The 143,490-nt window shown below is 41.0% G+C and overlaps 5 protein-coding genes and 1 long non-coding RNA gene across 20 annotated transcripts; 4 read left to right on the top strand and 2 right to left on the bottom strand.

The window, feature by feature from the left end:
* Positions 1-12,477: 12,477 nt before the first annotated feature.
* Positions 12,478-17,966, top strand: adrb2a (adrenoceptor beta 2, surface a). The gene is made up of 2 exons (XM_084941972.1): positions 12,478-12,634; positions 12,956-17,966. The coding sequence occupies exon 2, from the start codon at positions 12,956-12,958 to the stop codon at positions 14,201-14,203; it is 1,248 nt and encodes a 415-aa protein (XP_084798098.1). The 5' UTR covers positions 12,478-12,634; the 3' UTR covers positions 14,204-17,966.
* An 18,749-nt stretch (positions 17,967-36,715) lies between these two features.
* On the bottom strand, positions 36,716-54,160 carry sh3tc2 (SH3 domain and tetratricopeptide repeats 2). Of its 3 annotated transcripts, XM_084941943.1 has the most exons (23): positions 53,912-54,160; positions 50,148-50,256; positions 48,941-49,039; positions 47,940-48,074; positions 47,034-47,161; positions 46,733-46,838; positions 46,439-46,582; positions 43,665-43,863; positions 43,507-43,580; positions 43,164-43,359; positions 42,784-42,920; positions 42,519-42,569; positions 42,119-42,423; positions 41,771-41,965; positions 40,586-41,446; positions 40,258-40,478; positions 39,973-40,139; positions 39,537-39,714; positions 39,282-39,432; positions 38,922-39,044; positions 38,682-38,832; positions 38,365-38,561; positions 36,716-37,809 (listed from the first exon to the last, which is right to left on the bottom strand). In XM_084941943.1, exons 2-23 carry the CDS (start codon positions 50,170-50,172, stop codon positions 36,988-36,990), a joined length of 4,665 nt encoding a protein of 1,554 aa, XP_084798069.1. In that variant the 5' UTR covers positions 50,173-50,256; positions 53,912-54,160; the 3' UTR covers positions 36,716-36,987. The 3 variants fall into 3 exon arrangements, with proteins under 3 accessions (XP_084798069.1, XP_084798061.1, XP_084798078.1); XM_084941935.1 differs by lacking the exon at positions 50,148-50,256 and having other exon boundaries at positions 50,257-54,160; XM_084941952.1 differs by lacking the exon at positions 50,148-50,256.
* Positions 54,161-54,226: 66 nt separating this feature from the next.
* LOC146392118 (uncharacterized) lies at positions 54,227-54,793 on the top strand. The gene is made up of 3 exons (XR_014801524.1): positions 54,227-54,331; positions 54,468-54,544; positions 54,630-54,793. It is a non-coding gene; the product is annotated as an uncharacterized LOC146392118 (long non-coding RNA).
* Positions 54,794-60,225: 5,432 nt separating this feature from the next.
* ablim3 (actin binding LIM protein family, member 3) lies at positions 60,226-105,377 on the top strand. Of its 9 annotated transcripts, none has more exons than XM_084941922.1 (22): positions 69,646-69,808; positions 83,411-83,594; positions 87,235-87,350; positions 90,474-90,600; positions 90,747-90,840; positions 93,176-93,263; positions 93,379-93,437; positions 93,596-93,667; positions 95,804-95,965; positions 96,893-96,922; positions 97,047-97,173; positions 97,751-97,846; positions 98,171-98,221; positions 101,327-101,443; positions 101,618-101,688; positions 101,937-102,105; positions 103,210-103,239; positions 103,523-103,578; positions 103,780-103,846; positions 103,959-103,969; positions 104,073-104,153; positions 104,248-105,377. In XM_084941922.1, exons 1-22 carry the CDS (start codon positions 69,661-69,663, stop codon positions 104,359-104,361), a joined length of 2,070 nt encoding a protein of 689 aa, XP_084798048.1. In that variant the 5' UTR covers positions 69,646-69,660; the 3' UTR covers positions 104,362-105,377. The 9 variants fall into 9 exon arrangements, with proteins under 9 accessions (XP_084797998.1, XP_084797989.1, XP_084798014.1 ...); XM_084941913.1 differs by having other exon boundaries at positions 101,309-101,443; XM_084941872.1 differs by lacking the exons at positions 103,959-103,969; positions 104,073-104,153; positions 104,248-105,377 and adding an exon at positions 60,226-60,731 and having other exon boundaries at positions 69,674-69,808; positions 103,780-103,922.
* A 1,873-nt stretch (positions 105,378-107,250) lies between these two features.
* afap1l1a (actin filament associated protein 1-like 1a) lies at positions 107,251-134,566 on the top strand. Of its 4 annotated transcripts, none has more exons than XM_084941825.1 (19): positions 107,251-107,368; positions 123,716-123,841; positions 123,953-124,036; positions 124,135-124,214; positions 124,630-124,756; positions 124,915-125,010; positions 125,116-125,330; positions 125,430-125,609; positions 125,723-125,806; positions 126,389-126,464; positions 126,700-126,816; positions 126,898-127,109; positions 127,882-128,027; positions 128,160-128,232; positions 128,717-128,831; positions 130,303-130,470; positions 131,730-131,905; positions 131,991-132,116; positions 133,370-134,566. In XM_084941825.1, the coding sequence occupies exons 1-19, from the start codon at positions 107,347-107,349 to the stop codon at positions 133,394-133,396; spliced, it is 2,250 nt and encodes a 749-aa protein (XP_084797951.1). In that variant the 5' UTR covers positions 107,251-107,346; the 3' UTR covers positions 133,397-134,566. The 4 variants fall into 4 exon arrangements, 3 of the variants coding, with proteins under 3 accessions (XP_084797951.1, XP_084797943.1, XP_084797934.1); XM_084941817.1 differs by having other exon boundaries at positions 107,251-107,374; XM_084941808.1 differs by lacking the exon at positions 107,251-107,368 and adding an exon at positions 120,032-120,255.
* Positions 134,554-140,819, bottom strand: gabrp (gamma-aminobutyric acid type A receptor subunit pi). 2 transcript variants are annotated; one of them, XM_084941841.1, is made up of 10 exons: positions 140,496-140,819; positions 139,360-139,446; positions 139,157-139,269; positions 138,954-139,021; positions 138,659-138,876; positions 137,876-137,958; positions 137,557-137,694; positions 137,259-137,411; positions 135,381-135,574; positions 134,554-135,290 (listed from the first exon to the last, which is right to left on the bottom strand). In XM_084941841.1, exons 2-10 carry the CDS (start codon positions 139,404-139,406, stop codon positions 134,958-134,960), a joined length of 1,347 nt encoding a protein of 448 aa, XP_084797967.1. In that variant the 5' UTR covers positions 139,407-139,446; positions 140,496-140,819; the 3' UTR covers positions 134,554-134,957. The 2 variants fall into 2 exon arrangements, with proteins under 2 accessions (XP_084797967.1, XP_084797975.1); XM_084941849.1 differs by having other exon boundaries at positions 140,500-140,819.
* Positions 140,820-143,490: the final 2,671 nt, after the last annotated feature.

The following is a 143,490-nucleotide window of genomic DNA, read 5'->3' as shown; positions in this document are numbered from 1 at the left end:
CTAGCTAAATCCCCCCTCCCGGCCTTAACCTAACTACATGATGAGATACATGGATTCCAGTACAGGCAGCTGTAGCCGGCAGCTGTCTGGAAAGCTTCACCTCTGCACATCTGAGTCACCGAACTGGACCTTTTGTGCCTTTTGGAAAGGTTAATTGATTGATGTAGTGAATTGCACTAACAACATGTCCAAGAAGCCGGTGTTTAGTGAGTGATGTTCTGTTCTGCAGTTTTGTTTGCATATTATGTAGTACTATTTAGCAGGTATCTGTAACTAAGCAGTGCACCTATACAGTCTATGGAGCTGATAACATCGCACTCCATCATCACTTCCAAATTTGGTTACTTCTGGCTGCAATCCAAGATGGGGATGGCTACCAAGCTAAAATTCAGGTTTTAAAATAGGACTTCACAAACCATCTTTTAACATCTTCTATATGCAGTCTGTACAACATCCTCAAAGGCTGTAAGAGGATTTTGGCCTACAATGTTGAGGATATTGTGCATGCACATGCATATCAGCTGCTCAGTAACGTCTGATTCTTTCTCATGGCTACACTGAGCGAGAAAGTAGCCTGTTTACCTTTATCAGAGCATCGAACATCTAACTTGCCATCGGTAAAGCACAGCTAGTTCTGCAAAAACAATACCAAGATGGCATTCTCACTCAAATTTACTGAATAAACAATGTAAGAAGCAAAAGCAGATGTGTTGTGACAACAGCACTTTTTTTTCTTGCATCATATTACTTGAATGCATACAGCCTTTACCCGCATGGATTATTCTGACCACACACAGAAAACCGGAAAACCTTTCACCTAGAAAAAATTAAGTACTTCCTGGTGTAATGACTGTGTTCAATTGATAGTTTTGAGTAAAATTATGTCTCTTCATGCAACCCCCCCCCCAATTAATTCCAGAGAATTTGTTTTTAAGAAGAATTTTTGTATTTGATTGCCATGTAATTTTATGTTTTCAGTCACTAGTCTAAGGGATTCACCTGTGCATTATTGACAAAGGACTGTTATGTAATTCAATATTTTGGTTAGGGCCGATGGTCAGAAAAAAGAAAGGTCACAGAATGTGTGCTTGTGTTTTTTAAGATTCCATAAATAACCTGTGATGTTTTTTTTCCCTTTTTGTTTATGATGGTGTCAAAAACTTTTGCCGCTTTGTATTGTAAAGTGTGCAGTGACAGCAAAGTACTGTATCTGCAGCATATTTAGTAGTCAGGAAATCCCCTTAAAGGCGGCAGGAAACAGTAGAACTGATCTTAATCTGTACCAGTGGAGTGAGCTTTAAATTATTGAATGAAGAAAAAAAACAAAAAACAAATCTAGTCCTGTTTTTTTCATTAATTTTATTTAATCGCCAGACAGGAGTGGAAACAGTCCCGTATAGGCAAAACTTAGTGACAGTTGATCAATCAGACTCCCTCAGATGCCTTATAGTAATATTCTTCTTGCTGGAAATTAAGTTTTTCAATTAACATTACTGAAAATGTCTGCAATATCAAACAAGGAAAGAAAAGCACTGCAGTGAGCACGCTGCAGTGTCTTTGTGCAGACCCTGTGGGTACATCTGTTTATCAGTTTGTGCATGTGCGTGCGTTTCAGCTCTCAAGAGGAAGGTGTAGCTTTCCTATCAACAATGTAACATGTGTGCATGACATCTCTGCATGTTTTCTATTATGTCTTCCTATGCAAAATATATTTCAACAGTGTCACCATCCAACAGTAAATACAAGGAAGTAAATACTTTCCCATCATGTGTCTAGCCTCTGTTACTATAGTCAAGCTCTAAACAAATTGTAATTTTTCTGCCCATTTAGATTTGTGGAGACTAAACTAAGAGCACATGTCATAAAACAGCATAAATCCAATAAATAAAGCAAAGCAGCAGAGAAGAGACAATGCCGTGTAAAAACCAAACTCATAACAAGATTGTTCTCCTTATTGGAATCATTGTTATTCTGACCTCCATAGTCATTTTTATTGACTGCTGTTGGCATGCCGTCTTTTGATATGCATATTTCAGCTTTCGGAGATTGGAACGTGAAGATTAAGTTATCTATGAACTGTTTTAGTGCGATATCTTAAATCTGATTAGCAAATTGAATTTAGATTTGATGGATGTTCTTAAAATGAGCAGTTTCAGTACACATAGTACTGTGGCTAATCCACAACAGTTGTGTTTGCATGTCCAAATCTCCCACTACTGCAGCTGGCTTTATCTATTAACACAAGAAGGCTTCAGCCAGGCTGCTGGAGGAGTTTGTGTGGCGTCTGTACAGTATGTTCTCCAGTTTTTTCAAGGCACTGAGCATTCCTCCCAGTAGTGAAAAAAAATGCAGGTTTAGGGTTAACTGGTTTGACCATGTAATGCTTGGAGGTGTGAATGTGAGCTTGAGTGGTTGTCTTTGTGACGTGGGATGTGCTTCAGCACCTCATGGCAGAGATAAGAGGGTATGGATGGAATGATGTTGAACAGGTTAAACAGATGTTTGTTTTTTCCCTTAACAGACAAGATTTTATTACACCTTAAATACTCTTTCATTCTTCACATGAATAGTAATCTTTTATGGGCAATCTTTTCTTATCCTTTTCAGTGATTTCATTATTAGTAATGACAGACACGTTACTCTAAAGATGTTTTAATTCTATTACAGAGTTTCCCATTCTATTAATGTCATGTTTGTTATGAATATCGGGCTTCTTTTCACACATTTCTCTTTGAATGAAATAAGTGAGTTGCCTGGAGTGAGTGGCTATTGTGCAAAGTTATACAGGATACTGTCAAAGCTGGCTGTGTGGCTGGCAGAGTAGGATGCAATGCAGGACTTGGAACAGGAGTAAACTAAAAAGCTGTTTTGTTAAACAAAAACTAATTTAAAAATAAAGCAGGTCAAAAAACAAGTAGAAACCAAATCTGCATATCAACACGGATACTATACTGCCAGGGAGGATTAACCCAGAGGGAGAATGCAATGAAAACCAGAGGGAAACTTAAGACTAAGAGAGAGAGGAAATAGTTGGGCAAAACAAGACACAGGTGAACAGAATCAAACTAACATGGCAAGGGGAGGGGAGGCAAAACTGAAGACAACACATGAGATGCTGGAATATCAAGATAAAACAGGAAGTTTTACCAGCACTAAGAAATATGAACTTGACAGAATTAAAGGAGAAAAGAGTTAATACTACAGGTGACACTGAGGAAAAGACGCAGAGACAAGAATAGGACATGAAAGACAAATAACATAATCAAACAAAAAACGATGAACTACTAATATAGAGAAAACTCAGAGGGGTTAGAAAAGCAGAATCTAAACAGAAGTCTATAGAGCTCAAAAAACACATCTTATCTTTAAACAGAATGAAACTTAAAGTCTATAGAACAAAGCAAACCATCCCAAAACAGTTTCAATGACCCAGGGGCCGCTTAAATCACTAGGAAAAAAAGACTTCAAAGGTTCCTCAAAAATACATAATGACCTTTATTTATTTTTGTCAATTTATCATTAAGTCAGGTATAACCTTCAATAGATATTTAATAGATAAAACAATACAAATATTGTTTTATCTATTAAATAAATACAAAACTTAACAAGTATATTGTATTCATTCTGAAAAAGAGCAGATTCCTTTTTTCATTTATCAAGTCTGATCCAGGCTCCATCTGGGCTGCAATTGATTCCAGAAAAGTAGAACGCTGAAATAACTTACAGTGGCTTGCAAAAGTATTCGGCCTCCTTGAACTTTTCCACATTTTGTCACATTACAGCCACAAACCTGAATCAATTTCATTTGAATTCCATGTGAAAGACCAACACAAAGTGGTGTACACGTAAGAAGTGGAACGAAAATCATACATGATTCCAAACATTTTTTATAAATAAATAACTGAAAAGTGGGGTGTGCGTAATTATTCAGCCCCTTGAGTCAATACTTTGTAGAACCACCTTTTGCTGCAATTACAGCTGCCAGTCATTTAGGGTATGTCTCTACCAGCTTTGCACATCTAGAGACTGAAATCCTTGCCCATTCTTCTTTGCAAAACAGCTCCAGCTCAGTCAGATTAGATGGACAGCGTTTGTGAACAGCAGTTTTCAGATCTTGCCACAGATTCTCGATTGGATTTAGATCTGGACTTTGACTGGGCCGTTCTAACACATGGATATGTTTTGTTTTAAACCATCCCATTGTTGCCCTGGCTTTATGTTTAGGGTCGTTGTCCTGCTGGAAGGTGAACCTCCGCCCCAGTCTCAAGTCTTTTGCAGACTCCAAGAGGTTTTCTTCCAAGATTGCCCTGTATTTGGCTCCATCCATCTTCCCATCAACTCTGACCAGCTTCCCTGTCCCTGCTGAAGAGAAGCACCCCCAGAGCATGATGCTGCCACCACCATATTTGACAGTGGGGATGGTGTGTTCAGAGTGATGTGCAGTGTTAGTTTTCCTCCACACATAGCGTTTTGCATTTTGGCCAAAAAGTTCCATTTTGGTCTCATCTGACCAGAGCAGCTTCTTCCACATGTTTACTATGTCCCCCACATGGCTTGTGGCAAACTGCAAACGGGACTTCTTATGGTTTTCTGTTAACAATGGCTTTCTTCTTGCCACTCTTCCATGAAGGCCAACTTTGTGCAGTGCATGACTAATAGTTGTCCTATGGACAGATTCCCCCACCTGAGCTGTAGATCTCTGCAGCTCGTCCAGAGTCACCATGGGCCTCTTGGCTGCATTTCTGATCAGCGCTCTCCTTGTTCGGCCTGTGAGTTTAGGTGGACGGCCTTGTCTTGGTAGGTTTACAGTTGTGCCATACTCCTTCCATTTCTGAATGATGGCTTGAACAGTGCTCCGTGGGATGTTCAAGGCTTGGGAAATCTTTTTGTAGCCTAAGCCTGCTTTAAATTTCTCAGTAACTTTATCCCTGACCTGTCTGGTGTTTTCTTTGGACTTCATGGTGTTGCTGCTCCCAATATTCTCTTAGACAACCTCTGAGGCCATCACAGAGCAGCTGTATTTGTACTGACATTAGATTACACACAGGTGCTCTCTATTTAGTCATTAGCACTCATCAGGCAATGTCTATGGGCAACTGACTGCACTCAGACCAAATGGGGCTGAATAATTACGCACACCCCATTTTGCAGTTATTTATTTGTAAAAAATGTTTGGAATAATGTATGATTTTCATTCCACTTCTCACGTGTGCACCACTTTGTATTGGTCTTTCACGTGGAATTCCAATAAAATTGATTCATGCTTGTGGCTGTAATGTGGCAAAATGTGGGAAAGTTCAAGGGGGCCGAATACTTTTGCAAGCCACTGTAGTATACTGTGAATACATTCAAAGGTTTTAGTATCTTGGTGGCATTGTCCCACATGCAGCTTCAAGATTAACTCTGCATGGCTGATCCTGATAGCGAGCCCTGGTGACACGCAGGCCTCAGATTCAGTATATCTTGCTGACAAAGAAGCAGCCCCCATCAATACAATTTGTGACAAAGAGCTAACCTGATGTGTAAGAAAATGTTTCTGCAGATCTCCTCTAGGCTCACAGAGGTTTTCATATTACCAGCCAAAAGCACAAATGCAGTCTAATGTTCCTACTGCATGACACAGAAAGACAGGCACACACGCAGACAGAAGTGGCATCAGAAGATGATGGCGGGTCATGTGCAGAGGTGTTATGAAATTGCTCGGCTTCAATTTAAATGTGGCTTTCTCAGTTGTCACTTTGCCTGGCATTGTTGTGGCCTGCTGGCATCCAGTTTTAATAATCTGAGGCTGTAAACAGTAGAGTGTCAGGGGGAGGGGCTGCTTGATGGTGGCATCTTAACTCATACCATACCTCATACACTACCAAAAATATCAATACAGGCCTTTGCATGTCTGTGTGTTTGTATGTGTGTGCGCCAGAGTCAGACAGATGGGTGGTACATTCTAACAGAGTGATAAATGAGTGATACATTATTGAGTTTGTGTTATGTGATTCCATTCAATAGTTTATCGTTTACAGACTGCAAAGGAATGGAAAGCCTTTCTGTTTATTAGTTTTTTCCCCAGGATATAAAGATAATATCACTGTTGGTATGCTTTGTCCCCATCCGTCTCTCTCTTTCTTAGTAGACACATCTTGTCAATATTCTCACAAATCGTGGCATACCAGGCTACAGCTATTTATATAAGTGGGAGATCTGCCAGATTTACAGTGAGAAACAAAACCAGGGGTATTTCAGTAGCCCACATCTCTTTCTCACTTGGTATGGAAAGAGTTAAAGGTTGACTGTTTTCTACAATTAATCACTGTGAGAGACGTTTGAAGGTGGTACAGAAAAGTTGCTTCCTTAAGTGGCAAAGAGAAAGAAATCTGCCTCCAGCCTGTTTATTCACACATTAATCATTGTGGACATTGGAAGAACAAAAGGACTGCGATTCCATGGGTCAGCCCTATTCCCACTAGTCTCAGTTAGCAAATTTGTACACTGTTGGAAATATAAAAGTTCTTAAAATAGTAAAGCAAATGAACACAAAGTGTTCTGAAACATTCCAAAAGGACAAGAAATGATTAGTCCATTATTTCATACAACAAGATATTAGAAGAGCAAAGAATACAGTGCATACAAGAGAAAATACATGAAAGAAAACAACAAGCTAGGGATTAAAAACTTAGGTGTGAATACTTGGCATTAAAAAAAAATCACACAGGTAGATAATATTGCGGTGGAACTGCATTTAGGAAAACTAGTAAATAGAGTAGAAAAACTCTGCAAAACAACACAAAACACAGCTGAAGTTTAATACGACACAATCAAAGTAGAAAAGAAATCTCAGAAAACACAACAGAAGTGTTTCTGGGGACACAGTAACGTGACGGAAATGCTGCAGAAGTGACAGAAACCAAAACATGCAAAGGCCTGCACTGAGACATGCTTAAAATAAAGATTCGTTGGTGTTTGGGGGCAGAAAAAGATGCAAGGTTATGTGTGTTTTAATCACATGATCCATATACTGTAGATACATGTTTGCTATTAGCCATTTACTGTTCCGCAGCTGGTCACGTTATGGTCTCCCAAAAAACACTTGTGTTTTTTTATTATTTTGTTTTTTTACATATATTTTCTTTAGATGTTCAACTTCCTTGTGTTTTGTGTGCTTTGTTCTGCGAGATTTTTCTGTTTGCAGGTTTTTTTCTTAAAGTGGAGTGCATTTGACCTCTCTGGGCCACCATAATAATAATGTTACTGGAAACCTCATGATTGGGCCTCAGATGCCTCCAAACCATATCTGTCAAAATAATTGGGAAAAAATGACACTGTTCAATTATTTATGTTTCTATTAGGTTTCATGACTCAAATATATATATATACACACACATATTTATTAAACTAGCTGAAAAACGATTATCTTTATAAATAAATAAATATTGATTTTAAAAAATATATATATATTAATATTACGTATTTACTAGTTAAAGGTAGAATCACTTGTGCTTTCTAAGGAAAGGATTAAAGTTCCCAATCCTATTCTTCCCAAAGTTTTACGTAAAGGTAATAATTTGGCTTAACCTTAACTACCTAATTTATACTATTAATCCTGTTGTAAGTCTTGCTGCAGACTGCCTTTTTTCTAACAGCATGTTTCAGTAAACCGATAGGTCACTAGGTCATCACAGTATTTAGCTTTTAACCTCCTCAAACAAGAGTCTAATTCGCCCTTCTCTTTGTATGTTTGCAATTAATAAGGCAGAGAAAAAAGTGACTCCCATGAGACTGGCAATTTCTCTGCCAGGTGAAGAAAGACTTCCCGTCTCTAGTTTACCTTACCCTTAGATATTAGTATTAGAATTCAAGTGGGACGCCGGAAAGTGTCAAATTGTGACGGTAAAATGCAGGTGCAGGTGAAACAAACTGAATTCTCAGACATTTTGAGGGTTTTAAAATTCTGTACACGCAGTAAAACGTGACACTATAACAGGTGTTGCATTGATTAGACCCACCAGAACATTTTTGTCTTTTGTGCATGGTGAACTCCATCTATCTTTATTACACCAAAACTAAGTAAGCAATTATTAAACAATTGTGCACCAAGACTGTTTCTCTGAACCACATGCAAAACAGCTTGGTTGTTCTCCATTACCAAGAAGAACTGGCACTATATTTGCATGGTGGTGCACACTGCATGGAGGCTTTGGTCTTTGATGCTCATACACACATTTGTTGTTGGGTGGAACTCACCCGCAGATCCCTAGGGTCCTTTAGGAGAGAAACAATTAGTGTTCCATGCTTAAAATTAATCCCAAGTGGAAATTCTTTGTTTCTGTGATTAAGGATACAATTGACTGGCCAATGATTCCTTGAATGAGAGAAAGATTGAATAGATTAGACACGACTGATGAGTGAAGGGTGTATTTACTCAAGTACAATACTAATTGTACTTGAGTAAATACAAATTTGGATGCCTTTACTTACTAGATGTGGGTTTTTTGTAACACCTATTTTTTGTTACAGTGTGTGTAATTATTACTTACTAACACTGTAAAAACACATTATTTTCACATTTTCACTTCATTTTCAGTTAAAATAAATTAAAAGCAATTGTGGTCTGTTTAGTATTTAGTCTGTTTTAACGTTGCCATGTATGGAACGTATGATGTACAATGTATAATGAGAATATAGGTCCTCTCATTTCCTTGTTTGTTCCAGAAACCTTTCCCTAAATGAATTATAGCTCCATGTATGGTTGCTGGAATATTGCAGGAAAAATATAGTGAGGGTTGGGGGGGGGGGGGTAACTTGTTGGGCCATCAGGTCAGGATCACAACTTCTATAAAGACAAGTAAGAATTGTAGAGGAGATGGACAGATAAGACACTTTTAATGTGACAGTGTTTGACTAAATAGAGCAGTGCACAACATCTAAGTGCAGACAGGACCCAAGATAGTTGAAGGGTTATCCAAATGTGAACCGGTTCTGCCTGGGAGTGACAGGATACAGGAAAACAGATGTCACAGACTGAGGAAACCAGTTGTGATTATTCCAACACTGGAACAAGCTTTCCAAAACAGAACACAGAACAGAAATATCATTTACAATTAGTGTAGGTTATTGTACTGCATACTTAAACTAAATCAATGTGAAGTTCAATATGTACTGTGTTTCACTTAGTTGTCCACATAGGCCAAGAAACAATTACAAACAAGCTCGAGGTCTAAATCCAGCATTCACAGACAACGCTAAAGCTGATCATCCAATAAAAAGCTTTCTTGATATTATTTAAAATCTGTTTTCTGCATTAAAAGCAAAATAGAAAAGCTCTTCAAAGTAATACATGTAGGAGAAAAAAGCATTTGATGTCTATGCTGTACATTATAACTTACAATCTAACTGTTGGAAGGTGCTGATAATGTACTGACTTATCTTTGGAGGCTAAGCATGGTGGGTTTGTCATGCATGTTGTGCAAGAGATAAGACTATGGGGGTTACTAAAATCAAATAAGTAAAATGAGCTGGGGGGGTTTTCATGGCACTATTTTTACCTGCTGATGCAGTATGAAAACCCAAGGAGTGGACTTTTGATTTCAGAGCAATGCATGTTTACATTTTTCCTCTTTTTGCGGCACATGTGGAAGTTTCATCCTCACATTAGTAAAAGGAAATAGATTAAAAGGTCATTAAAACATCTAAATGGATTTTGGGAATATGATTACTGGTTTTCATGGAAATCTGCCAAGAGAAGTTGTCATATAAACAACATATGTAACAAGACGCAAGGTCACCAAATCAATTGAAGTCTTCCTATGAGTGCCTATGGAACATTTTAGGGTAATTCACCCAGTAGCTAGTTACTGACATTTTGCCTGGAACTGGAGCAACAAAGTTCAAATTAGTTAGAAGGCACCATGGTTACAAGCAGTATGCAGCATGTCTCTGAACCGTTTTTGTTTAAAAAGTGGGACGTAGAAAATCATATTTGTATAAATAAGTACTGAGATGTCTGTGTAAATGCTGAAAATTGGATTTGCGCATATGGATTGAGCGGTTGGATTTGCTCGTGCGTCATCAGTCATATAGGTATTTGTCAAAGCTCCCTTGGAAGTGCACAGAGGAAGTACAGTGCCTTTGGCGTCTGCATTCTTTGAAGATCAGAGCTCTGGAAACTATCATCACTTCCCTTTGTAAGCTTAGCGTGGACCTGTACACACTTGAAAGCACCCACAGAGAACTGAGACACACTTACCTCGACCTGGGATTTGAAATGTCAGACCAGTAGCTCAGAAATGACAAAAGCACAAGCTATCGCTCATTTCCACTGCTGTGATGCTGATAATGGAGCAGCCTAATTTTCATCAAAATGTACAGTCATCTGAGCCTGGTTAATAGTGTGTTCCACACATAACTCCATTCCACAGTACTGTCACCAAAATCACTTCACTCATCACTGATCTCCCGGTGGTTAAACTTGAGAATGCCATTGGCAAAGCTCATATGTGATGTGGTATTTAAGCCGTTTTACCTTGTCTACCATTACTACTTCCTCTCGGTCTCATGAGTACGAGCGGGCTGTCAGTTGTCACACTTCATTTACTCTAATGCTTTCTGTGTCGATCACCATCATCAGGATTCGCAGCATCAACAAGCTGAAGCAGAAGCAACAGAAGCCATTTGGAAAGCACTCAGACTGGACGTTGACCAAAATTCAGCCACTATCTAAAACATTAGTGCTATCATGTGCCATTGCACACTCGAGTCACTATTGGTGAACTGATTCTACCGTTAAATCATCTTTAATAAATCTTTGTTAGCTATTTTAATTATCTGCCACAAAATGTAAACAAGAAGTCCACTGTTGAGCCTGGGTCATTGCGTGGGGCTCTCAGAGAAGGTTCTTAAGCTGCACGTGTTCCTAAGCAGTTTTTGCAGTGTGGCGTGGATGCTGTCATGCTAGTGGTCACTGATTTGGACAAGTGGTGTTGTAATGTAGTGGTAACCTTTGGTAGCACGCATCAAATTAACATAAATGCCAGGCCCTAGCACAACATTGCATTTTAATGATGAGTGTCATTCACTTCGACTGTCAGCTGCCTCAGTGTGGAGACTAACCAGTGTAGGTTGAAGACACAATTCCATTCGTATGGCTCAACCACTTGAAAACTGCCACTTTCTTTTTTGTTATGCTTTGTTTTTTTGTTCATTTTTACATCTGTTGCACCTGCTAGCACACTCAGAGTCTTCCTATGTTAGCTGAAACAAGCAAGTGAAGTCTGTGTTTACAGTCTAATCCCTGTTATCATGTTTGCTGCTTTTACTACTTTCCCTGCCTCAGGCTTTCCATGTATATACATGAAAGGGCAGGAAGGTGTGTTTCCCTCTATGTTAGGTTTTTCTAGAAGTATCCATGTAGAACGAAGGGGACGTCCAACAAAAGAACCAAATGCAAATTGTTGTAGATGAAAAGCAGACTAACCTATATTAGTATATTCGAGTGTCTTTTACACAGACACTGCTATCTAGCTCAGAAGATTTCACTGTTTGCCTTTTAACTTGTGTAATATAATGTAAATGTACAAAAACATGCAAACAGATTCTTGTGGCCGCTAATTAACTCAAATGTGGGATCAACTTGATCAGAACATGGGAATGTTTTGGAAATTATTAAAATAAGAAGTAAAGTTGCTGTTCATAGAAAACAAACACCTAAACAAATATAAAACCAAACAAACCTGCCAGTTTTTTATGATTTGCACAGAGCTACTTTCAAGTAGTAGTAGAATGCAAATTTGTCCTGAATCCTGAAAACATTTTTGTATCTTGATAAGACATAGCGTGACAGCTTGTCCCTGTCAAACGGGCCACACTAGTGGTGCAGTCCTAGACTAACATTATGAGGGACTCTTCCCTAGTTTGACTTTTAGACATCTGTACTTGTAGCATTATGTAAATCTAAGTGTGTTTATTCTGTGGTTACAAAAACTAAACAGGCTGTAATATACACTTAAGTATGCGGGCAGTATTTAAGTAAAATATGTCAGAAAAAAATATACAGTTTTAAAACATTATTTTGACATTAAAACAAAAAAAGGTAAAGCAGAAAGCTGAGCCTGTTTTCAATATGAAATATGAGCAATGAGTAAGATCTGTAAAGCAGCTATTACCTATTACCCCCTTCCCCCACTTCCAAATAGTTTTGCACTGCCTAACTTTAAGTATAGTCTAATTTTAAACACAATGTAAACCTTCTAAAACTAATTATACACCATAAAAAAAAATCAATCTTAGGAGTCCTTTACTTTGTTTGCAGTTTTTGTCTCATGCAGCCCTGCAAACACCGCTGTAGGGACAGCGTGTTCAAACTCTTGAGAGCTCTCAGCACCCTCCGCAGGCTGGCTGTCTGATTGGCTCAGTACTGACCATGATGTCATCACTGCATGCTATAAGCGCTCTGACAAATAGCCTGGGAGACACATTAGAAGAAACACTGCTCAGCTGAGGGACTGAGTGAGTGAGACACACGCAGATCAAGTAAAGCAGAAAGTAGCTGGGACATGTGATACTCACTGCTTTGTGGGAACTATCTGAACAGTGACATTTTACTTTGTATGGGAGCCAGGAAACACGACTGCAACCTGTGGAGGTTTGTACTTCTGCTTTTGTCTGGCTTGTTTAGCATGTTTTAAAGCTTGCCTGAAGCCAACTTGATATACTGTTTATGTATGTGGTTTTTGTGCAGTAAGCTTTGGTCTCCTTTTTCTTTTTTGTTAGTGCTAGATTTATGTGCATGCATTTTTTTTTTTCATTTTCTTTTGTTGTAATTAGGCAGAATTAAAAAAACAAAACAACGTAATTTGTAAAATTCACTCCTTTTGTTTGTTTGTGTGTGTGTGTGTGTGTGTGTGTGTGTGTGTGTGTGTGTGTGTGTGTGTGTGTGTGTTTTGTTCATGTGTGTTCTCTTCAGATGGGAAATACAACCACCTCAGAGTACACCAATATGACTGCGATGAACTCGTCATCAAATTCAACTGGGACTGATGAAGGTTTCAGTGCCCCTGTAATGATCCTGCTGGGCATGGTCATGTCCTTATTAGTTTTGATTATTGTCTTTGGCAACATCCTGGTCATAACGGCAATTGCCCGCTTTCAGCGTCTCCAGAATGTCACCAACTGTTTCATCACATCGCTTGCCTGTGCTGACCTGGTCATGGGTCTGATTGTGATTCCTTTCGGTGCCTGTAAAATTATCTCTGGTACGTGGTACTTTGGTAATTTCTGGTGTGACTTCTGGACTGCCACTGATGTGCTCTGCGTGACTGCAAGCATTGAGACCCTGTGTGTCATCGCCATAGACCGTTATTTGGCCATTACTTCTCCCTTCCGCTACCAGTCGATGTTGACCAAATGCAAAGCTCGCATTGTGGTGGTGCTGGTCTGGTTGATTGCTGCTCTGATATCTTACCTGCCCATCCACATGAAGTGGTGGACTGCTGATACTTTTGAAGCTGAAAACTGTACGAACCGAACCGACTGCTGCGAATTCCACACCAACCAGGCTTATGCCATCACTTCCTCTATCATCTCCTTCTACATCCCTTTGGTCATCATGATTTTTGTCTACAGTCGAGTTTTCCAGGAGGCAAGGCGCCAACTAAAAAAGATAGACAAAAGCGTTGGACGTTTTCATAATAGCGACAGTAATTCTCTGGAGGCCAATAATGGGCGTGGCCTTAAAAAGGCAAAGTTTTGCCTTCGGGAACACAAAGCTCTGAAGACTCTGGGCATCATCATGGGGACCTTTACTCTGTGCTGGCTGCCCTTTTTTGTGCTAAACGTGGTGGAGGCTATATGGGCTGTGAACAGCCCGATCACCTTTATGGTACTTAACTGGATAGGTTATGCAAACTCTGCCTTCAACCCACTTATTTACTGTCGGAGCCCTGAATTCTGGTATGCATTCAAGGAAATCCTGTGTATGAATAGGAACCGCCTCACCAACCCTGGACCTGTGAATGGATACATCTATAGCAGGCACAGCTGGCAGAGTGAGCAGCAGGGGAGAAGCAAAGGTAACTCAGAAGAGAGTGACCCCACTGAAGGGTTTCTGGGGAAAGGAGCAGGGGTCTGCAGTGTTGTGGACAGAGCAGTGGACCCCAACGGGAATTGCAGCAAAGACATAATGACTGTAACGAGTATAACGACTGTCCTATAAACTTGAAGCACTGAGACTTCTGTCAACAAGGAAATCCAGATATGTTTACACTGCTATTGTAAACTGTTTTTTCAAATGACTGATGAAGGTAAGGCCAGTCAAAAATGACTGACAGAGTCTCTGGAGACTTTAAAGAAACAATAACTCAGCTGTTCAGCTGAGTAAAGTGTCACTTTTCCTCTTCAAACACAGTGACACAAAACTGTAGGTCTCTCACATTTCCCTTTTGTGTGCGTTCATTGCATTTTTTTATTTTTTTTTAAATTTTCACATCTACCTCATCATACCTTTTCAATATTTGCATCTTAGCTGACCATCTGTCACATTAAGTCACTGTCCGCAGGAGTTAAAGTAGGGCAGCATCTCAGCAGTTTATTTACTCTACTAAATGGCCTGTGGATTGTATGACTGCTAATTGTCTGGCTTCAACTGAATTTGTAGCCATGTTGTTTATCTTTGATCTGGAGAGAGATCCCACAGTTTTTATTAGCATAAAATGTTTCAGAATTTCAAAGGAGAAGCAATCGGAGGTTGTAAATTTCATCCAAGCGTGCCAATTTGGCACAAAGAGCAAAGTAATCAGAGAACGATTGAGGGTGAAGGGTTAAACGTAATACCTCTTCGATGCTTTGCTTCAAGAAACACATTCCAAATTGACCGAGATTATAATCTGGCATCCTTTACTTTGCTCTTTTTTTCTTTAACGATTGTCCAAATCTGAAAAATGATCAAAAGCAGGTGTGGCGAAACCTGTCTCAGTCATTCTGTCTCACTCCTCAGCAATGTTACGAGGCCCTGTTCCCTCCTATAGTGTTTTACAGTCTCTTGCATTTGAGTTTCCATTGCAGGCAGATAGCACTAGAGATATGAGGGTTAATCTACAGTAATGTACGAGTTACTGATTAAACCTAGGTCAAAGTGAGGCTGGTCAAAACTTGCATGCCTGTATATGTTGTCTAAGCCAGGTTCCGCTGTCAGGTCGAAGATATATGTACGTAATCTTTCAGTGCAAAGTGGATGCCATTACAGATAATGCGGTTAATCCTGAGTGTTGACCTTTGAAGCTTGCAGCTGTTATTAACATAAATTCAAAAGTGCACGTTTTGAAGTTTGCTATTGCACAGTCAGAACCCATCACTTCTTGCATTCTGTTAAGTGACCGACTTATGTGCTACATGTCACTCGGTACATTATGGCCATTATGTAAGTGTAAGAAAAACTATTCATCTTTCCTTTTCCTTCTTTGCAACAGTTACAGTAGCCCCCTTTGTTGCACAAGCCCTATTTATTTATTAAAATCTGTGGTTGCTCTGTTTCAGCATGTACACTGTTTACTGAAACCAGAGAAGCCATTTCCTTAGTCATGGCACAAGGGTACAAACCACACGTAATAATAAACAGTGAAAATAGCCAAGCGATAACAAAGTTCCACACCCAAGATGTGGCGGTGGTGAATATTCAGGCTAATAAAGATAGATGAGAGGAAGAAAAAGAAAACAGCCCTTAGTGCACTGTTGTCACTGCTCTCTCACAGGTGCCTCCGCCGTTGTAAAATCAGTTGAAAATCAGAAAACCTTTGGAGAAGACACTAAGGAGTCCATAGAACAGTGCCTTAGCTGTTCCAGTTTCCAACATTAATTCTCTAATAAACAATGCAGGTTAGAATAAAATCTGAAGGGGCAATTTAACATGAGATCAGATAGTCATGGGAACAATTTTTTTTTTGTGACTTACAGTAAACGGTGTGCAAGATCATTAGTCTTAAGAGAAGTAATGAAGGTGCGCCTACAGACAGAACCCCTTTCCCCAGTCAGTTTGGCAGTCTCTAGTATGTCTTGATCAGCATGCTAAATGTGGCAGAAGGGGGACCAGGGATTCTCTGCAAGTCTAAATCGGTGTTAGTGACCTGTGTTAAAGTGCATGTAGCATTGCCGGTGCAGGTCTGCTGATGCCGTAAAAACTGTGAACTTTGTTCTCTCAGAGGAATCTCCATGTACTGTATTGCTATGTCCGATCAGCGCTGCTGCTGCTGCAGACCTTAGGAATAGACGTAAATATGGTATCCTCATACGTCACTGTTTGCCATGTGAAAAAACAAGCTTTCCAGGATGTCGAGCTCATTATCTGTTTTTCTTTTTAACAGATTTACAGCAAAGTAAATGCAGGGGTTGGGTGTCATAAGACATGTTGGTCTGCATTTTCCCAACATTTTCACTGTACAGTCTACGCAAAGCACAAAATGGTCAAAGACTCTAGACCATTTTCTGTGTTGCTTTTATTAAGATGCAAATAGCTGAGTTTAAAAGGTCTGCAGCTTAAATAAGTGTAATTTTAGGAGTAATGCACAAATGATCTCTTGCATGCCAGCTTCACATTTGTAGTGAGGTGTTTGTGGACTTCTGTGCCATTTCCTTTAAAAGTGATCAGTTTGAGCCCAAGTGCTGTAGATTGTGAACTATATATCCACACTGCTCTCTCCTGGCAGTGGCCTCTCCTTGCACCTCAGCTGGCTCAGAGTTACTCATGGTTACTGTTTCATCAATAAGGCTGTATAATAAGGGATGCATGGCTTCACCTCCCGTTGTTGCTGGAGGACACCACACTGTTATGTGCAATGAGTCCTGAATGAATAGCTGACAGTATAACATTCCAAGCAAAGCACAGCTGATGGTTTCTAACCACATACCTTGCCTACGGATTCTTGCAGTCCACATTTAGTTCTCCCACCAGTGTCTTGCAGCAGATAAGCGATTTTAGTGTGGGTACACACAGAAAGAAATATATTTTTAAAACAGATTCAGGGTTACAGAGAAGTCTTAGAGGTTATGTTACAAAGTGACACATATAATTTTGTACGGCAATCAATATCTTGGAGTTAAATATGATACAAGTCTTGGTGGGGTAAAACCAGTGCTTTTCTAACAGAACCACAGTTGTTCAGATTGAATAAAAGTCAGTTTTGCTCATGAGAACAACTTAGTCATGATTTTAATTAAACTATTCACCATCCTAAAAGCAGCACTGTATAGGACTTTCATTTACTTTCAGGAAGTATTTTTAGAGATTTTGAATAACCAAATAGACATTGGAGTTCATGAACTTTAAACAGTTATGCCTATTCAATTGTACCATAATATTTTCATGGAAGTTCTTCTTCCTGTTCGCAGCTCAAAATAAAGACTGTAGCATCTCAGCACAGATGCTGTTCAGTGTGAAGCATTCAGAGAAACTGACATGTGTAAATGTGAATTTTTACAAATGTTAAATGTTGCTTAAGCCGTCATATAAAAAAGTATGTGAAATACTTTTTTTCTTTTTTTTCCTCTCGTGGCCGGGGTGAATAAGCTGTCACTCAGCTAACTAAATGTTTACTAAATGTTTGCAAGCTAACTTCGCACAAGTTCTTGTCACTGTTTGTTAAGGTATCGGAGGCTGTTACAATATGTGGTGTCTTGTGATATTTATTACAAAAAAATGTATATATGTGATGTAACATTTTTATGGAAATAAATGATTTACATGTTGCACATAATGTCCTCATGTGCATTTCCTTTATACACATTAAAATGCACACGTAAAGGATACGTCAGTCTCGAAGGCCCAACTGCAGTTAAGTCTATTTTAGTATGGGAAAACTATCAAAACGTGATCTGGAATGATGGACAGGAAGGACATCGGGATACAATTAAAATCTTTCCACTTTCCTTTTTAAACAGCGTGTCTGCCTAGTGCTCCAAGTAATCGTACATTATACAGACCACCTAATTCTATTCCAGAAATCCAAGGGAGGAGGATAGAAGAAATATATAGAGCCATAAAAACATCTCGATATTTGGCACTAAGCTGGAGTGGAGAGCATTTTTCATGTTTCTTTCAAGAATAAAATATGTTCATTTGCAGAATGAAGATCAAAAACCTTAAGAGTAGTCATCATAGTTAGGAATGCAGTTTCACAGAAAAGGATTTTGCTCTGGAGATGTGATTACGCCTTTCATGCTGAGTAGAGAACACTGGGCACTGATTTACTATTTTAAGTGAGATATGAACAGTTTTTTACATCATACAAAACAGTAAAATGAGCCACTTTCAGTAATATCACATACTACAGTTTCTATAGGTATACTAAGAACGATGAAAAAATGGTGACTAGCTTTGAAGCTTGATAAAATTTCTGCACACTCTAAGGAATATTAATTTTCAGGGTTAGAGGTTAAACTCCCCACGCAGACAGAACATCTACACTGTGGCCTTTTCTGCTCTGTGGAGGGTCCTGGACGAATGCCATATCAGAATCCGGGCTAACCCGGCAGATGCTCCTTATTTCAGGGTTTTAGACATCTACTGAAATTGAGTCACTGGGATGCACGCATACATGAGTCTGCAAGATTAATATTGTGCCAACTTATGTGCCAAGCCACTCAAATAAGTCCTTCCATGGTAATATCCACAATCAAGCTTTGCAGACTTTGATCCTTAAGAGCTAGATAAGAACGCCATTTTCCCATAGAGGCCCACCATGTTGAGTGAGAGGGAAAAGAAAGTAGCATGGAGGGAAAACTCTGGAAAGAAAGTCTGTTTTGGGACAGGAAGACTATTTTCTCAGATATGTTAATCGTGTCAGGGATATACTGCATACAGGGTGTGACTATGTGAAAACATTGTTTTTGATAGATCGATATGTCCCCTGGCACCCTGGTGACTACAGTGACCGAGGCACCGCTATGTCTGCAGTTCCCTTTCTCCCAAGAGACCTGCTAGCATGTGTGTCTGTGTGAGTGTGTTCGTCTGTATGTATTTGAGAACGTGTGGATGTTTGTGGACTCATAGGCACATCTCAAATTAAAGTTTGCCCCCCTCTGAAAAACTAGATCCACCTGACCTAAGGTTAAAAAAGCAAACGTGACCTTGAAAGATGTGTTTCACTCTGTTTAAAGGCCAAAGTAAATATAATAAAACACATCTTTTCAAAAATATTTTCTGTTTGGTATTCTGTCATAACCAAAAATTATCTATGTTTATCCCATAAATGTTTTTAGTCATAACTGTGTCAAATTATTATTATTATTATTATTTTTTATCTCCAGTGAGCAACAAAATGATCAGTCTATCACTTCTCTTCTCTAAAAAGGATTTACATCTCTACATTACAAGATATAAATACCTCAGTTCTTGTGAAATTAACATAGCACCAGCAATGGACATAGCATTTTTAATAAGAGCTTGTGAGCTCATAAGTGAGCTCATAAGTTCAGACCAATCACTGGACTAAACTACTGGACAATAAGGTCACAGCTGATTGCATGCTTTAGGTGTGACAATTTAAAGAAGGAAAGAAGAACAAGGCCGGTCCAAGAAAAAGTTGGCAGTCTATGAGAGCTCAGTGAAATGTTATCCCTGTGGATTTCTGTCAGCGGGGTTGCTAACTCTTGACCTTCTGGTGTGTGACATGCACGTTAACCTTTATTCTCACGTTCTCACTATGTCCAGAGAAGTCTCACAACAAATAGAGAGAAGGATCACAAGCAGAAAAAAAATATCAAAATCTGGGGGTTTTTTTTCTTCTTTTTTTTTTAACATCGGGCCTTTTACCTCTTTCAGCACCAACACTTTGTCATAACCAGTGGAGAATGTAAAAAATACAGCTTATGGACTGTTTTGCAGGATGGATACAAATCTGTCTGTAAGAGGTTATTAGTTAGACTCACAAGCGTGTATAACCTAACCCTAGTTTGACAAAATGTAAACAGGAGATCAAACTGTGTGAAACATAGAGTTTCACACATTTAAGCACAGTAGCAGTGATATCACCAATTATTCACTTATTACTACTTATTATTTGTAACTATTAATATCACATAGTTGTTAGAAGTCCAACATGGTAAGTCTTGTGCTTTGAATAAAGTGAAATGTGGTGTCTTGTTAAGTTTATTGCATTAAGTGTGTTTATTTTAGACCTTATAGTCCAGCTCAATATTTTAAAAAGAAATACATTTAAAAAAAAAAAAAAAAAAACACATGAGAACACTCAAATGCAGTAATCATTCAATTCAATTCAATTCAATTTTATTTATATAGCGCCAAATCACAACAAAAGTCGCCTCAAGGCGCTTCATAGATACAGAGAAAAACCCAACAATCATATGACCCCCTATGAGCAAGCACTTTGGCGACAGTGGGAAGGAAAAACTCCCTTTTAACAGGAAGAAACCTCCGGCAGAACCAGGCTCAGGGAGGGGCGGCCATCTGCTGTGACCGGTTGGGGTGAGAGAAGGAAGACAGGATAAAAGACATGCTGTGGAAGAGAGACAGAGGTTAATAACAGATATGATTCAATGCAGAGAGGTCTATTAATACATAGTGAGTGAGAAAGGTGACTGGAAAGGAAAAACTCAATGCATCATGGGAATCCCCTGGCAGCCTACGTCTATTGCAGCATAACTAAGGGAGGATTCAGGGTCACCTGGTCCAGCCCTAACTATATGCTTTAGCAAAAAGGAAAGTTTTAAGCCTAATCTTAAAAGTAGAGATAGTGTCTGTCTCCCGAATCCAAACTGGAAGCTGGTTCCACAGAAGAGGGGCCTGAAAACTGAAGGCTCTGCCTCCCATTCTACTTTTAAATACTCTAGGAACAACAAGTAGGCCTGCAGAGCGAGAGCGAAGTGCTCTAATAGGGTGATATGGTACTACAAGGTCATTAAGATAAGATGGGGCCTGATTATTTAAGACCTTGTATGTGAGGAGCAGGATTTTGAATTCAATTCTGGATTTAACAGGAAGCCAATGAAGGGATGCCAAAACAGGAGAAATATGCTCTCTCTTTCTAGTCCCTGTCAGTACTCTTGCTGCAGCATTTTGGATTAGCTGAAGGCTTTTCAGTGAGTTTTTTGGACATCCTGATAATAATGAATTACAGTAGTCCAGCCTGGAAGTAATAAATGCATGAACTAGTTTTTCAGCGTCACTCTGAGACAGGATATTTCTAATTTTAGAGATGTTGCGCAAATGGAAGAAAGCAGTCTTACATATTTGTTTAATATGTGCGTTGAAGGACATGTCCTGGTCAAAAATGACTCCAAGGTTCCTCACAGCGTTACTGGAGGCCAAGGTAATGCCATCCAGAGTATGAATCTGGTTAGATACCATATTTCTAAGATTTTCAGGGCCGAGTACAATAACCTCAGTTTTATCTGAATTAAGAAGCAGAAAGTTAGCGGCCATCCAGGTCTTTATGTCTTTAAGACATTCCTGCAGTTTAACTAATTGGTGTGTGTTATCTGGCTTCATGGACAGATAGAGCTGGGTGTCATCGGCATAGCAGTGAAAATGTATGCTATGTCTTCTAATGATGCTGCCTAAGGGAAGCATGTATAATGTAAACAGAATTGGTCCTAGCACTGAACCCTGTGGAACTCCATAATTAACCTCAGTGTGTGAAGAGGATTCTCCATTTACATGCACAAATTGGAGTCTATTAGATAGATATGATACAAACCACTGCAGTGCAGTACCTGTAATACCTACAGCATGTTCTAATCGCTCTAATAGGATATTATGGTCAACAGTATCGAACGCTGCACTGAGGTCTAGCAGGACAAGCACAGAGATGAGTCCACTGTCAGAGGCCATAAGAAGATCATTTGTAACCTTCACTAAAGCTGTTTCTGTGCTGTGATGAGCTCTGAAACCTGACTGAAACTCTTCAAATAAACCATTCCTCTGCAGATGATCTGTTAGCTGTTTGACAACTACTCTTTCAAGGATTTTTGATATGAAAGGAAGGTTGGAGATTGGCCTATAATTAGCTAAGACTGCTGGGTCTAGAGATGGCTTTTTGAGTAAAGGTTTAACTACAGCCAGCTTGAAGGCCTGTGGTACATAGCCGATTATTAGAGATAGGTTGATCATATTTAAGATTGAAGAATTAATTAATGGCAGGACTTCTTTGAGCAGTTTTGTAGGAATGGGGTCTAAAAGACACGTTGATGGTTTGGAGGAAGTAATTATTGAAGTTAACTCAGAAAGATCAATTGGAGAAAAAGAGTCTAACTTAACATCAATGGTACTAAGAGTAGCTGTAGATAATATTACATCTGTGGGATGATTACTGGTAATTTTTTCTCTAATGATAAAAATTTTATTTGTGAAGAAGTTCATGAAGTCATTACTAGTTAACGTTAAAGGGATGGTTGGCTCAACAGAGCTCTGACTGTTTGTCAGCCTGGCTACAGTGCTGAAGAGAAACCTGGGGTTGTTCTTATTTTCTTCAATCAGTGATGAATAGTAAGATGTTCTGGCTTTGCGGAGGGCTTTCTTATAAAGCAGCAAACTATTTCTCGAGGCTAAATGATGATCCTCTAAATTTGTGACACGCCATTTCCTCTCCAGATTATGAGTCATCTGCTTTAGGGTACGTGTTTGAGAATTATACCACGGAGTCAGGTACTTCTGATTAGAGACCTTAGTTTTCACTGGAGCTACAGTATCCAGAGTCGTACGTAGTGAGGAGGTGAAATTATTAACAAGATAATCGACCTCTGTTGGGGTAGCGTTCAGATAGCTGCTCTGCTCTGTGTTGGTACAGGGCATTGAAGATGATAACAGTGGGTGGATTATATTCTTAAACTTAGTTACAGCGCTTTCAGAAAGACATCTACTTTGATAAAATCTACTCTCCACCGCTGTGTAATCAATTATTGTAAATGTAAATGTTATCAGGAAATGATCAGACAGGAGAGGGTTTTCAGGAAACACTGTTAAATGTTCAGTTTCTATGCCATATGTTAAAACAAGATCTAGAGTGTGATTAAAGTGGTGGGTGGGTTCTTTTACATTTTGAGAGAAGCCGATTGAGTCTAATAACAGACTAAATGCCATGTTGAGGCTGTCATTTTTAGCATCTACATGGATGTTAAAATCACCCACAATAATTATTTTATTTGAGCTCAGAACTAAATTAGATATAAAGTCTGAGAAATCAGACAGAAACTCTGTGTAAGGCCCAGGTGGACGATAGATGATAACAAGTAAGACTGGTTTCTGAGTTTCACAGCTGGGGTGGACAATGTTAAGCATCAGGCTTTCAAATGAATCATTGAACACTAACGTGCGATTGATTCAAACTTTTCAGAAGCAGGAGGATTTTTTTTGTCACTTAAAGTTGGTACAGTTAAGGCCACTATGGCCACAGAATCAATTAATTGATACATACATTTCTAAATAAAATTCTTCAGGTCAGCGTAGAAGCCAGGAACCTTATTGGTTACAGAGTTTTGGCTTGTATTTGTCCATCTTGGAAGCAAGATCCCAAATGTATCATTACAGGCTGCCTGAAGCATTTTCATGTTTGTTTTACTGTAAGCAAATTTGTAGTGGAGTAACATAGGCTCTAAAAATGGCTATTTCAATATAATCTGCATGCAAACAGAATTTCCAGTCTAGCATATTTACTTTACTGCACATCATGAACATCATTCCTGTTGATTGCACATTTGCATAGTTTGAGCAAACCCTAAGCAGCTGCTGCAAGTATAAGGAGAGGAAACGGCATCGTCAGCATACATCCAGTATTCTGCTTCGTGAGATCCATCATCAATGGTATTTAAATTCATCTATCTTTATTGGCATACAATTCTTAATTAAAATAAAATGCCAGAAATTATTCATACAAATGGAAGCTTTCCATATTAAGTATACACAATATTTGGAATACCTTGTATTTGTGTTTATTTAGTTACATACAAAAAGAAGTTTCAGTGTTCAGAAATTAATAATTAAGCTAATGAAATTATGTTTTAAGCAACATAGAAAGCTAAATTTGGGCTAATACATAGTAATGAATTATTTAGAATATCATAGTGCTGGTGGGACTTTAAGTTTCATTCATACAAATTTTACTGTGAGTAATTTTTAAGATATTATTAGGACAGAGCTGATATTATTGATGCAAAGGTTAGTGTGATAACATTTATGGTTTATGAGCACAAACACATAAACCATAGAAGTACAACCCGTAGGTTGGGATAAACAGTGCAAATTAATATGTGCTAATACACTCCCTCAGCGCATGCTATAAGCTTTCAGAGAGCTTGGTGCTCTTCTGTGAGTAGATATTAAGCAATCCCTCCTTCTGCCCCACTCCCCATCTTTTTTTTCCTACTTCACGTACCTTAAATGATCATTTAAGATTTGTCTTTGACTGCGTTCAATCAATAAGCAACCACTTTTTTGTGCTAACTGCTTTATTTCTGTTTTCTTATTTACTTTTATTTCATGTAAACTGCAAATGACAATAAGTAAGCTCCCGATATCATGTGTCTTAGAGTCCAACGGAGGACTAAATCAACACTGCACTCGTGAATAATATGCACGAGCAGCTCTTTTGAACAGACTTGGCTACAAACTGCGTACATCTGCTTGTGGTTTTCTTTGATGAAAAATACATTCTGTCTATGGTTTACAGAGGGTCAGGATTGTTGTTTTAACTGAGGGAATGGGTGGCCACATATAAAATATGTTAACTGCTTAAAGTAAGCAGGGAGTGTTGTGCTACTTAATTTCAAGTGTCAGGCTCTTGTTTCAAGGTTGATTAATGTTTTTCCTGTTGCTGATAGTAGCTGGCACATTAACACAGGCCAAAGGGGATGCGGTGAAAGATTACCTTTTAAAATGTGCCTGACTTCCTGTCTTTTTCTTTCTCTGTTTCTTTCTTGCTTCCCTAATGGCTCATTTATCTGTTACTTGTTTCCAAGCAATCAATTTGACTGTGCTGTATTCTGTAAGCAACTGCCTCTTTGTTGCTAACTTTAAAGTGTCTCTTTTACTGTCTATGCTGCAGTTCTCAAGGTAAGTGGCAGAGTGGTTGTGGTGTATGCTGAACTGACAGTCGTCAGCAATGTGAAAGCTTACATTTACCATGCATTTACCTTTGTGACTCTGTTGTATGACTGGCAGGCTGAACAACCTGTTTGAAAGCACATGTCTGGAGAATTCACAGCTTTGAAAACGGTACAAAAGAAACGAAAACATAGACAGGAAAGCAAATGTCATACTACGTAGTGTTCTAAAGTGTAAAGTCACAGTCAGTCTTGCCAGGCCTCGTCACGACTAGACTGTGTGATTATCCCTCTGACACAACAGTATTCCCATAAGCATTCCCCAACTCATGAAAGAAAGATGCTTGTCAGTTTGAACCCTAATATGGTGCTGCAGCCACGGATATGGTGTGATGCTGGTGAGTAGCTCTGGCTAACATGTTTCTAATGTCTGTGTGTTTACATGTTTGGCCCTATGGGCTCATGGTTAGTGTCCAGTGGTGAAGAAGTATACAGTAGTACGCCATAACTGAGGGAGCACAGGATGTGAAATGGAAGCTATGAATTGTATTTAAAACACTTCTTGGGTCAGTAGTAAATAGTGCGACATAGGCAGTACATTCCGTCAGGCGCGTGTCAGCAGCTGTTACTTTATCAAGTAAATGGACACACACCACGTTCTGTGCTGCGTACATTTCCCTGAAGTTCGTCACAGTGTAATGATATATCATTCAAGAAATATTCTAGGAATGTTAAAAAGACCTTTTTCCCCAGTGTTTGTTTAATCAAAGCAAACACAAATTAAGATTGAATGTAGATAAAATGTAAAATACAATAATTACCACATTAATGTATTAGAGAAAGTGGACTAAAAATGGGTGGAAGAACTTCATTACATACGTATGTTATAACACTTGATGTCAGAAGAAAATAATCTTCCCACCAGTTCAAATGCAATGATCTTGAAAAACCTGCTTACCCAGGCATTTTCCACTTCATATCTGGATCACGTCCAATAAGGAGAGACAGTTCCTGTCAACATGAACCTCTCCTAATAAAAATCTGTAGGGCAGGGAGTGAAACCAGAGTAAATCCTGCCGGCCAAACTTTCATCACAAGCCTCTATAGTTATTCACCTCAACCTTATTGAGGGCACTGATAGCAGGGGAAATTCATTCTGCTCCAAACTCGTCTAAGGATGAGCAGTCAACCTTAGACAGTAACTTTGCTTAATATTATAGAGAGCACACGCTGTATATAATGGGACAAACTGAAAAATGATAGCCTGGTGTGTGTGTGTGTGTGTGTGTGTGTGTGTGTGTGTGTGTGTGTGTGTGTGTGTGTGTGTGTGTGTGTGTGCATGACGTTAGAGGTGGGTGAAACAAACTCACTCATCTGTTACAACAGCGAAGGAGAAGGTAGCCAGACAAGAAGAGTTATCATCCTAAAGCAGAGGTGAGAGGTGGTCCAGAGAATGACATGGCATGGTAGAAAAGTTTGCAAGAGCGTGTGGATGTCCTAAACTGTACAGCAAAGTCACCTGCTTCAGATGTTGCCAACTGTAGTCATTTTTCTCTCTTCTCTTTCCTGTCACCACCCAGCTGCTGCAGTTGGGGGGTGACAATCGCTGAGCCTGGATCTGTGGTCTTTTCCTGTTTTTCCTCCGCACTATTACCAAGTGATTACCTATACCAGTCCCATCCCACTAATACTGCAGGATTTTTACCTTAAAATGTCAAACATTATTGGATAATATTATCTGATAGATTTTCCATACTGGTCAGGCTGTAATGTAAAGTCCTTTCAGGCAGCTATTGTGAATTGGTGCTATTTAAAACCTAAATGAGATTACTAGTAGGTTCAGCAGGCAATTATCACCTGATTTAATGATACTTGAATTCTTTATCACGTGATATATAACAAGAACAAAGTGAATTAAAGACATGGAAATGGCTAGAATTCTGCAAATGACTGCATGGGCAAGACCTTTAATAGTTTAAGAATAATGTTTCTCAAAGCAAAATGATAAAGAATTAAGATACTGTATCATCTAGCGTACACATTAAAGGGTTCAGAGAATCAGGAAACATATCTGTATGGAAGGCTTAAAATCAACATTTTCCTCCAGCAAGGAGGTCTTTGGTAGCAGTTGCGTGCACACGTGCGTGTCATCCTTCGATTGCTCAAAAGGTATTCATACAATGCATCTGACTTATTATCAGTGCTTTTTTAGAACCTAGCATCTGTGTTAATATGAGGGTGCACTGGGTTCACATGGGTTGGGTAAACAGACATCTGTCAACCTACAATCGAGGATTTAAAAAAAAAATATGCTGCCTTTGGAGAAAACTAGACAGCTTATTTTTCAGGCAGAGCCTCCCTTCTTTTCAGCAGGACAACAACAAACCACATTCTGTACATGTTCCAACAGCATGTCTATGTAGTCAAAGAGTCTGGGTCCTAAACTGGCCTACTTTCAGTCCCCATCTGTCATTCACGTAAAATATTTGTGCATTATTCAAAATACAACAAATTTATGTAAAGCACTACATGGGAGAAATATTTTCTTTATTTGACATGTTGTCTTATCAGTTATGTGTGTTGCATATTTAATATAGCGTTTAAAATATTTGCAAATTTTTTGCATGCTGTATTTATTTACAAAGCATCTCAGTGTTTTTGGGAACAGGTTGTACTTCTTTATTATAAAAACTACTCGGATAAGTTTAGAGGGAGATAATGTGCTGCATCAAAGCTCTTACAGGACCTGAACAGGACAATGAGCCTATTACCTGTAGTGGGGCAGTAACTATATTACAAGGCTACAACAACAGGTCTGTAAAATCAAATGGTAGCTTATTTGAATATGCTTTGAATGTCAGGGTCCTGGGTCCCATGACTCAGCATGTTTAGTTCTTTGTGATTTTTTTGTATTATTGTACTTGTGTGAGTTATTCTATGGTTTCTAGTTTCGATCCCTTGCCCTTCATGTTTCTCTGTGTCCCCTCTGTTCTGTGTATGTCTGGTCTGCATGTTTGAGTTTCCCTCTGTGTCTTTCGGTTCTTAGAGTCCTCTGCCTTATGGTTTATGTCTCTGTGTTTCTTAGTTGCTGTCTCCACCGTGTTAAGTTCGCGTCTCTGTGTGATACTTCCTGTTTTACTTTGAAGGTCCGCGTCTTATGTGAATGCGTCCTGCTTTTCTTGTCTCGTCAGTCCTGATTTCTCCCAGCTGTGCCCTCCTTCTGTGTCTCATTCCCAGTGTATTTAAACCCTGTGTTTCTCTGAGTCTGTGTCGCGTCGTCCCTCATGCTCTCCCTGTGTGTTTTAGTTTGTTGTTTCCCAGTTTAGTTTGTATGTTTTTTCCTGCCAGCCAATAAAGCTGTGACTTTGAGTTAACACCTTGAGTCTGAGCGCCTGCATTTTGGGTCCACAGCGTTTCATGACATTGAAGGTCATTTTCAGGAAAAGGAGTTGTTGGGAGCCAAGATTGGTTAGTGGTCTAGGATGGTTAGGTGTGTGTGTGTGTGTGCGTGTGTGTGTATCCAGCTGGATACATTCAAAACATAAGGTTTCTGATTTTTATAGACCTATTCTCCAAGTGTTTTGATCACACCTCATTTGTGCTTTGCTAGACTCACAAAGTGAATGACGCTGGCTAGCTTTTGTTTGTTTTCTTAGTAGTTTATTGAACAAGAATCACGGCATCAAGCCATGTTCGTTATATTTGTATTTATTAAAGTATGTTTTGTACACAGGACTTCTAGACACTGCTTATTTGTCTGCAGTTGGGCTTTTAATGATATTACAATATATAAGAATAATGACAAAAAAATAATGGCTAAAACTAATTATACATACTTAAACAATTATCACATGACAACGATCTTTATGGAGTGTGATGAGAGGACATATTGCAGGGCACACGGCACACAAAGGGAACAAATAGTAGCCTTTAATTTGGCAAAAACTTTTAAAAGAGCTTGAGATTGATGTGTAGACACCAAGGACTATACACAGGGACTGATTGGGGATAGGAAGCATGAGGGAAATGAGACAAAAGTAAAAACTGAAACAAGGCGTGAGAAGGGGGAACAACCAAAAGACACATTAACTCCAGTCTCATGACCACTAAAACTAACATGATGATAAAGACAGGAGGAAGCAAAAGAGTGAGATGATGGGAGTCTGACGGGAAGACTAGAATACCAATTAAGTCAATACAAGAATCAGAAAGCAATACTATAAATAAAACTAAAACTCGGGGTTAGAAGAATATTAATAAAATGAATACTGAAAGCAAAACTCAATAATATCACAAAAAGTCAAACTAATAACTGGAATAACCATGAAGTCAAAACAGGATCCAGAACCTAATGAAATTCAACAAGTATTCAAAACACAAAACAAACTACAGGTAGTTTGAAAAGGCCATTAATGCCCATTCTCAGCATACAGTATATGAAGCTGTCTGTGTGGTGGTGTTGTCCATGACAGACAGAGGCAAAGGTCCCTCTGTGTCTTTGGTCATCTTGAAAGCTTGTTTGGTTCCTTTCTCTCTGATAATAATAATAATAATGGAGATAATAACAGTAAAACAAAAAAGATAAAACTATTCTCTGGTTAAATAAATAACTAAAACGATATGCTTGCATGAACAATATTTACCTCAGTGTTTTATTATATTGTATTGTTGCTATTGTTCTTGTGCTATTGTAAGGTCACCTTGAGGGTCTAAAAGGCGCCTATAAATAAAATGTATTATTATTATTATTATTATTGTTGTATGCTTCAGTAACTTTGTGTGTGTGAGTCGTAGAGAGTTGTGTGTCACAGGTGAGCAACATAAATATGCTGCGTAGCTGAAATAACTGTTGATTTCCTTGTTTAATAATAATAATGGATTGGATTTATATAGCACTTTTCAAGGCACCCAAAGCGCTTTACAATGCCACTATTCATTCACTCTCGCATTCACACACTGGTGGAGGCAAGCTACGGTTGTAGCCACAGCTGCCCTGGGGCAGACTGACAGAAGCGAGGCTGCCATATCGCGCCATCGGCCCCTCTGGCCAACGCCAGTAGGCGGTAGGGTAAAGTGTCTTGCCCAAGGACACAACGACCAGGACAGAGAGCCCGGGGATCGAATCGGCGACTTTCCGGTTACAGATACGCTTCCCAACCCCCTGAGCCACGGTCGCCCCATATGCAATTATGCAATTGTGAGCGGTTGCAGGACACTGACAGCGGACAGCAACATGGATTTCAACGTTTTTATTTTAACTGTTATTTCTCAATCTGGGAATGTTATCTAGGGTCAGAAGGCTAGTGGGAATCACTTTAAGCAGGAAGCGTAAGTAATTCATTAAATCTGATTTATGAAAGAGGCTATTCATGAAGTCACTTGTCATTATAAACTGGTTAACATTAATTATCTGTTGCTAAAAGAAAATGCTTATAAGCCTTACATATATTGTTATATAGAGAGAGATAATTTTTTGCATACTGCTTTTATTTACAAAGCATCTCAGCGTTTTGGGGAACAGGGTTGTACTTCGTTATTATAAAAACTACACGGTTAAGTTTAGAGGGAACATGTGCTGCATCAAAGTTCGTAGATAAAACCTCTTGTGGTTTTCTTTTTTTGATCCTAATGAGCTCTTATAATTTCACATGAGTATTAGGTGGAGCGTAGAGTGTAAACTTGTTAATTATAAGTCCCTAAAGATTGCTTGAATGTAACCCTGGGAATACTTAAAAAGGAAGAACAATTCAGTGCTTGTTTTGGCACAGCTGTTCTTGTTTTGAACTTGTGCTAAACTCATGCTTGTGGGGGGAAGGAAGCCTTGCAATATTATTTACCATGCAGATCATGTATGCAAACATTTCTTCCTTTTCCTCGTTGTCCTCCAACAATCAAGTCGTTAGCCGTTTCTTTGTTTGCCCTTGTTTGAACTCTCTGATATTTTCCTATTTGCTGGTGAAATGCAGGGTAGTTAATATGTTAGTGATCTAATCAGAGAAATCCAGTGGAGCACAACAGTCTCCACAAAAGTATGGCTACAGTCAAGCAGCACTATATGTAACTATAAAAAAAATCACCCATTATTATTGTCTGTGTTAGTTCAAATCTTCCTACTCACTGTTCATTTCAGGGCTCTGGGACATAAAGGTCATTACAGGACATTCACTGTATGTGAACTGAAGCCATAAATGTGACATAGAGGACACTTTACATTATGTTCCCCCTGGTTTGCTTTCATTACCAAGCAGATTGATGGAGATATTCTTTCTCCTCTTCTCTCCTATTCTACCTGTTGTAAGGCTGCTGATGAAAAAAAAAACCAAAACTATCATGAAGCTAAGCTTTGTCTTTCACTGCCCACCTCTGGCTGAAGACGGGAACACCATGCTGATGGTTTTTACTGTACAGCCAAATAGTAAATCAGTAAGAGAGTGCCCTCTTGTGGAGCTGTTTAAGAAGTGCCAAATTTACAAAAACCCTTCATCATTAAAAAGAAAAAAAGAAAAAAAAAAGCTTTTATAAGTTATGATGTATATTTTAAAAAGAACTTTTAAAAGCAGAAATAGAAAAACAGAGATATCTGCTTGCTTAGACTCCCGCCTTACAGGAAGTTTAATGAAAAACTTCTTTTTTTAATGAAAAAGAAGAATTCATTATTGGGAAAAAATTTTTTATAGTTCTCCAAATAATGCATTTTAGCCCAGAGAGTACCGTGGTCAGTGGAGAGGAGGTCAACCATAGTCGCACTGCAAACTGAAGTCTACCTGGTCCCCTAATAATACTGCATAATTACAGCATGATTTTTTGCTTCCCTCTAAATGGGCTTAAGGTACAACAGAACTCTGTTACATAAAATATTAGTGCTTAGTTTTTGCTCAGTACTCATTGTCATATGATAAATATTTAGAGAGAGGAAAAAATGACACCAAAATCTGAAAATGATCAATCTGATTTGTCTTTGAAAATATGACCACACTTTCTTTTCATTTTTCTTTTTCACATTTGGAATGAAAAGTTGTCTAATATTAAAAATAAATAAATAAAGAGTGGAAACACTTCTTTTCACATATCATGGCTAATGTGATAACTTAGTAAAGTCTTAGCAGTCTCAAGTCGGCTAACGGTTCAGGCTTGTGTGAAAGACCGGCAGTGAAACATTTAACAAATGAAGAATATTGTTCATAACTGCTACAGATTTCTGGATTTCATCATCTCAGGAGCACAATGTGATTAAAGGATTTAGAGAATATCAAAAAATCTTTGTATACTACCAGTAATCACGGCTAACCAATTGTGAATGGCTGAAATAGAGCTTGGAGGAGGAAAACTCTTGTGATCTTATTATTGGATCACACTGTGGACCAGCACCATCCAGCTGGTCATCAGCTCATTTGAAGGGAGATTTACTGAAATACAGATTTTGAGTAGTAAACTATCTGGTAAGTAGACTCCAGTGAAGCTCCATATCAGAGTGGAGTAAAACAATGTTAGGAAGTAGGAAGGTTCTCCTTGAGTCTAGATGCTGGTGTTGGTCAGGAGGAGATGGATTGGACAAATGAGAGTGTAACAGGCAGAATGACAGAAAAGCAGTGAGATTTAAAGGATGTGCAACAGAGGTGGGCAAGAAAATGAATATGATAACAACAGAACTGAGTTGTGCAGTAGTAGCTCAAACACAGATGGCAGATGAATGAACACAACTCGTCCTTATTGATCTTAGGCATGAGTTTCATGAGTGAAAGTGTGTTCGTGCACATAGCATGGGTAACTTGCACATCTCTCAAAGCCTTTATATTGCTGAAGGACATATTCAGGTTTCTGAACAACATAGCATGCTGCCATCGATGCCCTCTTTTTAAGAGCACGCTTTCCTTATATCAGAAAGTCAATGCCAAACCACAAACTCAGTTGATGTACTAAAGTGGCCTGTCATCCACTAAAAAGACAAAATGGAAAACACTTGGCTTTCAAAACTGAACAAGTGGTGATGCAAGTGGGAAACATGCCTCTGCCTCTTTCTTGCTGCCATCAAATTAAGAATAAGCATATTAAAAATAATCAAATGAAATAAGATAAAATGTTCTCTGTTTTGACATTTGGTGATAAAAGCAGCATTTAGAAATGCACATGGTTTGAATTGACTTAATATGACAGATTTACGGTAATGACATCAGAGTTGCACAATAAGCGCCATGTGCTCCTAACATTAGAGTCAATTTGCTTGCAAAGACACACTTGGGGAAATGAAAGAAATATGAGTGCCGCTAAGAGACTGTGTGTAGTGTGCATGTTCACTCTGTGTGGCACCAACATTGTTCACTTAGATCTTCATCACCGTTTATATTAACAGACTCTGGGAAGTACCAAACTACTTGAAATGAAGTCTCTTTTGTGGGTGTATTTTAGACTTCTGTTTCCTGTGATGTCCCTTGTGAAACAACAGTTATTTGACTAGGCTTGATGTAATTAGTAAATATAGTATTTCCCAATCAGTGGATTCCAATAAGCTTGTAAAAGGACTGAAAAGACACTTTTCATTATGCTCGCCCTGGATTTGTGGTTTCCAGGCATTTGGTGGAAAGTTTATTTCCATCGTGCTCTCTTTTCTGCCTTCCCTGTATTTGTAATTCAGCTGGTACAGAACAGGTCACTTCCCAGCATTGGCAAAAATAAGCAATAATAAAAAAATATCAGTATCAGGAAGGCTTTCACTGTAAGTCGGATAGCTCATAGGATTGATGCAAAGACAACTTTATTAGTGACTTTTAATATTTACTTTGAATTATTTTTTTTATTTGTACGTCACCAAATGGAAACTTGTGCATTATATAAATAAATACTTGATTATGATCAGGTGCTTTATTTTTTAATTTGCTGACTAAAGTTTCAGCTGATTAATACAAAACCTATTCTTATATCATTTATATTATAACAAATATATGGACCTTTGCAATTTAATGCACTCTGTTTTCTGGTCTTACTGACCATTCAGAGAACTCTGATTACAAATCACATTTAAGGGAAATTATACTGTACACAGCCTTCATTCACACCACATTCATTCTAATTCAGAATGATAATCACTGGTTAGCCTAACATCCATGTGGATGGGTTTTATGCATCCATTCCTTTTATCCATCCAGAAAGACACACAGGCACAGGGAGAACATACGAACTCCACGCAGAAAGGCAAAATAGGAGCTTTCTTGTGAGGTGACAAGGCACTGTTGACGAGTATCAATGGCTTTTGCACAGCTGAACTCTCAAATGTGCATTCATCCTTGTTATGATGGCTTTATGCAGCCCAACCAGATGACATTATCCATCTGCTTCTTCTGCTTATGGATGTTCTTGCTTACAGTCTGATTCCATTCTTCACCTTCTTAGTCACCCGAGGAAGATTTTCTCTTTTCCTTTTATGTCGCATTAATGCAACATACAGTTCGTGCCTCCGGCTCAGGATGCAGAGCAGCTCACCCGCTAATCGGAAGGTTGGTGGTTCGATCCCTGGCTGCTCCAGTCTACATGCCAAAGTATCATTGGGCAAGATACTGAACCTCGGGTTGCTCTAGATGCGTTCATAGGAATGTCATTGTTAGATAGACATGTTGCATAAAGTGCTTTGAGTGCTCCAGCAGAAAACCGCTATATTAGAACCAGTTCTTTAACCATCTACTACTCCCACAGGTTTAAATTAAAACATTTTTTAAGATCACAGTTTTCAAAGACACACTACTCTGTCGAAAAGCATTTGTGGCCAAGATCCCTCCTGAAACGCTGAGGTCACGTGGATCCATTCCTCCTGCCATCATTGCCAAATCTGAATCAAACTGGCCTGCTCGAGACTTAACTGATCAAGTGAGCTGCTGTGAACATGCTCTTTGCCATCTAAGAGCACTTCATGGTTGTCAAAAATGGAAACTTAGTTGAGCACTGTGACATAAACCCAATGAAGACAACATTATGGTAAACAAATGCACCATTTTCTCTTTCATTCCTTCTTTTGCATTTCCATTATAACAATAAACACAACAGGAATAAGGTCAATTTCAACACAGGGAGCATCAGAACCTTCATATTTTCACAATTTCCTTCATATTTTTGTGCACCAAATTGTGCCTAGTCTGCATCAGTTTATGGTGCTCTTTCTATCAACCAAAACACAAATAAGAAACAAAGCCACAGGGACAAAACATACTGGAATACACTGCAGGGAAGCTGCAGAGCATTCGGGATCACTTTCAAGTACATCTTCTCACACCATTTACTCTTCTGTCCTCTTTTTGCCTGGTTTCAGGCATGAAATCTCACCTGGAACATTGTGATTTCTTTCTGACATCAGGTTGGTTTTGTACCTTCCATTAAGGAAAGTAAGCTGCTGAATAACGCACGTGTCACCTGTATGCAAATGAATTTATCTAACCTTTTATTTAAATAACTCAGACATACTTCTGCTTATGTTTGAAACGTCCTCTACATTTACAGCATATCACACTTATCTTTGTTTTGAAATGGTTTCTAGAAAACCTAAATATATATATATATATGTATGCATTAGAGATGGCACGATACCACTTTTTTATGTCCGATACCGATATCATAAATTTGGATATCTGCCGATACCGATATGAATCCGATAGTGTTTTTTAATCAACAAAACTGTTGTTTTTTTTAAATATCTTGCTGCATTTTGTATAAGTTCATACTCAAGTTTAAAACAACAACTACACTAAAGCTATTCTGTTATACCTGTATGCAAAAAAAAATATTTCATAGTTCAGCAATACTGATCAATCTAATAAACTTAAACCTACTCCATCCTCCCTATTCTGGTATTTTAAAGAGTACTTAGCGTAAATATTAAGCAACCTAACTAATAGGGTTCCAACTCCCAGCAACAACAAAAATAAAAAAATAGGGAACCACCCCTATCAAGCTTAAACGTGCTGCTGTTGTTTATCCACTGGTTTCCTCTTTCTGGTGCAAAGTGGGCCAAAAACAAACAAGAGAGACGGACTCGCGACAGAAAAGCCGATCAGCTGATCATTAAGCAGTTTCATGATTTAAGTAGCAGCAAGAAGAGGCAGTAGCTCCATATATCGTTTGTTAAGCTTAACGCAGGAATGCTTTACAAACATTCAGAGATGGACTTACACACTTGCTTTACTTCTCTCGGGGATAACTTTGTCGGAGATGAAATGCCGGGTTGCTAGCGAAGCTCCAAATGCTATCCAGACCACCGACAGGTCCCGCATGGCACAGCCGCTCTATCACGTGATGCATACTGCTCCGACGTGCTAACGTTCTGAGGCGAGTTACGGCGTGTTGCAAGTTTTGTGAGGTGCTTTCGTGATATTTAATGGATCGGATTACATTTTTTATTTTTCTCCGATATCCGATCCAGTAATTTAGGTCAGTATCGGACCGATACCGATACGTAATATCGGATCGGTCCATCTCTAGTATGCATATACTGGAAAGGGTGGCACTGCCCATGAAATGCTACCACAAAGAATCATTAATACTACCAACCATTATAGCAGTAACGGCTGGCAGTACAAATGAGCAGTAATTATTATTCGTGTTTTATATCGGTTCTTCCTTATGGAAACGTGCACATACTCTGCATATTCCTCTCTTATTTGATTGGGCAACCACATAAAAATCAACACTCAGCAAAGAAAATAACACTTTTTTTATGTTTGTGTCATATCTTCCAGAGATACAAAAACGTACAAAACATATATTGCAAGCACAGTGCCCTGTGATTGCATAAGACAGAATGCACATGCTCTAAATCAGCGAATTGTCTCATAGATTTACAGTATTGGGTTTGTGCCCTGTGGCTTTTTCCCTGCCAAGACACATGTGACCTGATGAAGCAAAAGCCGGCAAGATCCGTAAAGGGAGAAAGACTATGTGCCTCCGTGTTAACTGTGAACGCCACCAGTCTCACAACCATTTCTCTCTTTGGTCCTCTCTTAGAGCTTCATCATTGTTTATAACAACATGCTGGTCAGTACCAGCCTCTGTTTGAGCTGGAGTCTCATTAGTGAGGGTGTTTTCGTCATCCTGAGTATCAGAATCAGCGTCTTTGGTCTGTGCGTCTCCTGTGACATCACTTGTGCGATTAGCAGGTATTTGAGTGGGAATGTTATGTTCAGGTGGCTTTAGTTGAGTTTGTAGAGTGTCAGTAGAGCTGCTGGAGTCTGACATGTCCTCCTTGGCTGTATCGAAGGACTCCGTGAAAATGCTCTCACTGTACGACTGACTGGCGATGGTATCTGTCTCAGAGCCAGACACATCCACTGAGTCAGGAAGATAGTTATGGTGGGTTTTCCCATTAGCACCTAATCTAAGATTAGCGTCTGTGCATCTGTTGTCTGATTTCACGTGCATCCTATGAGTTCTTGGAGCCAAGTCATCTTCATTCGTGACACTTTCAGGTATAGAATAAAAAGAGGAGCTCGACTTAACCAAATTTTCTGTATATCCCACGTCAGCATCCAAGTTCCTTTCCATATTTTGGACAGCCTCTCTATCTGCATCATCTTTGTTTTCCTGTCCAACAGCAGCGCCTTCCAATCCAGCCAAAACTCTCTTCAGACTCTGGGCTCTGTCTCTGTAAACTTGGCAGAGCTGAGCATCGGGCATGTGGTTGCCATGGATCTCGGCCAGCTTCATGTACACCACATACAGAGCCTCAGGGTTAGCTTGGTCCTCAAGTGCTGCTGCCAGAGCCAGCTGGAAGTAGCCCACTGCATCAAAAGCATCCTGTAGAGCGAGCATGCAGAACAGAGGTCAGAGCTGGTCTTGTCAAAATCAAACACATAATTTCCACATTTGAAGGTTACATCGCCACGAGATGAACCTGAAAGCGATGTAACCGTTTCTCAGCCAATGATTAAAACATGAGCAGGTCATTTTGACATATAGAAAGATAAAGCTTACATTTGCCATCAGCTTTTGACAGTGAAATCGATCATCGCCAACAGAAGAAGTAATTTCTCGAAAGTTATTTTTAATACAGAAAAACAATACGATTTTTAATACTGCCACTAAATCATTGGTTAAAGTGTAAAAGAAATTACAGTGTGAGCATGTGTGTTTCTCTTAACAGAGTAATATTAAATATGCCTGAGTCAGAACGCACTCTTATTACTTTTTTCTTTCTGGGATGATTTTTTCCATTTCTTTCTGAGAACGCTGACTTCAGCGAGATGAGGGAGAAAATGAGGGGCGGTGCGGTCGCTTCCCCACACAGGATCATTTTAGGAATGTGCTCTCTCTATCTTTCCCAATGCAACACTGTAACTGTGCCCCTTGTACCTTGAGTTTGTGTAGAGTGAAGTTTCCCAGCCTGCAGTAGACCTTGGTGTAGTAGCGAGCCTCCATTGGGTGCTGTAGGACAGGCGGACTCAGTGACAGCGACTTCAGGTAGTAGTTTTCTGCCATCTCATACTGCTCCAGACTGTAGTAAATTGTAGCTAATCGATGGTAAGCACTCCTCTCATTCACACTCACTCCTAAAGCAAAAAAAAGTCAGTTTTTTTTATAAAGTATCTTTCCAAGTACAAATACCACACTGTACCTGGATTGAGAGGATTATTACAGACATGAGGCTCAGGCACGGCTCAACTTTGTACCTGTTTTGCTGGCGACCTGGACAGCCAGCGTTGCGTACTGCAGAGCCTCCTCGTGCTCCTTTTCATTCATCAGCAGGTCTGTGAGTTTACTTAACAATCGAAACTCTGAGTGGATGTCATCGATGCTCCTCGCAAACGGCAGACTCCCATCCTGAAAGCAAATATAAGTAATTTTACTGAGAATCCAAACTTTCTACAGTTTGTTATTGAAAAAAAAAAACAAAAAAAGTATCCTTTTACCCTGTAGAACGGCAGTGAAGCCATCCGGTTCCTGTGACCTTTAAAGTAAACATCTCCTGCCTCCTCATAGATGCTCATGGCAAAGTGAGGGTCATTCATCCTTAAGGCTGTCTTTACTGCTGCCTGAAAAACAAACAAGCAAACAAAAAAATACAAAAGGACAAGTAATCAAATGTTATCATTTGATCTTATTTTATACTTCATAAGTAAAAACATTAACTGTTTAGTAAGGGAACTGTTTGCTGCTCAGGAATGTGGAATATCGACATTCCAGGAATACCAGATTTATGAAACAACAAAAGGCACTGAAAGGAAAAAGTTCACTCTACCCATTACAGTACACACACCAACACTCCTCACCTGTAAATACATATCAGCCAACTCATCCTCATAAACGAGATAATAAATGCGTCCGACCTGTAGCCAGGTCTCAGACTCTTCCTCTTTCTTTCCCAGATCGATAGAAATTCTCAAGCTTTGCTTGGTGTAGTCGAGAGATTTACGAGATGACCTGCACAGAATGCACGATTTAAAAAAAAAAAACATAAAATCTAAGACACAAATGTTAGGTTACAGATAGAGACAGAATCATAGAAATGAGATGCAAATCTTCACCTCTCATCGTTGAGTGTGAGGTAGAGGCTACTGAGCTTTTCCAGATACTCCCCCTCCAGTCTCTTATCCTTCAGTTCTCTGGACACTGACACACAGTGCTCATAGTAGACAATGCTCTGACCATAAAGCAGCATGTCAGCATACAGTCGGCTCAGCACCTTGGCCACCACCATCTGACCTATGAAAAATTCAGATCAACATAATCAGCTGATCACACTGGTCATATTTTGATTCCTTTTTTATATTCTATTTATAGTTACGTAATACATGTGGGCTTAAAGGACAGACTACCTGCTTGAATTTTAATACAAAGTCCTCTATTTACATGCAGTTAGTAGTTAGTGTGCACGAATACATGAACCTAAATGCATGCTTGAAGGTGCCATTTTCAGTGGAGGTACATTACAGCAAGTTTCATGAATGAACTTGTACTTACTGTGCAAGTTTTTGGCATGTAGTGCAATTAGTAACCCAATTTCATAGCATGCCCTGATGTCCTGACTCCGCCCCCTGTCTTTGTAGCTACGCCCCAGCCACAGGTAGGTTTGAACGTGCTCCTCATCTGTCGGGCTTTCCCAGAGATCCCAAAAAAGGCACAGGGATCTAAAATAAAGAGAAAATAAGATTATATCAAAACTAAATAATCCTATAGACGCTAGATTTGTTTGATCTGTCAAAACTTAACTGTGGCAGATTTTTCAAAAAATGTCAAAGATCTGACCTGACCAGGAAGCGTTCTGCAATCAAAGACGCCCCCGCGTCCAGCGCCAGACACCCCAGGTTGGCCAGTGCCAGGGCCTGATTCCTTTGGTTTCCATTTTCTCTGGAGATTACCAAGGCAGAGTGGAGGTGCCATCCTGCCTCTGGGATGCGACCCTGACGCCTCAGACACAAAGCCAGCAAGTTATGGATCACACCTCGCTGAGTGGGACTGTCTGTTCCCTGCAGAAAGATGCGAAGGCACGTATTACCCATGACATTCATGTTTGTTTAGACATTATTCACTGCGAGTGCGTCATTCTTCACCAGTTCATCACTGGTCGCTGTACCTGTAGTGATGTGAGCAGTGGTTGTAGAACACTCTGGGCCTTCTCAGCCTGGCCTGTCAACACCAGCAACCACCCAAGCAACACAGATGCCTCAAATCCCTCCTCCTCATTGATGTGGCCTCCTTTCTCCACGGCTCGTTGAGCACAGTGCAGTGCTTTATCAAGAGCGCCGTACTGCTGGTAAACTGAGGCCAAGCCCAAACACAGGTCCCTTTGGATCTTCATGTCATCCCCGCGCTCGGCTATTGCCAGAGTCTGCTGCAGGTAAACTACGATCTGAGCAGGGAGCAGTGAGGTTCCTTCCTTCCAGCAGGGGTTCAAACGAACAGAGTTCCTGATAAATAACTCAATCCTCTGAAAGACATTGTGGAGAGAGTGGTCCTGTCTCGAATCCAGGCTCAGCGAGGCAAGTGCTAAGTAAGGCATGTATTTGCAGTGATAGAGCCAGCTGAGGAGCCAGTTGAGATCCAAAGGAGCTATCGGTTGCCCGTCGGCGGCAGACAGAGTCAGCGAAAGAAACTGGAGCCGCTCGACAAAAGGAAGAGCGTCATCGCTCTTCTTGAGTAGCAGGAAGAGGGTGGACATGAGGTAGCAGATACGAGCCTCCAGGTGCTTGTCCACCATCACCACCGATCTCCTCAGGAGCACCTTGAGCAGTTCGACTTCATCGGTCGATGTGAAGGAACGAGAGGGGAGGCATAGGAGCAGGGCGCTGGCCTTCTCCAGAGTCTGGGGCAGCTTGTCAGTCATGCGTTGCTTCAGGTAAATAGCAGTGAGGTTTGTGAAGAGGGCAACGAGGAGCTGAACATCAGAGAAGCTGTCGACACTGACGCTCAGAGCTTCCTCGTAGTATACACGTGCCTAGGGAGAAAAGATTGTAGACTGATGTAGATCGAAAACAAATATGTTCCACCAAGTAAAACTGCAGCAAAAATTTGGTGTTTCAAACCTATTTTCATTTAAAAGGTGCGACAAATAATTTGTGCACTTCATTTTATCTCTCGCCACACTGCAAAAAGCATCATCATTATTATTATTACAATATTATGTAAATGGTAATGTGCGGTGTGGTGTCTTGTTACAGGCTTGCCTTGAAATCTCTGTTTAGAAAACACTAAAGTATGTAATCATACAGCCTACAAAGCACACTTATGGTAAATACAAATGAAGAAAAAAAAAACATGCCTGTGAGAACTTTAGCTTCCTGGCACATAGTCTCCCCAGGAGAAAGCATGCCCGCCGATGCGCCCAGTGCATTCCCATTCTCTTGGCACACTCTCTGACACTCTCAAGGTGACCTGACAGCTCATCCTCAGTCTTGCCACTGAAGGTCACCCACAGGAAGGAATACTGCAGGTCATACAGGGGCAAGAAAGCATCCTGGGGGTAAAAAACAACAAACAAAGGATTTTAGAGTAATTTTAGGCATTAACCGAGTTAACGGGAGGGCAAATGTCCTAATGAAAGTCAGACACAGGAAGCTCAACATGGATAAGAAAGAAAGACTTGGGTAATGTAATAAATGAGGCAGACCTGGAAGTGTTCCTGGTTCAGTAGAGTCAGTGTAGGGTCACTGCTCTCTGACTCCTCCCCATCCCAGCTGTTCTCTTCCAAGAAGAGAGGAGGATCTTCCTGGAACTCGTCCAGTTCTCTGAATGTGTCATCCAGGGTGAAGGATAGGCGCTCTCCCTCTCGTGGCAGAGGGTTGAGAGAGTGACAGAGGGACAGATGAGGAGAGGAGCGAGAGAGCGATTGGCGAGGGGACGACTGGTGGGTGGGTGTGACTCCACTTCTCTCTGACATGATGCTTTGACGAGTGCTCGTAAGGCCTTTAAGATCTGTAAAGATGACAGGTATAATTATAAATCCTTTCTCAAGCTGCTCAAAGGCATCAGCATCGTAAACGTCAGGTTTCTTCTTAAAAAGTCATTACCATGTTTTGGCCGACTCCTAATGTACATGAAGTCGGATTCATCCAGCCTATCTGGAAACACACAAGGTAAATCAATTCAGCATTGATTTTCCAGCTGGAAGCACAGATGGAAACTATCTTTCCCAGAATAAATTACAAATACGGCCGCTATTTAGGAAACAAACATGACTTGTATTTCAGTTATGCCTCGATGACACGATCCCTCCCTTTTCCCCTAGCTAATTAAAAGTGCAACATTTCTCAGCGAGCCCAGTCATTCCTTTACCTAGCCTGTAAACGGAGCTGATGTCAGTCGAGAAAAGCCTTTCCAGCAGGCCGCTGTCGCTCAGCTCAGAACTGCAAGGGTTAACCTGAGCCAGGCTGGCTTTCTCCTCCTCGGTTAGAAAGACCAATTGTCCATCTCTGTGTAACAGAAACAAAGGCAGCATTATGATTATCCAGGCCTCATCACCTGATCCGCCCTGTCCAGACTGCGGGTCCTCGAAATAGGATTTCATAAAAGATTAGCAGAAGACTGTAAACAAGACATAAGGAACGTAGATGGTATCACGATAAAGTGATTTTAAGGTGAAGCGTCACATGTTACAATGAGACCAGCTAGTTTAAGCCACTGCCTGGATTTACAAAACAAAAAGACTTTCTTACAAGGGTGCAGTATTGAGAGGCTTGACGTGAGCTATTTGAACAAAGCCGCGGCATCCAGTTGAAGTGTGTCGTCCTATGAAAACACCCAGGCTTCGGAGCAGCAGACCCTGGATCTCCACAACGTCGCCTTGGCTGAGCGGGAGCTCATCTGGTCCCACTGGGCTGTAGTCAGCTACTGCCACACAGGAGCCAGTCACTGAGGCATTTAATGAGATGAAGGGCAAAAGAAACAACAGTTTTAAGCACACTGATTAGGAATTTAAGGGTATATCAGTTAGTTACGCAGTTACATTTCAACAGGCACTGTGGTTACAGTATGCTGCATGTGATAGCAAAGCTTTACCGATAGGATGCTCAAATGGTTCCCTTTCTGTTTGTGAGCATCCAGCATAGACTGGGTACTTCTTCAGGAACCACCTGACCAAACAGGAAGTATAATTTAACAAATACCGTACTCCACATAGGTAAAGTGGTCAATTTGAGGAACAGATAGCAACTTACTGATAGAACGGGTAGGGCAGGGGCTGCATGGCGGTGACTGGCACCATGCCGTGGTTTCCTGTGGTGAGCAAGGTGCCCTCCCACATGTCGTCCTGCCCCGTGTCCCTCACCACCAAGAGGTCATTCTTTTGGAACGACAGCTGCTCCTCATCCTCGTCATTGTCGGCTCTGGTGAACAGCGCCTTAGCAAAGCAGGATCCTAGAAGGAGACTGATTTTTAGTAGAGAGAATCAGCTTCGCTATTCCCCCGCCCGAAACACAAAGAAACACAAAACCCGTCTTTAGTCATTGCTTATGATGCTGGTAAAAGTTACTGCACTTAAGTTCAAAATCAGCAAAATTGCCAGAGTTGCCGCGCCCTCATTCAGTCACTGGGAAAAGATGGATGTTTTATAACCTGGCCCATTAAGTTAATGTAATTTTCACCACTATTTGCCAGCACTGCAGTCCTATTATACATTCCCATGATGCATTTTGCCTGAAGGATATGTTCAAGAGAAAGAAGGGATGTCTGTGCTACCCCGGCAGGAGGGAATCGATTCACATTCATGGAGGAGAACAGCGCAGTAAGTTGTACTTCAGGTCTAATGCATTCAAACAGCAGATCAAATTTGGGATTTTGGCTTAACAGTAACTCTATAAACCTGATATGAATAAAAGTGTGATTATAATGTTGACTTGATTAAAAGTGTATCGTAGTTTCTAAATTAGTTTCCGCACAGCACAAAAGTGCTTCCACTACATGTGAGGCAGGTCTGTTCTACAATTTTACTTAAGCTATGTGAGGCAATCTGTTCATTAAGTCTTAATTGGGGTCACAAAGAAATGGATTAAAAATAATGGGATCAAATCACAGTGAACTCAGTTAACATCCTATAATTAACTACTTAAGTTCAAGATTACTCTGACAATGACTCATTTGACTTTATCTTTCTTTCGGACAATCTTGACAAGACACAAATGAACAACTACAGGCCGATCTCAAATCTCCCATTTTTAAGTAAGATCATTGAAAAAGCAGTTTCTCAACAGCTCAATTACTTCTTAAAACAGAATAACTGCTATGATGCCTTCCAGTCAGGTTTTAGACAGAACCACAGCACTGAAACTGCTCTGACCAAAGTGTTCAATGACATATGTCTGAACACAGACAGTGGAAAAATGTCAGTCTTAGTTTTGCTGGATCTCAGTGCAGCATTTGATACAGTTGACCACAACATATTACTCAAACGACTGGAGAACTGGGCAGGTCTTTCAGGAACTGTACTAAACTGGTTCAAAACATACTTAGAAAACAGGAAATACTTTGTATCAATAGGTAACTTCACATCTGAGCAGACAAGTATCACATGTGGAGTTCCCCAAGGTTCCATCTTGGGACCCCCTCTGTTTAACATTTACATGCTCCCACTGGCACAGATTATAAAGAACAACAAAATAAACTATCATAGCTATGCAGATGACACACAAATATATATCACAATGTCACCAGGAGACCGAGGCCCTGTACAGGCTCTTGGTAAATGCATTGAGGAAATTAATGACTGGTTGTGCCACAATTTTCTCCAGCTAAACAAAAACAAAACTGAAGTAATAGTCTTTGGCGCCAAAGAAAAACGATTACAGGTCACCAGAGAACTTCAATCTATACATCTAAAAACCACAAACCAGGCGAGAAATTTGGGTGTAGTGATGGATGCAGACCTAAACTTAGAAAAACACATTAAGACAATAACAAAATCAGCTTACTATCACCTCAAGAATATATCAAGGATAAAAGATCTGATGTCTCAACAGGACCTGGAAAAACTAGTCCATGCATTCATCTTTAGCAGGCTTGATTACTGTAACAGCATCTTTACAGGTCTACCTAAAAAATCAGTCAGACAACTACAGCTCATTCAGAACTCTGCTGCTCGAGTCCTCACTAAGACCAAAAAAGTGGACCACATCAGTCCAGCTCTGAGGTCTTTACACTGGCTGCCTGTCCGTGGGAGGATAGACTTTAAAGTTCTGATGCTGGTCTATAAAGCTCTGAATGGTTTAGGACCAAAATACATCAGTGACCTCCTGACCCAGTATGAACCTTCCAGATCCCTCAGGTCATCTGGATCCGGTCTTTTATCAGTTCCCAGAGTCAGAACCAGACACGGAGAAGCTGCATTCAGCTTTTATGCTCCAAATATCTGGAACAAACTCCCAGAAAGCCTCAGATCAGCTGAAACACTCAGTTTATTTAAATCCAGGTTGAAGACTCACCTGTTCTCAGCTGCATTTGAATAAAGCACCAAATCCACACTTAAGCTTAAATTTCAAAACTAACATTTTAACTACTGATTTTATCTATTGTTCTGATTTTATCTGTTTTGATTTTATATACTGTTTTGTTTGTTTGTTTGTTAATTAGTTAGTTTGTTTGTCTGCTTGTTTTAATCAATTTTAAATCATGCTTTTTATTTGTTTTTATTTCTAATGTCTCTGTAAAGCACTTTGAATCACCTTGTTGTTGAATTGTGCTATACGAATAAACTTGCCTTGCCTTGCCTTTTTTAAATCTTATTATGAATCAATAGATTAACATTTTGAAATACAGGCAGAAGCTTTAGAGTCTAAAGTATAGACTTTGGATCACTGATTTACTGACAGGATCTCATTTCTATTTACAGATGCTTAACCTTTTCCCTCCACCTGTTATCCCTGTGCAATGCCAGGCCTGATAAAACAAACCCTTACATTTCAGTGACATGAATCACTGCGCTTACAACACTACTGACCTTCCTGGAGTAAAAGTCCAAGGTACAGTGTGGCCAGATGTTCCTCATCCACCGTCACACTGATCTGCAAGTCACTGAGCAGCTCTGGGTCCAGCCAGAATGACGGATCGCAGAGGAAGTTTTCCAAGCAACGAGCCACATACCCTGGGCAAGAGCACATGCAGCACCAGATGAAATACTACTGCTTATACTCAAGCCAACCAGAAGTATTACTGTGATGATGGCACAACAAAGACGAAAAAGAGAGAATACAGACATTGAAATGTCATCCAGAAGGATGCTTATTAGTCCTACCTAGTGCAAGGTATGTTGAAAACTTCCAGATTTCCTCTACAGTTTTGAATGTGAGTACAAAGCTATCCTTCTCAGCGTGGACAGAGACCAGACGTGCAGACAAGTCCTGCAGAAACAAAGTCTCACGTTACAGTAAAAAATCATTAAGCCATCTCTATAAAGTGCACATTACATGTACAGTATATAATACTGCGTAATATGAACTCATTATATGGTAAAAACATACTACTTTTTCATTATTATATCAGAAAGTTTAGAAGTGTAGGAAAGCTTATGTGTTGTCTTCATCATAGGGACTCACTTTGAAGAGCTGTATGACGTCCTGGCTGTTGCTCTCCACCACTCGGAGTCGTGTGCGTAGCGCCTCCTGGAGGGTCCGGTCAGAATCTGCACTGGAACGCCGTCGTCCGGTGAACAGCAGCACGATTTCTAGCAAGAGGACAAAATGCGCTCTGGGGTTATCAACACTTTTAATTTTAACAGTTTAAATTGGTTATTGCAGTGAAATAATGAGGAATATAAAGAATTAGCCTTTTCTACTTCACTTATATTGTACTCAAAGCGCTTTATATAACATGTTTCCTTCACCCATTCACGCACATTCGCATTCTGATGAATGCACTGAAACACTTAAGGTTCAGTATCTTGCCCCAAAATACTTTACAGCACAGATTGGAGCAGCCAGGAATCAAACCACCAACCTTCCAGTTAGTACATCACCCACTCTACCTGAGCTACAGCTAACCAGGAATAAATATGGAGGGCATTTTAAATCCTTTTGTTCCACTATTCAGAGTATCTCCAAAAAAGTAAAACATAAAACCGAATCTTGTAAAATATTTTACAAGATTTTGTAAAATATTTTCTCTGAGAGCTTATATTTCAGGAAGATGCTTTGTGAGCACAATGTGATTCCTCAGAGGAATAACAAAGCTATTAGGCCTTTTACTGGACACTCAGTGTGGCCATTTAAATCCATTTGAGAGGAAGAACCTGAGGGCAAATGATGGATGAAGTTAAAATGCTGAGTGAGTAAAACATTAGCAGACGGGGAATGTTGTTCATCAGTATGCATAAATATAATATGCATGGGAAACGGTCCTGTGTATGAAATTAGTTTAGCAAAGCTTATACGAAAGCAAGTTTTCCAGTAATAAGGCAACACAATCCAGGCAAATAATTCGAGTAAAAGCGCCACAAAGTGTACCTGAAGAGAATTTGTCTCCCAGTGACACAGTACTTCCTCTAAGGAAGGCCTCCTTCCTCTTCTTCCAGTAACTGTCAGGCTCCACCGTACCTTCACCTGATATTACTATTGCAACATCCTCCTCTTCACCCGCACCTGAAAGAGGAAACAAAGTCATGAAACAGTTCCTGAATCTAGTTTAGATCTTAAATTTTAAACAAGAAGAAAATGAGGAGAGGAAACTCAGCGTACTTTTGGTTAAGGCAGTGTTTCCTAAACAGCATTTCACATTTGAGGTGTAATCGAGACGTGGATGTTGTATGTGGAAACTATTTTATCAAAACAGACAACACAAGGGCTTTAAGAGTAGATTGCTACTGCAATGCATGTTCCAGACTGGCATGGAGATTAAACTGGGAATGTTACCAGATGACACAAGACAGCAATCGCTCTTTGCTATTTACAAAAACAACACGCTGCAGTCTGTATTTGAACAGGATGAACTCGTGAATTTAAAAGTAGTTTCTAGACTTTCTTCCTGATATATCCACTAAAATCCACAGTAGTCCGTCAACTGACACCACCCATCCTATCTTCCAAAACCGGATGTTGTAAGAAGTGTTTGTTTGTCAAGTTTTTCATTTTATGCTCAGTTTAAACTCATTTGCTACATACTTTAGTAGATTACAGCTTTAGACATATCACCAATTACTCTAGCACTTTTTCTGTGCCAGCCATTTAAGTAAACAGGATCTTAATCATTTCTAAACCTGCAGCAAGCTGAATGCACAGGCTTTTTTTTTGTCAGGAAAGTTGATACGGGCTGTCCCTGGTTTGTTCCATTGTGCAGGGAGGATATCCCAAACACTTCCTCTGCTTGAACACGGCGCAAGCAGCACCGCTCCTTCTCACATGAATGCTGATGACTTATTTGTACTCTAAACTAATCGGGCACTTAATAATATTATGATTTCAGACTGATCCCAAACATCCGGCTGTTTGGTGCAACATAGCTAACACACCTTGAGTCATGATGTCATTTCCTGGGAAGTGTTCATTAGCTCCACCGAGAGTATATGGCGGTTCCCTCCATAGAGCATCCAGTTCGGCAGGAGAGATGTCTGGAAAAAGAAAAGCAATGACAATACTGAAAAAAATTGAATTGTGTCTATGATCCTAAGCAATAGAGTGTTAAATATCACACCAGTAATAGTCTAAAAATTTGGGGATACATGCATAATGTACTTTCTTTGATCCAGCACTCCTGCATCTACTGGTTAATACAAAGCTACAGCCAGCAGTCACTTAGCAATTAGCTAACCTATCTTTAAAAAAAATAAATAAATCAAACAAATGTTGCTTATCAGTACCCCAAATCTCATTACTGTCCTCATTAATCACCTTTTTGAATACTTATAAGGTAGACCATTTCCTCGCAGGTGTTAAAAAGTAACCAGCAAAGAATCCAGGAAGTTATTTCATTCATATCAAGGTTCATTAAGGAGGGTTTGCAAACTCAACAAAACAAAAAGATATGAGTTGAGTTTAATATTTGCTTTCAGTCCTTTAATATATTTTTAGTCTTTAAGTCAAGATCCTCCTGGGTGTAGCTTTACCTTACAGATGGGAGAGAAGGATCTTCTGGTTTTTTTAAACAAATATGTTTCTGGGTGGGGAGAGTGCTGACATCACTTAGGGAGACGGAGGCAAACTTGAGCTTTTTCGTTAGTTTGAGGAGTTGTTAAGGGTATACACAGACGTTAAACACACACAGGCCGAGCACGGACACACAACTGCACTGACATCATTAAGACCTCCAGGCTTACTCATACACACACTCAGCTGCTCTGCCCCTGACTCCTCAGAGCACACATTTATGTCACCGTGGTCACAACATCAGACGTAATTTAAATTTTAAAAAGGAAAAAAAACTGTAAAAATTCAGATTAGAATTCCACTTTTTACATGTGTTGTCAGTGCAGAACCACAAAAGAACATCATTATCTTGATGCAAAGCATTCACAAAACAATGGGAGCACACAATTTAGTAACACAGTATGCAACATGACATTATGCCTAAGAGGACAAAAGCCTATTCTTTCCATTCTACAACACGGAGGACAGTTAGCACCACTGGGACTGCTTGAGTCAACACAAGCAAAGTCATGCAGTCACAGTGCAGAAACACACCATGCCTCCCCCCTTTTTATTATTTTTATTTTTTTTTACCTTCTTGGCTAAGTGTATTACCCATGTTGTATACTGATTACTGCTCCTGCCTATATGACTGTAGCAGTTGCTCATGGCAGCAGAGCACAGAGAACGGAGTGGGACCGACCTGTGAATGAGGAGAGGCACAGTTTGATGAGCGGTCCGCAACAGGAGGAGCTGAGGAGAGGTCTGCAGCAACAAGACGCCATCTGGCCCAGGAGTCGGCAGCTCCCAGAGATCAATGCCATCCCATCAGTTCCTCTCAGTCTCTTTAACAACAACAACTCCCTCTCTTCCTCTCTACTGGACAATTCCCGGCTCCCTTCCTATTTCTGTACTCTCCTTCCTGCCCTGCTCAGTCTGTCTTCCCACCAGTTAGGATCTGTCTCTAATGTCCCCCCCAGTATTAATTTCTTCTTCTTCTCTATCTGTCTGCTTCTCTTTCTAATATTTCTGTGTCTTGCTGTCTCCATCTTCCCCCTCCCACCAGTCTTGCTCTCTCTCTCTTCAGTAACTGCCCAGCCAGTCAGTGAATGCACAAAGCACTCTCTGCGATTGGTATGAGTGTGTAGGGGGGTGGGGGGGCAGGCCTCAGTGATAGCGTTCTTATGTGTTGTGTGTGTCAGTGAAAATATGCACAGAATGTGTGTCACATAGACAATGTGTGTGTGTGTTTGTTGCTGGGATAACGTATTGCTGATACACAGTAAGGTGATTCCATAGAGGGACAGGCTGCAAGGTCAGCGCTAAGTGGGGATAAGAGTTTCCTGGTGACACAGGTTGAGGATCAGTTCATCTCCAACACAGAGTTTAACCCAACTCAGCTTTCTACCATCAGATGGCAAAGTGACATAACAAGAGCACCGCAGAAAAGCCTCTTTCTACAGTGTGAGGTCACTGAGAAAAAAAAAGCTGAATGCTGAAAATAGAGATGGCGTGGTGAGAAGATCGTGATAGATGCCATTGTTCTCACTTATGAGACACCCCTGATAATTAAGCGCATCAAAGGGAGGGGAAAATTAGAATAATTGACCTTACGCGACCCATTACCATCAGAGAGGGACACGGTAAATAATACAACAATGGCTCCATTGAGAATGTGAAATTCTCTCCATTCTTAAAACATATATAAAAAAAACAGTTACCCATATTATGATTTCTCTTCAACATGCAGAGTATAGACAGAAGTAGTTATAATTGACAGTGTTTATGTCAATTATAACTGCTAAACATAAAAGCTAAATGGTAACTAATCACTTTCCTATATTTAATCTCTCTCTCTCTCTCATTCATTTTCTTAACCACTTATCCAATTCAGGGGCAGACACGGCTGGGGCCTATGTTGGCAGTCCATCACAGGGCTAATACAAAGAAACAGACAACTATTGACAGTCCCATTCACAACCAATTTAGAATCACCAGTTCACCTAAATATGCACGTCTCTGGACTGTGGTAGGAGGCCAGTGTGCTCAGAGTCGAGCCCAGCTGATATAATATGTTTAAGATCAATAATGATAAGATCGAATCCTGATATATATCAGGGTTTTTTGGGGTTTGTTTTTGCTCTTTCAGACACTGAAGCATACATTTCCCTAACATTTGTTACCTGTAGTTACCCACTTACGTTCTGCACGACTCTACTCAGATCAGCTGTTATTGGTTTTTTGTGGCGTTCCAAATGTGTGTTCCCAAAAGGAAACTTGCAGAGTGCCTTCTGGTAGAAAAACTATGCAACGTGAACACTCTTAAAATTGTTGATTATTATAAAATATTATTTATAAGCTGTTATAAATGCCGGTATTGTTAGATAGCCAATACCAGCTGATAATATTTGCCCGTCAATAAATTGGTCAAGCTCTACAGAACGAATCACACAGGGACATGGAGAAGATGCAGATTCCACACAGATCAACCACAGCTGACCAGATCGACTGGTCAGCTGTGGTTGATCTGTGGTTGATCACTGTGTGTTATCAGATAGGAGGTAGAGAAGTCTTTACAGGGACTTTACATTAATTTAAAAATGACTGAAACTGAACTACTACAGTAGGTTTTACAGCAAAATCAATGTGCACATATCTATACTTATCTATTCTGATACTTTAATCGGAAAGTGAATAAAACTACCAAAAAGTGTTGAATTGATGACATTAACATCACATGCCGTAAAAATAAGCTTATATAGAGATTAAACCTGAGTAGATTGGAAGTATACATCAATTAATAAATGTTCTAAAACTATAACAATCCTTGGCTTTGATAGTCAGATTTATGGTTCCTGTGTGAGACAAGTTTGATTTACCGCTGACAAAATATAAAGCATCTTTCAGAATTTTCTACCTTTCAAGTGTCAAATGCCAGCTTTCCATCACTTTGTCAATACTGTCTAACACCAGACACAGCAAATTGCAGATTACCCTGTTAACCGAGATGGAGGAGCCAATTGATGTAATGAGGTGATAGAAACAGCTGATGCCTTACACGCCTCCTGTCAGCTGCAATCACTGATGTTGGAAAACAATTGCTTCCGCAAAATTAGGCGATGCAGAGGCCTGATATTCTTGTCTGTAACTGGTCTCCTCTTCTTCATGACTGAATCTTCGCATGTGTGCCTGGTGAGGCAGAAAGCTGTAAACAAGCAGGAGCCATGGCGGGGAATATCCTGACGCTCTCTGTACAGCCCTGCTTGTTTGCCATTGTTCAACAAATATCCAATCTAATAAACTCAGACTGGTCTCCAAGCTCATATGTGCAGTCACATGCACAGGCCTTTGTTAGCATCAAAAGCTAACAGCAGCTGTCTCCATAACACCCATAGATACTATCAATAAAAAAAGGTAAATTGATTATACAAGTCACATATATCCTCTTTACCAAACACCTTTAGATAAAACTATTGTTTCCTCTAAGCGGCAGTGTTCAAAACCCTTCCTCTTCTGAGTGAGGCTGTCACACCACTTCACTAAAGTCTCTTATAAACAATGCACGATTGCTGACTTGTTAAACCTCAGACACATCATGCATTGCTTGTAATGACAGGGGCTGTTGTAACTAATGACCACATACCTTAAACAACCTCCCAGTCTCCACACAGTCTGAAGCCACAGCCACAGCCTGGTACACTATTGTGACACTCTGTGGGCCATGACAATAACATCTAGCATAATGAGAGACATATGGTGTGATCAGCTGTGTGTGTGGCTGCGTCCAACTGCATGACTATGCAGGAGATGTTTGAGGTGAGGTGTCTCTGGGTGTACAACGTAGGCTGGTAGACGGCAAACATGTGGGAGAGAAGTTAGCAGAGAGAAATGTGAGACAGGGGCTATGAGCTCTAAGTTTAGACTATAACCCCCTGTTAACTCACTCACATGCCTGTGTGTCTGGGACGGAGAGAGCTCCCTGCAGGGAGATTCCCACAGTTACACAGAGACATTTGGATCCCTTAAACACACACTGTGGTCGATCACTGCAAAATGTGGTGGATAATTTCCACAGTTCATTACAGTCTGATTCTAAGAAGCCTTTGGATTGCGGCTTACTTGAGTTTTCTGACCTTTTGGGAGAATCTGTAACTATTTACTGTCAAACGATTAGTGAAACCGAGGAACTGAAATCACTACTTGGCAGCCACTGCTCATTCAAACGTTCAGAAAACTGTTTACCGTTTTCACTAGAGACTGACAACAGCCTCATGGTACAAAGTACAGCAGCGACTGCCCAACGGAATAAAGTTTATGACACCACGAAACTTAAAGATCAGCTAAAAGCACATTCTTACCTCTCTGTTGGTGCCAGCTCTGTCTTTTCAGTTCATTCCTGGTGTGCGTGGCAGAACGTATCTAATGAATGTACCGTGAGCGGTAACCGGTGAGCTGCGCGTCATGACAGCGGCTCAGTGTGCTGTCAATCTCCGCGGGTGAAAGCAAAGGAAACAGCGAAAAAGTGTGGAAGTGAGTGAGAATGTGGGTTTGTGTGCGTGCCTGTCGCTTCAAAGGCGATCCGAAACAGCGTGCCACTGACCGAGGAAGTTTTTTCCCCTGTAACTCCTCCTACATTTACTTTGGGGCAGTCGTAGGGCCTCCTTTTCTCTCTCTCTCTCTCCCTGTTTCTTCCCCTCACTCACCCTCATGCATAAAAAACTTCCTCTTTCTGTCAGAATCTGGAAACAGGATCCCACAGAGGACTAAACCGAAAAGAGGTCAGGTTATAAATATATCCTCAATCTATCTTCTCAAAACTATTCAAACCTGTTGCACGATTACAACATTCTTCGTAGTTAGAGTACCAGATGCACAATAATAAATACTTTCTCTCTTCCCATTCTACAACACCAGTCTCACCAGCTTGTCTTGATGCACCACTAATGATGTCAGACGTTTAGATGACTGAGTAATCACCTGCTTTGTTTTGGGTTTGTTTGTTTTTTCTCTCTTTGCATTGTTCAGCACATACCTGACAAATCACTCATCTTCATTAAACTCCTGTTTTTTTCACAGGCCTGCTCAACAAGTCCACTGAATGTGCGAAATGTCCAGAGTGATGCCTGGAAGTGTGAAATATTTATCCTGGCATGCTGCATGACACTACAAAAACAAAACAAAACAAAAAGGCACAGCAGTGACCTCTTGTCATTCACTGGGCTATGTATCTCTGTTATGCATATCTGTGTGTGCAGTGATAATAAACCCCAAGGCGGCAGTGCTTTGGTCTGCCATGTTTTGTTTTTTTTTCTGTTTCTTTTGCGTGCTTAGTTAAATATAAACTCTGGAACTGATTATGTAGCCCCAAGTACACCACCACTAAGTCACCCTGAACACACAACATCGTCCCTGTGGTGCTCATGTGATCGTGCAACTGGCTATGCAAGGCTGGAGGACACAGACCATTTATTTTGCTCTGCTTCCAATAGTCTGAGAGTGTTGGAGGGGAGGGGGGTGAAAGCATTAAATATCAGCAAATTACAAATAGCCAGGAATAAGTAGAAACAAGCAAGCACAGCATTGCAGGATGAATGGTAAAACACGGAGTGGGTATGTGCACTTTCCCCTTGCCATGTGAGTGGACAAAGGGCAAGGATTGTGAGATTTAGTGAAGAATGCAGCACACTGCTGATCAGTGCTACTGATAGTGGACACATGGCCACGGTGCGAATGACAAACAAAAGACACATTACATCCAACTGATAAACAAATGAATGATAAGACCAAAAACAACACAACCACGCACACACACACAAACAGTTTTGCAACACATTAGTAGTGCAACTAAATGATGTGTCTGTCATGTGTTATTTGTGCTGACTGTGGTTGTTTTCCACTGCTTGGCATACTTAAAGAAACAGTTTCCATTCGAAAGAACAGAGTGATGTCAGCAGTGGATGTTTGGCTTTACTGTCAGTTATGGAGGGCACTGGTGCCTTTACATATACCGACCGCACTGTGTTGACCCAGCGGCCTCCTGCCCCGCTGCCTTCAGTGCACAGGAAAGTCAGTTTCCTGTTTTTCTGCCCCATCAGTTTGGAGAACAAAAGTACAATACTGGATTGACACAGGAGCATGATCAGCAGCCAGCACAAGTCCGTCCTACACACCATCCAGTTATATACTGTCACATTTACACAGTAATGAAGATAAGGATGCTTCACGTCAGTACATCCTATTAACAGACGTCACAGTCAGTACTAACCCAAATTAGTCCAGCACAGATAGCTGTAAACATACTGTGTGATACGATTAATAAACTAAGACATGCAGAATAAGGTAATGGTTTGAACTGAATGGACAATGAAATGGTTTCCAAATAAATATGTCAGTGAGATTCATGCTACGTTTTTACAAAGCTCCCAGATGAAACTAAGAGGCAACGATGAAACTGTGAGGCGAAAATAAGATTAAAAGTGCAAAGAAAGAACATCTTGTAAAATCGGTGAGCTCCAGAACCAGAAGAGGTGAGACTGTGCAGCACAGAGAGAGCAAGAAAGCCAGGCGCCTTTTACATCCCGCCATTGTCCAGCTTCCTAAGGGCTCCAGAACCAGGGCTTCCTCAGGACACAGGGACAAGGTTAATAAAAACAGCACACACACACAGACACACACACATTTCACAGCACATAAGCTGACAGAGCAATGAGTTCACCACCTTACAATCTGTACCAAATACTAAAAGTATTAGGAGTTCATCAAGATTAAATGCACTGTGATTAATCAGTTGCAACTTAACTTTGCAAGTGTTTTAAATGAGGGATGTAGAACTCATTTTACATCCTGGGCCACCCGCGTGTACAGCCAGACCAGTGAAAGTGCCCTTTCTGTCATTGAAAATAAATAAAATATTGAATCCATGAGATGTTTCAATATAAGAAAAAAGACTTTTAACAGTATTTCTCCACTTTTTCTACATGATAAGGAAACGCTGTTGTAGTAACGTCTTGATGCATTCTCAATCATCCAGGAAAGTAAATCTCCAATGGTTGATTCTGTTCATCTGGACGTAACGTTTTCATTGGGAGAAACGTTTCGTCACTCATCCAAGTGACTTCTTCAGTCTCAGCTGACTGCAGGTTTCCCCAATCTTATAAACAGTGCATTTGCATAATGACTGAAACCAGGCCACTGAAGGAACAATGGGCTGGGAGGTCAGTTCCTTCATCATAATTATGCAAATTCTTATCACCATTGATCATGGTCGGTTGTGGGAAAAAGACCTGCAAGTGACAAATAAAGGCTATCTCTCATCATCTCATCAACAACCACTGACCAAAACTCACTGATCAAAGCCCACTGATCAATGGCCATGAGTACCATTCACAGAGAGTTGGGGAATGGCTGCAATCACAGCATTGTAAGATGGCGAAAGATGTACCCTTAGGCCCCCTCCTCGATTCAGAGATGGTCTTTCCCTTTTCACGTAAATGGCCTCCTTGACTCCGCGCTCAAACCACTGTTCCTCCCTGTCCAGGATGTGTACATCCTCATCATTAAAAGAGTGTCCACTGGCCTGTAGGTGTAAATAGACTGCAGAGTCCTGGCCTGACCTGGTGGCTCTTCTGTGTTGTGCCATCCACTTCGCCTAGGGTTGTTTGGTTTCCCCGATGTATAAATCCTGGCAATCCTCCTGGCACTTAACAGCGTACACTATGTTACTCTGTTTGTGTCGGGGGACCCGATCCTTGGGGTGGACCAATTTTTGGCGCAGCGTGTTTTGGGGTTTAAAAGCCACAGAGACCCGATGTTTAGAAAAAATGCGTCTCAACTGCTCCAATACTCCTGACACATATGGGATCACTACAGGTTTTCGCTTGGGCAGCGGTTGTCCTTCTCTCCTGGATCGGCTGGAGCTTTCTTTAGGTGCCTTTCCCGCTTTGACAAAAGTCCAGCTGTTGTAGTAAATGAAAGAAATGTATCCGCGCGACTCTGTGGGCTGTAAGCAATAACAGAAAAAGTTCTGGTAGCTCCATTGCCCAGACTGTGCTGTAGGGTAGACCTGGGATTGGTTGTCACGTTGGTTGTTACTGCCACATTAGAGGGCACTATGGAATTCTGTGGATGTCACACGTGTGACCTGACCTTCTGTCCAATATGCAGTGTTCAGTTTGTGGAAAACTCACAAAACTTTAAGGAGGAAGTTAGAGTAATTTTTCCTGTTGTTTTTGAAAGCTCACATAAACAGACACTTATTAAAAAGCTGAAGGGAATATCTTTGATTTGAATCAGTTTTTCAGTAGCAAGAGGTCAGCTGGAGATTGTCTCACTTGTCCTGGGCTTGGTTTTCACACATTTGACAACCAAGTCTCTGATGAGAAATGTTTTTGGAGCTAAGCATGTAAAGGTTTTTGTTTTGTTTTGTTATTTGTTTCCGTGTTGGTACAATGGTTTTTGTTGAGCCATACTTCAATAACCAGCCCAAGGAATATGGCTTCAGTGTATTGTCTTCCACAACTGGTCTTGCAAAGATTGTACTGCTGGAAGTCCAGGGGTATACAGAGTCATGACTCTGAGGCACAGGGGTGCTAGATGAATCCTAGCAAAATGAAGATCCCAAAAAATATCGACTTTTATTTTTTTCTGAAAACAAAGTTTTTAAATTATATAAGTTATAGTGATAACTATAGGGACAAACAACCCTACACCATGTGAGAAATTATCCCACTATCGGGATGGTTGTCACAAAGTATCAGTATCATTAATGTTTAGTTTTTGTTAAAATTAATTGCATAATAGAAAACTGTAAAAACAAAATGAACACACACACACAAAAGACATTTCTATAACTCACAGTGAAAAAACAGGAATTGTTTTTTAATTATTTCATTGTTTATCTGTCTGGTGAAGTATGAATGACTATGGGGATTTCTTTATCTGCAGGAAAAGCTGTAAAACTTATTAAAATACATTTAAAAGCACAACATTTATGCTCTCCTCCCCTGTTTTCGAAGATATCCATTGGGCAGGATTGACTCTATGCAAGGCCGATTCTTGCTCCCAGGCCTTGTGTTTAACATCCCATTCTAAAGGAACACATTTAGAAATCTGACAGCAGAAATTGTATCTTCTGTCTCCCTAACCGAAATAAATATAGAGTTTTCGTCATCACAGCGTTACCTTCTTTTTTATCTTCAAGTTTAATAAACCACTTGTTATTTATGTAATAGTTAATTCCTTAAATTGGCCAGGCATTACCTTTTAGCGAACTTCAATTGTTTCCTTATGCCTACTGGCTCATACCATGGGAAACAGCGGATGGGTGTTTCAAGCGAGCTCTAAGATTGAAATCTTTCCACGTTGATGCCAATGGACCTGGTGAAGAAATATCACTGAGCCATAAAGGCAGGGCAGCTTTTAATCTCGTGGCAGAACTAGCTCATGCCTTTTAAGGCAATTGTTGTGATTCCGCAGGTGAAAACCGTGGAAACAAATCCGTCCACAGTTTCTAAATTAACATGGCCTCAGCAGCGGGTTCGCCATAAATAATCCAATTAATTTATTTGCTTACGTCGATTTTCCAGAAGAGGGCGGTGTCATATCAGTTTTAGCAACAAGCCCAGCCCAGCACTGCAAAAACAACAAAGTGGTTTTTATGAACGCTCTCGACCTTCTCTAAATAATTTTGTTTTAAATATTACATGCATCTCTTGAAAAGTGACAGTGTTCCGGCCCAGTTTCAATTCAAGATGGCTTTGCAAATGAATCTAAAATTCTCATCTTTCTGTCAGTCTTCCTTTGCTTTGGAAATCGACTTAAAAGGAAGGACTCATGAACACGTATCACTTATTGCAGAGTGATGTAGGGTATAGTATCCCCAAAGCGCTCACAGCAGCCCAGAGTGACGTCGTTAACCTAGGATAGAAAAAAGAGCGCAGTCAAGTTGGGCTCAGAAACCCGGAGCAGTACCGGAAATGACTTTACTCTACTTTCATAAAAAAATCAGTTTTGATAACCATAAAGCCTGAGCTTTCAAAAATCGTCAGTGACACTTTCATATATCCTATTTTATGTAAATGTTATATATATATATATATATATATATATGTGAATGTAGTTATGATATTCAGCCTAAAGCCTAATATTATTCGAGAGAGGACTGAGCTTGTGGGAAAAAGTTACATTACAATTACAAAAGTATTACTTCTTTTTTATGTGGGGCTTAACATTTTAGTTCAAGTCACGTACTTAATACATTGAAAACACAGTAATAACGTACAGTTGGGAATGGGAATGTTTTGTAGCCAGGTTCTGGTTTAATGTAGGTTTTGCTTTAATGGTGCATTGAATTAGCTACCACTTAAATAGATATTTCAAATCAAAATCTAAATTAAATACTAACTTAGTGTTAGCTTATTATAAAAATATATATGATCAAAGACTATTATCGCTGAAACCTCGATTTAGGTCTAAGTTGTCAGCGTTTATCAATGATAGTCGAGGTGCATGCATGTCTTTTGTAGGCTAATATTTTAATTTCAGATATACCAAAATCGTTGTTTTTCCTTTCTTTTCACGCAACGTTCACATGCTAACACGCAAACGTGTTTGCTTTATTTTGAAAACCTCAAACGGAAAAATATATAGGGAGGCTGTGTTTACAGCGCGTGAAAGGCGCACGATGACACGCCAGGGGAGCGCGGCGGAGCTGGGATCAGCCGGGAGCGAAAATGTGAAGGTGGAATCCGTGTGAGCAGCATTGTGTGTTGTCACTGGCGTCTTTGGGGAAAAAAGAAAAAAAGAAGAAAGAAAATAATAATAATAAAACAGCCGACGTTCACACGTCAAGAGCGGGAGTTTTATTTGGATGTTGTAGCTGAATACGGGTATTATCCTACCTTCTGTTTCTTTTTTCTTATATTTTTGTACCCCCCTATGCCCACCTTCTTCTTCTGAGAAATTGACTGGAAGCAGTGCTGCTGGGAGTGAGAAGCATCATTTGCGTTTAGTGGATTATTATTATTATTATTAATTTTATTATTATCAATAATATTATTTCAAAATTGCGAAGGAGTAAAACTGCCGAAACTGAGGAATTCCTCGTGCTTTATGGGATTATTTTCTGACGAAGCCGCTTTGTTTTGGATAACAACCGATTGGGCATCATGAGTTCCAGTGGTAAGTGAATGTGCGCTCCACCTCTCCACTTGAAGCGCAGGGACGATTTATGTAGGTGAGAGCCGAGAGAAGTGCCATAGAACAACAGTAGTCTAGACTATGTCACGTTTGCTCAATTATTTATTATAAATAATAAACATTTTAAAATAAGGATGACTTGCAATTTAATGTAATAAAAATAGGAAATTGGCATTTTTGCATTAAGGAAAAACAAAACAAAACACAAAAACATACAAACACACACACACCAGTGTGACTGTGGGTGCCAAGTCCTTATAATAGACTTGGAGCAGGTTTAGAGATTAGAGCTAAGTATATCTGGAGGTCAGAGTGGCATTTGCCCCGAGTTCATCCAATGAGGAGCATTTTTGAAATTCTTCATCCACATAACAGTTGTTTTCTGGGGCCTTCACTCACTTCTTTCACTTCCTCTCTTTCATCTTCTTCTCTCCCTCCTCATCCTCCTTCCCATCACTCTTGAGGGAACACCCAAGCCTCCAGCTGTTGCTTCTTCTTCTTTTTAAAAATCCACCTGCTCCTTACTGACACATTCCTCACAGGATCAGTAAGGCCTTTGGTTGAAAGTTCCTAAGCTGAGCGTTTGGGACTTTAGTTGTGTATCTGTCAGCCTCGGGGGCTCCTGTCATACTTACCTCAGAATGGCTCTGGGACAGCCATGATGCTAAGCTGACCTTGTATCACCTGACTCTGACCCTGATCCTCTGTCAGCTGAATCGGGGCTTTCCCCGTAGGGCTTGTAGGGTAATGTGTATTTGTTTTGTTTACAAGTCAGACCGCGTGTGGCTCTCAAGGTTAACTTTAAAAGAAAATTCCACCACCACCACCCCACCCCACTCCACCCCCGCCCCTTAGCTGTCAGTACGGCCTCTTGAAGTTGATGTGCACCAGGTGCTCCGTGAACTGATGGTGTCAGGCGCTTCCTGTCCACCCTCTGGTATTACTGCATCATTCATAATCGAGCCTGTCATTGTGTGGCACTACATTATTCATCCAGTGCTCTTAACTCTGTGGCACAGAGTCTTGCCTGACAGCCCGGTGCCTTTGCCGTCCGTGCCAGGAGTGATGTGGCAGCTTCTTGTGGTCTGAGTAAATGACTATAATTCCTTTGTTAAGCTTCAGAATGCTTTTCTCAGCTGACACAGAGGGAGGGGGAGGAGCACACGCGGCCAACATGTGAAGAGCTGTCCAAAAGCTCCTGTGAGTTAATAGCGTGAGCTCCTACAGGTTTACACACAAACGTGCGCAGAAACAACATGCCAACATGTGGTGTTTGATGTGTCAGAATTTAAAAGTGTTTGTTTGTGTGTGTGTTTGTGTGTGTTTGTGTGTGTTAGCGATGACACAGCAGGCAGATGGTGGTGTGACATGTGTCTCTACTCTGGCTTTAGGCATTGAAACAAAGCAAGCATGAACGTGTCCTCTTCTCTCCTCTCCTTCAGTCAGTCAAACATGTGTTTCCTTCTGCTTTCAACACTTTTAAGGTTTAGACATGAACGGGCCTGTTAGGCTGTGCTGTGTGCAGTTGTTCCGCTGCACTGGGTGTTATTGCCCAGGAGCTATCGATGCACATAGAGTAATTACACACAGCTCTGATAGTCTGTCTTCATCTTCTGGTCCTTCTGTCTGTCATGGTCACCAGTTTTTTGTACGTGCGTGAGTGTGTCTGGTCTGGTCTGGTCTTATTTTCAATGTGGCTGACAGACGGTGCAGTACCCTGGGCACGGGAGGTACATTTCTTGCAGAAGGAGCCTTGTTTTTCAATAATTAGATATAGAGAAAGTATGTGGGTAGCTATGATGACAGATTCTGAGTTGTTTTTGCAGAATTGGCTCCAGACAGTTAGTGTGTTTCAGGGGAGTGATAAAACACATGTTGATCAATATACTGATCATCAAGCTCAAGGACCTGAGGGGATCTGCAGAGCCATACATCACAGGCAGCTCTGACACGTCTCCTCCTTGCTCTCTGTCTTTATGTAGAGAAAAATTCTAAGGCTATTTAACAAAGTGCATTCAGAAGACCGTAGCTGCATAGTGCAGCATATGGGGACGGTAAAAATGTTTCCTCTTTGGCTGTCTTAACTTAAAAAAAAGTTGTATTGTGTCTCATGAAAAATAACACATATGGTTTAAATGTTACAGCAGCAGTTTCCAATATGTTGACCATTTGGATTTATTATTTAGTCTTGTGCAAATGCTTTAAAAATACAGCAAAGTCACAAACAACAACCAAAGAGACTTGTTGGAATGAAACCTGAACCTCTCTAAACTGCTGAAACATTATTGCTAGCTCCTACGTGCTCTGCTGGCTTTCCTCCTACCATCATGTACTGGTTTGCCAGTGCAGTGCTGCCACATGATTTAGGTAACTCAGAATAACAAAGAATGGAAATGACTGCAGAAGCCAGCCCGTACTTACAGATGCTCCTTCCAGCTATTTGAGCTAGTGTCAGGCCAATATCTGATAATGATGTTGCTGCTCTTCTAGTCACGTGGAAATGAAATTTGATGCAAATATTCATGTTCCCATACATTATACTCTAATGACTAGCTTATGCCACCATGAGGTCAAAGGTGGACCAGTAGTGCTAAAACACCAAATACCTGCCTAATGAGCATCAGCTGTACTGTCTAACGAATGCTTATTGGAAAATGCTAGCATAATAAATTAAGAGGAGAGTGATATAGATGTTGTCTGCTGGAACTTCATGTTTCAGGGATTTGCTTGAGATGTGCATCCTAAAGTGCAGAATCAAGCAAACAGATCTGATTAGATCAAGAAAATCTGAGAAAAAAATCGCTCTGCTTTAAACACAATTTGATTTGCGTTAGCTTTAGCCAAATTTTACCTTTAGTTACATAACAGGTTGCTTATTTATAGTTTCAATATGAAATAAAATAGAATACGAAACAGGCAATCAGTGAAAGATGACTTTACAGATGAGCAGCTCATTTGACACTTGAGGGTCATCCATAAATGACCTGCTGCCAGATGCTATCCTTATTGGGCCCAGGAACACTAAGGTAATTAATAATTATGTTAATTAGGATAATTAATTGATTTATTACTACATTAATTAATATTTTTTGTTTATTTTGCTGTTTTATTTACTGTTCATTGTTTTCCTGTTTTTATGGGTAGCATCTACTGGAGCAGGGCTAGCGAAGGAGGAGAAGAGCCGTGTCATGTGGTGAACAGTCCAAACCAGAGCCAAACGCTATTTTCCCTCTCGATACAAAATGCCTTATTATAATAACACAGAGAACAAAGATGCACAGATGCAAACACAGATGCTGGTATAGACTGATGAATATTCATATGCAGTAATCACATACAACTGGTGTGTTTTTCTTACAGGCCGACATTAAAATCGGGCACATGTTTTTTGTTGTTAATTTGCAGTGGAGGCCATTGTTGCTGGTTTTAGGTGAGGTTTTTTTAATTTATTTTTTATTTTTTTTACAGTAGTAAAAGCCACTTTCAAATCATAATAATAACATTTAGCATTTGTTTTATCTTAAACTGTAAGTGCTCTGTTCATTTCATTGCACAGTTTAATCAGTAGACTCTTTTGAGCCAGACCGCTGTTCTGTCCTCAAGGATGCCGTCTCCACGACCTTGGTTTCTGGTAGGACTGAGTGATTATTCAGACTGTCAGTAGCGACCTGACCCTTCTCACTCTGTGGAGCAGCAGGATGTTTGTGATACAATTGGACACTACCATTGCTCTGATAAATGCTCCTACCCAAAGGGGATATAAAGACAGGGGATGGGGGAAGGCATGGAAAAACCTGACCACTGGCCTCTTTAGATCACAGACACGGAAGATATGATGTTGCTTTGTTGTGAAATTATATATCAGAATTACAAAAGCATTGCTTGTGATTTATGTGGTGTTGCACTCACAAGTTGATTAACTGTTAAGATTATTATCAGATAACAAACTTTTTTGATCATCTGACAGATGTTTCCTTGCTATACATTACTGTGTAATCTTTGAACATTAGAGAAACCAAGACATTCTTCAAATCTTTGTTTATGGGCTTTTCTGTCCAAAGTTTTGTCTTCAACAAGTTGAAGCATGGCTGACTTGGCAATTCAAGAATATTCCACTTCTTTGCTTTAATAAACAGCTTTGGCTCTATGTTTTGGATCTTTGTCCATCTGTATTATGAGACGTCGCCCAATCAATTTGACTGCATTTAGCTGGATTTAAGAAGACGCTATGTCTCTGAATACCTCAGAATTCATTCGACTGCTTCTGTCCTGTGTCACATCATCAATAAACACTAGTGTCCCAGTGCCACTGGCAGCCATGTACACCCAAGCCATGGCACTGCCGTCACCATGTTTTAGAGATAATATGATATGCTTTGGATCAGGAGCTGTTCCACGTCTTCTCCATACTTTTTTCTTGCCATCATTCTGGTAGAGGTTGGTCTTGGTCTTGTCCAAGGAATGTTTTTCTAGAATTGTGCTGGCTTTTTTATATGCTTTTATAGCAACGTCCATCTAGCTTTTCTATTGTTGAGGCTTATGAGTGGCTTGCATCTTGCAGTGAACCCTCTGTATTTACTTTCATGCAGTCTTGAATTTATGGCGGACTTGGATATCGATACACCTCTCCTCCTGGAGCGTGTTGTTGGTCACTTGGTTGGCTGTTATGAAGGGGTTTCTCATCACCATGGAAATGATTCTGCGATCATCCACCACTGTTGTCTTTTGTGGACGTCTAGGTCTTTTTGCATTGCTGAGTTCAGCAGTGCTGTCTTTCTTTCTCAGGATGTACCAAACTTTAGATTTCACAACTCCTAATATTGCAGCAAATTCTCATGTGGGTTTTTTCTGTTTTCGCAGCTTTAGGACGGCTTGTTTCACTTGCATGACCGCATGTTGTCTGTTTACAGCAAAATCTTCCAAATGCAAGCACTGCGCCTTAAGTCAACTCCAGACCTTTTATCTGCCTAACTGATAATGACATAATGAAGGAATTACCCAAATCTGGCCATGAAATAGCCTTTGAGTCTTTTTGTCCAGTTACCTTTGGTCCCTTTAAATAAACGGCACATGTTAAAGAGCTGAAACTTGTAAACTCTTCATCCAATTTAATTGTGGATACACTAAAATGAAAGCTGAAAGTCTACACATTATGTCCATGTCCATTATATAACTATAACTGGAAAATGTTTCAGTAAACAGTTTAAGTACGTCAGTATCCTAACTACATCAGTTCTGGGATCTTTTTTTCCGATTGTTTCACATTGCAAAGGAATAACATGGAGCTCATGGCAGTCAAATGTTTGTACACTTGAGTCATCTGCAGTCCTTATTTGTACTCTGTTTTTACACTGTTTTCATACTTGGACAATGAAAACCTCTGTAGGGCTACTCTTTTCCTGGTTGTATCATTAAGGCAATCGATAAAGAATGAGACCCATGAGCAGAACTGATAATAACACTGGTATCAATAACATTTTTTCAATATCTATGCTTGTGGTTTTACTCTCCAGCCTGTATAGACAGTAACAATAGCTGGACCTAGGCTGAGTATTTTGTTCTTGATCAAATAATGCTTTTTAAAATTTGTCAGCAAGACACACATGTGACTTCAGGCTTGTAGAAAACAAAAGCTAATATAATTCATAGAGAAGTTCGGGTTTTTCCCAGTCATTTCAACAAAGCGAGTCTTTTAGAGCCAGCATCTAGCTGCCGCACTTCTCGAGTGGCTTCAACTTTTGGCATTGCTGGTTGCCGCTTGGATTTCATGGCACTTTAGAGTTTTATAAGAGGATTTAGTGTCTGGATCAGAAAACGACAAAAAACAGAATTCCTCTAAAGGGTTTGAGTTGTCACCCAGATACATGAGCGACATTAGGCATTGATGTTTTGCTACCAGCTGTCTAATTGTCCAGGAAGATGCCTGCTGAAAAATTATGGATGAGATTCTCACAGCTTCTGATAGATTATCTGCTACCTTACCAGACACCACAGCTCTGTTGCTAAACTACAAGTTGATGGTTTTGCATCAAAATGACTGTCAGTCCAGTCTTTGTGCAAACTTCTCAAACTGCAGTTACTATGCTATGGATTTTAAACAATAAAAATTAAAATTTTAAGATGACTACCAAATAAGTTTCTCTCTGTAATGAATTCACCTTGATTTAAGTCTTGTGCCTTTGGTCTTTGTTCAGTAGAGATCAATTTAAATTTGTTAGAATTCAACAATGAAATTTAAGTTTTTGAAAACCAAAGAAAAAGCTTCGGAAAGTAATCACAGATTGCAAAGCAGTTCTTTTCCTTTTAATAATTCATCTTAATTCCTAAAGGTATTGGCTCGCTTAGAATGTCCTATTCTTTTTCTCATTGCTACCCAGCATCCCTCATGACTGAACCCACAGCATGTCTTTCTCTGGGGCTGTCAGGTCAGGGGTAGAAATAGCAGCAACCTCTCAGTCCCTGGGGATGTTGTCTGCCTCTCTGACCAAAGCCCTGTTGTTATCACCTGTTACCAAAGGCTGTATTCTTCCAGGCTACTCTCAAATGATTTGGAGTCAGTGGATTAAACTGGTAGTCTGGTGGCCATAATTTAGAAGAACGACTCAACACCTCACTAGGGGAGAGGAAGGAGGATTGTTAGAGAGGTGCCTATAAGGGGCTTGTACTTGGAGAGCTTTGCTGCAGTTAATGAGAGTGAGCGTGTTGACACAATTAGATAGAGTTACATAATGCTTCGGCTCCTGAGCTTCTTTTGGACCTGGATCCTCGGCTGTCTTTCTCTTTCTGTCACAGACATTCAAGAGGTTAAATAAGCACCTAGATCATTAAAACAGACTTGTTGAGCGTTTGAAAAAAATTCTTGCCATTTACCTCACCCCTGCCTATAATTTAAGTACCTGTTGATAACTGCCATTCCTTACCACAGTCAGATTTGAGCTACATTGTTAATTTTTGTACAATGTTACCTACCTGTGTTGTGTGCCAGAGGTTTGTTCTGGCCCAGATTAAGAAGGTCAGATCTGTAAGTAAATACTCTGTCTTTTACAGGTGTTGGCACGGGCTTACATGTTCTGCCATTAGTTCCCATCATCTCTCATGTCCACCTGCTGGGAACAGCATTAATGAATAGTTGTTTTTTACATTAATAAAAAAAACTAAAAAGACAAAAAAGAGGTAGTTTTACGGAAGTGCTATTGTTTGAACCATCGCCTTTGTACTTATCAGTCAGGTTAGTGCTGCCAACATTGTGAGGAAAGTTATGGATTTACAGAGGCTCCAGTGTGGGAGGTGGGGAGTGGGAAAAATATGCTTGCATATTTCCAGTGCCCACAACCCTGTCCAGAGTGAGAAAATACACAGCTACAGTTATGCATACATGCACGTCCTCGTGTTCACATGCACAGTGAATATCCTGTTGTCAACTTCGAGGCACGCAAGGAGCGCTCAGACTCTGAGATGTGCAAGGCCCTTAGACTGTTTAAGTGATGCCAGCCCTTTGGGATTCACTCGGTGAAATGGAATCGGTAGCACTGTCACGGCAGCCCATATGCTGCTGCTGCTTTGACTTTAGCAGCGCAATCCTTCACTTAGCTATTCAGGTAGTCAAGGCCAGCTGGTTACCCAGCCATTACACCCCTTCCACAGAGAGTATGACCTCTCATACTCCTTTGAAAGATAGAGATAAATAAGTGATAAATCCCAGCTCTTTTGCCATAATATATATATATCTCAATATTGAATGACTGGTTGTCCATTATCCATTTCTTTGCCTGTGGATTCAAGTGTGTTTACAACCCGGAGGAGAAGATGGACCTTTAAAGAACCCTTAATAGCCTAAGAGATTTAGATTCAGTTAATAGAATATTTCGACCTTTTTTTCCTTGTGTTTGCATTTATTCCGATACTCTTAAGGCTTTCTGTGTGAACGTGCTTTCCTGACTGTGTGAAATAGCTATTGGGCTTGCAGGAGTCTGACATGTAAGGTATAATGAGGTAAGGGGATCCATCTCGCTTTTTCTACTGACACAGCAGTGTATGTGTGTGTGTGCGTGTCTATATGTGTGTGTGTATATGTTTGTGTGTGTCATCCTGTATAACTGTGTGAAAAATAGAGACAGTGAGAGAGAAAGCCTGGAGCTTACCAAGCTTACATGTCAGACCTCACAGCTTCAGAGCAAGTGTTGACAGAGCTACACACTGATCTTATTGTTTGAACTGCACACAGTGGAGTCTGTAATGTACTCTCTCCTCAGATAACATTTGAAAATGAAAAGCCGCGTTATGTCTTTCACCCATTAACAGAAGTATTATTATGCTGATTAAAGAAGATATGGTGTATACTGTATAGTTTCTCTGAATCACATTTGTGTGACTGACAATGGCAATATCAAACTGCATTAGTATGTAATTTTGAGAAAAGATCATCTGCTGCGATTGCAGCTGAGCTTGATTCCCTGGCCTGCTTGAACTCATACCAGGCTCCGTTTATACTGCATATTAGAATCAGAATACTTTTATTAATCCCAGGGGGAAGTTGATTAAATTTAGTTTAAGAGGGCAAGAATTTAAAAAAATCAAGAAATAGTATTAAAAAATGGCAGGAACGACGGCAACATGTCCATGCAGGTTAATGCACACACACACACACACACACACACACACATATATATATATATAGATAGATACAAGTAACTATAACTTAAAGTGTCTTTAAAAGCTAGCATCAGTTACATATAAAAGGCCTGTGAAGCTTAGGACTTTGTCAGAGGTTGAGAACTGCAAATGTGCTTTGAGAGAGAGGAAAACTAAACCTTAAGGAAACTGGGAATGGGAACAGTCAACACAACTTTCAAAATTGTGTTTTAATGTGTGTGTTAGCGGACCATAGCTGAGTTCAGTAAATGTTCTTTTTATGCCTTCATCAGCTTATCGCCAAGACTCAACAGGCAGTCAGCGGAGCTCTGGGCCAATCCGGTGCCAGCGATGTCGGGAAGTTTGCAAAGGTGAAGTGGTACGAGTACAAGAGACCCACTTTCATGTCAAGTGTTTCACCTGCACCGGTAAGAAATGAATCAGTTATATAAAAATCACACAAACTGGAGCTGCCTTGCACAGTTCCTAAGCCTGGGTGGCCATGGTTAGAAAGAACTGGGAATTCCAGTGGTAGGCCAGAAACAAGACATCTATCTTGGTCACGTCTTCGTCTGCTGAGCACACACCCACATGCACGCTTGCAGATACTGCCTATGCATTTTTTCATTCATCTTCTAGCGTACATGCTGAGTGCTACTATTAGTAAACGGTGGGGATTGGAATGGATCAGAGGTGCCTTGCAGGCGACTCAGGCTCCTGCTAAGGTAGCTTGTTAATTTGCTGGCAACTTAAAAGAGATTGTATGCTGTGGATTAATGAGACTGAATTAGCTTTGCAGTGGAAGAGCACCGGTGACCTCCAATAGAAACAATGGTGACATAGTCACACACCCTCTTAGTGTAGGAGTTGTGTGGAATGCCTTTCGCTTTTGTAATTTGTGTTTGTCTATTGTGTAAAGCACATTTACATGGCAGCGTGCTCTATGACATGTTTTACTGCAGGGTTAATTGACATTTTGGGAGCTACACACCCAGGTAAAATGTACACTGGTTATGCTCTAGACTTTGGAGGCAAAATGTATTCACACTGTGACCAACTGACATTCAAGTTGAGGGAAATTTAGGAGGTTGACAGTCTGATGAATGGGATTTGTATTTTTATGTGGCTCAGCAAAAATCAGACTGACTCATAGTTCATTTCAAATGCAAAACTGACATGTACAATTGCCAACATTTGCAGAGTGAAGGGCAAGTCTGAAAGGGGCTCGTGATAAGCAAGTGTCTGTGCATGTGTAAAATGAAAACTGGAAATGAAAGAAGCAAGGAATGCTGTTTGTCACACTGCTGTACAGCCTTGAGCAAGCGTTCTCAGAATTATGTTAATAGTTCCAAACTAAAACAAAGACAGTCAGTAAGTTGTGGGTTACTTATCAGTTCTTTGTAACATTTGAGACCAAAACTGCTACAGGACAAATGAAAAAGGAATCGCCTTGCCACATCTTTTCTGTAATATGTTTGCATTGGTAGCACGAGTTGCGTAGAGGAATGGTTTATTATCGTTTAATGCTCTACAAGGGATTTGGAGCAAACGTTTTGTATATTATATTATATTATATTATATTATATTATATTATATTATATTATATTATATTATATTATATTATATTATATTATATTATATTATATTATATACACCCAAATCAATCGACAGTGTGCTAAAAGAGTCTTGAGCCACGCCTCATTTCTTTATATTTTCCTTCCAAGCAGCCAAGCTTTCTTGTAAATTTTTAAAGTGGTTTTAATCAATAGTTCTGTGGACATTGGCTACTTTTTCAATCATTCTCTATTCAGTTATTATACCTGACCATTTTAAAAGGAATATTTTTTTTTTATAAAGCCCTTTAATTATGAAGTACAAATTATTCAAGCGCAAAAATGGCGAGGGATGAACCAGTGTTGCGTTACGCATAACAGCTTAACAAAGAAGCATTTTTTTGTATCTTTAGGCACTTTGCTAGCATCAGTCTGTTGCAAAAACACATAATTTTTCCCATTTCTTTATATGAATATTTGAAAAGTGCCAAAAATAAGGCAATTTGACAAGCACAAAACTTTATGTTTGCACCAACAAAACGAGAACAAAAAGGGCTATTAGCTGAAAGCTTGGCAAATCTCAGCATCCTGTGCAGCAAGTCCTTAAAAAAATTGAAGAAACTGCACAATTGAAGGACAAAAAAAAGGAAGTGACGGAGCTTAAAAAAAATCAAATGAACTGTTTCGGAAAGTCATGTCCTTAAGAAACAGCAAACAAATGAGCTAATAGATGCATCTGGTCAGATTTTCATCCACATGAAATTGTACGACTGTTAAAGCGTGATTTAGGGTCCTGCAAATTTGTCTGTCGAGGGGGGTTTTTACCCATCGCAGACATGCTCCTTTGTAGTCCTCAAAATCCTAACTGCATCCAGTCACCGCATCCAGTGACATGAAGTTAGCCAAATGCTGATTGGTTGACAGGTATGGTGGAGGAGCTCACCAGGAATGGAAGAACTTCAGAAAAAAAGATTAAAAAAAATACACACACAAAAAAAGCACAGACAGTAGTGGACACCTTTTATTGTTTTTAACACTGGTTTCCCATCAGCTCTTTGAATGTTATAGCTTCGCACTTCTCCACGGCTGGCTGATGCACCAACAATAGCACAAGTAAGAGTTGTCCACAGACTGGTTGTACCACATACTTTGTACACTGCTTACATCTGATAACAGAGCTCTCTGCAGGTGCACGGGTTATCCCGGGACTACCAGCGGACTATGAATACACTACCCCTGCTGAACCATAAATTCGCCTTCATGCCTTCATTTTCAGCATGACAATGATCCCAAACTCACTGCCAATGCAGTAAAAGCATACCTGGATAGAAAAACCACACAATGGAGTACTGTGAGTCAGTGATTGGCCGCCCCAGAGCTCAGACCCCAACATTTTTGATGCAGTGTGGGATAATTTTGACAGAGAATGGAACTAAAGGCAGCCGACATCCAAAAAAGAGCTTTGGAATGTCCTTCAAGAAGCCTGGAGAACTATTCCCGTAGACTACTTAAGCAAATGACAAGAAAGCTTTGCTCAGAGAGTTCAGGCTGTGCCAAAGAATAAATGCTGTCGTACCAAAAATTGAGTTTCAAGCTCATTAGAATTGTGCAAACTCTTCCACTGTAAACATTATTCAGTGCAAATTTTTTAAAAAATTAAAAAACAAAAAAAAAACAGAAAAAATATTATTTCTTTTTTTTTCATTTCCTATTTTTTTTGTGAGACAGGACAACTGTCTTTTTCTTTTTTTTAATACCCTGACAACTTTTTTACATAAGGAAACGTCCTGAGTAGTAGGGCTGTACACAGTAATACCGGTATAATGTTGGGCAATGATAAGAAAATGAAATATCGCGATAGAATATGGGTAAAACGCGCATGCGCAGTGCATTTGTTTTCATATACACATGGCGGAAAAAGCATGGCGGCAACGGAGAATGAGAAGGGCGAAAGCAGATCGTTGAATGAAACAAATGAACCAGAATTGGTTTGTAAAAATGCTGCAACTTCAGTGGTGTGGAACTGGTTTAGCTTTCGTCCATCAGATACACAACAAAGCACTATTTTTGGTAGAGCATGCTAGCGGGCCATCGTTTTTACCGTGTTTTTTGGAAAATATGGCGCACTTAAAATCAATCCTTTGATTTTTCTGAAAATCGACAGTGCCCCTTAAAATCCAGTGGGCCTTATGTATGAATTCTGGTTGTGTTTACTGACCTTGAAATGATTTTATGTACACGGCGCTCGACAATCTGTCAAATGTTTTAGAACGACTTTGCTAAGCTACGGAGCTGCACCGCTTGATGGATTGTCGGAGCATTACGGCTATCGTAGGCAGGAGCCTCGCGGAGTGATACGTACTGTGATACTTCAACATAACATTACGGTATTGTGTGTGTATAACCTCTTTTTAAGTTTTGTGGATATTATACATGGTTATGCTGAGGATATGTCGGCCAATTTCCACTGGAAATGCCTTTTGGTTAATGCCAGCAAGGAATTTGCATTTGCACTGTTAAATTTTTATATAACTTTAATGCACATAAAAAACAGCTGCTTGTTTAAGTGAAAATACACTGATGGGTTTTTTTTGCACTAATAAAGTTGTGGAGTTGTAAAGTATTTTGTCTAGTGTCAATTATATCGTCAGTTATATCGTTATCGCAAATTTTCAAATGTATATCGTGATAAATATTTTTGGTCATATCGCCCTGCTCTACTGAGTAGTCTTTAGATAATCGTGAAGCAATGGTGGGTAAGTTGGGTTTGTTATTCTCTGCACTACAGTGCTGTGCAGCTCCCAGACGTTCTACAGTTGATAAACTCACAGAAGGCTATTCTTCTGAGGATTGTTGTTACATCTAGCTGTCACACATGTAAAAAAAACAAAAAAAGCTTATTGCGCACACATGCAGTCGTGTTTATAAGCACGCACGTCTACTGTATACATGTGTGCACGCTCACTGTGGTTGTGTGGGGTTGCTGTGGTAACGATGTGAAGGGGCACCCGGGCCCTGGTTGGTGGATATTCTCAGCATCTCTATGGTCCTATTAACCAATCGAAAGGCTCTGTTCTGTGCCCCAGAGAAAAAGGGGGGCAGAGCACCGAAACCGAGCAGAAAAGAGAAAAAGAGGGGGGATGGGGGGTCGTTTGTGTCGCCTAAACATTACATCATCACTTGAGTATAATGCCAGCCTGATTCTCACTTACTTTTCTTCCTCTTCCTCGCACTCGTAGCAGCGCGATGCTAATGGAAGCTGTCACTGATCGCATCATCTTAGCCTACACCTATCTGACAAATCTCTCCCCTCGTGTTCCAGACAGTTCTCCTGCTCCCATGAGGCAATGGGGGACTATTGTGTGGCCAGGCTCTGACACAAACCTGCCCATAATATGCTCTCCCGTATGGACTTCTGCACACCCAGCAGTTTTCTAAAGCTTTTATTGTTCAGTGTGTAAATCCCCCTCACACACAAACATGTTCCATGTTCCGTTGAACTTCGCAAACTCCATCTTTCCCCTTTTGTCTGCATTGACTTTGGCTTTTAGTTTGTTCTCTGTATATTTTTCGAGAGTGTAAAAATGTCCTGAATGCATTGGTAGGATTTTTCCCGTGCCTGTCCATCTCTGTCATGTGTTTTTTCTGATTCTTCTTCTCTCTCTCTCTTTTGCTTTCTCCATCTTCTTCTTTTTCCTCATGACAGTCACTCAAGCATGAAATCAATTTCTCATCTCGGGGCAGGATGACATTGGCAAGCGGTGTGTGCAATTTGGAGGCTAATGGCTAAACTGTATTATGCCAACACACCGTAGTGAAAATTCACTGCCCGGCAGCCAATATCTTTATCTAGCACTCCTGGTTATGAACTTTGAGACCGGGGTGTGTTTCATCATTTGATTTTGCGCTTTCCTGGCCTTTTCTTTCTCTTTTTAAAAATCAGAATGAGTGCGCAGGTTATTGACCTTGACCATTTCCTTCATCTCCACTGTGAAACTATGACATAAAATCTCCCTCCTGTTTTTCCTACTTCTCCTTTTCTGTCTGTATTCCATCCAGCCCCCTTTTCTCCTCAAAAGGGCTGACCATGCCCCACTGAATAGCTCCTGATCATTCAGTCTTAAAAAGTCTGACACTCTCAGTTACTGTCTCCCACATTCTCTTAGCATGTAAAAACACATATAGACATACAGCCACATCATTTATCATTTCATTCTCCCTCTATCTTTGCCCACACTTATGAACCTTCTGCATGCTACATTACCATAATTCATCTCTCATGCATTAGTTAGAGGAGGAACAGATCACTAATCATCTCATTTGAACCCATTATACCGCAGCTGATTACGACATGAAAAAGCAGCCACGCAATCAGCTGGAAAATATCAAGATAAAAAAAGAAGAAGAAGTATGGAAAACGCTGAAGACAGAAGCCAGCTCACAGAATGATTAAACAGCTCCTGAATACATGCATCCTGTAGCGCTTGTCAGCAGCTGGCTATAGTGTGTGACGATGGAGTGTCCTATTACTGCTATATGGGCTGACTAGTGCATACTGGTTCAGTGACATAGTGACCACATTTACCCAAAGCATAATTGGCACTCTTAGATTCCAGCAAAAACAGAGGGAGCCTGTCAGTGTCACAAGCATAAGGCTAACTCAAACATAAATCAAGGTGCTTGCTTCCTATGTAGCCAGCTCACAGACTAACAAAGAACACAGACACAGAGAAGCAAATATCCAAACAGAGCAGGAGACAGATGCAAACACAGACACGTTTGCACATAAACTGCAAACCTGCTCCCGGTAGTTATTTATTTTCTGAGACAAAGCAGATTTCTCTCATAAAACAGCGCTGAGGGGAATAGAAGATTTATTCAGACAGGTCAGATAAATACTTGACTGCTCTGCTAATGCACCCTTTCTGGCTGATATTCTCACTGGGACTTTTATAAAGCCGCAGCATCTTTGGCTCTTTCTCTGCAGATCTGTCTCAGTCAATCCAGCCTCCCTTTGGATGCCATCAGCCCCCATCATATTAACATCAGCCTACTGTACTGTACTGCCACTGCTCTCTGAAGGCAAGGGGAGAGACTGTAATGGAGAGAAGTACAGGGGGGAGTAGAATATAAAAAAAACAAAGAGAGAATTAAAGAGAAAAACAAAGACAGCAAGGTTATGAGGAGAAACAGAGAGACAGACACAGAAAAATCACAAAAAAACCACACAAAAAAAACGAGGGGGTTACAGGAAAGGGGAGCTTCCTGTAGCTATAGCAACCGCTGGTACGCCGGTCCAATCACCACGCCAATGCATGGTTGCTAGGGAGAGATTCTGGCGGAGGGAGAAGGGAGTGTGGCAGGAAGTGGTGCTTTTCCCTTACGACTCTGGATTCGGTTTAGATGGCAGGGATTATACCTCTGTTCGTTTCTCCCAAAGTGTATTGGTCCTGAGGGCTTTCACATACTGAGAACCTTTTTGTTTCCTCTAGGTGTGTCTGTGTGTGCTTGCTTGGAACAGTGAGGTGCAGCTTCCTAGGTGTGCAAGTGTCTTCTTCAGAGAAGGAGTCTTTTCTTGACTGTAAAGAAGAAGCCGTGTTAGACAAGCGCATTCGGACATACCGACAACTGGAGCATGTTTAGGGCTTATTTCAACGCGTCATCTGTAGCCGTCTGGCTGTCTCTGTGTGTCTGTGATCTCGTTCATGTCTTGTTTTCCCTTCCCCTCAGAATCTCTCATCAGCTCTCTTAGGGTTAAAAGCTGAAGGCCTCAGCAGCAGGGCTAGTCTGCTGGTATGAAGAGACTCCACTGGGCAACCATCTGTCTCCATCAACTACAGCAGCCAAATATGAGGGAAGCCCTGCCACTCATGCATGCTTTCTCTCTGCTTTAGCCTTTAGCTGTCCACCCGCCTCCTCCTTCTCTTGCCCTTTCCTATAAAAACATCTCTGTCTGTCTTCTATTGCCGTTTTCCTTTAGACGTGCTTGAAGCAGAGCTCAAGGGGTGGCAGCACTGTCCAGTTGGTCCAGACAAAAATATCCCAAAAACTACTGGATGGTTGAACCTTACTACATCTCTTGATATGGATCAGAAGTTTAGTTATTTACTGAATTCACCTGATTAATTGTCACAAATTTGGTATGGATCTACAAATTCTTCATAGACAATGAATTCATGCTGTCATCAGTTCACTTGTATGCATATTGCTAAGTAGTGAGCTTTAGCATGCTAATACATTAAACTAAACTGCATGCACTGTAAAATATGTGCAAAAGCTCAACCTGCATTACCTGCATATCAACTGTACGCCTCTTAAGAGTATTGAGATTGAAGCGCAGTGCCTCACAGAGCTGCTAGTGTGCCTTTTGTCTGTCTCCTCTTCCTGTTTGTCTGACCCCTTCTTCCACCGCCCCACGATTTGGCACAACTTGAGAAAACGCATTATTTACTCTTGAAGTGTTCCCTCCTGTCAGAGAGCCTCAGATCCGGGGGGACAGGGAGAGGGCAGCGAGGGCCCCATGTTGGTACCACAGATGTGCGTCTGAAGTTCTTTCTCTAATGAAACTTGTCACTGCCCCACTACTAAATGTCCCTTTGCTAAACTATCTGTGCCTGTATTTTCCTGCAAAAGGCTGGGAAATTAGCACAATGCTGACAGCAATTAAAATGTGCCGCGAGGCTACTTTACGGTACTGCAAAATCATGTCGATTCACTTAATAGCACATTATGAAAACCTAAGTGTGGCGCAATAAGCAGTGGGAAAAAGTTACAGTGACAGACAGAGCAAGGGAAGGAACACTGTAAAAAAAAAAAAGGCGAGGTTGTGTTGAGGTACAGCTCTGTAGTGGTGAGAAGAGAGGGTGCAAATTGAGATAAAGCAGAGACCTTGTGCTCAGAGCCACAAAAATTTGGAAGCAGTCTTGAAACGGAAAGTCACAGACAGAGAAGGGGAGAAATGGGGGTGGGGGGGTTGACGGACTATTTTGGAGTTCCGTTTTGGGCTGACTTTCAGAAGGGAATTTTAATTGCGTCTGTTGGCTGGAGATAAATACCCAATCAGGCAGACCCCCCGTGGATGCCTAATCAGTGCTGTTATAATGACCACAGCTGCAGACACCAGCCTAAATGTTAACCTCTTATAAGGAGACTTATAATCTCTAGATGCTTCCTGCACAGCCCCAGAATGAAATACATCAAGAAGACGAGCGTCATCTTTTGGTTTCCCTCATTAGCTTGTCATTCAGGGAGAGAGCATAAAACAAGCAAATAAATGAAATTAAGTGTTTGATCTAATTTGGTTCTGCAAAGCTCGTCTTTATTTAGGCATTTAAATGACAATAAATCTCCACGTCTCCACAGAATAATACACATTTCTTACACAAACAAACAAAACAGTCTTTTTATTGACTTTTAAGTTGTGCACATCGATGTGGGATGTGCACAGTAAAAATCCTCACGGTCTATTCAGAGGATATTAAAGCAGATATTAAAGTTTTCAGTTGTGCTGGGCTCTTGTTTTTATGGGTGTGTGCCCGCACCCATGTGGTGCTGGTTGTGTGGCTCTAACCAAAATCTTTCTTCTTAAAGCCAAGCTGTGCAGCAGCAGCAGAGACACCGGATTCAGTCCAAACTCCACCCCCTGTGCTGGCACCTAAAATTCTGAGGGATGAGCTTAGAAAATATGCTTGATGGTCACAGCTGAATTCGGAGCACTTGGAAAGTAGAAGGACTCCTTCTGAGTAGGCTTGTAAAAGTGAAAAGCTTTTTAGGAAAGTGTTATGAATGGCACTTTTTTCAAATATCTAAAAAGTGTAATTTTCTTTTGGTTACTCACTCAGGTGCACATTACAAAGTGATTACCCTGTTAAAGCAAACAAGCAATACTTGTAGTTTGATCTGATGTAATGATTGATTCGTAGTAATAGGCATGTTTGTAGTTACAGAAATATCGTGGAAAGTCTTTAAATCCAATAAAAAGAGTAGCTGCAGGTTAATAAGCTACAAAAATTCTCATTTCATCATTAATGTCTGCTAAAAGTAGTTTGTTTAGGTTAGAAATATATAAATCAGAACATGGTATAATCCTTTATGTCACAATTACAGTAACGGAGAACCTGGCTACAGATCAGATTATGAAAGACGAGGTTTGGTATTTACAGCTTCCCGTTCAACTAAAGCTTCTCCAAATGAGTTACCACCAGTACCACCACCACCTCATCACTCAAACTGGGACCTAGCTGTCTCTAGGGCAACCGTGGAAGGTTTATATCCTCCTGGCAACTGGGTAAGGGGGGGGACGTCCTTAGCAATGCAACCGGCTTATCGCCTGAATAAAACAGCGCGATAAGCCAACAGGTGAACCACACATCTCTCCCGTCCAATCCAGGCTGAGCTGATCAGTTCAGCTGGCTGTGATTCAATCCAGCATCCATATGCTTATGTATACAGTGCATTAGGCTAATTGAGCAGATTTCACTTATTTAGAAATCAATCTGGGCCGAGACTGAAAAGCAAATCATTTTGAGAACGAGGGTGGAGAGACTGAGAAAAAGGAAAAGAGAGAGGCAAGCGAGAACCAGATGAAATGAAACCAGTCATTGACTTCAATGTAGTTTGAGAAGATGAAAACATTGTTTTTATTAAGTGAATGGCATTTTAAGACACAATGATTTTTTTTTTTTTTCCATGGTGAAAACATTAATAGATGTGGAAATATTTACCCTCTCATTCCCTTTTTTCCATAAAGGAACTGGATAGCCTGTGATTTGGGTTTCTGGTAAGAGCCTTAGTAAGTCTGGCTCAAAATGCAGTCGAGGCACTTTTTGAAGCTATGTGCCATTGTTCAGTGGTTCTGGAAATGTGGTTGGCGCAGGCACACACACACATTTATATAAACAAGCTATTTTATATCTGAGAGCTGTGGATCTCCTTATGGATCTTCTTATGCTCCTCTACTGCAAATCTGCACCCACTTTGCCTCAATGCCAATGACCTGTCAAAATGATAAAGATCTGCTGTGATCGCGTCTCAGTGTGCACGCTGTCCAGTTCTGTCATGCTATCTCTGCATACGCAGTGTGCCACCTCATCGGGGATGGATTTATGTGTCTCCATCCTCCTGAGGGAGATTGTTTTGTTTTTAAGTGAGGGCCCATTGATCTTTTATTACACCATTAAGTCAATGTGCTCCACTCATAAACAGCTTGAGATTAAATGAGCCCCTTTGAAGGGTTTATGTGTATGTCTGCATGTCTGTGAACTCTCAGCCTGCCAACAAAAATTGAAAACTGGGCGGCTGTAGGGAGCCAAGTACTGCCTAGAGCAGCAGCTCAGTCTCTGTAGTAGGTGGCCAGTATAAATCCATTTATTATCAGTAAGTTATTGGTATTGAAGGTGATTCATTCCACCATAAGAAGAGTGATGCCTTGGTAAATGAAGATATTTATTTACTGTGGCAGTCATTTAGCAGCAGTTAACCTGATACTGTTAACCTACTGATTTTCCCTAAAGCTTATATTTCCTTTACATATGATGATGATAGTCAGTGGTTTGGCTTCAGTGTAGAAACACAGGAGAATTTCTCATGCGTCCAGAGTTTCACAAAATACCATCATGGCATTCATATTTCAATGCATTATTTTTTTTTTTACAGTTATTGAGGTCGGGGTCGTGGTGGGAGGCTGTAGCTTATTCCAGCTGTCATAGGACAAAGGGTACATCTTGGGTACGCCACCGATCCATCATCGGTTGATTAAAACATCTGAGTGAAAATTAAACACACACAGAAACACACACACTGGAGTTCAAATTTAGAAACATGGGAGGCAAATGCTGGATGTGTTTCTAACTCACTGACCATTGCTTGCAAGACCTCCTGCTTCACCAGGGACGTGATGTATTTCTGCACAGAATCTACTCTGGTCCAACAACACCACAAGTTCACCTGTCTTTTTGAGGTAATTTATGCAAGAGTCTCTGTGTTCAGCTGGTGATGTTTCCACATGGAACAAGCACCATAACACTATCATGTCAAAAAGAGTTTATTAATACTTACCAGCTCAGACCTACTGCTTATGGTGTTGATATAGTTTTTAATACATAATTTCCTGACGTCATAAACACTGAATATTCTGTCTAGGTGTAGTGATAATTTAACAGTCACTTATCGTCCTGGAGGATGGGTTTTGTTTATTTTCTAACTGCTGCCATATGTTATTAGCTACTTTCACGGGACTCTATGCACTCCTGTGAAAATTAACTACACATCATGATTTAGTATCTTGTAGAACCACCTTTAGCACTTGGAATAATTGTTGTTTTGGAGGAATTTTGGCCCCCTCTTCTTCACAACAATGCTTCAGTTCATTGAGGTTTGCAGTTGTTTGTTTATGCGCTTTTAAAGTCCCACCACAGCATTGAGGTCTAGACTTTGACTGTGCCACTGCAGCACCTTGTTTCTTTCATTTTCAGGTGGTCTGTTGTAGATTTTCTGCTGTGCTTGGGAATCACTGTCCTGTTGCATGATCCAGTTTCAGTAAAGCTTCAGCTATAGGACAGATGGCTTCACATTTGAGTCTAGAATACTTTGGCATAAAGAGGAGTTCATGATTAGCTCAGTAACTGCTGTGTTCCCAGGTCCTAATTGTACTGTCATGAAACTTAAGATCTAAAATGCTAACTGAGGTCTGTAAAGTCTGAGATGTAGCGCTTTTGTTTTTTCCAGTTCCACTGAGCATTGCAAAGTCTGACCTCTTGATGAATTTTCTAGGGATGTTTGTTTTTAATAATCTTCCTGGGAAGATTTAGGGATTGTGTTAAGACACATCTGAATGCTCCTAAACAGCAAACTGTCACAACTTCTGGTTTCATAGAGGAGGTCACACTTGATGATGATCACCTATTCAAGTGCATATAGGAGCATCTGGTGATACTTAACATCTTGAGGCCTGTAGAAGCAGTAATGGTGTACTTAGTTTTTCCTTTATGCACAGAACTGCAAAAAGTCCTCTTCCACTTTCTTTTTCACATGACTGTAAAGGTCTGAGATATAGAAAAACACAGATTGTACGCTGAGTCTCTGAGTCAGAAATAATCAATTGTTATGAATAATGAATTAAGTTACCACTCCTTTGCCATGTGCATATAAGCACACAACTCACCTCCTTTGGGGATACACATATGGATTCTGTAAGGGAGCCTATAAAGCAGCAAGGAAAGACTTCTACAAACAGCCTGAAGCATGAAATTCAGCTAGAATTAAATTATGGTTTGTGACATTACCAACCTTAAACATGCAAACTGACGTCTGATGTGTATGGACATGTGTTCACACTGAAATGTGGGGGAAAAAAAACATCAGGTTTCGATTCAGATTTTGTTATGAATGTAGAAAAAAGACCCCTATTTGATATTAGACCAATGTTTAGTGAGAAGTGTTTAGATAAGAATGATGGCTGGCTCCATCTGAAGCTTTGCCATCTGAACTGTTACAGTGGTTGCTAATTGTATACTATACAGAAGTCTAATTACAGTGCCCGTGTCAGCAAATGAGTAATTACTGGGTCAAAGCTATAATGCCGAAAGAGAGGGTGAAGTTCAGCATTGGCAAAGGTTTAAATACTCTTTATGTTGGTTTCAAGAATTTCTCATTTGGCTAAAACAATTAAAAAAAACCCAAAATGTTTATACAAGTACCTCTCTAATGACCTTTATTAGTGCAATATGTATCAGGTAATAATAGTTTTTTCAGTCAGAGGTTCCAGTAATTGTCAGCCTTTCCTGTTGGTTAACTGCATAGGAAGAAACTAGAGACCACGCCGGCCGCTGATCTGTGAAAACGCCTCTTGGCTATATTGTTACACCCACTGGAATTCCCTCTCAGTTACACAGCAAAGGGCTGTAGCACGTACTGTCTGCTTAGGATCCACAATATATAGAAACACATACACAAACTGAGCACTTACCTTGTGCATACACAGCAAGAAATGTTGATGTCTTCTCCAGTGAAATGTAATGAGACCGTAGTGGATGTCCTGATGATGTTGGGAGCTTGTGGTTTGTTGTTTTGTCTCCTTCTTCACATTGTTTAGCACAAAATGACTTTTCCACTGATTATATAATTATATTCCCATCACTGCAAATTGGCTCACCACTGTCTGGAACTGAATAACTATCCCTAGCAGCCGTGTGTGAAGACAAACAGACACACACAGCACAACCAAGCACACGTATACACACACAAACAGGTAAAAAAGGAGGGCGCTCAGACTGAATGAAAAAAGTACTGACTGAAAAAAACATGTTTTGGTAGAGGAACAAACCAGAGAAAAAGAGCACATGACAGATAAAGAAAAATGTGTTCTCTTAAAGCGGAAAACCAAAAATAGAAATAAAAACAGACATATAGAATTCTGTTTTGTATGCCTTACTGTTTCCAATGGCCCACTTTTCCTGTCTCTCACCATTCTGTCCACAGTGTGTAACTGTGATTTAGCACAATCTGGCTTCTTCCAGAAGAAGGGCGAATACATCTGTACGGCAGACTATCAGCGTTTGTATGGTACACGCTGTGACCGCTGTGACACCTTCATCACGGGAGAAGTGGTCTCTGCTCTGGGACGCACGTACCACCCCAAGTGCTTTGTCTGCAGTGTTTGCAGGTATGTATATTCCTTCTCAAAACACACACACAATACTATATACAAGTATCTATTCTAATGATGTTTATGTGCAAAGACTAAAGAAGAGCGCAAGAACTTTATTCTGAAATATGAATTTTAGCTCAAGCGATCGCTGACTTCCGGTCTGTCCGTCCATCTGTCCACAGTTCACAACAAGTGATAACAATTGCTAGTCATCCTACAGTACTGGTCAGAATTTAATCTGACCTTTAAGGGGCCTTCACCCACAGTTTGCCCAAGGTCAAGGTCACTTTCATCATTTGCACACAATTTGTCACTCCTCCTAGAGTATTAGTCTATTTTTGGCAAAACATGCACACAGTGATCACCTAATGGCCCTTCACCCAAATTGTGCTCTAGGTTGCGCTGTAGTTATCTTGAGAAATGTATATTATATTATATTATATTATATTTGGCCACTTTGGAAGATGTAAAGATGATACAGAGTCTCTTTTTGCTCTGCTTTGGTTTCCACCGATTCAAAATGACATAACAATGTCTGGCTCATTACCGGCAAAATGCTGTGCTCATCTGCTAGCCAATGTTAACCAGTTATTGCAAAGCAGAAAATGTATTATCACTTATGTGGATATTTTCCATCGACTTTATTGTGTAACATTTTATTTTCCTTAACAAATAAACAAATTTCATGTGATTAAAAGTTGCCTATGCAACAGTTACCTTAGTTATTTTTGATTAGCTTGGAATTGGATATGTATGATTATAACAAATAAACAGTATAATATTGTTATTGGTAGCTACTATTTGCAGCATGCACTCAGCATGCTGCTTTATGTATTGCACAAAAGATATGTGAGACCTGCCGGTTGACTTCTTTAGTATCTGTATCTGTGCTTTTCTCAGTCTATTCTGTGAGACTTCATTAGTAATTTGTTAGAGAACAGCATGATAGAGGCGACGGGAAATAGCAAACAGATTGTGGAGGCACTGAATAAGAAACGCATGACTGTTTTTTACTTTTCGGCTATGAGTCACTATTTTCAGCCTCAAGACCTGAAGTGACGCAGCAAAAGTTGCATCTTTAAAAACAAGAATTGGCTAATTGACTGACTTTTCTCATGGAGGATTTAATAATTAACTTATGATTCATCTTCTGAATGTCAGCAAATGCGTGATTGGAAAGCTCAAGTGTAGGAAAGATAGAAAGCTGACCTGGTGTATCGTACTTTTAGGTTTAGTAAAAGTAGGTCATCTCTCCTATGAACTCCATCAGTGTTCATGTTAAGCTCCTTCAGAATGAAATCTCAGCATCAATGTTGGCTCCTTTCTTTATTTTATTTAACCGTGTCCCTCGCTTTCGCTTCAGAGCATGCTGCATATATGGGATAACCTGTCTCTCTTTTGCACCCTCTCACTTGCTGACTGGTTTTTAATGTGTTGTTTACATTATAAGGATATTTACTAACAGTATCCAGAGTAAATCATATTGTAGTGGTTTACACATTCCCCTAACAAGCGAAAGATCCCTGCTTTGATCCTGGGAGAAGACACAAATCCCTTGCGGGGTTGCGTTCGGAAGGGCATCAGGGCGTAAAAAATCTGACAAATCAAACATGCAGAGTTACCTGCTGTGGCGCCTCCTTGTGAATAAGCGAGCAGCCTTTTAGCTTACTTATAGTATCTTCTTCCAGTAGAGTAGAGATTGTTGTCGGGTATCTGCTTGACATTGCCTGATAAACACACATTCTGACCCAGCAGCTGTGGGCAAAAGACAAAAAACAACCCCCCCCCCCTCCAAAAAAACTGAAATGATACCAGCAGGACAGAGACAGGCAGTGGAGCAGCGCTGGCAGTGACAGTGATGTGTGTGTATGTGTTGTCAGTGTATGTGGAGTAAACTAGAAGAGACAGCAAGAAGCCAAAGGGTGAATCTCTTCTTTCGTGCTCCGTCTGCCCCCTGTCACATTGCTGACTGTTCCATCTTGTACGTCCTTTCTTCCCCTCATCTTTCACTCCTGTCTTCCTTCTGGACGCACCTCCTTTGCTCTTGCTTCTTCTTCATCATTCGCATTATTCACTAATAATAATCTTTGCGCTCTTTAATCATCAGTCACATCGCCCTCTCTTCCTTTGTGTCCTCATCATTATTCCACTTTGACTTCTTTGTCATCACTGCTTCAGCTTTAATGGAGTCCGAATGCAAGTTTCACTTTTACACGTGAACGTATTTATAACGCAGTGGTGATCAAAGCAAGAGGACATACCCCTAAAGCCAGAAATAGCTTTACTTTTTTGGCCAGTTAAGAAAAAGAAAGCATTAAATATGTAAACAGAGTAAATTTTTAAAGCGCTGCAAAGGGCTGACAAGGCAAGAGTGTCTTGAGGGAGTGAGAGCAACACACAGGTAAAGACAAGGTCACAAATGCACGGAGATGCTTTTCTGCACCATCACAGCATTTCTGGTGCTTCGTTCTGCTGAACTATACAATGTGAATGCTATGTTCAGACATGTAGAAGAGATTTAGTCTGTCGTGCTTGGAGCTGGACACAAATATTCGCATGGACACATGTCTGAATTTTAAAATGTGCAGTTAACCTCTGGACCAGCCGAAGAGTGACATTCAAAATAAAGCCTTAGTGAAATCACTTTCCAGCAGCTTGTGTTTACCATAGCTTTAGTTGCATAATTTGTGTAACTGCAGCTTAGCTCTCATGTTTGGATGGTGCCCTTTTGTGAATAAAATAAATGCACAGAGGAGCAAGTCTCGAATATGTTGTTAGCAAAGACACACAGAGAGAGAAGACTTTATACGTGCTCTGAGCACCTTTAAGTGACTACATGGATGTGCTGCACTCATGTGTGCAGACTGGGGGCTCTACTGGAGACTCAAGCCTCCCTCTGGGTCTTGGCTCCGGCTCCAGGGCTCGGTGGGGGAGTAAAAGGATTACTGCCATCTATGTTTTTTACACAGCCTTCTCTAAGCCTTTTAGCTCCCTATTCATTCTCGTATCGTCCCTGGTCATAAGGAAATCAATCTGTCTCCTTGGAAAGGAGAGGAAAGCGAGTCAAAACAGTGCATCGTGATGTGGCAAATTTGATTTCATTGGTGTTGCCTGGTTGTCATATTCTCCGCCTGTCAGCAGGCACATGTTTTTGCTCTTCTTTATTCCTTCTTTCTTTCTTTGAAGCCTTGAAAACGGTGACCTGGTGGCGTCAGCTGTGTAGGAAGGGCAAGCTGGATGGCTAGACTGAGAGAGCAATAGGCAATTAAAATTAGTATGCGCTCCACGAAGTCTCCCTAATAAGTTTTTATTCTCACTGAGAGAGCCAGTTTTCCTTTCAGAAGCCCGTCGCATTATCGCCTCTTTAATCACAGAGCAGCCAGGTGCTCCTGTAACAATCAGCATCCTATTAACCCGTCATCACAACAGTTTGCAAATGTATTTTCAGTTTCATAGAGGATGTCGGACCACATTCAGCTTGTGTCAGCAGGATTATGGCCTGTCTGTCACCGAATCATGTCTCTGCCAGTACCCATTTGTTATTTCAATGAATACAGTAGACTTGGATGTAAACACAGAAGTACTGCAGGCGTTTTAACGCCCATTGTGCTCCGCTTTCTAATTCTCTTGTCTGTCTTTTTTTTTGCCTCCTCAGTAAACCCTTTCCAATCGGAGACAGGGTGACGTTCAGTGGAAAGGACTGCGTGTGCCAGCAGTGCTCCCACACACTTGTCAAGTCAAATGAACCGATCAAGATCCACGGGCCCAGCCGTAAGTCCAGCGCCCACCTCGCTCTGTCCGTTCTGTTTAGGGCCACCAGGCGCTACGGTGCGCTAAAGCTAATGCGACATGTCCACGAAGCCTACTTTGCTCATTTAGCTAATCGTGTGTCTGTCAAATCAGCGGAGTGACCTGCCGCGTTGATCTGCCAGTTGAGAATTATGCAACACAAACAGACACATACTCCACTTCTGCCAATTTCAAACATACAGGGTTTAGTGGTTTTGTTCACTGCATGCTCACATTTATATCATATAGTTGTTTATTAACAGAAATCATGAGCCTGCTACCATGTGTGTTACTAGATCTTTGACTGCATATAAAAAAATGAATCTAGCCTTAGTGATGTTGGGTTTGTGACTGTTTTAAAGACTCATTAAGTTAATGTCAAAGTGCTTTAATCTCACATTCTATCTGAAGGGTACCAGATAGTGATAGCTGTAACTGCAAAAAGACTTCCAGTCCTATTGAACTGTGTCTTACCTTTGTGAACAAGCTCTTGCTGAGTCAGTCACTCATTTCGAGTCAGATTGAATAAAAAGTGTGGTCTGTTTTTTAATCTCAGTCATACTGTGTTTTAAAATTTAGGATTATCTGTGGTAGGAAACCACTAATGGCTAATGGTTTGTCAATCATAAATCATTGGTCGCTGAGCAAGCAGTTAGACCAAGATGGCAATGGTGTTAACGCTCATCTAGATGCTTCATAACAGAACTTCCGAAACCAACAGGTGATGTCACCTGCATCCACCTTATTTTACAGTCTATGATAAAACCTGAGGATGAATGACAGGAAGTAGAGACTAAAAATTTTTTAAGATGGTTGGTTTATTCCTGGTACCAGAGCTGGATGATCTACATGCAGTAGCAGAGAGGAGGTGGTGTTTAAGCTCTGTCTTGGAAGTCTCCCACAGTCTGCACAGTCATCCTGCTGGCAAGAGTAGCCCACTCAGAAAAAGTCCTAATAATGACAGAATACTTCAGCGAAGTTCACAGAGCTCTTCCTTCCTCAGTTCATTCAGATATGCGTAATTCCTCCTTCTGCAAATCCTCCGCAACTGTTATGCAGGAATTTCCCAGAGGGATTATTAGTAAAGTTATTTTTCTCCTTCTCGTTATTTAAAATGACAAATTACTATGATACAGCAGCAGGATAGTGACTGATAGTGAATCATTTGTTAAGCATAGCATACAGACAGCAGTCTGCTGCTCAGTGGCTGTGCAGTAACAACAGATGGCGTATAGGCAGTGAACAACAGTCCTCCCCAAATTGCTCCATTCAGCAGAATAAAATTCAAACAGCTCCCCAGGTACATGTTCATCACTCTGTCTTATGAGGATGCAGTGTGTGTGGACGGAACAGGGCACACACACTAATGCACTGCCTCATTTTGCATAACGATCGGGATATTTAAGAAGGTAAATAAACGCTTAGTGTGCAGAATTCTTAGAGGGAAAAAAAGAAAAAAAAACAGAGCTAAGTAATTATTAAAGTTTTCTCATGCATACACCAGTGGAAGCAAAATATAAAGAAATGAGGGGCGACATAAGATTTTTTACACAGTGCTGTAATTTCATTTGCTGAGCCTTCTTAAGGATTCGAATTCATTTCATTCAAGATTTTAACGTGATATATTACAGTGGGGTAAGAGCTCAGTGTGTATGACATGAATCCAACTTCCCCAGTTTTGTTGGGCACCTTTGTTGCGTATCAGCCCCCTCACCTACTCCTTTCATTTTCTCTTCACGCTACCCACACACAATAACAGACACACCACCGTACATGATTGATGAGGCTATATGTTTTGGGTCATAAGCAGTTACTTTTTTAAAAGTTTTTTTGTGGCAATTTCTGCACTTTGAGAAGTGTGTATTCACACACGTTCACCAAAAAACAAATTATATATATAAAAAATGAAATTAAAACTGAATGTATTTTAAGGTCTGAGCCAGGTGTGCGTGGCTAAATAAGGCAAGTTGTGTGAAGAAGAGCCATACCATTTACCATTAGTTTAAAAAACTGCTTTGACATCACAGATAAAGGCGTGGTGAGCAGCAACATTCCTGCATTATTTATTGTACATTTTTATGCGTCCATAGCCGGCTGCTCTTTATCACAAACATTGTTACGTAATTTTAGATGATCTAATACCTATTTCATCCAGTGGCTAAAATTAGAAGTGTATAATGACTCAGTAGAAGAACAGTCTGGGACTAAAATCCCAGCCCTTTTACACTCAGCACAATCACCACTAAATCACTTTTTAAGATTGATTTGGACGCCAGAAACCCAGCCTGCACTGTACACTGCAGTTTTTCACTACAAAACACAGTTTGTCTTGGCTGACGAAGCAGACTGGAGTGGTCCCTAGAGTGACTTACTCTCATGTGCAACAGAGCAGGTCAAAAAGGTTAAGCTAAAGCCAAGCCTCCATCTAGTACAAACAAACAGAGGGCTGACCCTTTTTTAAGCCTCCCGACGCTGCTGTTGGTCAGTAACACCTGCTGAAGCATCTTTCTGAGGGCAAAACCGATGTATGTGCTCTATGCTTGTATAATCAGCGCTAATGTACTTCAGGCCAGAGAAAGGTGAACTTTGGTGTCAGAGAACCTTGCTGGTTGTGCAGCTAGTGAGCTGTGTGTGGTGGTCTGTGGAGACGAGTGTGTGCTTTGCTGATTTACCCTTTTTTGATTTACATGAACTTTTCAGTTTAGTGATGAACTCCTGCTTTTTGTTGTATTCCTTACTTATCGGCTTGCCCGTATCTCTTAGTTTAACTAGTGAGAGAAATTTTAATAAAAACTTTTAATTTAACAATTTTGCCTCCCTGTCTACTTTTTTTTTTTAACCCGGACACTTTTTGTTACTTTCCCACATCCCCTGGACCTCTTAGGGGAGTCTAAAAAGCACAGTAGGTTTTATTTAAGGTGGTGGCAGTGATGAAAACTGCACTTAGTAGCTCAGAAAGTGCTTAAAGATGTACACTTAGTCCTTGGGCTCATTATGCCTTTCTCTGTCTCTTACAATTTCTACCGCTCCACAACATTTTAACATCTTATCTCTCTGCGTCCCTCTTTCTTTCCCTCCCTTTCCCTTTTCTTTTTTTTTCTCCAGACTGCGCTGGATGTGGAGCCGAGATCAAGCAGGGTCAGTCTCTCCTGGCACTTGACAAACAGTGGCACGTCAGCTGCTTCAGATGTCGGACGTGCAATATGGTCCTCACTGGAGAGTACATCAGCAAGTGAGTGTGTAAAGGGAAGGAAAACAGAGAGAAACAAAATTCCCAACAACTGCTCTGTCCTTCTTTATCTGCGGTTTCCCCAAGACAAGGCAAATTGTGTCTTTGACACTCTACTAGCAGTTTCTTTTATATGTTCTATGTTGCAGGGATGGAGTGCCATACTGTGAGGCAGATTACCACGCCCAGTATGGGGTGAAATGTGAGACCTGCAGCAGATACATCAGTGGAAGGGTTTTGGAGGTGAGAACGGAACCAGATGTCAACATTAGATGATCCCACCGCAGCAGCAGCACAGAAATCCAAATTGGAGTGAACCGCGGAGCGTAATCAGCGTTATCGTAATTGAACGGCCGCGTCGCACGTCCTCTGCGGAGTTTAAGCCCCGCTGCGCTTCAGGGAGCGACCGACTTAAGATTGAGGGGGTGATAAAACATTTTGTGAAGCTTTACTAAACCGAAACCAATTGAGCTGCACCACGTTGAGCGCGCCCGACAGAACATCCGAGCAGATTGACTGTTTCTACTTGAGGTCAAAGAGAACACAAACCACCCTCCACTCTGAGGAGGTTAAAAAAAAAACTAGACTGAGGCACAACTTTGTGAAAGGAACGGAGACAAAAAGAGAGTTTAAAAAAAAGATCAGAGGCTAAAAAGTGAAGGGTGATGTCAGAGGGAGACACAGAAAGCGGGATTAAAAATGCACAGAGTGAAGCAGTTTTTTAAGAGATTGCAGAAGGAGTCAGCAGCAAAGGATCTACAGCAAAGAGTTAGGAGTTGGGCTTAAGAAAGAAGTGAAGGGCGAGTAATGAGGAGAGCAGGGCTGGAAATAATGAAAGTGATAAAGTGCAGATGCTAATTAAATGTTTTGGAAGAGTCTCTGGTGGGCGTCTTGTGTCTGAGGGGACTTGAGGAAAGGGAGCAGATGTAGTAAAACTTTGTCAGACGCACACACAAACACACACATGCACATACAGGGTCTTGTTGTCCCTCTGCTCCTTCGCCTGTCAGAATAGCTGGTGTAAAGTGCTTTGTTCCTGACTGTCAGCCTCTCTAGGCTATTTATAGACATGGGGACATGTCAGCCTTCATGCTGCAAGTCTCTCTCTCACTTTCTTTTCCCACTGCATCTGTATCGTTTGTTCTCTGAACATGTGTATCTGCGCACGCTTGCATTCAGTCTTCTGTCAGTATCTGATCACATAATGATGCACTTCTTTAGGATGCAGCGTGCATATAGACTGACTCAGGGGAAGTCTCATGCAGAGGTTTGTAGCCCTACACATGCAAAATGCACTTCATTAAGGATAAGAAAAACTTAGGAGCTGATTATTGGCACATTGACAGATACCAATAAGTCGCACAGACGTCTGTTTGAGTGTTGTTTTCATTTATGCTGTCCGACGTCAAACACTCGGATTCATCTCTCTGCGTCTGTGTTTATAATTAGACTTTTTTTTCCCCACGGCGCAGCGCTTCCGTTTAACTTAACACAGCCAAAGGTTGTTAGTTTAATGAGTAGTTATATAGAAGATGGAGGAGGGGAGACATAAAGGGGGAAAGTGGAGGGTTGAGGATCATAAAACCGTCTTTCTTGTGTTTCACTTAATGTCTCAGTTTGGCAATAAATTTAGCAGCCTGTTAGTGCCACCACAGAGGTTCCTCATTTGAGATGGTAACAGCATTTGTTTAACTGATACCGTTTGGCCACCGATAGTAAACGCTCCACTGCTTGGAAAACAGACAGAAGTGCTGCATCCTCCCCCTTTCGTAGTAACCTGAGCAGATAGCGAGTGCGGTTAAGATGTGTCTCGGAAACAGCTGAGCGTCTTGCTGCACAGTGGCAGTTCTTGGAGGGAGCTCGCTCATCAGGTGCAACCGATTTCTTGGAAATCCAGTAAAAACGTGCGACTTATGAACACCAGGAAGATTCCGTGCAGCTTGAAATGATATAAAGTACCTCACTGTGCACACAAACACACCCACTTTAACTTGCATGCCGTGGGAGTTCAGCTGACACAGTTCAGGTCTCCTCGTCTGCAGTGCCTCTATAAATAGAAATTCTCGAATGGTGCGTTTAGGGAAGGCAGAGGTGATGGGATGGGGCCACGCCTCGGCCATCAGCCCCGCAGGGTTGCATGTGAGAAACATCAGGAGTGTGATCACTTTTCTGTGTCCATTTCAGCTGCACCGTGTGCTTGGATTTATCCCCTCGAGGCACCTTGCATGTTCAAGGGCATATTTCACACTCACATGTCCTTGACTTACATGATTCTGTATTGTACACACACATGCATACACATGCTTCCTCATGTGACTGACCTACGGGGATCTTTGATCTAATTATGTCATAGGGAGAGAATGGGTGGTTTCTAGCATGCTGATGAAACAGCTTCAGGCAATCCACTGGTCTCCTAATACTTTCTGAGGCTACTGGTGGCCAAAAAAGCTCATAAAAAACATATGGAAACAGTGACCTGCTCTGCTAGGCGGGGTGCGATTTTTAGATTAGCCCTCAATCTGTGAAAATCCTTGTGGTGATGATTTACGTTCAGCCACGTCCTCTCCTCATCACACAGGCAGGAGGGAAACACTACCATCCAACCTGCGCTCGGTGCGCCCGCTGCAACATGATGTTCAAAGAGGGCGAGGAAATGTACCTGACAGGTCGAGTATCCACACATATGCATGTTTTAGATTGTCCTCACCAATTTTAGAAAATGCACGGCATGCGGGGAACACCCAGCAACTGTGTGACTGCCCTCTTTCTCTTGCTCCTCAGGATGCGAGGTGTGGCACCCGTTATGCAAGCAAGCGGCGAGAGCAGAGAGGAGACTCAGGGTGAGCTGGACTTTCAATTCAGTCTTTGTGTTTACGGAGCACTAGTTTAAACAGTCCTAAGAGCATTTGACAGTGGTACAGAGAGAAGCCCACAGATATAGAGTGAAACTTCCTCACTATGTGAATTAACTCCCTCTTTGTCTGATTCTAACCCACAGCACAGACGCCTGTCCGAGGCCTCCATCTCTCCTCCAGGCTCCTCAATAGGCTCTCCCAGTAGAGTTATATGTGTAAGTAACCTGTGACTCTGCAGCTTTTAGTCACTTTTGGCTGCCACACTGCCACCGAGCCTACCCTTGAAGCACCTTTGCTACACTAGAATCACGAGCACTATGCTTAGGCTTGAACAGTCAAGCACAAAATAAGAGAGGCTGCTCCCTCCCTTGGCCTGTTCACTTTGTCTGTGTCCTTAACCTCTGTTGTCACTGCTGATGTGCCAGACATCCCATTAGATTTGAAATAAAACAACTGTGGTGCGACTGAACTCCTGTCGTTTAGTCTCAAGGGGTTGAACTGCATTGCTTCATTTATTGTTATACACATTCCCATGTTTTCAGGGGGCGGTTCAAAAGTTCAAATTCATATAAGCATTTTATAAACTGATTTATTTATGCTGATTTATTAATGCTTTTTGTCATTAAAGCATTAATGCTTTAATGACAAAAACTGTTTTGGCTGCAAGGACCGCCTGAAGTCTGGAACTTAAGAACTGCCAAAACAATGGGTTTGTTCCTTTTGCAAAGCTTTGTCAGTCCTTTACTGAATCTCTCTCTTCAGTTTTATTTCAAATCAAATGGCAAAATTGTGGATACAATGTGTCACTGTCTTCAACCTGACTGGATATTTCATGCTCATTTTCAATATTCAATGACCAAAAAGCACTCTACTCATTATACACTAAGTAAAAAAATTAAAGGAACACTTGTTAATCGGAGTATAGCATCAAGTCAGTTAAACCTCTGTGATATTGATCTGCTCAGTTAAATATCAGAGGGGGTTGGTAATCAGTTTTAGCTGCTTTAGTGTTAATGAAATTAACAACTAGAGTGGCAACCCTCAAAACAGGAATGGTTTTACAGCTGGAGGACAATGATATTTTTTTCTGTCATCTGCTTTCTCACTGTTTTGCATTTGGTTATGGTCAGTGCCACTAGGGGTAGCATGAGGCGATTTCTGGACCCTACAGTGGTTGCATTTCAATATGTACCAGAACATTTGCTGTGTCTCCCAGCACAGTCTCAAGAGCATGGACGAGTTCCAGGACACAGTTACTGTAGGAAAGCTGGACAGGGCCACATAAGGTCCTTAACCCATCAGGAGGGCTGATATCTGCTGGTTTGTACAAGGAGGAACAGGATGAGCACTTTCAAAGCTGCAAAATGACCTGCAGCATGGCACTGGCGTGAATGTCTGATCTAAAGACTGTCCAGGAGCTCAGTGATGCCCTGATGGTGCCTTCCAGATCTGCAAGGAGATCCTCCAGGCACCATCTGTCATCTTATTAGCAGCATGCCCCAACATACAAACCATACAAACTACTAAGTGCCCTTTTGACTCACTGGAATATAATTTAATCAAAATGGACTAGCCTGTTGCATCATTTTTTAACTTTGATTCTCAGGGCGTCTTTGAATTCGGCCCTCTGTAGATTGATAATTGTCATTTCCATCAAACGATGTGGCATCCTTTAATTTCTAACACATTACAGAGTCCATGTTGGTTTAGATATCCAGCATGATCTCCCCCTCCAATCTAATGTGTTGTCAAAGTGTTCCTTTAAGTTTTTTGAGCAGTGTTTATGCTGAAAACCACATCAGAGTGCCAGCCAAGCCTTATTCTTTGTTTAGTGCTTAGCAGTTGCACTTGTAAGTCCTGCCTTTTTGGCTGTCTGAATTGTTGCTGTGTATCACTGCAGTATTAGCATGTCAGGGGTTATCTGCATGCAAGCAGGAGTCACTGCTCCTTGCTCAGCCCTGCCCTGCTCTCTTCTCATAATCAATGACCTTTCTGTTTAAGGTGATGGATGAGGGAGAAATGCAGTGTAAGCACGCTTGTCATCCATACTGTCTCCACGCTTCCTCCCTCTCTTTCGCTCTCCTGCTGTCTGTGCTTCCTCTGCTTTCTCTCTGACATATGCTGATATCCTGAAGGTCAACAGCTTACAGTGCTGTCAGCTCCTGCAGCGTGTTCGTTTGTACCTGTGTGTTCCTCATCAAGTTTTCTCTGCCCCCCCTCTACGGCTCTCACTGTTTCACGATCTGCTTGCTATCACTGGTGAAGTTCTCATTCATTGTCCATGTGGTTGATGTTGGGTCTTGTTGCTGTAGCGCTGTCTTTTGGTGGGTGTATGTGTGTCCTCTCTCCAGGCCAGAGTGGAGAATGAGATCCTAGATTATAAGGACCTAGCTGCCCTGCCAAAGGTCAAAGCCATATATGAGGTCCAACAGCCAGACCTCATATCCTCCTCATACCAGCCGTACCACAGATACATCTCTGATGACAGACTAGACACTTACAGCTATGGGGAGGTACTGCAGCCACACACTCCAGGTCAAACACAGCATTGCTCTCGTCACTCGTCTCTTTTCAGGAAGATCAAAAGTGGGTGTCATGCAGTTTGATTGGGCATATTTTGTTAGTTTTCGATTTTCTTTTGATTTGGTATCGATTGATGATTGACTGATGTGATGTTTACAGAAGTACTTTTAAAGGTGAAAAACAATGAAACTGTCTTTTGTGGATGAGTGAACTGTTTAAAACATTTGACCGAATTTTTTTACATAGCAGCCAGTTATTTGTAGTGCAAATGTGCAATTAAATGTAAACATACTTACAGGAAATTATGTTTTCATGATTAAAATTTTGATTATATTTCATGTCACTCTCACATCTGTCTTCTCAAGAAGAAAGAGCTTGCAGGTGATCGGTTTGGGTTTTAAACAATGAACCTTGCAAGCTTCAACCAAGAAATAATGAATGCTAACCCTCATTTGGATTTTGCAGTCTAAAAATAAGATAAATAGCCACTTTCCCAGACAATGGATTAAACCTGGTCTTTGAAAAAACAGAAAAGAAAAATTAAACTGAAAGTAGACTAGACTCCGTATCTGGGAAACTCAGCAATAAAGTTTTAATCAGTCAGCTTTTGAAATCTATGAAAGAGGTATGGAAGAGGATTACAGCCACAGATTCAGTTCGGCATCTTGAGAAAAAAATCACAATTTACACTTTTTTTTCCATCCTGCCATTTTTCTCAGAATTATTACTTTAGTCCTACAATCTCAATTTTGTTTCCTACATTTGTATTCTGAAAACAAAGTCATGAAGCCCTATTTTCTTTTTTCTTAGTTTCTTTTCTTTAGCCCCTCTTCTACAGAGTGGTTATCTAAGAAACTGAATGAGTTGATTTCATTAAAATTTTAAACTTTAATTGTCTTTTCCTGTCTCCCCTGCAGTCACTTGGGACTCTCTCTCCCTATTCTCAGGTAAGCACTCTGAACGTAGCAGTGAATGTAGTACAAGTTCACCCAAGTGAGCTGTTGTCATTTCGGTGAGCTGTGTGTCTGTTTGCTCGTCTTTCACCTGACTTGCTTTGTTTGTCCCTTTTAGGACTATGACAGCCTAGATATAAAGCAAAGGCGGTGCTCCAGTCCTGGCTACATCGACTCACCAACTTATAGTCGCCAAGGCATATCACCCATCATGCCTCGCTCTCCACAGCACTATGGCTACCCTGGTAAGATGTCTGTTTTAGAAAGTTTAGGAAACCAGCTGCTGGAAACTTCATTAAGTCACATAACAACTAAGTAATAATCTTTTAATTAGAAGCTCCTGTAGAAGTTGTAGCCACATAGTTAGCATAAAGACAATGAATAAACTCAACTGTGTCGTCCAACTAGTTGCACAAAAGCAAAATGTCAAACTATTCCTTTTACTAGAGATCAAAGTGTTTGTCATTTCCATCTGTCATTACCAGTTAAGACAAATAGCCCCTAATATATTTGTACTGGTGACAAATATCTGCCACAGTAGCTGCTTGACTGTCACCTTTGCTGCAGTTGCTCCTTGGCTATCATTTCATTTAACTCTTACACATGTGCGTTGAGGCTATAATTACTAATTACAGTTCTAAACAGCCCTCTATGCTGCTGATAAGTCAATAACCTTTGTTGTTACACAAGTAGAAAGGTTACTGAGTGTCACCTTGTAATTTTAAACACACTTTTGAGCTGTTTGGCTTTCATCTGCATGTGCTGATGCCTTCCTTCATACTCGTGTTTCCTTCGCTGTGATTGGGCCATGGCTGGCTGCAGGCTCTGAGAGTGGCAGGAGTTCACCTTATTATAGCCAAGACGGGCGACCAAGCACACCCACCACAAACCAGCCCCCTAAACATTTTCATGTACCAGGTAGGACTCCTCATCTCCTCACATTCACACTACTCTCAGATTTATTTATTTATTTTTTCACTTCACAGAGAAGATTTCATCAGCCATTATTCACTGAAGGAAGTCCTTTAAAAAAGGTCATATTAAGTTGCTCAGGAATGAGCGTGTGTGAAAATGTGAAAGTTGTATATTTATACAACACATAATCAATCTGGCATATTCTTCCCCTCATACTGCATATTTTTCTTTACAATCATCCCTCCTACCTCGCCTGGCAGTAGTTCACATCCTCTCCTCCTTTACTCCTCCATGTTTCACGTCTTCATCTCCTCTTTCTCTCCTCAGCCACAGGGGATCCCAACATCTACAGGAAGCCTCCCATCTATAAGAGAACGGGTACAGTGCAGTTAGTCCTGCCGTAGCCTGCCTGTCCTTCTGTCAGTTTTAGTCATGCTTTGTTTAACCCGATGTAGATGTGTTTACCGGCCTCTCGCCATTCAGCTTCGAGTAGTGTCGATGTTCCAGCTGTTCAGTGAAGCCAAAGCCTGCACAAACAAAAACAGCAACGATTAGAAGTGCTAGAAAAAGCACAAAGGGAATAGAGTTTTGACTTGCGCGGCTCATTCCAAAGTTGAAGAAGGGGATCAGTCAGACTTCTCGCATTAGCGGCACTGAGTGAATATAAAAGAGCGATGTTTTAGTGTGCATGCCACAAGCATATGAATATGCTTGCTACCGCGCGCAGCTCCCGACAGGTTCTTGTTGGCAAATAGTGCTGGAACAGGCCATGAATGAAGTGAAGGTTGTTCAGGCGTGAGAAGCGTTGAGTACAGAGGGCTCTGAGGACAACACAGTTCACCAGAATAGAACAGAACAATGGAACAAAGCGCACTGGAAAAACTGTTTTGTAATAGAATTTTAGATTTGCTGTGGAGTCTTCTTTTATTTGTCGGCCTTGCCTTTTCTTTTTTTTCTTTTTAATGTGGGCTTAAACCATTTGTTACAAGTGTTCCAGCTCTAGAAAACAAATAGACTTGTTGTTTAAAGCAGTGGTCCCCAACCCCCGGGCCTCGGACCGGTACCGGTCCGTGAGTCGTTTGGTACCGGGCCGCGAGAGTTGAGGCTCAGGTGTGAAATGTATAGTTTTCAGGGTTTTTAATCGGTTTTCAGCGTTATTTTGTTATCGTTTTTATCGTTTACTCGGTTTTCCTTGGTCTTTTCACTTGTGTTATGAATAAATTTTCTTTTTTTCGGTACCGGTACTAGTTTTATTTTGTTGTATTTATCCGCGACACCTTAAAGGCCGGTCCATGAAAATGTTGTCGGGCATAAACCGGTCCGTGGTGCAAAAAAGGTTGGGGACCGCTGCTTTAAAGTCTTTATTACGTTCAAATAGCATGGTGGTGTGGTTAACACGAGATGCTGTTTTTTGGGGGATTTTTTTTTTCACAAGGCCCAGCAATTAAATGCGCTTGAACTTTCTGGGTAGTGTGCATCAGTAACAGAGTCTCTTTCATTAAACTGCATTTTAAAGGCCTTTTCAGCTGAGAGTCATAAGACCTCTTGATTGAGGACAGTCTTATCTCTGTTGTTGTCCTGCATGCTTTTCCGTGCTGTGCGTGTATGTGTGTGTGTGGGGGTTAGTCAGTGAGCAGCGTGTTGACTCCCGTCACCCATCAGTGTCTCTGTTCTAAAAATTAGTACATCACTGGTCACGACGCTGCCTCGCGCAGTCCTTTACACACGATTAAGAAAGTAGCATGCACTGTAATTGGCAGCCTTTGTTAGCTCGCCTTGTTTGAATAATGACATTTAACTCATGCATCAGTGATATTGATCCCTGTACTTCATGTCTTCCTGAATAGCCATTGATTAACATGTTCTCTTGTGTCAGCGCCAACCACACCCCATGTAAACCCAAGGCCACAGCAGATACACGTGCTTTCCATTTGCTTTGTTCGCCAAATGCCAGTTATGTACTAATCAGTTAGCACCCAGTCAGCTACATGTATGCCTTCCGTGTGGGTAGCAAAGCACTCACATTGGATGCTCCAATAATGTTGCCCTTTATCTTTGCACCTCTTTTTTTCTTTTATTGCATCCAATCACTTTTACTCACTTCCCTCCACCTTCTGCTCCACTTTACCCGGTGACCTTACCCCTGTAAGTATCTCCCTCCTTTCACTGTTTCAGTTACTGTCAGTGAATAGATACAGAATTTCATTTGTCTTCATGCGTGTGTGTCACTGTATTTCGCATTCAGTGTTGTGCAGCCATACTTCCTCTGACAGAAGTATCAAGAGCGTTCAATATTGCTCTGAATATGTGTTGGTGTCGTGCATCGTATACATGGGAATTCAATGGGCCATGGATTGGATCTGGCATGGCTAATGGCTAACAGAGTGAAGAGCGATCTATGCGACATTACACCGCATGTCACTCCCATTGACTTCCGTTGACTATGCTTTAGTGCAGAGTGGCATCAATATCACCGCCTCACACCATTCGTGAAATGAATGTGAGCCTCAGGCTGAGCCGTAACAGAACTCCCCTTTTAATGCCGGCTATTTTCCCGCCGTTGGCCGGAATATTGATCTTCTCTGACAAGAGCGTTGGATATCATAAGTGTGAAGCTGTGGAGTGAATGTGCTTCATCGCTGTACGTCTTTGTGACGCTCATTAAGATGTTTTTGTTAGTGCGCTGCTGGTGCGTGCCGTCTTAAAGCAATAGTTTGACATGTTGGGAAATTTCCTTTCACACTGAGAGCAAGATGAGAAGATCAATACCAATCTTGTTAAGTATCTGTCTGTTCAATATGAAGCCAGGAAACATCTTCGCTTAGCTTGACAGAAAGAGTAGATGCAGGGTGAAGCAGCTAGCCTGGGTCTGTAAAATGCAAGGCCCTAAAGCTCGTTAACAATCTAGTTTGGGTAATTCATTCAGAAACCAAGCACCATATCTTTCCTGTAGTTTATAGACACCAGGAGTACGCTGCTGCAAGCCAAGAAATAATCCACATTAATTTTAATTTCTCCACTCTGGTGTTGCAAGATCCTGTTTATATCTGGTTTCTACTAAAACCAGAGGATTGTCATCATAGTGAAGTTTCCAGCCTTTGTGCTAAGCTGCGATGACCCTCTAATAACATAGGTGGGCAATTAATTTTCCCAAGGGGCCACATGAGAAACCGGGACTGTTTTTGGAGGGCCGCACCAATAAGCTGAACTCAGTTCTCCTCATTATTAATTTTCTCTTTATAAGCATGTTGATGTATTTCTTCACAGCAGTCCTGACTTCTCATGTGGCCCTTTAGGAAAATTAATTTCCCACCCCTGCTCTAGTGACTCCAGAATCATATTGAACTAACAGATATAAGAATGGTTTATAATTTCCCATCTAGCTCCCATAAACTGAACAGGCAAACTATTCCTCTAACAGGCCAGTTCTTTTGGTTCTGCCTCTTTCTCTCTTAATTCAAACAGACAATCACGTGGATGCAGCCACCAAAAGCAGGACCAGTGAGGACATCCTCAGATCCTCCAGACTGTCTACCTACTCTCCAGAGCCATACAGCCAGTCAGAGTCTGACTACTACCCCTACACCAGCTCCCCCAGGGGTACGAAACACTGCTGTTTCACTTATTCAGAGTGTACCGATGGCACACATGGGAGAGCGGTTCGTTTTGTAGCCATATTGTCATGTTTATCCATTTACTCGCGCTGTTGCTGTGCTCCCCGCGAAAGTGCAAAATTCATAAAGGGAATCTCTTTCATCTCATTTCCTCTCCCAGCCTATCGGGCGCCGAGAAGACGCTTCTCCACGGGAGGAGATGAAGAGACTTGGAGTCACGGTCTTCAAAGAGTAAGAGCTTCATAATTTTCTCTCTTTTCTTCAACGTCACACTGAAGTAAGTCCTCACCTCAAAAGAAAGAAAAGAAAGAAAATCACCCATAAATGAATAAATGCACTTTTTTTAATCGCACGGCGCCTCTGCCGTCCTCCTTATTTGCTTCTCTTGCTCTTTCTCTCTCTTTCGTTTAATTCAACAACGCGTCCTTCATTGTTTCCTCTCCACCTTCTGCTTCTCTCCTCGCCCTCTTTCCTCGCAGATTGGGAGTGGCATCGGGAGGATGATTCTAAAGGAGGAGATGAAAGCCAGATCTGGTTCCTATGACAACGACCCCTGGGGCAGCGCGAGGAATTCTCGTAGCGGGAGCAAGGAAACACTGAACACAACAAGCTATGGCACCACGGCGTACAACAACACCATCAATGGCTGTAAGGATCCACCTATCCCACCCACCCCCAGTACATCCACCTCTTTTGTCTGCTGGTTTCTTCTGTTTCAGCAGGTTTATGACTGTCTTTCTGTACAGCCCTATATGTTGCCACAAGGGTTTTTTTATGAGCCTCAGTATGTCGCCGGCGTTGTGAGGGCGAGGGCGATGAGGTTTGCGGATGCAGGTCACAGAGGGTCACGGCCACTGCTGAAGGCTGGGTGGTGTATTGAGATGGAACGATGATGAGTGTGCTTAACAGCTGTGGTAGGCCAGCAGCAGGGGCAGATGTGGCCTGTCAGTGTTGGAGGGATATCTGATCACACTGATTTAGAAAATTTCAAGCTAACTGAAACAGAGTGCTCAACCAGGTGTGCTGAAATTCCAGATGTCACAAAGTCACATGCCGACTTGTTTCTCTTTGTAATAGTCGCACTTCGCTGCTCATACAGTGTATAAGCTACTGGTTATTTTATCCTCTGACATTCAGCCTCACCTCATCTCTATCAGACAGGTTTTTTCCTGCTCCCTTTGCTTTCTCACTCCAAAATTGTTCCGTATGGGTGGATCTACCCTTCCATCTACCTCTGTATCTATGTGATTCTCTCACTCTCACAGCTGGTGTCCCATATCCTGTTTTATTTATGAGCGGTAAGATCTCTCATTAAAGCCGCTTCTCAAATGGGAGTGAGCGGGGCTGAATGGGACTCGGCTCGCTGGTGGTGTTTGAAAGGCAACAAAGGCTTGTAACTGTGCAAGCTTGGGTGTTGCAGTTAGATGTTGAAGCATGTAGTGTGTTTTTTGCACACTTGTGCATCTTATTTTCCTCGTTTTTTAAAAGATGCTTGCATGTTCCCTGGCTTTATTGCCCCTTTGATGTTTTGTGTTCCTCGCAGGGCTTGATGAATGTGGAACTTGCCCCCCTTTTTTCTTTAATTCCTCTTTTTGTCAAGCCTATAAAAGACAGATTGATGTAAAAACTCTACACTTATTTTCCCTGATGAGGTTTTTCATGAATTTAGATTAGGCTCATGTGCTGCAGCATTTATTGTTTTATTATTGTTGTTTTTGTGACAAGTAATCGTATCATCTGTTTATTTTACAGCTCCTCGGTCACAGTACAGCACCGATAGCGGTAAGTTCATCTGCAGAGCGTTTCAATATGTGGCTCTGATTTATTTAAATAGCTGTTTTTTAAGGCATCAGTTTATTATTGATCTTTTCCTGCTGGTTTTAATACTCTCGGATTCTTCGACCAGCATCATTTGCACACATCTGGAGCTCTAGGGATGTTTTTTGTTTTAGGTTAGGCATGAGCGCCATCTTATGGTGCCAGAATGCATGAAAACAACTGAACATTTAAGCAGCTCATGGCTAGACAGATATCATGCTGATGTGTTTTCTTTTTTCTGCCTCAGATTTTGTTTGTAAGTCAGCTTCACTACCGGGATATGGCCGCAACGGCATCCAGCGGGTGAGATCACACTGAACCTGGCAAAGCATGAATAGCTGTGACATATTCTATCATACATATTATTTGGCTTAATTCAAATAACTCTTTTGGCCCCTTTCACTTTTCATTATTACCTTCGGCCAGCTTTCAAGCTGTTTTATTAGTTAATTCCCCAAAGCTCGCTGCTCTTGTTAATCTCACTGTCCTACTCTGTTCCTGCAGCCTCAGAGTGCAGATTGCTACCAGTACCAATATGACAGTGGCAGCGAGGTCAACTGGGGAAGCAGAGGTAATTTAATATGAATTAAAAACACCTTATTAGAGCCAAGCAATTAATCTAACATGCTTTTTTTTTTCAATTGCACTGACTTCATTCTCTCTCTCTCTCTCTTTTCTCCCAGCAGAACACAAAGTAAGGCTTTTTTTTTTTTTTAAATAATGAAATTCCACTCCTTTTGTACCTGGGTATCTGAAATGTGTGTGTGTGTGTGTGTGTCCTTTCCTTTATCCTGCAGATTTACCCCTATGAGTCGCTCATCGTCACCACCAGAGGGCGCAACAGGCTGCCCAAAGATGTAGACAGAGCCAGACTGGAAGTAAGTTAATGAAATGAGACATTAACGGCCAAAGAAATCCCAAAACCATGACTAGAATTTGAGACTTAATTTCTGCTATGATGTGTTTTTCCAGCGCCACCTGTCCCCAGAGGAGTTTGTCCAAGTGTTCGGTATGACCGTGGAAGAGTTTGACCGGCTGGCTCTGTGGAAGAGAAATGAACTGAAAAAACAGGCGCGACTGTTTTAATAACATACAGACGTGTGTTGAATACTGCCATAGAGCCGGAGTCGGACTAACTGTAGGAGGGGACGGATAGAAATGAAGACTCCTACACAGTTACACTGCCATGCCCGAGAAACCTGTTCTACATCCCCTCACGTGATAAACCAAATTCTGGTCCCACCAGATGGACTCCTGGGATACCGAGAGACATTATGCACGCTGGACTGATAAACTTGTGTGCAACTTGTGTGGGGTGCAAGCAATAGAGACTGTCATACAGTAGTGTTTTGCTTTTGTTAAGCCTAAAGGATGAAGGATGGCGTGACCGTTAGTGACCAGAGCTGCAGTAGTAAAACATAATGAGGAGAATTTTGGCTTTGCCTTATTTGTTACGCTCTCTTAGGTATGACTGTGCAGCACCAGCAATCTGAATGAGTAGAATGTAGGTATAGCATATCATTTATGACACTTTATCAGTGAGAATGACTAGATGAAAAAGAGTGTGAGCCTGCGAGCATCGCTTTGCTTTTTTTTCTCTCTCTTTTTTTTTGCTTAGAGATGCATTTTGTTTACCTGTGTCCCCATTTTCTTGCTCTCTCACAGAAACTAAGAGACCTGTAGTTTACAACAATTGATTTAGATATGAAAACCAAACTGAGAACGCAAATGTACAATTCATCAGATCACTCTGGTTAAACTTATCAAAGATCACCAATAGATTCATCTCACTGTGCAGCTGTGCGATAACCTAAAAGAATGTGCAATCACGGCGGTCCTGTCTTTCTGCTTTTCTACCCGTTGCAATAGAATAATGACTAAATGTTTTAGGATGAGAGTTGTAGTCATCCATTTGCATTTGCTTTTTATTTATATACTTTTAGAATGGTAATCTAATAATTTTGTAGCTCCAGAGATTATATCACTCACAGATAAAACACTCTGCAAAGGATTTAACGTGCCGACAAAGATCCAGGGTTGTTGAAGACTTTGAATACTGTTATTTTTGATTTTTGTCACTAAAATTAAACTTCAAATCAAAACCAGCCTCCTCTTTTTTTTTCCTTTACTAGCTACACTTTTAATAGACTGTGGAATATTTGTTTTAGGCAACTCCCCTTATTTGCTTTCCAGGTGCTTGTGTAAGTATGAAGACTAATACCACCAGAGCCTGTTCACTTCCTGTTAATGCCAGCTGGGGTGCTCAGTAGTACTCACTGCATAGAGTACCAACAGTGTCGAGCCATCCCTCATTTCTTCATGTTTTATTTCAAAAGACTCAGACTCTCTGGTAATTTGGTCTTGAGCAATAGTTATCCAGCCTTTTGAAGGGTGTTTTAACTGTTTGGGTTTTTTTTATTTCCTTTTTTTCACTCATTTTCAGTCATGTCACAACAGCAGTCACTTCAAGATGCTTTACATTGTAAGGTAAAGACACCAGAATAATACAGCCTCTACAGCTATCTATATAATACGGTAGAGGCTCTGTCATGGTTTCGGGCTCCCTTTTAGCCAGTGGTGTTGGGGATTTTGTTAAAACTGATTGAATCATGAAAGAAAAAAGAAAAAAAAAAGCACTGTCAGATTTTTATTCTTCAGCATGAAGATCCGAAACACTGCCAAAGCAGTAAAAGCACATCTTTAAAGTAAAAAACACACAATGGAACACTATGAGTCATGGTTTGGCCTCCCCAGAGCCCAGACCTCAACATTATTGAAGCAGTGTGGGATCATCTTGACAGAGAACAAAACAAATGCAACCAACATCCAAAGAAGAGCTTCGAAAGTCCTTCAAGAAGCCTGGAGAACAGTTCCTGAAGACTACCTAAAGAAATCACAAGAATGCTTGGCTATGGCTGTGTTGAAGAATCAAGGAGGTCATACCAAATATTAACTTTCAAGCTTGTTGGAATTACACAAACTCTGCTCTTGCCTTATATACTGTAGTTCTACATATGCTTGCATGTTTCAATAAATCACTGCACCTCTTTCCTAACAATCCCAACGGATCAAGATTGATATTTATTAGTTTCACAAATCTAGTACTGATCATGTGTCTGAAATGATTCCTTTTTTCTCATAGCAAATCCTAGCATTCTGCTAATGCATGCTGATTGGTCAGCTATGAATTTAGGAGATTAAATGTTTTCCTTAATGGCACATTTTTTCCAAAAAGATCAATACAACAGATATCACTTTCATAGTGTGTTCAGAAAAAAAATAAAATGAAAAATAAAACAGTTTTCTAGAGATTAGGATCAGTGGTCCTGTGAGACTGCTAGCTGGTGGCCTGTGTTAGAAATTGTCTGCTCTTTGCTTATCTGAATTGTGAAATCATAGCAACGTCAAAGAGTGACTCATGGTATGCCTACCTGTGTGATTGTGCCTTGCACTGGCAGTTGTCTGTTTTGTCAAAACCCTTTATGAAAAACTCTACCTTTACTTTACTGCTATTTTTATTTGCTAACTATCAGGCAAGTCCCCTCTATGAAACAAGAAACTTGGAGTTAGACTTCTCTCCTATTTAAAAGGGGTTTGTTCCCATTATATAGCTGCCTGGAAGCCTGAAATCCTTGTACCTATCTGTCTGTCCTTTCTTTAAAAAAAATCTACTGCTTTTGACAGTAAAACCTCTACTTGCGCAAGTAGAATAGCCAGCTGAAGCTCTGCTCCCAGGCAAGTACAGACAGGGTCACATCATCATCTCTGCAACAGGTTCTTGTCTAAGATAAGCAAATAAGACATAATAGGCGCTTTAAGGGAAGAAGTGCTAACTTTATCCTTCAAGCACACTTGTAACCTTGTCAAACACGAGTCATTTGTGGCTCCGAGCTTGCTGGCTTTAGGACCCAGCAGATCAGCGGGTGCCTGCTGCTGCTCTGTGTTGTATCCACTGTGGATCTATCAGCGGCGGCAGCAAGCAGCTCTCCACACGTCTTCACATGCTCGCTCACTCACTCATGGACCTGCAGTAGACTTAAGCAACTCTCACAGGGACAGCATCACAGCGCAATGGACACAAGCGGCCCCAAGTGTAAGTGTAAGCTGCTTTCTAATTCTTCAGCTAATTAAGACAAGCATGTGTTTGTTTATGGGAACTAATCATTTCTGGGAGACTGTCAAAGAGTGACACACACGCACACCCTTCCTCTCACACTTTTATCTGCGGAAATTCTTGTTGGGTTTTCTACTTCACTGAACCCAAATGTTTAATGCCTCATTTACCTTCAACAAACACTCACAAACATGTCATTTTAGACAAAGTAAATGTAAATGAAGCAAATTTAGTAAATGTGAACTCATGTGGAGCATCTACAAAGATACAATTGTAGTCCACTTAAAAGGAAAAGAAAAGAAATAAAGCTGCTTTGGTCTCCCCCCAGCTGCTTGGACAACCAAGAAACCAAGTGCAGACCCAAGACCCACAGTTTGATTGTTGTTCTAGAAAGTGAATCTCACTCATCCTGAGTCAAATCAAATATCTGGATGTGGAGATGAGATCTTTACAGATTGGGTGATCCTGCTAGTAATTGTCTGGTATTGGACGCCAACGGCACAGAATTCTTTTGCACAGATCTCCAGGGATATGCAGTGTTTTTGTGTTTGTGTTGAATAGCCAGAAATACAAAATGTGTTTCCATGCCATGTGTTTTCTCTGGGCGGGGTGCACTCGCACCCCCTGCACAGCAACATGTTTTCCCACTGTAACAAAAAGCATATACACTTGCCTCCGTCTGGGCTTTAGCTAAACATCAGAAGTGATGGCATTAATCAGGAAAGGTTTGACCCAGTGTAGCATTTCAACTAAGAACATATGGTCAAACCTGGAGTGATTTAAGCTGGTGTTGCTGTTTGCTTTTAGAGCTGTGAACTCTCAAATGGTTTTCATCGACTTGTTGCCCGCAGCCAGGCAGGTAAACATGTGATAGTGATTATAACGTTCAGCTTAATGGACATTTTTACTCAGCTGACTGGAAATGAAAGAAAAGGGGGCAAACCTGCATGCCTACAAGAAAAACAACAATTCTTTTGGTCACTCCTGCCCTCCCGTCCTCAGTTTACCTCCTTTTCCATTCTTTGTGACTCTGTCAGCATAGGAGGATTATGTTGATGTTAGCAGTGTTTTTGGTGCGGAGGCAAAGCATCTTAGGAAGGAAGTTTTTAGGTCTTGTCCAGATTTGCAGACGAGCAGAAAATCTCATCTGTCATTCCTATCTTTCTCAACAGAGAAACTCGTACAAACACACAAGAATGCATCTTGACAGACTGGGCCTTTTGTTTGTGTAAACACCACGAGAATAAACACTCCCCTGTCCCCCGCTTGCCTGCAGCTATTTATTTGATCTGTCAGATATGTTATAATGGGCTAATGAGCATTCGTAAAGTTTGTAGCATGTCAGAAAAGATAAAGATATTAGTAAAGAAGCTCCACTTCAAAACATCCTGCAAAGTGATGAACACTCTCCAGGAGGCTGACATTGATAATATAGAGGAGTTCACGAGAGCTGAATCTTTTGTATTTGTGAGGAGCAAACTAGAAGTCAGCTTCAAGAACAGAAAGGTCATATTAGCTCTGGGACTGCAATCTTTGGACAGACGACACTAAGATCAAAATTATAGAGAAAGGTTCAGGACCTGAAGTATATCTTTCAAAGCCCAGTAAATGTAGTGATGCATGGGTGTGTGTCTTCCAGTGGCATTGGATCACTAATGTTTACAGATGACGTGATAGGAGATAGAAGCAGCCAGATAAATTCTAATGCTTATAAAGATTTATACACATCTTCTGCTTACATTCAGACAAATGCTACAGAGTTGATGTGAAAGAGCTTCATGGGACACATGGGGAATGAAGAAGAAAACATACTGCAAAAGGCAAAACAGGGGTTTTTGTGTCACGCAGGAGTCAATCACCACATCTTTAACTGATCAAGTTGCACTAAAAGCTAAAAAAGAAAAACCCAAGGCAGCAAAAATGTGCGGAACTGCTTTTGCAGTTAGAATTCATATGTTCAGATATCAAACTTGTAAAAGTTGACAAGTGGCAGGTAGGAACTTGAATGGTGTGAGCCAGCGACTGTCTGAGCCAGCTGCAGCAGCAGCAGTGTAACAAAGGTTTTGTTTCCACAGTCGACCTCAGTGAATAGTGTGAGAAGCAGAGCATTCAGGTGGGTGTGAGAAGGGTGAGGTCGTCCCTGCAGAGATGCATCGCAGCAACGGGGTTTGCCTGTGATTTAGCCCATCAGATATGATGAATTGAGGCTATTGTCAGAGCATGTGGAAGAACTTGTAGAGAAAAACAATAGACTATGGAGTAGAAAATGATGCAGAGAGAAATGCACAAGTTCACCACATGCAAATCCCTACTCCGTATATTCATTTCTGCTAATGTGACAGCGTGCTCCACATTCCACTGAGTACTATATGAAAAAGACAGCCAGTGTGTTGCAGGGCATCCATGCACCCGTGCTTGTGTGCCTGTTGGAATGTCATTCCAACCCCCACCATCCTCTTAATATATTATTCACATAGGAAACGGCTCAGAGTAAGAAAATGTTTTTCTTTTCATAGAACTGAGTTCTGAGCACTGTTAGGAGACAACAGAGGTTTTAATTGGTAGCGGTCGTATTAAATCACAATTTCAGTGGTTTCAGGTTAGCAGTGCAAAAGAGCACAATTAAAATGCTGCCCGCTTTCATCATCTATGCAGTGGTCAGGGGGCTTCACTGTGTGCGCATTTATGCAACACTTCCTGATTATCTGCTGGGTGATCTGCATTTTTATGTAACAAACAAAGAGTCCTTATACATTTGGCTTTTCTCCAGTATTTTACAACTTGGCTTTTTAGCATTAGTTTTAGCAGCCAAAATGAGCAAAATCTTAGCTTCCTATGATGTTGTCCTCCTTGCTCAACTTTCCAGTTGAGTTCGATGAGGTCAAGGAGGATTAACAACAATAAAACCATCCTGTGGTTCAGTTTAAATGTTGTTCGTTTAGTCTGTTTCGCATCCTGTTGTAAATGAAATAGCCAGACGTAACAAAGGACAGTTTTAATGAATTCTACAGGCCATAAAATAGCATTCACCTTCATTTACAGTTCAAAAAAAATCAAAGAAAGCTGCCTGTTCTCTGGTGCAAAGCTGTTTCCAGTAGAACTCTAGATCTTTTCTATGATGTGATGTATACAGTATAGTGTTATTGTAACTAACTTGAACCACATGAACGTCAATGAGACCCAGAACATATAGAAAAGGGAATCTCCCTTCCATATAACCTTTGTTCAAAAGATTCTTTGTTTTGTTTCCCTTTTGAGACTTTAGTAGGAGTTTTTAATTATGAAGAAGCTTTGCAGACATGGGTCGATCACACATGTAGCATACATTAAGGCATTTAGTATGATATATGTGTATGTATGATATATGTGCTTCATCATTCATGAGCTCTAAATTATGGATGTTTGTAGACCAGCACTATAAGAAGTGGAATTCCCCCTCTTTAACCCTATGAGAACAGGAGATCACTATGATTCATATGGCTGTATATGTGTGCGGGTTATGTGAGTGTATGCGCACATGTGGGTGTGCACATGTAGCCAGTGGTCATTCTCCACACAGCTGTTTATATAGGGTTTCCATGGAGACCTGCATCACACCACTGTAGCAGGGGACTATAGAGTGTACGTGACACTGAGGGAAAAAAGGTGTTTTCTTATGCTGCTGACAGTGAAAAGGGACTCTGCCTGAGGTGTGCTGGCACACAGATACAAGCAGTACTTACAAAAGATTATGATTTATTGGGAAAACTTGGCATAATAGGACTTGTCTAACCTGTTATCAGTTAGGACGTCTATATGTGACTTTCGAACAGATGTGAATTAGGGTGATTTATGAAACAGGTACAGAAATGTTTTTTGTTTTTTTTTCATTTGGTTTTAGGGGGTAAAGAGACATGTTACCGACAACACGTGGTGTGGAATTCACAAGAGTTTTGGTGTATGATGTGTGATGATGTATACCACAAAACATTGTAACATAATGTTTGATATTATCTACATTAAAAAAAGTAGATTACATGCTTGGCTCTTTTGAAGAAGTGCGGTCTGTAAAATGATATTTTTAAAGTCTTTGTGTCAGTTTATTGTGGTTCTTTGCTCCAATCACTGTCAGTGAAGGAATTATTGTTATTGTGTATAAATGCAAAAATGACTGTAAAAGTAAAATATTGAAATACTGCAAAACAGCTTCTCACCTGTAGGTTTTTCCCTGTTGCTGTGCTTTGGCATTCTTTTCATTGGACCATGAAAAAAGCAGGACAAATTCTGGTATTTCATATAAGAACGTCTTAGTGGTTGGAGCCGATCCCAGGTCACACTAGGTGAGTCACAAGCTACCCTCCCACCTATGGTCAGTATAGAACAGCCATTTAACTATGAGCGTCTTTGGAATGTGGGAAGAACCTGAAAACAAAACCCAAGCAGATAGACTATGAAAAAAGTCTCCAGCCTGCCAATAGCTTATTATATTGTAATGATATTTAATACTTTGCAGACTTTCCACCTCCTTTGTTTTCTGCCTCTGTGGTTTCATGCTTCTTTGAAGACTGAACACATATTGCACTTAGTGAAAAAAGAACAAAAAAGAAGAGAAACTACATGAGGCACGACATGCTAATCCATTACCTAAAACACTGCATGGAAGTGTGTTGAAAGGTAAATTAGTAATGATTTAGTAAATGTTATTTTAACTTTTTAGACATAACTGTTGTTTATAATCAAGACTCATTTTATTGTTTACACTGCAAAATCCATGCCCAAAGTCATCCTCATTATGCATTTAAATACTCTTAAACTATACAATACAAAGGCAGTTATCAAGGCCTTCTTATGGCTAACATGACAGATTCAGACAACAGAAATCTCAGCTTTCTGGTGAAAACTGAATACAGCGTTTTACTTCAAATCTTATTAACACAGAAAATCCCAAGTGGAGACAAAGCAGCCTCTTTCCTCCTTCTGTGCATGTGTGACTGGGATTCTGAGCGTGTGCATGCACGCACGCGCACGTAAATGGTGTGTGTGAGTGTCTGCCGGCGTCTGTTCTGTCTATATTACCCTTGTCTGTGCAACATCAGTGCTTCCACTTGCAAAATAGCATCTTTCTCAGTGTGTGAATACTTTTCTGTGAGGGAGACATAGCATTGTGGTGATCTCATAGGACTTAGGGCAGATACGGGATCTGAATAATACTGACTGCACTGTAGGGGCTTTGTCTAGCAGCAGGCTGAGTCAAGCCCTCTGTGCCATCCTGGACCTGAATAAATCAGAGCAAAAAATGAAAAATGAGAGCAAGGGGAAGGAGGTCTAGCAGGCAGACATCCCTTTGACCTTTGACCTTAGTCCATATTGAGAAATACCCAGATGCATATGCTTACACCTGGTGTAAGACTCTTTCTACCCATCTGTCCATTTTTGTCTCCTCCTTTTTTTTTTTATTGCATTTTATTTTTCAGGGTCACTGGGAAGATCAGCCCTGCCTCACAATGCACTGATAAAATACAGGGAAATCCCCTGGGCACTTTGCCATTCTGTTACTGTGGTAATGCATAAACAGGCATCATCAGCTGTTGAGATGCTTCTTCATCACACACAAGAGATTTGCCACAGAAGACTGGGGGGTAAAGGATTGTGGGAGTCAAAAGTGGAACTCTGCTACACTAGAAGAAATCTTATTTCAGGGTGTCAGTAGTACAACTTCAGTGTTGCCTCTTTCAACAGTGTAATTATTTCTCTAAAATTATTTCAGTAACATAAACCTTTCTCCCATACCTGTCAGATACAGTTATTCTTAGGGCCTGATAGCATGAGATTCTTGCTACAGAGATGCAAAAGCTGCTGAACAAACATCACCAATGTCAGGTGGGAAGAAAGAGCAGAGTTGCTTTACTAACCTGACCTCTAACTGAGGACCTTGACTGTCTCTTTGAGATAGCAGCTCTAGCTATCACCGTCTGAACATCAAAAGCTTCTGTGCTTAATGGCTGACCTTCAAAGAGCCAGTTAATGCTTAAGCAGGTGAGCGGGAGTGCACAAGCCCATACTTCTCCCACACTCTGACCAGAAGTGCCCCGGCCACCATAGATACCTAATGAGTTTGAGTATTTTCTCTGCCTGGGGTGAGCTCGTTAGAGTGGTGTAATTAGTAGGAGCAAGGATGCAGGATGGAGCCAGAAATCTGTTAGAGACAGACTGCACGACGCAAACAAACCAAATGTAAGTGATGTGTACAAATATTTGCTTTGACTCGGGGAGAGGCTCAGGGAGATTTAAACAAAGATGTTAGATTGGAAAGTAGTTGTTCCGTGAAACGCATGCTCTGCTGAATGCAACGCTGTTTATCGCTCTGTCAGTTTCAGGTCAGTGTGCCGGCCAGTTATTGCAAGTAAAAGTAAACATCTCAGACAGAATAATACTCTACTCGCATAGAAACTCAGCATATCTATGTCCTTAGAGAGTCCCCATCACTGTTATATTTATTGTCTTTGCTCATACACTTGTATCATGGAGTGTGGGATCGTTGCTGTATTTTATAATAACCTGAAGCAGCTTCCCGAGTCCAGTAAAAACAGTGGGGGTGGAGCATGTTTTTTTCTCTCTCCTTAGCCATATACCTTTGCAGTTCCTCCAAAACAAATAAGCTTTTCCACATGTTCTTCTCACCTGCTGCTCAGCTCCAGTTTTGTAGTCTACATTTAGTATATATGTTCATTATCACTGCTTTGTCTGACATTACTACCTACACAATGAATGCATTAACAAAAATGCCATGAGACATAATTATCACTCTCAGGGAGTCAGCCTGTAGCTGCTAAATGAGTTTTTGCAGTAATCGCGTATTCAAGGCTCTGTTTTATTGTTTCTTTGAAATGCAGCTGCAGATGCATTCTCTATTCTATCTGGCGAATGATCTAGATAGTGAAATGAGAATGGGGTCACCAGAGACGCTGCAGTCAAAGTGGGAATGGGTCAGCTGACAGGAAGAGGAAACAGAAGGCTGGAGGTGATAGGTGATGTCATCGGCAGAGAGAGGAAGTCCATCTCTATTGGGGGCCATATGAGAGAACCCCATAGAGATGCTCAGCCCATTATACTAATGATGGCGAGGAAAAATGCTTTGTTTTGCTACTTTTTTAAATCTGCCTTTCAGGGTCTTCAGTAGGTAGTTTAGAAGTGCTGGCATAACCTTTAAATACCCACACTTTCTACTCTATATGCCAGACATGCTTCCAATGAATGGACTCTTATTTCCTAAGCCCTCAAAAACACAGCCCTCTATTGTAATGGCATCTCTGTTTTCAGGCCCGGCAATATTAACCAATAATAAGATTTACTTAAACATTCATTAATTTTAAACTAATATATTTCTTTGGAGTGTATGTTGATAAAAACTATAAGCACAGCAATATAAAATATTGTCATTTTTTCTGTTTAAATGTTAAGTAAATATATCCAGCAAATCATTAGTATTCAGTTGATGAAGTGTCTGAAATTCCAGTATTTATTTTCCCTGTGGCTTTTTGCCATCCATCAACTCCTCCAGCCTTAAAGTTTAAATGCTAACCAAAAAATAACCAGGTGACCTAGGGAAAGCATAAGATAATGTGCCAAGAGAGGAGCTGATGAAAATCAGGTGGGGCAGAGACGTATGTGAGGCTGGTGTAGGACATGAATGAGGACAGCGAGACAGTGGTGAGGTGTGCAGTCGGAGTGACAGATGTGTTCAAGGAGGAGGTGGGATTGCCTCAAGAGTCAGCTATAAGTTCCTTCTTGTTTGTAGAGGTGATGGACAGATTGAGAGATGAGGTTAGACAGGAGTCTCCACACACTATGATGTTTGCAGATGACACTGTGACTGTGTAGAAGATAGCCTGGAGAGGAGGAAGCATGCTTTGGAGAGAAGAGGAATAAAAGTCAGCAGAAGCAAGACAGAATACATGTTTGTCAATGAGAGCAAAACAGGTGTAGCTGTGAAGGAGCAACGGAGCAGAGTTAGTGAAGGTGGAGGAGTTTAAATATCAGGGATCAACCATCCAAACAAATGGACAGTGCACAAGCGAGGTGAAGAAGAGTGGAGATAAGTGTCAGGAGTGATATGAAGGATAACAGTGAGAGTGAAATGGACAGGGTCACCAGGATTGCACTGACAAAATGACAGTAGGTGGAGCTGGTGAAGGAAGAATTGATTTTCATTGGGAGTCACCAGGATTTGACAAGATTAGAAGTTAATACACAAGTGGAACAGCTCAGGTTGAGCAGTTTGGAGACAAAGTTAGAGCAGCAAGGCTGAGAAGGTTTGAGCATGTGCAGAAGAGGGATAGTGGATATATTGGACAGAGGATGCTGAAGAAGGAGCTGCTGCAGGCAAGATAAAAAGTGGAAGACAAGAGAAAAAAACCCATGAAGGTAATCAAGGGGGACATTCAGAGGCTTGGTGTGAGAAAAGTGGATGCCAAGGACAGGGTTAGGTGGAAACCGATGATCTGCTGTAGCAGCCCTTAAAGGAAGAAGCCAAAAGAAGAACCAGAGCTCCCCCAATGATATGCTGTTTGCTAATTCAAAACCAACACAACAGACTAAATCATGCTAAATTGCTCCACAAAACTTAAGGACACTGCACAGTTGGATGATTACTATGTTCTCCCATAATATAACATTGAATGTTGTTTGTGCAAGAGGCCCCAAGAAGATGTGTGAAAAAGTGCTTGTAAACTGTGCACAGGTGTGCCTGTGTGGTAAACCACACTAAATCGTTTTGTTGCCTAAACTTAGCCAACCAGAGCGAGAAAATAAAAGTAACACTGTGGTAGCTCCTAGCAGCTACTGCTAAAGAGCATGAATGGGACACCCTCATTGGGGACAGTCGTTTCACCGAGTTTCATGTCTCCATCTCGTGCACTATAGCACCATCGCTTAGTTGAAGCTAGAGTAACCTTTATAACACCACCTAATGAGGTACTGTTATATTCCTTGTAGCAAGTTAACTTCAAAGCTCATGACATCAGATATGGGTCACGTTCAGTCTGGAAATAGCATACAACATTATGGCATGTTTAGCAGATTGTACGCAACAATGCTCAACAGGCCTAAAGCTATGCTCTCTCTTGTTTGATGGATATATCTGTTTCACAATCAGCAGTGATACGGACATGAATCCTATTGTATTACAACTGTACCGTAGGTTGAACACCTGGAAATGCACCAGCTTTTCCAATCAAACATAAATGAATAAATACATTTCCATATCTGAATAAAGCCTTGGTGTATGAACTTTGTACTTCTTCTTGAGGTTGTCAAGTTCCATAATGTCCCCACTCAGGGCATTAAGCAACAACTCATTTTTCCTGCCAGTGCTTTTAACATGGTCAGCTCAAGTTGCCATGGTGACTGTGCCAGCTTGGCCCCCTCATCGCTGCCTGCAGCTATATTTCCCAGTCTATTTGTGACCGCAAGCAAGCCATTTCATACACAGTCTTTCTGTGAGATGTCAAATATAGCAACTTTATGTACCGTGAAAGTAAAATGAACGTTAAATAAAACAGCGTTTTTTTGAATATCTCTTCCTCCATCCCAAATGACGCAGTAAAAAGTAGCAGAAAGACTGGCAGCAGCCATCAAGATGATTTGCGCTATGAACCGGATCTGTCCCTGTGTACCTGTGGTGTTCTCCAGAGATATCACTTTGCGAATGCCCAGACACGTTTCTACTGGCGAGAGGAGAGAAGAGCTGTCACTCTTGGGAAATGCCAGGAATTCGAAGGGTAGGGTGGGAGGGAATTTCATCATGATAGGGCACAGCCTGGTGAGAGAAGGCATTGTTGGCACACCTCCTAATTCAATTAAAAACTGGGCGAACATCTGGCTGTCTGGTTTACCTCATTCTTTGTTACACGGAGTGGTGTGATAAATCCTGTGGTGAACGGTGATATAAAAAATATCTCCTTTCTCATCTGTGCTTCTTAACATTATGAATCAGCTCTTTTTTTTTCAAACATGCCTGACTCAGCTTTGATGACTGAGTTGGATGGAGGTATTTAGGTAACACTCACACGGCATAATGATAACACTCAAACACCACTGTCTCTGTACTGAAAACCCTATCCTTTGACTCACTTAACATGAGATAAGATTATGCTTTTGCACACAAAAAAATGTGCTTTTCGTCTCCTTCAAAAACTTGCTGGGTCGTATTGTTCGGCCGAGGAAGAAAGACACCTACACAGTGCAGTGTGCTTTCATGTCAGATCGGGTTGAGAAATGGTTTTGTATCCAGCATCTCCAAAGACAATAAGGAAAGGGGCTCTTCCAAGAATAATCCATCAGTTTTCAGTAGATACGGATCTCTTGTGGAGTCACAGATGGTACCGTCTTTTTTTTTTCTCGAACTGCTTTATCTGGCATGACTTACATCTTTATGGTTCTCCTTTGTTTTGCACTGTGGACTTGACCAGTAGTTTTCATTGTAATAAACACTAGGTTTTGTTTTATCAATTACTGTGACTATTTCTGCCCCGAAGGCTTTAGCTTTTCAAAAACCTGAGATCCATCGCACCCAGCTGTAATATGGTTCAAGGTGGTATGAATTTTACAACTTGGTGTGCTTAGACATCCATCCTCTAACATCCACAGTTCTGTATGGGGTCAGATATTTACTATTGAGGTTAAAGTTCAGATTTAGTCACTATCAGAACTCGTTTTCTTTTAGGCCATATCAGGCTTAACAGGATGAGTATGTGAGACTATTATGGGAAAAGCTGGGAAGCACCATTTACGAGTGAGGAAGGGTCTGGCTTTTTTATCAATAGATTTTAGAAGGAGCTCAGTGCGGCGCTTTTCTTCACAAATACAATTCTGTGCAAAAGCCTCGAGCAACTACTCATTTCTTTATATTTAACTTCCAAGAAGTCCAGTCGAGGAGTAGTTTTTGTTTGTAACGCCACTTAACACTGACCTATGACTCATTTAAGCATAAAAAGACACCTAACTCAAGTGATGAACCAGGGTTGTGTTTATTTACAACAAGCAAATTAGCAATTTGTTACTAGCAGCTAATTACCAACATATGTAATTTGTTCGCATTCCTTTGGTTTAGCTGAAAACCTATTGTATGTCAGCATGGTGTGCAGTGTGTCCTTAAAAAATCTGAGGAAACTACACAGGTGTAGGACAAAAAAGAAATGACAAGCCTCAAAACTATCTGCAACAGATTAACAGTATCTGATTAGGATTTTTGAGACATGCATCTGGCCCTTCAGTTGATCCATCTACTGTTTGCTTAAGCATCAGCAGAAAGGCCTCAGAATGATGGCTGTCATAAAATCATTCTTAAGGAAGGAAAACTTGGAGAAAAGCCTGGGCAAAAAATTCATCCGCTTGAATTTGAACACCCTTTGCTGTGGAACCAATGCTATGTTACTCTTTCAAAGAGAGGGAAGAAAGAAAAAAAAGCGAGACATGGAAACAACTGTGTATACAAGAACTGCACTGAAAATCAGAGGCAGAAGGTCTAATGGAGTCCATTCTTCCATTTTCTATCTGCTTATCCAATTCAGCTTATCCCGTTGCAGCTGAGCCTATCCCAGCTGTGCTAGGGCGAGAGGCAGGCTACACCTGGGACAGATCACCAGTTTATCACAGGGCTAACACAGAGAGACAAACAAACTTTAATACTCACATTCACACTATGGCCTGTGGTACCTGTGTTTTTGAGAAATGGCATCACCTACATCAAATTATCCTAGCAAATATAAACAAATGAGGGTTATCTCAATAGTTTTGCACAGTACTCTATATTTTTATTATGAAGTTGTGCTTTTTATCAGCTACCAAAAGACAAAAAAACACAAATTTTTGTATGAGTTAAATAAAAATGTACAACCTGTTAACTAGTCTCGATTAGCACAGATAGATCTTAAAACCATTCTCGTCTAATTCTGAACAAAAAAGTGAATGAGCTCCCCAAATAGAATCACAAAGGGCTGATGAGGGGTCACACTAGGATTCCAAACAACAGGTGATCTTATTACTTGCAAGCTTATGCTGTAACCCCATTCTTGTGACATCATAATGATACTTGTCCAGTCTTGTGCAAGAGGCTTCTTATAGTAAAAGCTTACACTTAGAAGAAGCTAGTGTGTCATATTGTGCTTGTGGTTGTGTATTGAACTGTGTATGCTTCAGGGCTGTTTGTGCCACGTTACTGCCAGTGTGATTGAAGGCAGCATGTTGCATCGTGTTTGGCTGCCTGATTCTGCCTCAAGGCAGCAAATCCTCCACGTGTGACACTGAAAAGGTCTCAACTTGCCCTAATGACTACTCCACAGAATTTCCTAAATCCTGCAACTTTTACTTGACATGTTAAAATACCCCTATAAACTGGGGATTTCCACAGGCAGCTAAACTGGAACCTGTTTAGTTTGTAGCTACTAGTTAAAAGTTAATAATGTAAAGAGAGAGGGAAAGAATGCAAAAGAATAAAGAATGTGAGTTAGCTATTAGTGTGTGTGTTTACACAGCAAGCTTTTCCCAGGTGCCATACGATCCCTAGGATTACAGTGGAAGAAGGGGGATCAAACACATGCGCACACACGCAGAGCACCACCCTATACCCTGCCCCCCCCCCCACTCAAAAAAAAGGAACGAGAGGAGGGTAGACGGAGAGGGAGGTGCAGGGAGATAACAGATCAGATGGAGGAAGGGAGAGGTAAAGGGAGTGTGAATTCAGCAGATGGTAGCTCACCTCCGCTACAGACTTCACAGGGCAGAGCACAAAGGGTGTCTTTGAGTCTGGAGTATCTCCTGCAGTATCTGTTTTGTGTATGAATGAGCCAATTAGAGAATGGTGGGACTGTCATCCACTGCCCGTGAAGGTAAGTGTTTTGAAAAGAAAACAACAAAAAAACAGATATTTTATAAATGTTGGTATATTAAAGCATCTGATGCTACAGGATTTGGGCATGCCGAGGGAAAGAGAGGTGTGTTAGCTGTGGGGATGTAAAGACGCTAAAGGTGTCGTGCCTTCAATCCAAACACAGTAGGAATCAGGTGATGTTTATTTCATGCCTTGAGGGCCATGCCAGCTCACTGAAACACAAAGAAAGGCAGAAATGTTGAATTGTTGAGAAAGCTGTGTTTGCCAGAGTCGTTAGTGAAACATTGTGATTTCTGAAGCCTCTGAAGACTCTTTGTGGGCTGCAAATTCTTGTTGGATAAGTTGGAATGTCTGCTTACAGTGATGTTGTGAAACAAAGCTGCTGCTGACTGTCTGAATCGTGTCACTTTCGACATACTGTTATATTAAGTTTGTTTGTGTGTGTGTGTGTGTGTGTCTGTGTGTGGGTGGGTTGCATGGCAAGAAAAGAAGTCAGCTCAGCATGAAGGAAGTCTTTGGTACTTGGAGGGAGCGGGGGATGAGAAAAATGGTGCAATCGTATGAGGTCAGATTATTCTTTAATTTAGATGTTGTTGGGCATGTTAGCACAGGTGCTAGACTCACTGAAATTATTCACCCATCATTCAACCGTACAGAGTTGGCACAGAAAGTCTACAAATGTAAGCTCCTTTTAAAGGCCTGAGTCTGCAGTGTTAAACAAACTACCCTCTCCACTTAACAAAGGTCTGCACACACACACACACACACACAATGTAGAGTCTTGCACTATGAACAAGGCGAGGAATGTGTCTGGTGTTTAACAGCAATTGTTAAGCAAGTGTGAGGAAACCAAGTGTGTTCTAAGCTTTGACTGACTTTGCAGACCTGCACAATCTTTTTTCTCTGGTGTCTTAAGTCTTCTACTTTATGATGTCTTTTTTTTAAAGCTGAAAGTACACAAAGCTTAGAATAAAGTTATCCTTTGACCTTCTGTGGAGACACATACATTGCTTTCACTATACTGAACCACATTTTCATCTATCACTGTAACATTACGGGAGCTTTTGCCTAATTAGTTAGAAGACATAAGTTACGTATCGCACTCAAACACACGCACGAGCAGTTGCAGCATAAAAGCAAAAGATGACTTGCCGCTTTAGACGTGTGACGACACTCGTGAATGGTGTGTTGTTAATTATAAAGGAACGATGGACGACTTGAGGGTGGTCTCACGTGCCGCAAGTGCCAAAAATGAGGAAGTAATTTCTTCTCGCTCGCCCTTGCACTGTAAACGTGAAATTGGGTAATCTGATTTTTAAGGAGTAAAATTGTGAAACCGTTTTTAAGGAGTGAGGCGACCTACTTCTGACCAAATCCTTTGAAAGCATCGCCTCAATTTCTCTGTTATATTATATGTAATATACTTGATTTAGTGCTGACTGGTGTAAATTTCAACTTCTCTCTGCAGAGAATGAGTCATGCTGTGGATACGGTTTTGTCTTACACTTAGGTTAGGGGAAGCCCAGTGCTACGCTAGAGCCAGAATCTAAACAGCTGGAACCTCTGGCAGAGTGACAGCGTTCACCAGGCCCACACATCCCACTCTCATGAGTTTCCTGTCCTTCCACTTCCTCATTTCCCCGCATGAATCAGATGTTAATGAGGACGCATTCCAGCTCACAGCATGGATTAAATCCTCATGCCCGTTCCTCAGAGTGGGAGCGGGCTATTATTACAATGGAAGGAAACCAGGCTGGTACAGGAGAAAGAAAGTGGTTAAACAGACACAGGCAAACATACACCTACTGTAGCTGTTGTTGCTTTTGACCGTAGCCTTGGCTGGGCATTGTTAAAACCCATAGGAAGACCCACCTAAGAAAAGTATGTCTGTCTTTAAGGAGTGGGAGCACCCTGAAATGTAGGACATACATCACTGACAAACAATAGATATTTTCTCCAACTTATTTATTTTCTGCTTGTCAGAGGTGATTACATGCAAGTTCACTGCGTTGGGGTCATACGTTGAGACAGCCAACATTCTGCCTCAACTTATTAATGTGCTTTTTAGGCCTGTGTACAAAATCCTGCACACGATGGTGGTTCGAGTGCATTTTCTAGATAAGCAGACAAAAGTTAAGATTTGACACACCTCGCTAAATGCACAACACATGAGCCTGCCTGTGCGTTTTGGGCTTGTGTGCACGAGTGTATGTGTCTGTTTCTGCCTGTGTTTGTGTGTGTGCTTAGCGCAACAGGTCTTGCTGCCATATGAGCGCACTCTGTACAAAGAGTTTTCTGGCTCAGCGGCTGTCCCGCGGCTGACCCTAGTAAGACGCACGGTTCACTAGGTCCAAGGGGCCTGGACTGTGAAAATTGGGTAGGAGGGAGGGGAGAGAGTAAGAGATGGAGGGGAATGGGAAGTAGGGGGAGGCAGACAAGAATGCCAGCAGTGACTCAGCCATTTGTTAGGTTTTGTTTTGTTTTTTACTGTGGATTTTAGGATTACAGAGGTAATAAACTGGGTGCTAGAATACAGTCAGTGGTTACAAACGAGCTAATGGAAACACCTCGGGAAGCTGGAAGAAACAAAAAGCGTTGCTTGGTGGCACTGGCTTGCAGCAGGTTGCAAATCTTTTCTCAGGCTTGCAGCAGCTGGGGAGAGTGAGCTAGTTTATTTGGGTTTTGCTCTGAGAAACAGGGAGTGGACCTGTCCTACCTCTCAGATCAACATATGATGTATGCGATATATCTGTTCCTACAATCTTGAGTCCAGAGGACCCAGAGAGCCCTGTGAAAGCCTGTTTAAGGCAGCTTGTGTTTTTCTAAGTTCGGCATTTCAGTTTCGCAACTGCTGGATAAAGATCGGGTCCTTGTGAATGAAGCTCTAGCTTTCTCATTTGGCTTGTTCTGAGCTCTCTAAAGTGCTCCTTAAGTTATTCCTGTTAGAGTCCGATGCTCCATATTGAACCATTGCCTGTATCTGTTTGTCCTTTTAGAGGGCCAGGGGGACAAAAATCAAATTTTTCTGTCACTTAAATGTTGATTCAAATTTGAGTTTGTGAATCTGCAGAATTTTAGAGCTTTTTTCAGGAAGTTTTGTTCATTTGCTGTTATCTTTGGTCGTCGCTCCAAATTCACATATTTACAGGGTTAATGAGCAATTAGCAGACGTTTTTCCTGTGACTGAAGCCTCTTGGCATTGTTTAGTCTGGATAGACAGAGGGAGATAGAAAGGAGACTCAGTGATGAGATGGCTGATGGATATTGACAAACTGTGAAGCAGAGTGACACAAATTGAAAGAAGGCCGAGGGGAAAGCAAAGCAGAAAGAGCCTGTTGGACATACACCAGGGATTTGTTTAGACTTGCTAGTCTGACCTTTGCCCTCTCTAATTATACACAAATGCTCGCGCACACACTCACACACCCCTTTGACCATTTGCCCTCCTCTCTATGCAGCAATGGAGGTGTTGGTGAGTGAGCTGGGCGTGCTGCTGAAGATGCTGGACCAGGAGAACCTCAGCTCCACCACCCAGGAGAAGAAGACCTCAGTGCGGAACCTCCTGCAGCAGTTAGAGCCATCAGGTAACAGCGAGGAAGGAAATTCATTTTTACACTAAGTTCTGAATGATTGCACACATAAAGTTTTTTTTAATGCTGTTTTTTTGCCTGTGTTTTCTTTTTCCTCCCCTCTAGTGTCAGGAACAGACTACATCTACATGAACTCATCAGTGTACAGAAATGGCACAAGCTTTGTAGAGTCTCTCTTTGAGACATTTGGTGAGCTCCACCATCGTGAGATCAAATGAAAGCCACTTATGCAAATTCCCTGCCCTTAACATAACGAGAATAAATGAATGTCTATTTCTTTTTTTAAGATTGTGAGCTTGGAGACCTAAAGGATGTTTCTGATGATGTGAAAGAAAACAAGAATGCACAAACTGAAACTTCGAAAAAGGCAAGTGAAAAATATGAGAAAATATGAGAACTCATATTTTGGAAATTAACTAAATATTGGCTTAAAGTCCTGAAGGTGAAAGGATTCCGTGTGCGGGCTGTAAGCTGTTTAATATCAGTCTTTTCAGCACTTGCTGCCCCAGTTGCACTTTGCAAATTGCAAATCCAAAAGAGGCGATGAAAACCAGAGACTGTGTTCCATATTGTGGGGTTTTCCCTTTGCTCGACATGCTCATTGCTCCATAAACTGCTGGACGAGTGAAGACTTGGGGATCCGCCCAGAGCCCATGCGTCTAATTTATGGAATTTTTTTACAGGGTTATTCTGTGCGTCTCTTTGATTATGTAGCTCTTTTGGCTTTTTTTGGGGGAGGAAATTTGGGAGCTTTGTTTATATTTATGTGTCTCCCTTAGCAGAGCTGTGCCGCCCCACACTCAGCTGACTCGCCACCCCCGCTGCCCACAACCCCTCCTCCGGAGGAGTACTACGAAGAGGCAGTGCCCCTGAGCCCTGGCAAGATGCCTGAGTATATAATAACAAGAGGTCAGCATGTTCCCACCTCAGTTGAACTCAGTGACCTTAGTGTTCTAGAATTTTCCATGCACAGGATATAATTGATATGAACACAATCATATAGCAGGATGTACCACAGATAATTAGCGCAACAAAAGGTAAAATGCATTTTTTCCTTCCCTTTCCAGTAAGGTCCAGCCCTCCTAACTCTATAGAAGATGGCTATGAAGATACAGAAAACCAATACCCCACTACCTGCTCAAACTTACGTCGCAAAAACTCCTGTGAGAACACCCACACGTTTCCAGGATCGGCGGGTAAATACCGCGTTTTTCCAACAAATAAAGCTTACATTTTCCCTCTCTCTGTCTTTCTCATTGCTACAATAGACAATGATTCTGATGCTCTGAGCAGTTCTTACGAGTCCTACGAGGAAGATGAGGAAGAAAGGAGCCCGAGCGTCCGGCTTACTCATCAGTGGCCCTCCGATGAGAGCTCCATGCCTCCTGCCAGGGACTGTCGCATTTGTGCCTTCCTGCTGCGTAAAAAACGCTTTGGGCAGTGGGCCAAGCAGCTCACTGTCATACGGGACAACAGGCTACAAGTGAGATGCTGCACTCATCTTCCTTAAAGGATGTTCTTTACTTATGTATCTTTCCTTTTTTTTCCCCCTCACGCGTACCACATGTTGTTCTTTGTGCAGTGTTATAAGAGTTCCAAAGACATGTCCCCCTACGTGGACCTGCTGCTGCCCCAATGCACTGTAGTCTACGTCCCCAAAGACACCAAGAGGAAGCATCACGAGCTTCGCTTTACCTTACCCAATGGAGACGCGCTGGTGCTGGCGGTACAGAGCAAAGAGCAGGCCCACACGTGGCTTACGGTAATTTTAGCATGTCATGTATTTTCCACTGGTACAGCTGCCAATCATCACTGGTTCGTCAGCGTGGGGTGTTAGCATCCAGTCCAGAGTGATAAGTGTAAACTTTCCCGCAGGTTGTCAGAGAGGTGAGCAGTCACAGCGCAGCGCCCGAGGAATCGGCATCTCCTGTCATTCTCAGAAAATGTGAACTTGATAAGGTAAGCGTGAGAGAGAGGATGTTTATGTGAGTGTATCCTTGTGGGGGGGGGTTTGTTATATCCCCGAAGTCCGTAATTCTTCCTTACAGCTGAGGCGAGGAATGCTCAGCAGCAAGCAGCAATTGTGCTGTCAGCATCAATTTTCCTAAACAATTGTTTGGCTCGACATAGATACCTGTGTTTGGCTCGCAGAACAAAGAGGAGATAAGCAGGGTAATTAGGAGTTAAGAGTTCGTTGACGGAGGTGGTGGTGAGCCAGTGTCGGAAGAGGCACATCCTCTTTAGGAGTTTATTAGATCACAATCTGCAACAGGCTCTCATACAAAAACAAATACTAAAACAAGGGGAGCCCATATAGAGCTGGAAGGAGACTATTTGTTTAATTATGCCATGTGTTTGTATTTAGGAAACAGCATGAGAGAAAGACGTCTAACAAGGTGGATATGTATGAGAAGAAATGCCTTTAAAGTATAGTTATTTAGCTCTTTATTAGTCAAAGGCAAGTATAGACCAGCTTAGCTTAGAATGAAACCTTGGGCCCTGATAAAATCTAACCTTGTGTTGGCGTGTTTGCTTCTGCAGAGGTTGTCTGCGGAGAGGAACACATCGGATTCAGACAGTGTGGGCGTGTCAGCTGGAGAGAACTGCAGAGAGAATGGTAAGGCAGAGATGCACGCAGTCTTAAAGCATTGCAGCTGTTCCAATTAGAGGTTGCTGGGATGTAATTTGTGTGACTCTTCCATATTGCTGCATTTATGCCATATGAGATGGGAAGGATTCTGTTGAAACATGTTGATAAAAAAAAAACAGATTGGGAATACAGTTCCCAAACGACACAGATAAATCCAAACAAAAGCATCTGATTTTAAACTCTTTTTAATTATTTTATTTAGGTAAGGTGAAACGGGGTCCTTTTGCTGCGGGGCGTAAGATCACACGCATCATCAGCTTCTCAAAGAAGAAGTCCACTCAGACAAGTGACCCACGGACATACAGCGATCCTCGGCAAGGTCAGAGCCCGCTTCAATGTCGTGCTTCAGGAGTCCAAGTTTGCGGAATGCGTAGCTCTTCCTTTTCTCCTCACGATGCAGGCCATTTGTCAGTGCTGGTGAACCAGGCGTGGCGGGAGCAGTGGTGCTGCGTGTGCAGAGGTGCCCTGCACTTCTACCACGACAAAGGAGATCCTCGGATGTCTCTCCCTTCCCTTCCTCTCCACGGCTGCGAGGTGGTTCCAGGACTCGGACCCAAGCACCCCTTTGCCTTCCGTGTCTTACGGGACAGCACAGAAGTGGCTGCCCTGGAGGTGTGCTTCTTGTTTGATTATTTCAAAGCTGCACGATATTACCAGAATGGTCGAATCTGTGAGAATTGAAAAGAGTCATCTTTCATAAGAACATAAGCAGGGAGATATTTTTAACCAGTCTCCATCTGCCCAACAGAGGTGGTAGGCTTATTGTTGGGTTAATGTTTTGATTCAATCTCATCACTCTCGTCAGCTCAACTCGGTCAGCACTGGGCAGCTGTTTTAGTAAAAAGAGCTCAGATAAACAGACTGTGAAGCAATTATCAGCTAATGAGCCAGATGTTTCTCTCATCCACTCTAATACCTGCAAAGCAAAAACAATCACAATCTGTACAAACGCTTCAGAAATAATCTGAATCCATACTAACGTGCATATCACACGACCATTCACGTACGCCTGGCATGCCTGCTCATGAAGGCAGCAGACTGTCTAACAAGACTGATGTCTATTTTCTTCCTTTAAGGTCAGGTAACAGGGGCATAACAAATCTGGCAGACATGTAGTAACAGATAAGACCCAGTCTGGAAAGCTGGTGTCTGCGTCGTCATTTCCAAAGTTCTCAGAGTTGTTTTTTTTTTTTAACTTTCAATTTTCGGGGAACTTAAAAGTTAACAGTAAACACAGCAACTTTTCTATTAAAAATATATTACGCATCTTATAGTCTCATCAAGAGTCAGTGTACATCACCACAGTCTTTAAGTAGATTGAATATTAAACTTGATTATTTATTTATTTATTTATTTATCCAATGCCTTTCTTTTAAATTGTCAGGCAAGCAGCTCAGAGGAGCTTGGACGGTGGCTCGGTCTCCTCCTGGCAGAAATGGGCTCTGCGACAGACCCAGAATCACTGCATTATGACTATGTAGATGTGGAAACCATTGCTAACATCCGTGATGCTGCGCGGCATTCCTTCCTGTGAGTGAGATGAAGCGGAAGGGGGTCAGGATCCATGGACAAGTTCAAAGCTAGGCCATCAACCAAAGCAGCGATGTTTTTGCTTACATCATTTTTATGTAAATTTACTTTGTCTGTTGTCTCTCAAACTAGGTGGGCTACCTCCTCCAGCAGCACCTCCACAGATTCTAGAACATACGACGAGGTACCTAACGAGGATCTGCAGGTAAGCAGGACACTCACGCTCAGAAATCACGGGTTAACTTTGATGTGACCAGATCAGAAGATGTATGGGCATGCAGCTGTTTAGGTTTTTGCTGTCTGACATCCCATCAGTCACCCAAATAAATAGACAGTGCTCTGCTGCATGCCTATCAGTGATGCCATATTTTTTTTACCAGAGAAAGATCAGGGTGTCCGCATTAGGAAAAAAAAAGATAAAGTGCTCTGACTGGTGACAGGAAGGCAAGAGGTCATAGCAGTTTCACAGCCTGTAAACTCCTTTCTTAACCCCATTAACATGCACTTTAAACACATGCCTCTCACCACCTACAACCAAAAACACACACACGCACACCACAGCAGTCTCAAATCAGTAAATCCCGAGACACGTTCACTGCATAGCCTGATAAACAAATTTCACTTTTCTTGATCTGCCCTCACTCTTCCCACATCTGTCACTCCCCCCGCCCTCTCTCTGCTCCACCCAGTCAGGAGAGAACCGCAGGCAGCAGTCTGGGAATACAGGGAAACGGCGCTCAAGTTTCTCAAGTAGCGACTCTGACAGAACCAAGCCATTAGTCTCCCTGAAGCGAATAGGCTCACGTAAGTGTGCTCAGTTTGTTTTCCAGTGTAACTTGCAGTTCATCAAGTGGTGCTGAGTCTAACCTTGTGAAATAAATTCTAGGATTTTCCAAAAAGCAACAAAAAATCCTCTATTTTATATACATATTTAGCTTTTAATTCAATGCTTCCTAAATCAAAAAGAAGACATCTTTAAACGCCCCTCTTCGGAGTGTGACTAAACGGTCTCCTGACTTGTTACATTTGTGGTAAACCAATTCTTTTAAACCATTTTTAAGGCAATTCTCTTTTTTATTGTTCTGTCAGTATGAAACTTAAAATATTGCTTTACAACTTTGAAACATTGCCATTTATTGTTTAATCTGCAGCCTTATGAGCAGTGCTGGTGTCTTTTTCCAACTACTTTGAAAGGAGCTGACTCCACATATATTAACTTACAGGCTGAGTTTATTAATATACTTTGTTGTTATATTAAGTATTTTTTCTATTTTATACTCATCCTTGATTTACATCTGTGTGATTCAAAAAAAACAAACATAAAAACAGCTCAAAATACTGTGGTGGGGGGGAGAAATAATTCTTCTTAATACATCAATATTTCACTAAGTCATAGATTCCAGTGCTCTTGAGCTCATATAGCTTACACTCCTTCGAGTTGTGGGCTTGAGCACTGGCAGTCATAAAATTTGAGCAGTCATCTGGCTCAGTATTTCTTCTTTTCTTCTCTTCACTCAATCATCTTCTCACTTTCCGCCCATATTCCATTCCCTTTGCTCTGGCCTCTCCCATTTGCTCCCTTTTGTCATTCGCTCTCTGCTGCACAAGTGAAGGAGATGAGCATCTGAGTTACAGAAAAGTGATATCAGTGCGGATTTCTAGCGAGGGTTCCTCTTCTTGCCGCGTCTCCGCTGTGGTCTTCGCTGTCACCTTCTGGCACATCAAAGAAGCCGGGCTTTCCAAGGGCTGAGAGCTGCAGGATGTAACCTGAGATTTATTGGACACTTGCATTAGATCTGCTGCCTCACCCTCTGACCTCTTACCCCGCAGAAGTGTGTGTGTTTATCTTTAATTCCTGCAACCATATCACCGGGTTTCCTTGAATTTACAACGCTGTATTATAGCCATTATAGGTTAGGGTTTGCTTTGGGGTGAGTGGAGCATGGTAAGATAGTAAGTTTAATGTCTGATGCTTAAAGAAAGAAAAAAAAATCAAACATCCTCTGAAACATAAATGGGACATGAACACAAAAATATTATGAGACAGTAAAACTTAATGTTCTCTAATATTAAAGCCACACAATTTCTAGAAAAATGAACACTGTCTCTCTCTGGCCTGTTGTAAAAAACGACCACGCTCTACATCCATGTGACGCTTACAGGCAGCTCCCACGGAGAGCATAGCATTAATTATGCAGACAGGCTGCCGTGAGAGGGTTTTGTCTTATTCCCATAACCCCTGTACATCTGACCTTTAACCTTTGCTCTCATCCAGATACCAGCCAGTACGGAAGGTATGGGAAAACGCGAGCAGAAGAAGATGCCAAACGCTACCTCAGAGAAAAAGAGGAGCTGGAGAAAGAGCGAGATGGCATACGTAATGCACTAGTAACCCTCCGACAGCAGAAGAGAGAGCTGAAAGAAGAGCTGAAGACAGCTGCGGGTAAGAAGATATAAAGTCAGACAGAGAGCAGATCCTGCATGAATGGTTGCTCTTTATTGTTGAAGCAGTCCCAAAATGAAAAACACAACTAAAACATGCATGTACCCTCTCGATGATTAACTAATGAATGAAGACGTAGTTACAAAAAAAACATGGGAGGATTTTAGTCTTATTTTTGCAGGATTCATTGGTGTGTTTGTGCAAATTTGCCAGACGTCCTTTACATCATAATGCATCACGGCTCTTTATATGACCCCGCATTGTGACCTCCTTTATTATAAGGCCATGAAAGAGCAGAAGTTTCCCATACAGCATTGGTATTAAAATTATTACATGAAACAACATGCTTATGAAAAAAATGTCTGCTTTGTCTAATTACCTAATTTCCTCTAGTACTGTGTGGCGTGCTTCCAGCAGAAGCAGAGGAAACAATCATAACTGTGCCACAGAAACACAACTGTATGAAACCTATTACATTTTAGATTAAAAAGACCCTTAAAAAAGTCATAAACACATTTTAATGAAGCAAAATGTTTTCTTTAAAAACATCTAAGTAGTATTTTTTTAAGTTTCATAATTAGATTCTATTTTTTTATACAGTGCTTAAAAAATTTATAACAGCAACCTGCATTGTGAGGTTTATGCTGCAGTTGTTGAAATATTTTTTTAATGTTAATAACTTGTTTCAGGCTAGTTGAGCAGTATGTGTAAGTCTTTTACTTGAAATTGTACTTTTAATGCTAAAATATAATTATTGTTGTTATCCAGTATTATTCGATTATACTGTTTTACAAAATAAAGTAAAAACAAAAAGTGATAGCACATTATTATTAAAAATAAGTTTATACTAAAAATGTGTTTTAGTGGTTGAATGTTATACTTGGTTAATTTCCAAATACAGAAGTCTGGTGGCTTTAAAAATGTGAATTCAGTTTGCTATTTGCATCTTAAATAATGATACAACTTTTTCTCCTTTTTTTAGTCTTAAACAAGTTTTGGGCAAATTTCTAGAATATTTTTGTTTTCTTGCTTTTTTTAACAGGTGGTCTAATAAATTTCATCGCTAAATAAATAAATTTAAAAAAAAATTCTCTTGAGATTGAGATTGATTTATTGTAAAATCAATAAATTTAAAACTTGAGTAAGTGCTTTATTTTGAAAACCTGAATTTTAAGACTTATTTATAATGCAAAGGAGGATATGAACGTACAAATGCGTATCTTATTGTTTTGATCTATTTCTGTGAATCTGTGTGGCAGATAAGAGGAAGTCCTTCCTGAACAAGCGTGTGGCTCAGTTGGAGGAGGCCTGTCGAGCTAAAGAGGCAGAGAGGGTGGACCTGGAACTTCGACTGACTCAGGTCAAAGAAAACCTAAATAAGAGCCTGGCAGGAGGAACCCTGGGGGCATCAGTGGAGGCTAAACCTCCTGTTCAGGTACCGCTTATGCTTAATGTAGAAAGATAGGCCCTCTGCATACAAAGATTTTTATATACTTCTATACTTTTTCTATATTGTCCAGGCTTCTAGCAAGAAGATCCAGAATATCTACAGTGATTCTTTACCAGTAAATTGTGCCGCAGAGCTGCGTAGGAGGCCACCGTCTGTTTACGCTTCTTGTACTGGAACTGTCATGCAGAAAGCAAAGGTAATAGTGATGAAATTCATCCTTTCTGCTGCACGCAGTTCAGTTGCTCAGCTTGTTGTGTATTGTCATGTTTTCTTTTCAGTCTCCTCAGGGAGTTAATAGAGTCACCGCGGCATGTACCATCATCTAATGGGTTTTTCACAGTTCACACATAAATAGATAGTCATCATATGATAGTGCACTCAGTGTAGATATTAGTGGCTCTATGTGTTAATGAAATGTGAGGCAGTCTACGAGGAAGCAGCAATAAAAAAATGTGTATTGCAAAATTTAAGCATTACAAATACACCATATTGTTCCATTGACTTTCATGGACACAGGTGTATTAAATCAAGCACCTGTTTATGCTTCTAAAAACATTTGTGAAAGAATGGGTCGCTCTCAGGAGCTCAGGACCTATGCAAAAAGCCCAGTCGTGAAATTTCCTCGCAACCAAATATTCCACAGTCTGCTGTTAGTGGTTTTATAACAAAGTGGAAGTGATTAGAAACAACAGCAACTCAGCCATGAAGTGGTAGGCCACGTCAGATCACAGAGTGGGGTCAGAGGCACGTAGTGCACAGAGCTTGTCAGCTTCCTGCTACAGACCTCCAAATGTGATGTGGCCTTCAGATTAGCTCAAGAATAGTGTGGAGAGAGTTTCATGGAATGGGTTTCCATGGCCAAACGGCTCCATCCAAGCCTTACATCACCAAGCTCGATACAAAGTATCAGGCGCAGTGGTTTGAAGCATTCTGCCACTGGACTGTAGACTGCTTCCTGTTACAACATAACTGTGCACCAGTGCACAAAGTAAGGACCATAAAGACAGAGTCCTGACCTCAACCCAACACAACACCTTTGGGATGAATTGGGCGGAAACTCAGAGGACTTCTCGTCCAACATCAGTGTCTGCCTCTGGAAGAACGGGCAAAAATTCCCATAAACACATTTCTAAACCTTTTGGAAAGTCTTCCTAGAAAAGTTGAAGCTGTTATAGCATCAGTGGGTGGGCCAATGTCATATTAATGGCTTCAGAATGAGAAGTCACTCAAGTTCATATGTGTGTGAAGGCAGACGAGTGAATACAATTTAGTGCACCATGACCTTGTTTTTCATTTCATTTTTTTCCCCAAAAAGCCTTAGGTTTTCATTCTGTTAGATTACTGTGAACAACTATTTAATGATATAAGTACACTTTTGTGTTTCCTGTGAAATTAATTGAAATCCGTTTTCACATCATTAAAAAAAATAATCTGATTTTCTTTCTCTAGGAATGGGAGTCAAAGAAAGGAACCTAGGAGGACGAGGGAAATAATGCATATCTGGAAGAGACTTTGGACACTTTGCCTAAAATTTGCCATTTATAAATGAAAGTCAAGACTTGTTTCCTTTTTGGATTGCTGAGAAACTGCATAAACAGTAATGAAAGAAATCAGCCACTAGGTGGTGGTACAGCTTACTGAATATTTCCAACGACTGCTTACGGTCTGTAGCCAAGTATTTTCACTTTCTGGAAAGGTGCAGTTTAAAATTTTGGAAAAGGAAAAAAAAAATCAAGAAGGGTAAGTTCAGCAGAGAAAGGCAACATATAAGTATGGAAAGCACTACAAATGAATAAAATGTAGTGTGGAAAAGAGCCAGAAATGTTTAAATGGTGTCGTGAGGGGAAGAAAGAAGACCAAAGCAATGTGACGTATGGGAAACTTTGAGAATGAAAGACAGTTTAAGCCATGATGTGCCTTTTAGGTGACATAATCTTTTTTTTCCTGCCTGTACATAATGAGCGCCAACTACTGTTCTATATGTGTTTGTACTTAAAATACTGTATATTTCTCATCACAAAGTGTGCAAAAGTTTTAGGCACAGTTTTCCAAGGTAATTGGCAGGTATGTTCCTCTGGGGGTTCAGGCTCTCTGAGTTGCATCAAGTAATCTCATAGTGACTCTCTAATCTTCAGATAATACCATCTGCTGCAGCAGTCTCTCTATTTCTTGATGTTTTTTTAATGACTCCGCAGTGGCTCATATCCCTAATGTTGCTACTCCTTTTAAGTGCCTAAAACTTTTTGTGCATTTTTCTACCTGAAGTCAGTATTCGGGTACGTGCCATAGAGGATTCTGGGTAAAAAACAAAGTAAATCCATGCTTGTCCTGATCACCCTCTTTGGCACACATTTAAATACAGCTGAATACTTACATTACAGATCATTGAGTTACTAACAAAGTGGTGCTATCAGTGATAGAAATCTGTCTTTTCCTTTTAATGAAATCATCAAATGTCATTTTAACACCTTCCTTACCAAACCTGTGGTCGCCTGTTGCACTTTACTGTTCTCGTGCCTGGATGAGGGAATAATAAATGTGTGTCTTATTTTCCCAAACAGTTCCTGTTTAATTAACTTGTTACCAAGCACAGACTGAATTTCCTTCTCATAAAATGCACCGACACATTCCAGTCACTGATGTAGTCTTTTAATTTCACATTGTACAGCGAAACATAATCATACAGTATATGGTCTCATGCAAACAATGCATAGCAACCAACTGTGTGGTGCTGTTCAGCATCCTATTCATTCTAAACTCTTCCTCATTTGATCTATGGATTGGTCAGTAGACAATACAGGCTTTGCATTACCACTCTTACATGCTGATGTGCTGGGAGCCAACTCTTTGCACACAATCAATAATGGCCTTCGTTGCAGAGCGTAATCCTGACCAATTGATTTTTCGCCATCCAATAAATAAGCTGTGTCAGGTCCGTTCGTATTCAGACCATGGCGACTGGTGTTGGATCTTAAATGAGGAGGTAGAGCAGCTTCAGGTTGGTGAAATTAAGCTTTCCACGGCTTGGAATGAGCACTTACAGAAAGAGATAATAAAGCCAGTACAGGATATTGACAAAGAGGAATGCTGTGGGGAAAACTGTGCGGGCATAGCGATCAATGTTGTGTGGATTTTCCACAATGAAGACAGATGCCGCCTTACGTGATGCGTCTCTCACTGACGACAAGCCGCAGCCCTGATTTGGCGCCTTCTCTTTTGTTCCTGTGTGGTTCTTGGTGTCGCTGTTCGCTGACTGCTCCGTGGAGTCCTCCGCGGTGGAGCCGATCTCCACGGACTGATTTGGTTGGCTGGAGCTGACGATGGGGATAGAGCCATTTCCATTAGACTCGCTGAGCTCCCTCAGAAGGTCCTGTTACATGGGCAGATAAACTGATGGATTGATGTTTACAGTAACAGAGAATCTTTCCATTTTTATCTGTGTCATGGTTATGTATCTCACCCGATATAAATCCTCAATGGTCTGGTGCTGCATGGTGTAAAAATGAGCGCAGGCATACTCCAACAGTGCGCCAAAAATGAAGGTGAAACAGATGCCCAAATAAACATCTATGGCCTTTATAAAACAGTTGGCATTGGGCAGGGAAGTGCGGGCACCCATCATCAGAGTTGTCATCGTCAGCACTGTTGTCACTCCTGCAGACAGATCAGAGGGTTGGGATTTTTTTCTTTATTTCCAGCATGTCCCAGCAATTAAATCAAGCAAACAAATATTTAGTTTGTCCATTCCACACTACTCTTGCTCTTCTTTCAGGGGCTTTTTTTTTGTTTATGCATGCTCTCGGTTTATTATTTTCTTCAAGCAACTTCAAGCAAACAACATCACTGCTGCAGTAGATGTGAGACTAAAGGAAGCAGATCTTAGAAAATACTCAGTGTATGGGGATTTGTATTGAAAACAAACAATAGAAATCTTAGTGAGCATGTGGAAACAGAAAACTTGGGGTCTTTTTTCAGTGAAATCTTAATCAGTGATGTATTTCTGTATCTACCATCACCAGGGAGGTCATGTTTTTGGGTGTGCATGTGATTTTTTTCTGTCTGTAAACACATTTGCTTGAGTGGGGTCATGTTAACAAGCAATTAAATATTTGCCTTAAAGTTTCCAAGGTCAACACAATGATTTAATGGTCAAAAATGGACAAAAAAGCCCTATAACTATGAATCTTACAAGTGTGGTGTGTATTGTTAACATATCAGTGTAATGCTATATAGAGTTATTTAAAACCATCTTTCTTATTTCTTGTATTGACAACATATAGTGAATCACATATGGAGATTTCAAATACAGTGGCTTGCAAAAGTATTCGGCCCCCTTGAACTTTCCCACATTTTGTTACCCCACTTTTCAGTTAGTTATTTGTAAAAAATGTTTGGAATCATGTATGATTTTCGTTCCACTTCTCACGTGTACACCACTTTGTGTTGGTCTTTCACGTGGAATTCCAATGAAATTGATTCATGTTTGTGGCTGTAATGTGACAAAATGTGGAAAAGTTCAAGGGGGCCGAGTACTTTTGCAAGCCACTGTATGACCTTACTTTGGACCTCTGACTTCTTCAAGGTCAAATAAGGTCAAGCTTTCATAAAATGCCTTTTATCTTCAAAAGTGATGCTTAAAATTCTACTGCCTTTGTTTGTATTGGCAACATTAAGAAAATGATACTCTTATTGGGGATTCTAATTATCACATTGTTTTTCATCTAAACATCATGTCGCACTTGACCTCTGACCTCACTTTACATGACGTCTGCCTTTCTTTCAAGTTGATCCCAATAAGAGTTACATCTTTAAAGTATTGTCAAGAGTTAGAATGAGCTGCCTAGTTAGTTAGAAATATACTGTAGTATATTATTATATAACAAGCTCAAGTTAGTCATGTCCAGTTATTTACATGTGAAGGCCCATCATCCATTAGCTACTCCTACAAAACATTAGTGTAAGCAAAGTAAATGCCATGCTACCCTTATCTTATTTATTCATGTATTTGTGCACTTTTACTATAATTGATGTCTTCAGCTGCTGATCATTTGGTGAGTTATTTAGTGACTAAGGTCAAAGTTATCCTTTTTATTCATAGGTTAGTCAGAAAACGTCAGACATTAGACATCATAGTTGTTATATTGAGAACAATTATTTAATAATATAAGTATTATTATTATAATTATGCTACAAGTAGGTGGGATGCTAAAACTCATCCCTACTTCATATGACCAAAGAAAAACCAATACATGAAATCCTGCAGCCTGTAATATGGAAATGGTCACTCTATGGACAGTTACCAAAATCATGGACTAAAAGAGTGAGGTCTGCTACTGACCAATGCAGGTCCTAGCTGGCACAGAGGACTGGCTGATCCAGAAAGACACCCAGGACAGAACCACCAACAGAATGGAGGGAACATACGTCTCCAAGATGAAGAAGAGCACATTTCTGCGCAGTGCAAAATGCAGCACCAGCTTGGGGTAATTTCCTGCAAAAGACACAAAGAGACATAAAAAGAACGAGGGAAAAAATACAGATTTAAACAATCCTGTGGTGCATTTGTGCTCCACTAGCAGCTGCCATTGGATGAATCCTAACATGCAAAGGAAATCCAGAGAGCTCAAATATGTTACCTGTTTCGTACACAGCCTCTGACACTGATGTGTAGTAGCTCTCCACACTATACTGTGCCAGCCGCAGTGTGTCCAAACCCTTCACTGAATCATTTCCTCTGGTCCAGTAGAACACCACATCCTGTAGGTTATACCCCCCTGACAAGACAAAGAGTAGTTAACCTTTGGCTAGTGAAGTGCTCAGTGTAAAGCTGGCTTTCAGTTTCATACTCACTACACAGAGGCTGATGAAAATGGTAGTAGTGATGATGATGATGATGATTTATGTCCAGCTACACACATGACTAATGGTTAATGGAGCTCACAGTGAAATACTCACAGCTCTCCAGCTGAAGGGTGCACACCTGTCTATCCATGGGGTACTTAGTCAGATCCATGTTGCAGGCGATCGTAGCTGTGATGCTGTTGGGCATTCAAAGCAGGCATTCATTACCAAGCTTCAAAAACCCAACTGAAATGACTGCAGCTCTGCTGATTTATAACAGGGGATGTTAATTATTAGTGAACATAAAGAACTCTTCTCCCCTGATGAACATCCAAGAGATCAAAGACGTATATCTGAAGTATCATCATTGTGTCTCACATATGAATTATGTGCACAGTGTTGTCGGATTGCAAAAATGAGGCCAGGTTGCTCGAGTTCTACAACATTCAATCACCTCCACACAATCAGATGATGGCTCCAGCTATCAATCAGTTTCGGTACTCAATAAGAAGGAAGATGATTCTGAACATACTGTACACAGCTGACCTTTCTTTCATCTGTCAAACTGTCTAGTCAAAATAAAGTTATATGGCAGTGTAAGCTGACAGATTAGCCTGATTTTTAATACTCATATGGGACTCTGCAAATCTTCACTGCCAAAGGCTTAAGTGTTTGAAGGGCAGAACATACAGGAATGCAGAGCCATACCCCTGAGATGAATGAATGAGGGATGACATTTGCTTTTTAGTCATACTCCTAGTTATTTTTTCCCCTTTCTTTTTATATAGAACGTGAGAGCAGTGTGGGCTTGACTGGATTTGTTTTCTTCTTGTCTGTGACCAGCAGCGTGAAATGTCAGCTGTCAGCAAGCGTCAAAGCTTCGGTAAAGAAATGTACCGAAGAGCATAGAGAACAGTTCCGTTGCTGAAGATGCGTATGAGGCGATTTTCCACTGTGACATCGTGCAGGAAGGAGCGCTTGGAGTCTGGGATGAAAGTGTCAGGGATCCAGAGCAGTGACACCAGGCGACCGTCCACGCTCACGCTCTCATTACCGGGGAACATCAGCCTAGCATCACGCCAGCGCTGACGGAGGAAGATTGTCGCTGTGTAGTCCTGAAAAGATACAAAAAACACATAAAGACGCCTGCTCCCTCATTTGATCACGCAGATGGCAAAAATAGAAGGTGTACCATATTGATTTCAGAGATGGCATCAATGCTGGCGATATCAAGGCTCATTCCGATTTCCACTGGGCCCTCTGTTCAGGAGACACACATGCGAAACAGTACAACTGATCCACTCTTAAGTGAAAGACACAAAAGCTCTGACGACTTTTAGAAAGGTAAAAAAAAAAAAAAAGCTTAAAAAATAAATGTCTCAAGCAACTTCATACCATTGAAATTAGGTCTGAGGTAGCGGTTATAGCCTTTCATGAGCTTTTGTATTGTTGGCAGAAGCTGGGAGTCGTTCCATTCACCCCAGTGGTTGCTATGGAATGCACAGCTCCTGATAAAAGCAGGGAAAAATGAAAAAGGAAATGAGAGAAACAATGAGACAAACAAGTGTGCGTGCTTTTTTGACCTCAGAGTCACTCACCCCTGCGTAAAGGTCAGGAGGATGATGAGTAACAGGTTGGCAGACATCCTGGATCAGCTGGCAGAGGTCAGAGAGATGTGACCAGGACTAAAACACAAACACAAGAGCCGTTTTCATTTAATTGGGATGACACAGTTTGACCATAAGGTGGCAGCAACTAACTAAATGTGACTACAAAGCTCAGGGGAAGTCTGCAACGCAGCAGTCATTCTCACTCGTTTCTTGTTAGATAACTGCGCGTTCACCCTGACACGATAGTTTTAAAATGTTTTGTAAACTTGCATTGATCCCCACCTCTATTACTCGCTTCAATATTATATATTAGTAGCTTTTCCAATGCCTTCACACACTCGTGCAGACACACACACAAACACACACATTGACAAACAACATTTTGTTTAGATAGGCATATATGTACGTCTATCATTTATTTTATTTATTAATAATTTTTTAAATATTGCAGTTACTCATCCATCTGCTGATATATGTGGCCTTGATCACATTTTTTGTTTTTCAGAAATCTTCAACTAACCCTCTCATCAAGGAAGAAATCCTCACAGGAAACCCTTCCCCTCCTCCTCCTTTCCCTGATTGATTTCACTGTCAGTAACAGACTTCTGTCCTTTCACTTTATACTTTCATCCAAACCATGCAAATCTGTCCTGCATGTTATTGTGCTTCAGTTATCATCAAAGCAATCTGCAGCTAATATATCGCCATATTGCCAGCAGTCTAGAAAAGCAGCATTTAATTTTCCATGCATTATTTACACTGAAGTGCCATTCTAAATGACTGTGCGAATGAACACTATTGATTCCCCTTCTCCAGGGGCCAAAATGGCACAGAGTGTTATCAGGTTGTAGTTGTCAGGTGAACATATTCTCCTGTTTGGATGCATTTTTTCGCCGGCTGCTCTGAAGCTTAGGCTGAAGCCTGCTGTGTTAGTTTTGCATTGCATCATGCATGTTTGTCCTCACATCTGTCTTCCGATTAATCCTCTTTTCCCATGTACTGAACTGCACAACAGCATATTGTCAGATACTACCTTGCGTATATGTGCATCTACATTCAAATAAACATTTCTGTTTACTTTTTTTTTCTTTTACACTACTTACATACAAATTTCTAACTCTTACCTGCCTTGGACGTGCTCTTATGTCCTCCTTTTTATTTCCACTTGGTCACTCTTCTGCTCTCTCTCAGCTCTGTCCTTTGTTTCCTCCTCTGCTCTTCTGCCTTCCTGTATCCCAAGTGTTGCCAGTGGCTGAGATTGGTCCACTTTCTTGTTTACTTCTGATTATATATCCCTGTGTGTCTTCAGGCTACCGTTAAAGCATCTAATATTTGGTCCTTTTTGTCTTACTGCTGGTTGTTCCACTATCTGTGCAACTCCCTCTGTCTCTCTGCACAGCTGTGTTGATCTCCCCGCAGAGCCTCTGTGCAGCCCCCCCTCCCTCTCTCTTCGTACTACTCATTTGCGCTGCACTTTTTTTCTCTGCCCCCCCCCTTCACATACTCACACACACACAGAATAGCATCTAGTTTGAGCCCTTACATCACTCCCTTTTTCTCATTCTTCCTATTCTTTTTGGCCTCTTACTCTCTAGCTACCTCCTCCCCCTCAATTTACACTGACACTGTACCTCCTTCTGGGCTTCAAAGCTCGACTGTGTTTCATCCCCTCATGCCCTCTTCATCTTCACCTCCAACTACTTCGTTCCTTTGCATCAGTGTCATCATCTGAATTAGCTTCCTCTCGGCTCTGTCTGCAACTTAACTTCAATGAAATACCCATGCGGCTCAGACAAAAGTAACAATTTTGACTACTTTCACCTTCATAAAGCTTGCCCTTTGCCACTGTTGTAGGAAGTGCACATGTAGTCCTGATGATGAAAAAGCTGCTTGATGCTGCTATAAGGAGCAGATCCTGGTGATGATTTGTCAACATCCAGAGATGTAAACTGCAGCCCAAATACCAATACTGCTTGTGTGCTGTGTGGTCAGTCATTCATCTCCAGCGCTGCTGACTTTATGTGATTCATCTTTATGGCTCTGGAGCCGAGCCCCAACTATAATTCTATAGCCTGACCTCTGAGAACCCACGGCTGGATCTCCAGCATATGTGCAAGAACCTTTGGGGTATACTTGTTTACAACACTTTATGAAATTTCAGAGATGCTTGTACCTACTGCAGCCAATTATTTTGCTAGTCTGTGTTTCCCAGCACTGACTAATGATTGTAAATGGTCACTAACAAGCTGCTGCAGTATTTTTTTGCTTTACTCAGTTATTTAGTGAATCAGTAACACACTGTGGGCGTAAGGCTCCCTTTTTCTTAATTTCATGCTCCAATGGCTGCATGTCTGAAATAAACAATCTGTTTATTAAACAGTGATGGTGAAGGGGAGCTGTGGAATGAACATAAGAAAATCGTGTAGAATTTGCTTCCATGTGGAGAATCGTGTGAAACGCAGTGCGCACATTCCTTGACAGTGAAAGAGACAAATGGAGACGTTTGTGAAGCACCTGAAGGGGGAGGATGTAAATGTTTTATCTGTGTGCTAGAGGGCTATTGAATAATTATAGCCAGAGCAGTGATGTCACAGTGGGAGACAGCTTTGCAGTAGTCAGCATCCAGCTGACATTCTTGTCCTACCTGCGTACATGTTCATTTCTACCTGTGATTGAGTGCTCCTTTTACTTCCCCTACCACTGATAAACATGCAAAATCATTGTTCCCCCTGCCTGTTAATGACCTGATTACCTCTGATCACTTATGTCTGGCTTCATGTCAGGGTAACAGAAGTGGCTAACAGTGCTAATGAGGGCCAGTGGTAACCAGTGAATACCAAAGGCCATATGAATGACCTTCTGGACCTCGAATATATGTAAATCATTACACATCTGAAGTGGGTGATGAACACAAAACTAATTTAATACATATTACTGTTAGTAATTTATTCATAACAAATGAGGGGAAAGAAAACATGCCAATATGTTGGAAGTGTACCACAGAGTGAAGAGTACAGGAGTGTGTGCCTCTTTAGTTGGTGCAGCATGATTGAATAAACTGCTGGTCTGCAAATATCAGGAACTAATAATCCTGGGGGGATGAGGGAGGGGCTTTAAACACTAAAATGTATTGCTTTATTAATAACTGTCACAACCCAGGACCAGTTATTGAAATGCCCATATGTCTTGCATGCCAGTTTATGTGTCTGTATATTTAGTGCTTCTGTAAGGCAAGAGTCTTCCACGTTAAATCCACGTATCGGTGACTGGTGACCCTTTAGGCCACCCCTTTGGTTCATTTTTCATTTTAAATGCAGTAACCTAGCTGACAGCTCTGTGCTGCCACAGCAGCCTTCTGCTACTCATGTGTCACTCACTTCTTTTATCTCTTCTTGCTCTGCTTATGTTTATTTAAGTTAACCCTTGACAACCTTGAGCGTCTTCTTTCATTTTCTTTCCATCTGTCTGCACGCTGTTCCCTATCATCTCCTATCATACAGCCAGCCAAAACACTTGAGTCTGCGCTTTGGTTTCATTCCCACCCCAGTTGCGTAACCTACATAACCATCTTTTTTTCTTTCTTCTAAATCTCTTTGCCTCGCTGTCTTTACTCATGCTCTCTCTCTATTTTTCACTGCCTATCAGAACAGATAAGCATTTCGACACCATGTTTCAGGTAATGTTCAGCTCTTCAGAATCTGCACTGAGGCACCAGAAAATGGAAACGTCACTGCCCCCACATTTGCCCAGTGATTTGCTGTCATGTGACAAATGGAAATGTCACAGGACTGCCCATGAGAGGGTCACAGATAAATCTCTCCTAAATTACTGTGACGGCAGCCATGTCCAGGAGGAACACATATGAATTAATGTGGCGTAGACGCCGCTGCTCTGAGCATGCTGTCATGTCTCCCTGTGACTGGTGTATCTGCTTGAGAGGTGGATAAAGTGCTTTCTGTTGTTTCTCTCTTCAGATATGAACATTAAATTGTCATTCAACTTTTTGTTTTTGCTCTTTTAGGGCTACTTGCCAAGGCGCTTGACTTGTTCCCTGGGTTTCACCTGAGCCATAGTTTATTGACGTTCTTTTGTGACAATTTTTAAAAAATTTTCTCATCA

This window comes from Perissodus microlepis, chromosome 2 (assembly GCF_051167445.1).
Source record: "Perissodus microlepis isolate ML-2025 ecotype Zambia chromosome 2, ASM5116744v1, whole genome shotgun sequence".
NCBI classification, from domain to species: Eukaryota; Metazoa; Chordata; class Actinopteri; order Cichliformes; family Cichlidae; genus Perissodus; species Perissodus microlepis.
This window is presented reverse-complemented; position numbering and strand designations above follow the sequence as displayed.

Coding starts and splice junctions, on each gene's coding strand:
- sh3tc2 (XM_084941935.1), bottom strand. CDS start 50,377: ATGGCATTGATCTCTGGGAGCTGCCGACTCCTGGGCCAGATGGCGTCT. Junction 42,921..43,163: donor CCTCTCAATACTGCACCCTT/GTAAGAAAGTCT, acceptor TCTGTTACACAG/AGATGGACAATTGGTCTTTC. Junction 39,045..39,281: donor TGGCTGATATGTATTTACAG/GTGAGGAGTGTT, acceptor TTTGTTTTTCAG/GCAGCAGTAAAGACAGCCTT.
- afap1l1a (XM_084941808.1), top strand. CDS start 120,225: ATGGTGGGACTGTCATCCACTGCCCGTGAAG. Junction 125,011..125,115: donor CTTACGTCGCAAAAACTCCT/GTGAGAACACCC, acceptor TTGCTACAATAG/ACAATGATTCTGATGCTCTG. Junction 131,906..131,990: donor AGGCTAAACCTCCTGTTCAG/GTACCGCTTATG, acceptor TATATTGTCCAG/GCTTCTAGCAAGAAGATCCA.
- ablim3 (XM_084941913.1), top strand. CDS start 69,661: ATGCCTTCATCAGCTTATCGCCAAGACTCAACAGGCAGTCAGCGGAGC. Junction 69,809..83,410: donor CAAGTGTTTCACCTGCACCG/GTAAGAAATGAA, acceptor TTCTGTCCACAG/TGTGTAACTGTGATTTAGCA. Junction 93,264..93,378: donor CGAGGAAATGTACCTGACAG/GTCGAGTATCCA, acceptor CTTGCTCCTCAG/GATGCGAGGTGTGGCACCCG.
- adrb2a (XM_084941972.1), top strand. CDS start 12,956: ATGGGAAATACAACCACCTCAGAGTACACCAATATGACTGCGATGAAC.
- gabrp (XM_084941841.1), bottom strand. CDS start 139,406: ATGTCTGCCAACCTGTTACTCATCATCCTCCTGACCTTTACGCAGGG. Junction 137,959..138,658: donor ACTGTTCTCTATGCTCTTCG/GTACATTTCTTT, acceptor AATGCCCAACAG/CATCACAGCTACGATCGCCT. Junction 137,695..137,875: donor CACCCTTCAGCTGGAGAGCT/GTGAGTATTTCA, acceptor TTGTCTTGTCAG/GGGGGTATAACCTACAGGAT.